The 144179-nt window shown below is 38.3% G+C and overlaps 1 long non-coding RNA gene across 1 annotated transcript; it reads right to left on the bottom strand.

The window, feature by feature from the left end:
- Positions 1–63310: 63310 nt before the first annotated feature.
- On the bottom strand, positions 63311–139058 carry LOC141971437 (uncharacterized). Its single transcript, XR_012635280.1, has 3 exons — positions 139003–139058; positions 118805–118916; positions 63311–64055 (listed from the first exon to the last, which is right to left on the bottom strand). It is a non-coding gene; the product is annotated as an uncharacterized LOC141971437 (long non-coding RNA).
- Between the last annotated feature and the right edge of the window lie 5121 nt (positions 139059–144179).

Here is a 144179-nt window from a genome sequence, read left to right as displayed (position 1 = left end):
GTTTTCATGATTCTTGATTAGCAGCTTTCACTGTGGCTTGCCATCTCACGCAGCAAATTTTTTTAGCTGTGCAAGTCAGAAGAGAAACTGTCATCAATGGAGTCCCATTTTTTTTCCCCTTTTTAATTAAAGAAGTTCATGCCTTTGCACCTGTATTCTCATGGGTTTCATAATTTCAAATATTGCCCTGTCTCATCCTTATTTATTAAACTATTTATTAATGCAAATAAAGGATTACTTAATTGGGTTCCATTGGACTGAGTATATGAGATAGATACCCAAGGTCAGCAACCACTGAAATCTAAAGAAAGCTGAGTTCTCAATGTTTTGCAAATTTCTATGGTGTAAAATTGTTAAGAAAATTGAACTTGTCTGGTTTTATTTGAGGAACTGCCTAGCGAAAATGATCTGTCAACATGGCCTAGGCTTGTTTGACCTAAAATGTTTAGATTTTTGATTCTAACAAGTTGACACTTGTTATTAGTGTTCACTGTTCAACAGTGATTGTCTCCTTAGTTACCTCTGACACTGAGTAGTGTTTTGCATTAGTCACATCAGTTTCTATAATCAACATTTAGGTAAGAAGTAGTAACTTATCTTGATAGAGAATGGAACCCTGCTTCGATATCAAACTTCCACTGATATCAGGGAGACAACAATTTCACCCAGTGTTTTCATCAGATGGAGTAAAATAGATAAATACATAGTTATATGCTGAACAGTTTCTTACACTATTGCAGAGGAATCAGACATTGCTCATTACATAAGTTGTTTTCCAGTTGTTTACAACTGATAATCTTTAAGCAATCAAGATGATACTTCCCGTGTTGGTGTTCTGTCTTAAGATTTTTGTTTGTTTTGTGGAAAAGATAGGGTAGCAAACTCCAGGGGAAAAAACCAAACACAAGACCACACACAAAAGCCCCCTTTTCTGAGAAGATGAGTGGTTACACCGTTTTGTTTTCTTCATATTAAAACTTCTGCAGCTTTTTCTTTGGTGGCTCTGACAGTCCCATGTTTTGGAACATGGACTTAGAAGGTACTGGGCTAACGGCATGTCATTTCCCTCTTCATCGAATTCCACCAAATTTTGGACAAGCCATTACCCTCTGGAGAACTGCCTGCTAAATCTCCACAGTTCATCTCCCTGGAGAATTCATCTGCACTTTTCATGCAACAGCCTAAGCCTGCACTGGGGTTTCTCCAAAATAGGTACTCTAGGGTGGAGAAGACCACACTGAATAGAAACGCATTTCAATCACACATGTATCTTTCCATCATTTACACTACTAATATTATGAAGAGAATTGAGCTATAGCCCTTCTGCTTCCGTACTGGTAACTTCTGACTGTCAGGTTCAAGTTTCTGCCCTGAAACAAGGGAGTAACATACATGCCCTGTGTTCCCCCGGCCCTCTGCTGGCCTCAGGCAGGATAAAGGATCAAAATATTTTATTCAGATTTCAGACATGAGTAGAAGGAAAAGATCAGAACAAAGCAGATACACAGTGAATTAATTCTTTAAATTGGAAGGTATTGGTCTGGAGGAAAAATTAAAATCAGAAAAGAACATTAACAGAAGGAAATTTTTAATAAGTATATAAAAAGTAAAATGATGATGTTATCACTTTCAAAAGGAATGCAAGATTCACTTATTCATGCTAACCAGGCCAAACCAATACCTGAAGATCTACTTCCTGGACTGATCAACTGAAGTCATATTTCTTAGAAAGAGTGCTTAAAGTTAAGACCCGACTAATAATATCCTGACGTTCAGAAACACTCATCAAACCCACCATGAAAACTACCTACTATCTTGTCTGAACATTCATGAACATCATCAAAGCTAAGGTCATATCAAACTTTCTTAAATATGTATGCTGTTGCATGATTTCAGACATCGACCTTAAAAGAGCACTTCTGCTACCAATTTACATGTCTTCAGGCTACTCATAAGACAAGTTTTGGATTTTACCTGTATTGCCATCAAAATTTTAATCTGAAGTTGACAATTTGTGATGCTGTTCTTTGGAAATACATCTGGGATCTAAATCCTGAAAGCTTTTTTGTTTTCGAAGAAAACAGCCAAGATAAGCGGACATGTGCTAGAAAATACTAAGTTCACCAACTGCACTCTCTAAAACTAGGACAGAAACACAGTTTTCTTAAACCCATGAAGAAAAGCAAAAAAACCATACTAGCAGTGTCAGCATCACCAAATTACTGAAGTCTTACAAATATTGGACCCTTTCTTACATCTAGAGCTTTTGAAACTGTGTATTCACATCATTAATCTGGAGCATACATTCATCCCATGTGGTTACGGAATAAAATATGATCATGTGAATGTAAGTCCCAAAGGCAGGGAAGCCAAATAAGGAATACTTCTTCCCCCTCCCAATGTTTCATAAGACCTTATGACTTCAAGACACTTCTGTGCTTGGGAAGAGGAATTTATTACTTTAATGTTAGAGACTGGCAGCACTCAAATACAGTTCTCTTTTTTAAACAGAAGATGGCTGCTACTCAATTATAATTACAAGAGACAAAAAGAAGGTATGAGCCAATTTCTCAAAAGAATTTATCTTACTTTATGCAAACACTATTTCTTGATGCCATACAGAAGACCATCCACCAGCCATTGATTTCCTTTGTCCCAGCTGGATCTAAATGTTCTGACCTTTCACTGCAAAAGCACTGCCCTGTAGATTGCAATGAAATGTTCTTGAAAGATCCTCAATAACGTCTGTGCAGCTGTTTAATTGCTCATTTGCTGGCATGGAAAAAGCCCAGTGTCAAAAAGTTCCATCTAAAACACAAACCTCAAAATACTCTGAATCATATGATAATCATCTTTACTGATGCTTAAAAGTGCAATAATTTTTATCCAGACAACAATGACATTATGCAAAATAACATGAACTTGGGAGTCCTTGAAAGAATTACATGAATGTGGAAAGCTACAAGAACTCTTAGAAATGCACACAGACCATCATCTCACACCACAAATAGGAGTCAGAATGACAATACCATAAATTAAAACAACCCTCAAGCAAAAACTAACAGCCAGGAAATGAGAAACAGATTTAAAACAGAGAACAGAAACCAGAAAGCATGACCACTAATGAGATTCTGCACAGCACTTACAGTAACAAAGGAGGTGACAAATGATAGCAGAGATACAGTATTAATAAGGAAGTACAAATTATATTTCCTGTTTATGCTGTCTTTCACCTTGCATAGTGCCAGCAGCCTGGCACCTAGAAGGTGAAAAGGGGACATACGTTCAATAGTGTCTTACTTTAGAGAGATGGAAAGCTGGACTGGCCTGTCAATCAAACTGCAACACATCTCACAGCTGGAAAGTGGGGAAAAGGCATGAAACCAGAGGGGGAAGAAGCAAGCTGATATCACCTGCAGAATTAAAATAACGTTATAATGCATAAAGTAATACCCAGCCAGTACCAGAATAATGACTTCAACCCAGATTACAACAGCCAATTTAGTGTAAATATACTGCATGCTAATATAGTGTCATACTCATTTCCTCTTTCCCTAGTGCTGCTCATATTAAAGGCAGGATTCCCATATTTCTGTCCAGATAATGAAAAGGCAGGGAAATTGAGGCATCTGGGATACCTCAGAGCAATTGCACACATGAAATACAGATAACCTGTTTCTGAGAAAAGTCAGGCCTATAGCATATGTTCAATTAAGTCAAAAGCTTCTAGAGCCCAGGAGATTTTGACTACATGCAGAGACAGCCATTTCAGCATGTGTGCTGTAAGGCCAACACATCCTGAACTTTGTGCATATGTGTGCTTTGGTGGTCTGCACAAGTGCCCCGGACACGTTCAGAGTTGTGACAACTTTGCAGCCTGCTCAGAGCAGTCAGATTATTTGAGATCCACAAATCCTAGGCAAAGATTCAAAGCCCTCAAACAGGCCCTGTATGGGCCAGGGAGGCCTGGGCAAACATAGGGCAAGTTATGGGCTATTGATCCCCAGTTTGGGGTAATCGGAATGCAATTTTGCAGAGTCATATCTAGACAAGGCAAGTGAAGCAAGTAATTGAATAATAAATGAGAAATTAGCTGTCCACTAAATAATAAGGAAAAAATATACACAAGACCTGAACAGAAGTCTTGAATTGCATGATTTTTATGCAATTTGTAAATAAAGTTACAATCCGTCAGCACAAGGAGCATAACTTAATACTACTTAGTCTGAACGTAGACTGAACTTTTAGTTTCTGATCTAAGGAAAAAACCCACATTCTTGCAAATATAACTTTCCATTTCTGCACTCACTTTCTTTTCTTCTCCTATCCTTGTGTCTCAGTACTCTCTTGATGCACTCTTATAATGGACAATGAAGATGCACTTCATGCACAACATGAAAAAGGACATATATAGGAGATTTCACACAACATGGAATAAACCCATTAAAAATCCCCCATAAATATACATAATGAAATGAGTAAGTATTATACCTTATTGAACAACACTAATAGAGAAATTCTACAAAATAAAAGGCTATAAATGAGATCAAAACATTTATTAGTCTTTAGGAAATGACATTTATGCAGTCAGATGCTAATTATGAATCACATACTCAGAAGCTTTTTGTCTGGATCAATTAAACAAATTCACCCCAGTGTAATGTTACCTTGACTTCAGTTATATCAGCTTACTGAACCTAATTAGAGTACATAATTAATTGGTACAAATAATAACAGATGCTTTTCTGGAGTACCTTTTTTTTTTCTTTTTTTTTGCCTTTACATCTTTACATTACTTTACAGAAATCAAAAACCTGGGAGTCCTGACTGAGAAAAAGATTTAAGTATATGCTTAACTTGATTCATGTGTACAAACTCATGATAACAGTGGAATTTTTTTTTCCTGCATCTTCCCACATAAGATATTTTCTTAAACAGAGTCTTTCTTTTGCAAGTTACAAAACATTTTCAGGACACAAAGCCAATCCATAATGCCATAAATCTGTGTTTCTTAAAGTGAATACTGTACTGAACTTTTGCTCCAAATTAGCAACCACACAGCCGACTTTCTGTCACAAAATCATATGCTTTTGCTATCCCGGACCTCTAACTCTACCTTTTAAAAGCCTTTGCTATGTCTTAATATACACCCCCACCCATGTTTTGTTAAAAGTTGCTCTTTTAGAATACTGTCTAAACTGAATTATTTTACAGCAATATTTAATGCTAACTCAGAAAATGGCTAGTGACAGATGTTTAGCAGGCACAGAAATCTTCCTTAATATTGAAAAGCATGGACTATAACTGTATTGTTATGCTGGTTCAGGATTCACATTTACAATGTGGCTAATGTCCTCAGCCAGCTACATGGCTCACTCAGTGGCTGTATTCTGGCTTTTGTCAGAGCAAATAGTTTGGCTCCACTTCTTTGAGGAACTCAGTGGCTGAGCAAGGCTCCTGCTTGGGCTGCTCCTGCTCAAGCAGGTCTGCAGCCACCCTAGGCTTAGGGATGCCCCTAACTACCCTACCATGCAGGCCCTCTCTTCCTTCATCTCTAACAATCTCCTCAGCACTAATAACATAAGACTGATTTAAAAGCTTTAGTTTAGGTATAGCAAAACCAAGAGAGACAGAAATACACAGAATCATGCTAAGAGCAACAGGTTAATTCTCTATAATGTATGCGGCTGTGTTGGTTTAGGCCCTGCCGGGAGCAGAGACCACATTGCCGTTGCCCCCCTTCCACCCTCAGCCAGTCAGGCTGGAAGTGAGGCACAAACCCCGGGTTAAAATAAGAAGAAATTTAATACAACAGTGTGATAAACAATCTGAACAACAACAGCAGCAATGATAACAACAATAAACAGCAATAACAGTAAACAAGACAAAAGATATACAGAGAAATACCACAAATGGTTACGGAACCAGCCCGCTGTGAGCTCCCTGCCACCAAAGCCACCCAGGAAAAAGTTCTTGCACTCCAACCTGACAGCCGCATGGTATGGATAACCCAGCTGGAGATCCCTTCCCCCTTCTCTGCTGGGGAAAGTTAACCCTGTCCTAGCTGAACCAGGACATAATCCACCCCTTTATTCTATAAGATCTGCGTCATGAATCATGTCCAGCTGCCATTTAGCAGTTAGCAATAACAAAATAACAATTAACAAAGGCACAGCATAATTCACGGCATGTTCTCACCCAGAATCAAGTCTCCTGTGGTAGACATCGGACCTCTCCGTTGTCCCGCATCACCCAACAGGTACACCCAGTTCCTTGAGCAAAAGCAATCCCGTGGATGGGTTTGCCTTTACCTTTGCCTGGCGCAGGACTAAACCAGACCATTTTTCCCAATATGTTCCTCATGCGCACCACAGGGACTTTATCCCCATCTACAGCACGTGGAGGGTTTGACTGAGCCGGGCCAGCTCGACTGGCCGATCCTCTTGTGTTGACTAGCCAGGTGGCCTTTGCTAGATGCATGTCCCGGTCTTTGAAAGTCCCACCTCCCAGTGCTTTCAGTGTGGTTTTTAACAGTCCATTGTAGCGCTCGATCTTCCCAGAGGCTGGTGCGTGGTAGGGGATATGGTAGACCCACTCGATGCCGTGTTCTTCTGCCCAGGCATTTATGAGGTTGTTTTGGAAGTGGGTCCCGTTGTCTGTCTCAATTCTCTCTGGGGTGTTGTGTCGCCACAGGACTTCGGTTTCAAGGCCCAGGATGGTATTCCGGGTTGTGGCGTGGGGCGCTGGGTAAGTTTCCAGACACCCAGTGGTTACTTCCACCATTGTGAGTACGTGGCGCTTCCTGTGGCGGGTCTGTGGCAGTGTGATGTAGTTGATCTGCCAGGCCTCTCCATATCTATATTTCAGCCATCGCTCTCATTTCGCTGGGGCTTCACCCACTTGGCATGTTTGATTGCAGCACAAGTCTCACATCCGTGGATGATCTCTGCAATGGTGTCAATGGTGAGGTCCACCCCTCGATCTCGAGCCCACCTGTATGTTGCATCTCTACCTTGGTGGCCCGAGGTCTCATGGGCCCACCGGGCTATGAACAGTTCACTTTTGCATTGCCAGTCCAAGTCCACCTGAGCCACTCTAAACTTAGCAGCTTGGTCTGCCTGCTGGTTGTGTCGATGTTCATCAGTGGCCCGACTCTTGGGTACATGGGCATCCACATGGCGCACCTTCACAATGAGGTTTTCCACACGGGCTGCAATGTCCTGCCATACTTCAGCAGCCCAGACGGTTTTATCCTTGCGTTGCCAGTTGTTCTGCTTCCATTGCTGCAACCATTTCCACAGGGTATTCGTCACTGCCCACGAGTCGGTGTAGAGGTAGAGCCTCGGCCACTTTTCCCGCTCAGCAATATCCAAAGCAAGCTGGACGGCTTTCACCTCTGCAAACTGGCTCAATTCACCCTGTCCCTCAGCAGCTTCATTGACCCGTCGTGTGGGACTCCACACAGCAGCCTTCCACCATCGATGTTTTCCCACAATACGACAAGACCCATCAGTGAACAGGGCATATCGCTTCTCCTCATCCGGCAGCTCGTTATATGGTGGGGCCTCCTTAGCACGTGTCACCTCCTGTTCTGGTGACATCCCGGAATCTTTGCTCTCTGGCCAGTTCGTGATCACCTCTAATATTCCTGGGCGGCTGGGGTTCCCTATTCGAGCCCGCTGTGTTATCAACGCAACCCATTTACTCCACATGGCATCTGTTGCATGATGCGTGGAGGTGGCCTTTCCTTTGAACATCCACCCCAGCACCGGCAGTCGGGGTGCCAGGAGGAGCTGTGTTTCAGTGCCGACCACTTCTGAGGCAGCCCGAACTCCTTCGTATGCTGCCAGTATCTCCTTCTCAGTTGGTGTATAATTAGCTTCAGAGCCTTTGTATCCCCGGCTCCAAAAGCCTAGAGGTCGGCCTCGGGTTTCCCCAGGTGCTCTCTGACAGAGGCTCCAGGTAGGGCCATTCTCCCCGGCTGCGGTGTAGAGCATGTTCTTAACCTCCTGCCCTTCCCGGACTGGCCTGAGGGCCACTGCTTGGGCAATCTCCCTCTTAATCTGTTCAAAGGATTGTTGTTGCTCAGGCCCCATTCAAAATCATTCTTCTTACGGGTTACATGGTAGAGAGGGCTCACAATCAGGCTGTAGTTCGGGATGGGCATCCTCCAGAACCCCACAGCGCCCAGGAATGACTGAGTCTCCTTTTTAGAGGTTGGTGGGGCCATGGCTGTTATCTTGTTTATCACCTCCATTGGGATGTGGCGACGCCCATCTTGCCATTTTATCCCTAGGAATTGAATTTCCCTTGCAGGCCCCTTGACTTTCTTTTGCTTAACGGCAAAGCCGGCCTTCAGGAGGATTTCAATTATCTTCTTCCCTTTTTCAAAGACTTCCTCGGCTGTGTTCCCCCATACAATGATGTCATCAATGTACTGCAGGTGTCCCCTTTATACTTTTTCCACCGATAACAAACACCAGCACTGGGAACACACAGTGGATATAAGGAATAATCCAGCCCCATCACGCAAACAAGTGGGCCAGCATTGCAAACATTTTCTTATCAAACAGTACAAATACAAACAGAAAAATTACACCCAACAGATTGCTCTAACACTCTCTGGTCAGGATCTGTCCCTTTTTGAACCTTATTTCAACTCTCTTTAGACCCACGTTGATGTGCCAAAAAGGCTGTGGTGGTTTAGGCCCTGACGGGACCAGAGACCACGTTGCTGTTGCCCCTCTGCCACCCTCAGCCGGTCGGGCTGGAAGTGAGGCACAAACCTGGGTTAAAATAAGAAGAAATTTAATACAACAGTGTGATAAACAATCTGAACCACAACAGCAGCAATGATAACAATAAACAGCAATAACGGTAAACAAGACAAAAGATATACAGAGAAATACCGCAAATGGTTATAGAACACGCCCGCCGTGTGCTCCATGCCACCAAAGCCACCCAGGAAAAAGTTCCCGCACTCCGACTGACGTCAGCATGGTATGAATAACCTGTCTGGAGATCCCTTCTCCCTCTCTCTCTGCTGGGGAAACTTAACCCTATCCTAGCTGAACCAGGACAGCTGTCATTGTAAAAACCTAATTATATGTCAAACACTGGAGTATGCAAGAGGTTCAGTAGAGTTAGAGATTCTGGATATATTTTCAAACTTGTCTCATAATATAGCAGATGGAGTTTATGCACTAAGTTGAATCCCATATTCAATCACAGCAGAGTCTAGGGACTCTGAGGTTTCAGAGTGCTATTTTGAACCAAAACGAAAATAAAACTTTTTAATACCATTAAAATAATAAAAGAAAATATTGCTTAAGTGCTCTCCTAAATAAAGCTTCATTATACAGCTTAACACTTGGTTTAGAACTGACATACCAAGGAAAACTCCATTATGTTTCCTCACACTTCACCACTATCTATGAATAATAAGATTTTTACATGTGGACAGAAAAAGTTTGCAACTGAATTCAGGCTCTGTGCTTCATACCTATCAAGCAAAATTAAAGCAAAGAGTAGGAAGGGATCTTTGGGAGGTGGCCACTGGCACTCTGAGGAGGAGCTGTTCTGCCCCACCGCTGCTGGGGAGCATCTGCTGATACTGCTCAGGAGCAACCACAGTGTTGATGGTTCCACAGTCACCCCAGTAATGACTTTATTAGACACTCTGTTGCAACTTAAAACCATTATTTTTTGTCTTTTCCCCAGCAGCTCTGGACAACAATTTATTATTTCCCTGTTTTCAGTGACCTTTTTACATATTTGAGGACTGTCTTCACATCTTTCTTAAACCTTTTGTCTTCCAGACTGAACTAGTCCCAGAACTGACATTAAGCACCACAGGTGAGGCCTCAGGCAACATGCGCTGAAGTCAGTGATTATTTTATTTTCCCGTATTTCTCCTATTTTCACAAAACACCACGTGTTGTTTCCTTTTCAAAGAAGAAGTCTATAAACTGGTGGTAGGTGACAGAAAATTAAGTTCTCTGAAGTGTTATGATTGCTGCCATGTTTTGCCTGGGCTAGACCTTGCAGTAATACCTTGTTGTGTTTTGGTTTTGTATATTTGAAAACAACAGCATAAGCAGAGGTATATTCCCTTCATGGATTGCCACCTACTTGCAAGAAATGAGAAGAATTTGACTGCCTTTGCAAAAGCCACATTCTGCTTATCTACTATATAACAAAAATCTTTTGTTGCTGTCATATCGCTAAAGAGCGAACAGAACTCCAGCCATTCTGCCTAGGTTAATGTATGCTATATTCCCCTTCTACTGCAGCAGGGTGCCTCTAAGATACATTGGCTGCTCTCTGGTCTGTCCTCAGTGAGTAAAAAGACTCATCTGTGTGTATTAGCGTGTGGAAATGCACAGCGTACAAGTTTTCACATGCATGCTGCAGCCTCTGCATCTCCAAAAGACTCTATAGTTGGAAGATCTGCCTGAATCAAAATGTCTTTTGTTGTCTGTCCCTAGCTAGGGGACTTCAGGCCTCATGCTTCCTCCTTGTCTTTTCAAAGTGTAAGCATATATGGCAGAGCGTGAATAGTCCAGGCATCACGCTGTGACTTCAGAGCTACCTCAGTCTGGGCACTAGCGCAGGTATATCACACTAAAGGGCTGCACTGTACCACATGCTCCAACTGGCATAACTCCTCACTGTGATACCTCCAAAAATTTTCTAAGAGCCTGTATTTTATGCCTAATTTATCATACTGCGGTCAGCATGTGTTTTGATGGCAATCACTTGGAAGGATCTCTGACTATTTCAGAGAATTCATGGACTTTTCCAACTTCAACACTGAACATGGCCCTAAAAGAAGATGGGTACAGTGAAGCTCAGAGCATCACGGTAATGGAAATATCTCCTTGGAAATTCCCAGCTGGCCAATTACATCCCAAACTGAGCTCTATGGTGATGTCCACATGGAGAAACAGAGGTGTGTGGAGTCTGTCCTGCAATATCCAGTGAAAGAATTCCCTGCATTCAACCTGGTTTCCTTGGGTAAGAAGGTGAAAAAAAAGAAGAAGAAGAAAAAAAAAAAGAAAACAGAAAAAATATTTTAACTACTTGGTTCCTGGATTCAAAGAGAATTAATGAAAACCACTTCCTCCCATGGCACGTAGTTTTCTACATTCCCAAGCCTATAACATAGTGCGTATTAAATTTCATCTGATGGGACCTTTTAAAGAGATAGGAGGCCACTAAACAGTTTGAGGTTATTAATATGTCAAGTACAAAAGATCAAAGGCTGCAAACATTTGTAAAAGCAACTTTTAAACCTCAAAGGATATTAAATATACAAGAGACAAGAGGAAAATAATGGCAGCAGGAAACTGAGAAAGCAATGGAGGAACAGAAATCCTTCTAATGGTGTATTCAAGGATTTCTACTATATTTGGAGGGTTTGTATGGACTACTTCCCCAAGTTAGAATTAAGTGAGTTCTTGTTACTTTAATTTATCAGTTTTTCATTATAAATTTCCTGTTTACATGAGTTTAAAAATTTCAGATGTAATAGAGCGGCCTCCTACACAATTTTAAAACTGCCTTCTTACAGTGGAAAATGGACAGCATGGGTGCAGATACTGGTGTTGTACATCTATATTGTTAAAACTTGCCCCACATTTATTCTTCTACAGTTATAACATGCAGGAGATGGAGGAAAACATGGGAAAGAGCTGGAACATGGGACTGCGAGCAACTGATAAAAATAGAGATCGCCAAAGAGCGTGGAAAGGGAATACGGGTAAAGAAGCTACTAATCCTCCTCAGAAAAGTCTAGAAGAAGACCTCTCCACACTTTCAGAGATAAAATAGGAAGTGCCCTCTTCAAGTGCAAAAGAGAAAGATGTTATTTTTGCATAAATGTTTCTGGTTGAATTTTGAATCAGACCTGTTCACTGAGGCAAATAACCAGAACAGGCAGCAGATGACAAATACCTTTTTCAAGGATCTTAGAAAATTGTAGCCAGTTTCACATATTTGGAGATCTCACTCAGAGTATGGGATACTTGCGTCTGGTGGTTCTGCAGTGAAATTGGACTTTGGCTAACCTTCAGTTACAGTGGCTAGGCTTCCTTAATTCCCCATGGAGTTTGTGGGAAGAAAGCAGACCTCTCCAGATAGTAAAACAGAACCTGAATTAGGGTCCCACTCAGGCTATTTATCAGATATGAAGATGTGGAAGAATCAAAACATCTCAGCCTACTTGGAATAAAAAAGTGACAGTGGACCAGTGTAAACACACTGTAGTCAGTGATGATCAGAAAGGAGGGATGGACAGGATCACTTGGCAATGATCTTCTTTGATACTTCCTTCCAGTAGGGCTAGAACTGCCTCCATCAGTGCAATACCTGAAGTGGCTGTGGCAGAAGGCTCTACTCTCATTTGAGAGTGATACAAACTATATTTCCATTCACAAGCTTCTCAGATTGACTTCACTCTTAAACCTAACCGTCACCACATCTAACAGCTTTTGGAGGCTTCAGGTTTTAGGGTTTTCAATTTAAAAAATCCAAAATGGATATCCATATCAGAAACATCTAATCTAGGCTTTTTTTTTTTCCAGTACAGAGTTATCCTTATGAAATGGGGTTTCACACATATTAGCCTACTGTCTGATACATACCAAACATAAAAAAATCCATAGCAGAAGCACCCATATTGCCAGTTATAAGTCTGTATTACATGTGTCATACTGTAGATTCCCATGAGGTTTTGGTGCACAAGCTAGTTTATAATTAACCCAAGTACCTTTTTTCTGCTGTAATTGCACCCTTGGTCCTAGTGAGCTCTCTTAATCTTAAGAAGAGTCAGCTTTACATTTCAAACAAGTTCTGTAGTGTTTGCAGACTAAAACAAAATTCTGAAACTTCCGAGTTAAAAACCAGCGCCTTGAGAAATCCTGAGTTTTACACCACAGGAAGGCCAGTACAGATTGCAAGGACCAACAGCAGGACTGTAGAAGAGGACCTAGTCAGGAGGATGTTGACCAAGTGATCTGTACTGCTCAAGCACTATATTTATTTAGAGTTCTTAAAACAGCAACTGTTGAATCTGACTTGGTCTAATTTGTTCTTGCATAGTGCTTTCTGTTTATTCCCAGCAAAAAGATATTGCAGACAAAGTGAAGGAAATTTTATCCTTATTTAGTATCAACATTACCATAATACCCCAGCACCCAGACTGGGCCTTTGGGCAGGGTGATGAGTGAATGGTACTGCATATATGTCATAGAATGGTTTGGGTTGGAAGGGACCTTAAAGATCATCTAGTTCCAACCCCCCTGCCACGGGCATGGACACCTTCCACTAGACCAGGTTGCTCAAAGCCCCGTCCAACCTGGCCTTGAACACTGCTAGGGAGGGGGCAGCCACAGCTGCTCTGGGCAACCTGTGCCACTGTCTCACTTCCCACACAGTAAAGAATTTCTTCCTTACATCTACTTTAAATCTGTCCATTTAAAACCATTACCTTCACCCTATCCCTACACTCCCTGATAAAGAGTCCCTCCCCATCTTTCCTGTAGGCCCCCTTTGAGACTTTGCACACCCCGTGTTATTAAATTGTGCACCCCTTGTGTTAGAGACTGTGTTTTGAAGGAAAGGGCACAGAACTTTCACAGGTAAAAATTTATATTTAAGAGAGCTATTTTGTTGAGATGTTTGTAGCTGCATCTAGTGTGTCAGATAAAGCTTTAATTACATTATGCTTTCCCTATGCAGTTGGTGGCCCTTCCTATCTTCTGCCTCTTCTCTGTATGCTTGAGAGGCTTTTTGCAGTCTTCACTAGAATCAGTGCAATTCTGTGCTTGGGGGTCAGCTTCATTTTTAGATGTTTATTTCTTTGACATATCTTCTTAATCAGGTGGATTGCTAGACAGGACCCTCCCTCAAACTGATTTGTTTTGTTATCAAATAAATCCATAGTCTGAGTTACTCTGCTGCCAAGCAACAAACGACATTTCTGTGTCAACTTTTATGACCTCTTTCTACAAGTATCCTCCTGAGTTAGCTACAGTATTAAGACAGAAAATGGTGCTGTTTCTCACAGGGAAACCCATACATACGTATTTTCACTGTTGTGTGTTCCCCTCCTTATTTTTCTTTTCATGACACTCTTGCAGTGCTACGACCCCCTATGTTTTTTTCTCAGCTTTCTGTCTTTTTCCTTCACCTGGAATCTGATTATTTTGCATTAACGATCATAGTTTCAGAGCTTTCTTTGTATAGTTTTCCATGCTCTGTGGAGGCCCTTCTTTAGGATGAGGTTGTTTTTTCCCCTCAACAGTTCCTCACGTATAGTGCTAACGTCACAAAAATGCCTGGTTTTAATTGTGAAACCTTTGATATTGCTATACTAAGCTGCAGAGACTGGAGTTCTCTACTCTGCAACGTGACTGTCTATTCCTGTTCTGCTCCTTGGCTTCAGGCAACAAACACATGAGAACTGCAATTGTATTTTCACGTAAATTTCCTCTGTCTCATCATTCCAATGTTTCAGACATTAGTTGTAAGACCATATGTTCCAGAGCATAAATACCTTAATGTAGGCTTTAAACAATCCCTAAATAATTTGAAGAGGTCTGAACAGATTATTTTGAAGTTAGGCAGAACTTCAAGTTTTTAACTAAAAGCTTTCAGGTTTTGTATATCATAAAAAAAAAAAAAAAATCAGATTACATCTTCTTGAAGATTTTATTTTAGACACTACTTTCAATTTATTGGCATAGGACTGAGTGAAAGAACTTGTTCTGAGAAAATACTACTTGGTAGAAGTGCAGAGCTTTCCACAGTGCACAAAGTCACAACCAGAACTGAGAGAAGCAGTCACTATCCTATGAGCACATGGTCTCTTTCTAAATTTGATTACTTGCTTCTTACAGTATCTACCTCTTTTGTTTGTATTTTGTTCTCCTTATTCTTGCTGTTCAGGTCACTGGACAGCACTATTAGTTCTGACTGAAAAAGAATAGAATTCCAAAGTCATAAAATAGAACTTTGTCTAAGCTGAGTACAGGGTGTAAAACCTGAAGCAATTTCTCAGAAATTATTGGAAAAATAAATGAAGTAAAAATGCTGTCAGACAAGCTTAACTACATGTAGATGTGAATAGGAATATATGACTTGGACACTGAAAGATATGAAGGTGGTATCTGTTCCCTGTACAATTTAGAAGAAACCAGAACCATTTTCTTCAACTATCTACTAACGAGTGACACAAGAGCTCTCTGTCAGGTCTTCAGCAGGATTTTACAAAGACAAAAATCACAGAATTTTTAAAAGGTACAATGAAATCCCAGTGAAATAAATAAATGTCATTAAAAAAGGAGACTTCAAATGGAGGACCACGTGGTCTAAGTCAGTTAGGCTATCTAGGTTGATCAATACAGCAAACAATTGGTCAAGCTGGTAGGTCAGATCAAGTCTGATCCTATGCACCTGAACTCAGAGATGATTCTGAGATTTCCTGGCTTGATTCTGGTGGTAAGCTGAAGCTCACCAACAAAATAACATATCCAAATTATTGTCACATCCTATTTTATAAGTGCTTCTTCATTAAACAATAAGGCATTTGATTAAAAAAAAATGAGGTTTTAAAATTGAAATACAATAAAACATTTTAAGGAGTTGTTTCAACATTTGTTTGAATTATGACACTGAATCAACTAGATGACATAAAACTCAAAACAACCACCTGTTTTTCTAAAGACAGTACTTTCTATATATCTGATGTCCCCACAATTTTAATTTCAGTTTCCTCATGTCTTTTCCTATACACTGCGGTTTATATGGCCTGAGTAGTGAAAAGTACTTCATATGAGTCCTTTTGTGGGCTGAAGATCTTAATAATGCCCTGTGGCATTCTGCCCAATATGTTTATTTCCAGAGCCATCTACTACCTATAGTTCAAGAGAAAACGTGACTTGGCTACGAGAAAGACCTTTTGTGCAGAAAAGTGCTCATCCAGCCTTTACAGTCTGTTCTGAGGTCCATATTAGGAGCATAATTTTTTTAGTCCTTGGAGGAAATAATTCATTCACCACTCCCTTTTCTAGGGGGAGCTGTCTGACCACATGGTTTCTCAGGCATTGCATCAAAATTAAATGTCCAAGGGTAAAAACCTGCAACCTACACATACATCTGGTTCACGGTCAGTTCCATAAAGAGAAAAAGAAAAGCTATGATGCTTGTATTTTATTTCTATATGCTAAATGACAAATGTATCTATTTCAGGCCAATACTTAAATATCCCAAAAGGCAACAAGCAACTCATATGAATGATACTTGACTGTGAAGAATATTTGGACTTTGACTTGGAAGCACTCAGACATTAGGGATGCACTAAAAAGGAAGAGATTCATTTTGAACAGAATATAGAAACCATGTGTGACAGAGTAGAACAAATGGTAAGTACTTGTTTTGAACATCATTGTGAAGGGCACTAACAGTATTTTAAGCACAAAGCATGAATAAACTGAAAAAATATATCCAGTAGCTTCTACCTTAACAGGCATCCCACATATGATCAGTCATATGCTAGACTGGCAGCCAAAAGAGGTATGTGAAATACTTAGGTGAAACTGATGCCATGAAATGCTGCACTCCCTCATTTTCCTCTGCACTTGTGCTGTAATTCTTCTAGGTGGTGTCAGAAACAAAGATTGAGGTCAAAGCCTAGAACTCCACTGTAAAATTTCAGAACAGTTTGTGTCTGTCCCATACACCAAATGCAGGAAAATAAATATCCAGTCTTACATCCTGTGTTATTACAGTTCAGTCCACCAAATCACTGAACTATGAAATTTTTTACTGTCCTCAAAAGAACCTGTGTAAAAAGCACTACAACAAAGCTATCACAGAGCTTCACCACCTCTCATCTCACTGAACTGCCCATTCAGCTAAGCACAAGGTATCATCTAGCTAAGTTGCTATTAATTTCAGATCTAGAACTGCTGAATTAGTGGTTGCTTTTCTGCCAAGTTGCCATCCTTTGCTGCCTTGAGCTTCAACACTGATTAGAGCTCAGCTGCATACTCCATCTCTGACTGGCTTCAACAGTGAGAGACTGCTATACAGAAAGAAACAAACCTCTGTACCCAGTGCAAGGGTCTTCACCAGAGTAGCAAAAACTTTTGTCCTGAGGCCATGAATAAAATAAACTAACCTAGAACAGATAGGTTGGCTGCCTTGCTGGGAATTGCTGCTCCTCCCTGTCTCTCTAACTGAAATAGCCCTGCATGTCCTGACCTATGGTAGCAGGAGGATGCTCACTTTTCCCAGGCTCCAGGAGAGGTAGAGGAGGAAGCAGCTTCATGTTTGCTCTTGTGGCAGCTACCCATGTTTACCAATGAATAAGCCACTCATCTTCCTTCTGCATGGCCTTTTCTTGAAGCCGTGTCCTTGTCTGCACCTCAGCAATTTCAATACTGATGGTTATCAGACTCAGTGAAAGTGTTGAACTATATTCAGCAACACTTTTGAACTCTGTAGACTTTGTTAGCAGTACACCTTATCCCCACCAGAACGTCACTCATAAGTGACCCACTCATAGTTCAAGCCCTAAATGACCAAAAAGAAAGAGATTAGTTTTTCTCAGATGGTTCTGAGTATCTGAATTGGCCAGCTGCCAGATACTCTGAGCAGGGACCCCTGCTTTGAAAAGCGCAGACGCCAGGTCTCATACTGGATTAAATGCTATACGTACCTTGCAGGTTGCAAATCCCTCAGTATCACCAGTTTGGAAATTGAGTTTTAGCATAGCCACACCTATTTTCTCTTGAAGTGAGGACAGCTATTGATAAATAAGAGAAATCAGTCTTTGGGACAAAATCAGGGACTGACTCCAGTGGGTATACATGTGTATTCAGCAACAATTTATAAGAATGCTTCAAGAATGGAATAGCGATCTAATCCTTTAGTCTTTCTAATTTCAAGAAATTAAATTATTAGAGAATGTTATTGGATTTTTCTTCTGTGCTAAGACGGTGCTTTCTGGTTACCAAAGTCACCACACACTTAAAACAGTCCATAGAGTGGACTGGCTATTATCTAAATGATGACATGAGACTGTGAAGTGTAATAGCCCTAATGGACAATAGGAACAAATGTGGAGGGTAGTGAGAATTGATTAGCTGGTGGGATACCAGTAAATACAAAGTACTTAATCACAGGCAGACTCAGCACCTTGATCTTCCAATCAATAGCACTTGCAGGTTCAGAGCACACAAGGAAGCCTCGGGTTTAAAGAGAACATAAAAGGTGCTCTCTATTCTTTGTTATTTTTATAGTAATCTGTACTTGTACATCCCATTTCATCCTAGCAGTCCAAAGGCTTTTACAGTTTTGTAAATGAAGAAAACACTTCACCCATTTCAGAGAGAAAATATACCAGTTGTTCAGTATCTGAGGGTCACATAGGTCTGGGAATAAAAAGGGTACCATATCTCATTGTAACACTGTGATTTGAGAAAAGGGGATTTCAATAGGTAGCTCTTTTAAACCTAAATAAGTACTTAATCAAGATAGAGGCTAATTACCTGGTAGAAATCCTACAAAGTTTTTGAACAGGCATGGGACCAACATCTACTGTGAGAGATGCCACCTTTAACTTCCATCATCACCTTTGGCAGGCAGAAGCACAGTGAAGTCTGCAACTGGCCTAGGGAGGAAAGAGCTAGAAAGAGGCACAGTTTGATTTTCCTCTGAGCTAGAGAGAAAAAAAGGAAAAATACAACCCATACGTGAGGCTTATGTTTCAGCCAGCAACCACTGAGTTGTCCCTGCTGTGAACTGATAACTGAGACTGATAATAAATGTAGCCTATCAGCTGTACAGACTTATTGTGCTTGTCTGAGAATAGAAATAAAATCAAGTAGGGCCAAAGATGGACCAAAATGAATTCTCAGAATACTGATACCCCTGTGAACTTCAGCCATTTGGTTAATAGAAAACTTGGACATAGACCACGTCAAGGTAGACTTGAAAAACTTAAATCCCAACTAACATTGTGCTAATTTAAGTCTCAGGGTTTTCATTTCATATCTGGAAATGTTGTTTGCTAATTTCAGGACTGGACAAAAGAAATTAAAACCCGAAGCAACATTGAATTGTACTATTCAGCCTGAAACGCTCCACTAGAAAATAGATTTTTTATATTTTCTGTGATTATTTTTTATAATATACCTTTGCTCTTTTCTTGTCATATATTCTTACAATTTTTGGCAAGCAACAAGCAGCTTACCCTTAGTAATTGAAAGATATTTGCCAGCCTTAAGCTGGCTGCCTGCTGGCACATCTGATCTTGTGCTGCTGCTTATGCTCGTGAAAACGAAAGGACTGTGAGACAAAGAGCCACAGCCATCTTGCAGCTGGGCTGCAGGAAGCTGCTCAGGAACTGGGAATTCATACACAATAGCCTGTCCCATCCTAAATCTCTTCTGTATATCTTAACACTGTTTCCCAGAGCTGATAGAAAAGCCATGGGAGACTTCAACAACAGCAAGTTAACAATTCCTGAAGGCTGAAAAGCAACAGAAGCAATAATTTTCCTTCTCAACTGCCTTATCTTTCTTAGCCCCTCCCCCCTCGTTGGTTTTTTTTTTTTTTTTTTTTTTCCTTGAGGTAGGTCTTCATCCCAGTGTGTTCCTGCAGGTTTCCTGCGGCTGCTTCGCGCATTGTCACTCAGCTGGACCATTCTCCATGGTCTGGTACTGTTACAAACATTCACTAAGCATTTTCCATCTCTCCTCTGTGTAAATCCATATAACCATATTCTATTGCTACATATGGTGAAAAAGCTGCATTGCTGTCTGAGTGTGTAATGTTACATGTGGTATCTCCAGAGCCTTTGGAGCTTTGAGGGACCATCTGATGCCTGCAGAGGCATGGCAGTGGAAAATGTTAAGACTGAGACTGGAGCAAATAGAAAGAATTAACTAAAATAGTATCTGGAAACAAACAAACAAACAGACTGAAATTAGGGATAACAACAGGGGAAAAAAAGTGAAAGAGTAAAACATTATCTTACCATGGAAACTGTTGGTGCTACATACATATAGATAAATGTCTGTCAGCTTTTCCTTTTTAAATCCCCTGTTTACAGGGATTATATAACTCAAATGTGGAAAGTCTCTGAAACATGGCCTGCAAGGTCTCAGGAAAGAAGCTTTAAAAAATACTTTAACTATTTCATTTTTAAGACTATAAATGTTAACTGATTTTTAAGAACTATGTAGAAGAATTGTCAGAAAAACTTAGCACATTCTTTGAATCTGTGTCAGATTTTTTTATACATTATTTAAAAATTTGCTGCATCATTTCTGCAGATGATTCCAGCTATTCAAGCTCTCCAAATGAGTTCAAAATGCAGCAGAGGCTACTTTTGATTAAATAGGTAGAGACTGACCTAGACATCAAGCTATATTTTTCTTGTTGGGGCTATACATTTCTTGAAGCTGGAAGAGGGAGATAAAAGTCACTGAAGTTCCTTTACCACTAGCAGGGTGTTTCTAGGCAAGGACAATTCTCAGACCAAGAAATCTGCAAGTGCTTTCTGACTATCACATCCTCAAAGTAGTGAAAATCATCTCTGAAGTAGAAGTGAGTATCTGCTCCCTGGCTGGATGAAAACAACTTCTAGAATACGCGTGTGCATACAAGTGGTCAACCAAGGCTAAAATTTGCTGCCTGCAAATATTTTGCAGTGTTTTCTTTAAAATAGGAGTTTCTGTAAATATTCCTACCAATAGACTCACTCCTTCAATAGACTATTTACAAAGAATAAACACAAAGTGTTTATAATAGCAGAGCAAACACAAGAGGTGTCTATTAACAAACCTTCTAGCTACAGCAGTCCACTCTTCTGTCCTCAGGTACATAACTGTGTTTTGATCAGTTCTTACAGTTGTTCAGGTCGACTTTTTCTTTTTTTCTCTCTTCAGTCACCCACACCACATTTTTAGCAAGTGATGACTGTGTGAAAATATTTATAGTTGTATTAAATTTATTATGCTCACAAGCAGATTTAAAGTTTCACGGACACACCTGGTGGCAAAGAGTGTAGAAATTACTACCTAGGCACCAGGAGTTGCAGTCTTGCTCATCAGCAGACAGAATGGAATCAAAATTTTTACAGCCTTGAAACTAAATTCCTGTTTTCTTTTCTTGAAAAACAGACTGATGAAGTAAAAGAAGTAATCTTCTCCAGGTTTTTATTTGTTTTAATCTAACCTTCTACTGACATACATTCCGGTGACTCTTTAGACCTGAATAATACTTAAAAAATTTGCAAATTTATATTCTTAATACTCTGTCATGAGATCCTCTGATACAACACAAACTACTGACATCTAGGTCATCAGAGAAGGGAGAAAGTGCTTTCTGCATGGATTGGAAACACTGAACTTTCTGTAAGTAGTTCCAGCTTCAAATGCTGTTCAAAACTGTCCACATCTGACCTACACAGCCATGGTGCAAGAGGTGTTCATTTCTTGATGGAGATGTGCCAAGGCATATGGATCTGGGAAAAATTGCAATACATCCTTTGGCACACACTGCTTCTGAACATGTCACAGCGATTAAAAAAAGGGAGAGAAACTGCACTGAACTGGCAGATGTCACTGGTTCACTGCCTGCACTGGCTGGGATTTGTTCTCAGAGGGTGAGCTGGAGGATCACAGGGTCTCTGCTGGCGGAGGTGCCTCCCTCCGCAGAGCACAATGCTGGGTAAAGCCAGAGCACTGTGGCAAGAGCACAGGGAATGGGGTGCTTTTAGATTTGTGCTTATGGGCTTCTGTTAGGTAATGTTCTTTTCTTCTATCCTGTTGGATTCAGTGTTCTGAATGGTGGGAAAGAAAGGATATGTGAACTCACATTTAAAAAAAAAAAAAGTCATTTTTGTACCCAGAGTAGACTGTTCTGCAAATAAAGTAGACTTAAAAAAAATGGAAAACTGTAATTCTTGATGCTTAGACATTTGTGCAGAACTGTTGGATACAATTTCTTCATTATTTTCAAAACCCACAGATGTCTGGACAGGTGATGGTCTATCTAAATGTTACTGACTTCAGTGAACTGCTTTCAGAAAAGAAGCAACCCCCTCACACCAGCCCACCCACTTCCCCTCTTTTCAAGAAAACAGGAAATGAGTATATTGCCTTAAGGTTGGACCATGCTGCCAACCTGCCATATCTCAGGTGGATACAAGCTTTGGGATGGAACATAATTACAGAAAAATTCAGCTGCTTTTTTAAATCCAGAAGAAGTTTTAATTACATTGATAAAATCCTGCTTTGTAAATGGATCTCACCTTTCCCCTCCAGCTCCATCCCCTTTGTCCACTATAGAAATTCAGCATATACAGGAGTGAAGAATCTGGGAAAGATGTCCTTTTTTACATAAACCATATGTGGCATAATACCTCACTACAACAGATATATAGAACTTCATATATATAACTTTTATCTAGTTGTTAATGCTGTATGACAACTCTGCTCTAAAAGAATCCAAATTTTTTATAAATTGCAACACTCAGTAAAAGTCTAATTCTTTGCATTTACTGTTTTTTCACAAGTTAAATATCAAATGTATTTTAAGTCATCTAAGTCACTACATGTAGAGATTCCAAAACCTACAGCCATAAAAAATTATAGCAATCTGATTGGCAGCATGCATTTGAATATAATTAATACAATGAAAATAAAACATGAAATGCTGTCATTGATTCTGTGTGTGTGCATATGTGAATGCTCAATACAGGAACAGCACTAAATCCCAAGGGCAAAAAAGCTACTATTCACAACATTGGTTATCCAACTTTACCAGAATGTAATTGGCCCTCAGGGAGTACAACACAGAGTAGTAAGTAAAATACATAGAACAACGGAAAGTGAGCTTAGAGAGTTAAAAAATCTTATTATTTTATCGTATTTAAAGTTACAATTTTGGAAGCCAGCCCTTAATTTGTTTTGATGAAAATAAAAAAAACCCCCAACATTTCAAATCTGTTTATTATTAATGTAGTTATTGGTGAAAAACAAAGACAAATTTAAATAGGGCTGAAACTTATCTACTGATACTCCCACTGCATCTTAAAAGCTAGTTTTCATCATTACATTTTGCAGTCACAAAGAAAACAAAGCCATCTGAGCATCCCAGCTTTTTGTGCTCAGTGTTTCTATGGATGCTTGAGGACTACATGTAAGACAATGGGGAGTAAGTGCATTTTTACACGCTTAAACAACTATGACAGTGATTCAGGACTTCCTGCCCTCAGTCCTCTTGAAGGTATTGAAGGACCAGACTGAAAGATGATTTTGCTGAATACTTTAGGGAAGGTAGGTTTCAGAATATGATGAGGTGTAGTATGACAGGTAATAACCTGCTCCAGACCTCCATTCCCGAGGTTCTCATCCCTGGGCTTTTGAGATTGGGGTATGCATTTTAAAATACTATCATCATTTGTGTTGCTGCAGTGCTGCTACTGCCAGGCACTACACAACAAATAGATTTGTGCCCAAGAGAGTTCATAATTAGCTTAATGACAAGAGGCAATAAGAAGATATAATGAAGTGAAAGAGTGACAGGGAACAGTGAGATGATTCTGAACAGGACACTGCAGACACAGCACCCAACTGCCACCAAGTGTTTTGTAGGCATGTCAAAGCAGGCAGATCTGAATGAGAGATTTATAGAAGGATAATGCATTACCTTAGGTGATTTTTGCAGATACTGCAAAGATTCCACCTCCCTTAGGCAAGCTTCAGTCTCTCAGTAGATTGAGGACAGCCAATGGACACCAGGTATGGGGGAACAAGTGAAAGCAAGAGAGAAAGCACAGGACTGGAAGAAGAGCAAAGGTAATGACAAGACAAGGGAAAGAGGAACAGGACAGAAAAAAGAGCTGTAAAAGAGGGAAAACTGCAGCAAAAGGGAAGATAAGCATAACAGGAAGGATCTGCAGAGCACATTTTCCTGGAACTGACTTGCTAAATCTCAAAAGATCTTCTGTATAACATACAGATTTATGGTTCAAGTAGTAGCGCTATGAGCGATGAGTCTAAAAATCTCTGCCTTAGTGAAGGCAGGTGTGAAGATCAGTACAGTCCAAAAATAAACGTTTTATATTCACTTTTTTCTGGTCTGAAAACTATAAGAAATGACATTTAAAAGTACATAGAGGGATTACTATTGCAGTTGCTGTGCCAGAGACTTAAAAGTTAGAAAAAGAAGAAACACCAAGATTATCTGTGCAACCTCAATTCAACCCCTGGAAGCAGATGTGATCTTTCATTATAAGTTCACAGAGAATTTTTGTCTTGTCGTGACTTCTGCTGGATCCCCTGTGTCACCCATCCGTGTGGCCTCACACGTGCTCAGATTGAGAGAGAAACAAACACACTATGTGGCACAGCTTAGAAAGTATTCACAGTGAAATGACTTAAAGTGGCTTCTGTACAATAGTCCTTTAAGGTAAATGTTGTCAATTTTAACAACAGTGACAAATTATCTGCTGGTATCTCATGTTCTGCTATTAAAAGTAGGGCAAGTACAAACACTCATCCTCGCACCTTAATTAAAAACCCCAAGTATTATGCTTTTTCTCAAAATGGATGACATTCACGTGATTATTGTATGCATAACCACACTCACCTTTAACCACAACAAATTATCCATGACTCCCACATCTTATGCTGTTAATGGCAATGTAAGTACAATCTTCAAAAGCATCCAGTCATTGCAGACTAAGGGCTGTTTCATTGCTTATCCAAAAATAGCAGAAAACTACGTTTTATATCATTCCAAGGGCTCTGCACTTTCTAAAAAATTGTATGTCTTACTCCTATCGGTCCCTTGTCAGACAAAAGCCAAATGTCTTAGAAGTTCTAATATGCTCTGTGCTTCAGGCAGACTTGGTTTTCCAAACAGTTAATGGGAGCTCATTATCTTGAATTATGTTAGTTAGCTCTGCAGTGTAAAACTGCCTATAATATACCTCGATATTATTGTGTTCTATTGACAGAAAATACTAAAACAGGAAATGTAACTGATGGATGTGGTGTTGAGCTTGCTCTTGGGAGGTCTAAGAAGTGATGGATGTCCTGATAGAACAAGAACAACAGAGATTAAATAAAGGCCCAGGTCTTTGTGATGTAAAGTAGTTATAGGAAGCAACTATTTCTAACGTTAGCTGTTCAAATAATCAGGCATCAAAGGAGCACAAGTACTACCATGCTGAGGAAGACCAAAGAATAATAATACCAAGTTTTACTCTTCTACCTGTGGTATACACCAGACATTTAGAATGAAGATACAACCCCCAAATTACATAGTCTCTAATTGTGGATTATACAGGGACAAGGGGCAAGTTTCTTTTGACCTCAGTCACTCTGCTTGTGCTGTGAAATACGATGATGCTCTTTGTAATTTTAATCTTGAGTACTGTAACAGTAGTTTCCATCCTCATTTATATTTACCATTCTGTATTCGCTGATACAGGTTACTAGTAACAGGATTAAAAGGCACTGAAACAAACAAATAGATCATTAGAGACAAATTACATTTGTAACGTGTGATTCTTAAGGCTCAGAACTGATAATCATCTGATGGTGGCAGACAAAAAAATCCCAGCACCCCCCCCCCCCAACCCCCCAAAAAACTATGGCTGAACTCGCAATTAAAGCAAATTTGAATTTATCCAACTTTAGCAGTATGTTCATTGCCTCAGCTTCCAGTGCAAGTTGGTGGATTGGCCTCTCCAAAACAAATGGCATGCCAGTCCCTCCAGGATCACACAGTAATGATATATTCCCCTTCAAGCTAAAGGGGAATTCCCTCTTGAGAGTCTGTGCCATAGGCACAGGTAATCAAGCAGCAGCAGCTCCATTCCTTCCCTGTTGATCTGGCCTCAAGGGTCTTTCATTCGCTTTACTGGTTCCAATCAGCCAACCTCTTGCAGCTTGGCTCTCACTCCAACCCCCTAGCTATAGATACTTGATTTCAAGTTCTCCCATAACCTCCCACATTCAACATGTTAATTCTGTCTTATAGGAGCTTTTTTTTCCTAAAATCTTTGTATCTGAACCTGTGTTTCTTCTCTCCATACTTCTCCTTTTTCTTTCAGGCTTCATTAATGGGGAGCTTTTCCTAAAGGTTTTCCCAAATACTTTTGTTGATAAAGGCAACTTTCCTAATTCTTGTCCCAGTTTCTCTGGATCCCATTAGGCATGCTCACTTTGCTCCTTCCACAGTTTTCTCAGCCTCAGACTCTGCAATCTGCTTTTACTACTACCTTAGAGTTTACCTTCTCAGTGGCTATTTTAGGCTACTGGACACACCTTACTCAGCATTTATTCTCAGAAAATCTCAGGTATCTGGGTAATGAAGCCACCAAAACACACATATTTGGGAAATGAAAACAGAGTAAGGCAATTTTTGAGCAAGAGTTAGAAAGCGCAGTTACATATGATGGGTGAAATAATCTAAAAAGTTTAGTGGCCACATTCCCATTTCTAATCCGCTCTGTTATTTCTGAGCAAGAAGTTTTTTTAGGTATATGAAATCAAATAATGTAACTGGGAAGTCAATGGTCACGAACTGGTCACGAACCTTCCAGTCTATTATATGCTAGGCCCTAGAAGAAAATGTGCAGAGAAATAAAACATACTTGTTTAGTAACATTTTACTGGTTATTGTGTGTATTCATTAGATTCCTATATGTTTCTTTATACTAGATCCAGAAACCCAGCCATGAAGAAATGGGAGCATCTTTCGTAATATGATACTTTACTTGTCACATTAGGTGTGACAGCTTGTGCAAATTACAAATTTAGAAACATGATACTTTGGATATGTCACATCAAACCTATGACATATATCATGTAAAATATAGAAAAGTAACATAGGTTAATAGAAATCTACATACCCCAAAAAATGATGAACAGGAGCTCATGTGATGTGTTAATGTTACATGTAAGTCATCAGTAAATCCATCTTCTCTATTGATAGGTATGCCAGGACAATACAACCGGCAACTGAGATGTAGTTGTGACTTAAATAAACTCCTGACTCTCCAGGAACTCTGCAATTTTCTCATTGCTGACTTCTTGTAAATTACTTCATCTGATAGCGTGATGCACAAACCTAATAAAATTGACAAAGATAAAAATTTTCTAACAGAAAACAGCAGACTGTCAAGACTCGTTTGACGCTAAGACGCATCCTAGCTGGTCCTCAGCTCACTTGGATTGCTAAGGCTCCCTAGGAGTGCCTGATAAAGGACCAGAGACTTCAGAGAGGAAAAAACTCTTCTTGGCCTGATCAGGAGCCTGGATGGTCAAGATTTGATAATCCAAAAGAACAAGTTGCTCGGAACTGACAGCTCCTCTTTCCACATTTGTAGTAGGAAGCCAAGATCATAGTCAAAAGCCCTTCAGAGCAGTGAAGAGTAACAAAGAATAACAAAATTGCTTACAATGAATTCATTTTTCCTATTCTAAGTAAGTTCCTTGTTCAAAGTTACCATTGACAGAAAATACAAAAGAGAGATGCTGTCTGAAGCACTGAAGATGCCAACAAGGAATTTAAAAGCATCTTATTCAAATTAATTCAAACTGCCAGCCACTGTGTTTTTTACCAGCAGTGTGCATTGCCAGGCAACCCCTGGACTTCCAAAAACATGAGCTTGCTTACAAATATATAAGCAACACAGAAGCAAAGGGCACAATGGGCTGAATGCTTCCAGGTTTCATGCATGTATTTTTTCTTCTCTTGGTGCTCTGCCACAACTATGGACTAAGTGGATGGCTGCATTGAGTTGCATTTCAAATATTCCACCATGAGAATTCCACCATATTTTTCCTTAGCAGCAGAGAAAGCAGGTCAAGTATGTCATTTCACACACACTCACGCACAAACGCACACACTGCTGACTCAGGAGCAGCTTTAACTGAAAAAAAGTGATAACCAGGGGGGAAATTGCAGTTAGTTTAAATCAGGGGGAAAGGAACTAAACATGACAAAGTTGGAAGCACGTGCAGCTTCAACCCGTTGTTTCAGACACTCTTACTAAAGGTGATTAGATAGAAACACAGCAGGTGTAAAAACAAAATCTGCCCTTAATGGCTTTGTTGGAAACTTAAGCTTTTGTTTGAGGTAGGTTTAGTATAGCTCTCATGCTGTTTCATGGTTAGGATATTTCCCCCTAAAGTAATGTGTCAGGTATTGATAAGTTTGTTTCAAGTTCTATATAATTAAAGCAGTAAATAGAATACTGACATGTCTATGACCTGAAACACAGTTTAATAGATAAGTGTATGTGGGGTTGTGCTACAAAAAACATGCACAGAATAAAATAGAGGTCAGCCAAGGTCCTCTGCCCTCAGTGAAATTACCCGTTTACTCTAAGTCATGCATCAGCATTAAAATTGCAGGGAGAAAGCACCCCTCCTCCTTCCAGTACTGAGACAGATGGAATAGACCTCCGGCTGGAGACTTTTCAATGTTTTTGTGGATGGAACTGATATCTCCAGAAATTAAAAGCTGTATCTACTCATTTTTTTTTTTCTCTTCTGATAAGTATGCTAATTGGATAAAACAAGCAGACACTTGCAAATACATTGCTACAAGATTTACTGTTTAATATCCACTCTAGCAATGAAAATGATTCTGTTTGTGCTAGAAAAGAGAAGCCAAGGAGAAAGGTCATTATATTGTGTCTGCAGCTTTCATTCCTAATATGTGATTCTCATTTCTCAGTAAAGGGAAAATCAATACTCCCTTTAAGTTGCCTTGGATTCAAAAAAATAGAGCTTTTACACACTGCATGGCAGTGATTTAGAATGATCATGAGATATATTATGCAATGCTGGTTCTTACAAAGCTCTGAGGTTCATTTCAATGTTTTTTAATTGTGCCATTGAGTCTTGTCCAGCCTAGCAAAAAAAAGAACATTTTAAGTGCTATGAATGTTTAGTAGAAATTTAACTCTTTCCTTTATGAGCTGCTTCTTAACAGCTTACTGTTCTCCTGAACTCTGATTTAGGTGGGAGATTTTACTTACAAAGCTGGAAGATTAAAGGCAGACATGACATTCAGGATTTCTGACAATAACATAAGAAGTACCGATCAGATTCATATATTTACTAGGGTTTACATATCAAGAAGCTATGTCTGTAAAAGAGATGCACAGGTAATTTTCTTCCTTTTTTTTTAGTTATAAGATCACATTCTCAACCAGCTAGGTTAGAAAGACAGAAAAACAGCTAGGTCGTTACTGAAAATGATAAGAAAATAAAAACAAGATTTAGGTTTATTATATCACATAAAGAAACGTTACTTATATTCTGGAAAAACCCTGCAAACTAGTGACACACCTGGACACAAACATGAGGAACAACAGAGACATGTACTGTGGAATAGGAGCTCTCACTGCTGGATGTGAAGGAGCAATTGAGCTCACTGTAAGTAAAAGGCTGGAGTCAGCATCCTGAGGTGTAATCACTTGCTAAACTAGGACATGGCATGCTCCAGCATTAGTCATCAACAAAGAGTTAACAAAGAGAAGTGAAAGGATGTTTCTCATAAGAAGAAACCTCTTGCAAAATATATCCTTAGGCTTAAAGAGATCAGTATCAGCCCTGACATCATAAACTCAAATGCTCAGCACTAAAACCACAAGCCCCATCTCGGCATAAGGTTTCTATTTAAACAAACACATTTAAACATATATGCAAACCTATCTTGAAGCATGTGCTTGAGAGCTTGGGTGCACTGTGCACCAAAGGAGAAACTAACTCGATTCTGGTGAGTGGCTTCATCCTGCAGCTGCTGGGGCATGCTGTACTATGGGCTGAACGAGGCCCTACATGAAAGCTATTATCCACCACTTATGAGGGATCTCAGATCTGGATCCAAATTCTGATCCTGTCTCATCAGCCCATAACAATAGGATTTCCTTAATTTCAGCCTCAGGTTCCAAGTTATGCATTACCTTTTCCCATACTTCCTGTCTTCTTTTCTCTCTTCCTTTTTTATATAGAACACAGAATTTTAATTTGATATATGTAAAAAAATTAAAAAAAATTGCTGTTGCCACCTGCTTCTTTCCCCTCACCATCACTCACTAAAGACACCATCTGGGAATGACTAGCAACCAGAGCAGGGAGTGAGCAGTCCATATGTTAAAATCTAAAATTTGACAGCCCTATTCTGGCCTTTCCATCACCCACTATTTTTCTATTTTATGGTTTTGGTACTATAACTAGTCTCTGCAACATTTGCAAGGACTAAACCATTTTTTTTCATTGTGGATAGATCTTTATTTTAGGTTAAATCTTTCATTTAAGCTGAAATCCAACAACTTCTGTCCACTTTCCTAAAATTTAATGTGAAAAGGGATGAGATCAAAATAAATATCAAAATCTGTGGCAATTACTGTACAGCTAATGTATTAATTTATTAGACTATAAAGGAAGATTAGAAAGGTTAGAAATAAGGCACAGTTCTCTCTTTTTTTTTTTTTTTTTTTTTGCATTAGCTTGTGAATGTAACAGAGCTCTGGGTACTGCTAATAACTCTTCACAAGGCCAACAAGAGCCTAAATAACTTTTTTCCTCTCCTCATTTTAGTCACCAAATCTCATCTTGTAGATTTGCCTTATCATTTCACATACACCCAAATTGTGGTGAGACTCTTAACCAAAACGAAGGTAATATTTTAAAACAAAAACAGAAATGTGTTCATGTCACTATCAAAATAGGCAGGAGAAATCCAAAGGAAGATACTGTCCCTGAAATGATGCTTGTTGCCTGCTTACTATCCCCAGACCCAATTTTCAACAGACTAACTCCTCTTGTAATAGTGGAACTTGTAGATGCCTATCTCTGTAAAGGTTTTTGGTGTGTATTCATGTGGGGGACATTATAATCTAGGCTCAAGTAGATGGAGCAAAAATAATTCAGGAAAAAGGCCAGACACACAAACTTTTACAAGTAGAAAAAAAAGCCAGACTGAAGCATTCCACTGAATATCAGCAGATCTCATACATTTATCTTTTGAATGGATATATTTGTTTAAAAAACACAAAAATGTCCTGTAAGACCATTTGTGAACATCTGAAGGAGGTTTACACATTGCAAGACCTTACTATTGAGTAAAACCAGCACCTGAAAAGACTCTGAAACTATATTAAGCATTTACTTTAAAGTAAAACCTGCAGCTACACCTGATAAAAGCTTCTGAAGGCTTTTGTACTCCTCTCATAACCCTTTCAAGGTTATTCAGTGCCAAAACAAATATTAATGCAACTCAGGAAGCATTCTGACTAGCCAGACAGGACAATGAGTATCTCGAGAATATGCATAAATTCAAGAAAATGGGAGGAGAGAAAGATGAAATTCATCAGAACACCCATTGGAGAAACACAATTCACACTTTTAAAAGGTCCTGTGCACTTCTCAAGCATTATAATTTTAACATTCACTTTGTCAGTAGTTTTCTAAATTTTAAAATTCTGTGCAGACTTAAGAAAGTATTGATAAAGTATTCAATCGACACAGCTGTTACCTTGAGTCAAGATTTAAGCAGGTAAGCATCAAATTCTGCCATCTCCAAAACTCTGGGTGAATGTAAAAATCAGCAGCCTTTGCCACAGAGGAAAGATCTACTTTGAGATGGCTCTACTCTATCCTGAGAAGGGCAACGTTATGCAGGAATTCCTTAGCACTGTACAGAGACATATTTCTTTTAGTCACAGAGTTCTGAGATTTACAGCTGAAGAACTAGATATGTTATTTTAGTAAGAACCTATCCTGTAAAAGGCATATATTTTATTCCTGTTCTCCCTCCTCTCCTTGTATTTTGGAACCCTACTGGCATGGCTGCCAGCTGTGATCAGACTGTCAATTATTTGGCTTCCTCACTGAATGGCTGGATCACATCCAAGGCTTCTTATTTATAAGGCTAAAACAAAATCCAGGTCCCTTTTATTTGTATACAGGTACTCAATTAGGAGAGATTCTAGAGGGAAACGGTCTTTTATTTGAGCTATAAAAGACATTGATACTTTTTAAACTGAAAAGTCAGCAAAAAATGAGCGGTTACCTCATATTAGGAGGACAAGTGGTAGTGGAGTCAGGAGGTTCTCTGATTCAGTGTACTTTCCTCAGACAGCACTTATTAAGCCCAGGGAAACACAAGGAAAGCCAATGTCTGCTCTCAGTTTCAAGCCTTTTTCACCCATAACTGAATTCCAGAAGCTTTGTCCCTGTTGCAGTTTTGCTTTCTAATAGCTTTTCTGCATTCCCACAGATACCTCCAAACTCTTGTGAAAGAAACCTCTCCCAGACACTTCTGCCTCTGCTCTGAGTGGGAAATTGCCCCTGCTTGGAAATGAAAGCCTGTGACTTTCTGCTACATCTCCCTTCACATGAAAGAGGGGAGTTGTGCTGCTTACCCCAGCCATGGGAACAAACCGAAACACTGACCTTGCATCTGGGAATTACTCTCCAAGCTTTTTAAAAAACCTTTATTGAAATAGCAAATAGGTGTTAAACAGGAATTTAGAGCCCTTTCCTGGGCACAGTGATTACAACAACTCCAACTACTGGTTCAAGAATTGCTAATGGAAGGGTTTTCCACAGTTTGACAAATCCAAAGCATTTAGCAAAGTTTTTATTTAACTTTATTTTAATTAAATTTATTAAATGTTATAATATATAATTATAAAAATATTAAATTTTACAATATGTAATAAAAACATTAAATTAAAAAAAACCCAAAATTTTAAAATTTTATTTAGGATGTAACATTTAGAGATGTGTTTTCTATCTTTTCTTTCTTCATTGTGACATGAAATCAGGAAAAATGCCTAAAATAATGTCATGTGTTATCTTTTGGGATTTGTTTATATTATATCATTGCAATATAACAACATATTTTGACTTTATGTTATATTTTATTTTATTGTACAGTGTATTAGAAAAAGTTTGAATATTCTTCTGTTGTCTGACTGGTGCCCTTTGACATTAAAGCTGCTACTGCTATTAGCACGAAACAGTTAAGCATTTATTTTACTTTTGTGTTTGAAATTCGTCCTGTGTTTTGTCACATCAAAAGCTTTGACAGCCATACTTTGAAATAAGCATCGGATATTACTATAAAAAAAACGATGCCATATTTCTTCAATTATTTTTTCTTAGAAAGAAAGTTCAAGGTTAACAAGAAGATATCAACAATGGAGGAATACATAATATTTATGATCGAATACAAGCCAACAAACAATCCAATACAATCATATTGGAGTGCTATCATGTGCTATCCTGCAGGTGTATAACAATTTAAAAACATAAACCAAACATTAAAGTGAAGGAGAATTCAAAATAAAATTTTAATCAACATTTAGTATTGATTGCGGAGTTTATATAATGTTTATCATTAGAATTCAGAAATTGAAAAATTGTAAATGATTCTATGTGTTTTCAGACTTTACCACCTTATCACTGAACACTCTCAGCAGCTATAGGCCATGGTCTGGTACAGTTCTCATGTGATGGGTAGCCACCTCACTAACTCATTGCTGCTCTAGACCACTAACCGTTACATGTTAAAGACATTATCAACAGTAACTTTCAGTGCTCTACATGGGATGCATAAAACTTTACATCACTGATTAGGCTGTTGATAATATAATCAGGAATATTTTCTTCTACCTTTTTCTTTCTTAGAGCTGAAGATCTGAAAACTCAATGGGTAGGACACATCTGTTGCTGGGAGGTTTGGTGCTCATCTAGTCTCTATGGACATTGACTGTCTCACCAAGTAAAAGGGTTCATCATTCAATTTATGAGTGTGAGGAAGACTTTCTACTGCCTTCCACCATTAGCAGTACTTGGCTACAGCAGATTCTCAGTTTAAGGATCTTAGTGACAGTTTCCCTCCTCATAATAATCTGCCCTGAACTCTCACAGAACGTGCTTCATGGTACATACTGTTTCCTGCAAAAACACAGCCTCAAAAGCAAAATTTTCAGAAAAGATGTATTGCATCTCCAATACCACAGATAAAAATGTCGAAGGTGTTACACTGGTACCATAAGGAATGACTTGATTAAGGTAAAGGTGATACCTCCAGTATAAAACAGAAAAGAATGCTTAGGCACTCATGATGCTGCTATTTCAAACTGGTTTGGGCTGAAGCTGAGCTTAAAAATTAATGGCTCAGCCAAGCATTATAATAACCTTACTACAATAATTTGATGAAACTTAGGCTGATACATGTGCCAGATTTTTGCACATAGATGAATTAGCCCATCGGCATCTCTTTTTCCATGCAAATCAATACAAATGAGTCTTTGTCTATGGAATAGGTGACTTTGTTGCAGAGCTTCAAAGGTGTTAGCTAACAATATTGGGAAAATGGGGAGCAAGTATTGATCTATGCCTGAGACAACTTGATATGACCCCAAAAAGTAGTGGTCAGAGTTTTGGCTTCATCATTAGGGGTACAACCATCTGGCAATGCAGAGGGGTAGTGTGAATGACATTACAACTCTGGTACCCAGAAGGTGTTCCTGTTGCAGCCACAACTTTCTGCTTTCTTTTTAGGGCTGAGGTAAGACAGTAGTAGCGGGTGTTTTCCTACACTACCTTGAGCTTGATCCTCGGATATGTATAAATATCCAGATATACATGCTTTTATCCTTCTCAGCGGAACCTTCCTCCTGGTTTAGCACAGCAGAGGAACAACAGATTAAGGAGTAGAATGAGTCCTCCCGGTAACACTGCATAAGCATGCTGATCACCAGTAAGTGCCAGTGAAGAGACAAATCCAATTTGTTTTTACAAATGAGTATGTATTTGATATTCCAGTTACTTTGTATGCCCCTCCTGGAACATGCAGAGCCTGACTTGATGCACTCAGCAAAGGCAGGACATGGCTAAAGCAGATCTCAAACACCAAGGGGCAGATAACTGTAACTCCTTGGTGGTGTGACTTACTATCCCTTGCCTTTCCAATCCCCCTGAAGTTCTTTCAGCACTATGTGTTCGTTGGAGGATGTACATGAGATCTATATATAGCTGTCATAGCTCCTAGAAAGAAGGTTTTCTTGCATTTACTCTTTGCAAGGCTACTTCAGACTTCACTGAAAATTTTGGGAGCTTTTCCACTGCCTTCAGAGGCCAGTACTTTGCTTTCTGTAGTCACTGCATGAAATTCAGTTAGGTGTGAAAGGCTAATAAAAAATAGCATAAAATAAAAGTCTCCCCTCCCCTGCTGCTGAGGGGAGATTTTTATTCATGAAGGAAGAGCTGGGATGACAATGCTCTGATATCTGTTGGGTAAAGAGTTGCAGTTTTTAATATTCCAGAAAGATATCCAGCAATTTAACACCCTTGTTGTTGCAAAGCTATGGCTGCAAATTATATAAATGAATGACTTTTTTCTCCAGATAGTTAAATTCACAACTGTTTTTTGTTGCTTGGTGCTAAGAATAATTTGGGTTCTTTTGTATGTTCATTAATATTTGTCCACAAAATCAGTGTGACTGATTAGTCTAGAACATAACATCAATCCTTCACTGTGACTCAGGAGAAAGACATGCTTGAATATGAAAGCCTTTTTCTTCTATTCGCTTATTTCCTTATCAACCAAAACCCATTCTGCCAGGCAGCTTGTTTATCTCACTACTGAATGATCGAATTTAAGATATAATCAAACAATCATTTTGGTTGTATCCTAGTCACCAAATCTTAACACAAGTCAATACACGGTCTACACAAAGAATTTTTTGGTTACATACAGTCTTATACCCTACAGATTCATAATATGAAATTCAATACAGCTAAGATGATAAAAATGCTGGAGTTCATGAAAGAGTAACAGTAATAGTTACTTGCTTGTTTTGTAGATGCAGGAATAAAATTCAGCCAAAATCATTTTTAATTTTATTTTTATTTTAGTGTTCCAAGCAAGCTGTTCAGAAACAAAGCTAGACTACCAAGGTAAGGTTTCCATTGGTTGTAAGTGTAATTAGATGCATGCGTAAGGACTAACCTTAAAGGACTAGCACTCCAGCTACTCCATAACAGCGAGATGCATAGGCTGATCCTGCTCACACTGAAGGTGATAGGAGTCATGCTGCCTCACCAAGTGCAGTGTTGTTAACGTAAGCCAAATTAAACAGAAAGCAATTTACTGCAAAGCATAACTTTAAAAATATATGGGTAGGTGATTTTTTTTCCACTCCAATTTTTTCCTGGCTTTCCACTTGATTCCAAGCATTGCAGGCCAAACACAATAGCTGTATGGAGGGGATGGAGACTCATGCTCGCTCTCTCTCTTTCTGTCCAATATGTGTTCTGGTTTATCAAAGAACTACACATAGAAGTTTATTTTTCACACTAGAAATAATTGATGTCTCCTCCATACTTGAGTTTTAGAGATCTTGTAAGACAGTACACAGTGGTTTTCCATTTTCTTATTCCATGTCATCAAAGGGACAAGCAAATGATTTCTTCTTTCTTGGCACTGGGAACAAGAAAAACTGGTAAATATTGGACACCAGGAAGTGGCAGGCACTTAAATACAATTGATTTCAACAGCACAATGATAATTTAAACCAGCTGAAAAGCAAGCAGAAAATACACTCTGGAGCCATAATGCACTGACATGGGAAAAATTATGCAAATATTTCTGTTGATTCCCTGTTGGGATTGCCAGACCAAATAAGGATTTTTTAATCCTTAAAAACTCTGAAAAAGATCTCAGAGGAAAGAAAAATCCAATCATTTCTAGCAGTAGCCAACAGTTCACACCAGAATAATCCATGCCTAGCTCTATCCTTAAAACTTTTGCTGTACCAGACAGTGATAAAGGACGACTAAGCAATATGAGGACCTCCTGTCTGAGTCAGGGATTACTGGATTTTGGATGCTGCCATGGGATTTCTGCTACCCTTAGAGGGGGGTGTCACATGCATTACCTTTATGCCATACCAAGTTATCTGTCATGCATAAAATAACCTGTTCCACCCAGCGAAATACTGCATTTCACAGTCAAAGTTCTTCCAGACACTGTTTTACTTTTTTCCTCTCTCAATTTCATGCCATATGCCTGATGGATTATTACATTGTTCCTTCATCAAACATTTGTAGATAGGTATGGATACAGCTGTATTACTGTAGATAATCTCCCCTATATCTACCACACAAAACCTGATATATTTCTCCCTGGACCTGATTACATTATCCTTGTCCCTCCAAACTGATGCATAACTTTATAGCTTTATATATTTCTCTGAGTGAGTGAGCTTTACATTGTTAGGTGGTCTATTGACCAGCCTGGTTTGTGACATGAAGGATTTTCACGTGGCTCTTGAGTATTTACATCAGTATTTCCCCTACCTTTTCATTTTGCAAGTGTGGGCCAACAGTTTTGGTACTCGCATGCTTAAATCCCATTCACATACCAATTCCCCACATACCTGTTAATACCTTTTCAGGTTTTTCACTTTCACAACATAATTATCGCACTCCCAATGTCTTATAATTCAGTACGAGAATTTCCCTTAAGTGGTGTACTTAATTTTGCAGTTCTGACTGAATAAAGTCACGTTGACATGGCACTCGAAGCACCTTTCAGAGAGCTGTACTTTGTCATTTGTCACTGTTCTTTTTTGTTATACTGCTTCACCCAGGACATTAATTCACATGTCAATACTATGTACAAACCGAACTGAAAATCTCCAAGTGATACTCTGGCTTCTATATCACAAAAGTTATCTGGAAATTTGGCCTTGATCAGTAAAATGTCATGGGCACGGTATTAATGTACTACTCTCCTTTCATCTGCTACTTATAGCTCAACATTTAGGACCGTTAGTCACATGGGTGAATGCTACCAAGAATAGCCTTTGGTGGTTCCTTTAGTGCAAGTCAGCCCTCACAAACATAACAGAATTTGACCCTCTGTAATTCTATTAGAAAAAGGCAACCTGGTTTGTAAGACAAAATCTGTTCTTTATAAACCCATGCTGTTTATCGCTCTTGGCACTACTGCCCTAGATTTAGTTATTTTTCTCTCAATATTTGTTCCATTATTTTAACAAGCAACACAATTATAGTTCTAGGCTTTGATCCTGAAATGAGCTCAGCAGGAGCTTTACGAGTGACAAAATTCAGTTAATTTCATGTCCTTTTTCACTTAGGCCCTAATACAACAGTCACTGGATATTTTACTCTTGACTTAAACAAAACTTAGGTAACATATTAAGGAAACATTTTCAATAATACACAGACCAGCCAGACTCTTTCTTTTGACTTTAAAGTGTTTTACCCTGGGTCTTACTAAAGGCTCAGCCTTAGTGTATTTTCCTCAGTCTTCTTTCCCCTTAACTCTTTCAGCCAGTGTTTCCTTTCATAGCCTTCTTGTTTTGGTCTCTCTGGGTCTTCCTGAAAGGCCACCTCTACCTCTAGCTTTCTTCCTTCAGTATAGCTTTTGTTCTGTGCCATCCCTGGGTACGTGACCCTTCATTTGCAAAGCTGCTTTTTCCATACATTCCTGTTCCCAGAAGTCTTGACCAGCAGGAGCCATGGTTTTATGAAGGACTAAACAGTGGGTGGAGTGGTGTTACTGAAACCTTTTTGGTTTAGGAAGTTGGGCTGAAATTCCTTGCAGAACACTTCAGACAGGCTCCCACACACCTTTCTACTCTTCCCTTCCCAGTAGAAACCAGCAAGTGAGAGAGATGTGAAAAGAGGGAAAGAAAATGGGGAAAAATTTTTAGGCATTATAAATGTTTGCATTGGGCTTAAGGAAGGGGTAAAGGGTCAGCCTGATTCTTGTTTTGTCTGATATGATTTATATATCACCATTGACAACAACAGAGGTCAACTCCACATTATGGATTAACAGCTTGGCAGTGAAGGACAGAGTCATTTATTTACTTTTCATTACAGAGTTCATGGGTTTTGGACTCTCATATAGGACATGCTGGGAGATTTCTCTGTGTTTTCCTAATGTTTACTCCTAAGCAGACCTTGGATGAGGGGGTAGGCTTTGATTTGTGGATATTTGATATTCTATTGTGTATTAGATATTGTATTTCCTTGGCACTTTGATCATCAGACTTAAAGCAGAAAGACAAAATCATAAAAAAAAAATGTAGAAAACATTTTAGGATATTAAAATTAGAATTAAACAATAAAAAAAGATAAATATTCTGTTATTTTCTGGATGTAAGGGCTTTGTGAAAAAAAAACCCAACCCAAACTACTCAACTATAAATTTACATATCAAGTCCTTAACTCAGAGCAATTGTTGCTGAATCATATAAAACTGCAAAACAGTTCATAAAGGTTGATCCTTACCAATAGCTGTTTTAGCAAGGTTCAGTAGAAAGTGGAATTTTAAAATATTGAAACTTGCTTTTTCATGTGATATTTTTACCTCTCAGTTTCCTGGAACTGCTTGATCACGATTTTCCTCCCTTTCCCAGCAAATGACACAGGAATTTATCAGTTTACTGGCTAACCTGGGAGCAGTTGGGTGCTCCATATTCACTTAGGCAATGTCAGAGACAGTAGCAGCTTCTGGGGCTGATGTCAAGACAACAGATTCCATCATTAAAAGTGTCTTGTTTCATGCATTTAAGAGGAAGAGATCTTCTATAGGTTTTTTATTTCATATTTCCAAGCTTGGTTTTATATATTTCCTTCCACTTTAGCAGAGATTTGAGTTTGGGTTTGGAGAAAGTTGGATTTTTATTATTTTTTTTAATGTTAGAAAATATATTTGGTTATGAATGGTTGCAAATGACACCTTGGATTTCTAGGAGACATCTTGGCACAGGAAAGGACTATAAATCTTCACACAACATTTCTGCAATCCAAGAAGAAACTGTAAGACCACCAAAGTCTGGCAAAAGAAAGTGAAATAGAAAGGACTGTTCTCTTTTTTCCTGCAACTGCTATTACTGAGAATATTAAATAAGAAATATGACAGATGGAAATATTTAGATTGGAGCTCAGAGAGAAGATGCAATATTATCAAAATGGATTCTACTCTACTTTTTAGTCTCCAATGCCTCTATTAAAAAAGCACGAGGCAGAGTTATTCTGGAAAACATTAGATTTGCATTTATATGGGAGAGTGGGAACCAAAGTTTAAAACCACAAATTATGTGCAACATTTTAGCACTGAGGTTTGAAGTGTCCAGATTTGAAGAAATATCAGATATTTTGAACTGAACTTATTATCCAGGGGAAAGGAGAGGTTGAAATACAAACAGATACAGATTTGCTCTACTCTCTAAAAGACCTCAGAAGAAAAGATGAGATTGTAGAGTAAATGATCACAAGACCTGGGCTAAATAATCAAAAAGATACAAAATAGTAGAAAGCAATTCTACCTTAAATTGGAGGTTGCTATATTTCTTGTTCAGATTGACTTCAAAATATAATTACTGATGATTTATTTGTAACTAGAAAAAAAAAAAATTGGAAATTAGTTTTATCAAATCTGAATCATAGCTTTAGCTTTAGTTAATATCTTAATAGAAGACAATAAAAGAGGAGATTAACTGACGTATCTAGTACCTGCATTAATCTGATTTTATTTTAAAGAAGAATCATATTTAAAGATCATGTTTAAGTGACTGCAAAGAAGATGGAGGCTCTCTCTCCACAAGGCGCCACATGGAGAAGACAAGCAGCAACAGGTACAAGTTGCACTAGGAGAGGTTTTATCTTGACATAAGAAATAAATTCTTTAGTGAGAACAATCATTCACTGGAACAAGCTCCCTAGGGACATGGTAGAGTCTTCATCACTGCAGTTTTTCAAGATGCAGCTAGACAGGGTGCTAGATAATCTCATCAAGGATCCCTTTTCCATGAAAGGTTGGACCAGAGGATGTTTTGTGGTCCCTTCCAACCTGGATGTTCTATGATTCTGTGATCATCTACACTGCTGCAATGTGGATGCTTGAGAGTGAGGCAAACACCATTGCCTATTTCTTTTCAAGGAGATGAATGAAAAAGTATGTAGCATTTGAAATGGTAAATGTTAAGGAACACAAAAGAGAGGTCTGAGCTGTATTTTTAAATTCTTCACCATTTACAAAATGCCCATTACTTTTCAAGTAGCCTTATGTGAAAACATTTTAAACAAAAAATTCTAGTAGGTGATGTTTCTGAAGGTCCTGTTCTCACTCACGTGTGGCATTAGAAAACATCAGTCTTGCTGAATACTTCATCCCCCAGAACAGTACTCCTGGTTCTTGCCATTTCTAGTCTGTCACAGATATTTCCTCTCTAGCAGAATTCATTTTCAACAGGGCCAGTATCTAAGGGGTTTATTAATAAAAGATTATACTGCCACCATATTCTATTTGTGTTCACATAAATAATTTAGGCATAAAGGAATTCCCTGGTCCTTTTTAGAAAAAAAAGATTGACTTGAAAAAAAATATAGTGCGATGTCAAAAGGATTATGTCAAATCAATCTCTTCTTACATTCTCTTACTAAAGACACATGATGAGTTACAGAAATAGAGTGAAAAAAATTGCCATAACAATCAAATATGGGGTACAAAGTGAAAAGAAACATAGATGGCACAGACACAACATACAGCATCCAGCAAGAAACAAGAGGAAGTGGTTGTATTGATAATGCTGGTCAGAAGGTAGCTGTGTTTTATGAAACATTTCAAAATATTCTTTCTCTCTTTCATTTTATGTATTGAAATAAAATTAAATCATTTTCATGGAAATAATGCCCCAAAATACAGAAAAAACTCAGCAGCTTGGCTTGACCAGGGCACTCGCATGAGGCTGAAAACCTTCTCCAAACTTGACAGGCAAAGCAGGACCTTGGATGGGTGTGTGCCTTATGCCAGGGTAGTTTGATCAGTCAGATGTTCTTCTGCAGCTGTCTCTTCTTCTTGGTTCTGAATTTGAAAAGTTTCCTGATGAATGAAACCCATTAAACCCATTTTGCAAAAAGGTCCAGAACCAAACACCACTGCTATAAATTTATCCACTACAAATGAACTACTTTAATTTGCACCAGGTCATAGATTACAGGTGACAGCTGGCTATTTCTTTTCTTTGCTCATCATTTTCCTGTCATTTTAGAGATCATCTAAATTAAACCTTTAAGTAACCTAATTTCCCATTTCTTAACTCTTCTTCTCTCTCTCATTGCTCCTCAGTCTAAAGAAGCATTCTGCAAAACTGCAGTATTGGTCTATACCTATATCTTTTAAAATAGGTTTCTGAAGGTCTAAGTCTCCAACATATTCTTTCCTGACTTTATAAAAAAACCAATACTTGTATCAATGGTCTCAGCTTACATGCCTCCCATGCCTCCAAGTAACTGCATTAGTATGTCATAGTTACCCTGGAACAGTCACATCTGATGAAGTTACAAATTCAATTCACCATGAAGGACACACCTGACAATTTTAATTACACGAGAATTTGCAAAGCAGTCAGTAGAAGTTAGTATCTCCTACAACAGGAAGAAAGCTAGAGACAGTTACATCAGAACCAGTTACCCCCTTATTAGTTAAATTCTATTCCATAAAAGAAACAGACAACTTTTTCATGTACAAATCCTGCATCTATAAAAAGGCCCATAAAAAGCTAGCATCATGGCATCACACTAACTGATGATTAGCTCCATTCCACTGCTGAGGAAAAAATGGATTAAAAACCTAACAGGGGTGAAAATGAGCCTTCAGACCACTCAAGTGTTTCACAGTCTTTTTAGACTCAAGCAGCTGTAACTTTCATTTATTCTCTGGTTACAGTTAGAGAGGAACAGCAGCAAAAATAAACCAATTAAATATCAGTTCTTTAATTTGGTATACTCTTCTAAACTTCCACCAGAAAACTGCTTACTGTATTACAGGAAGTGTTGCACATTTGAATAAAAAAGCTACAAAATGTAAGGTCAATCCTCTATTGCTAACAAAAGCATTCTAACAGCACTCTAGTAATTTACTGCATTTATATTTCCTTTGGTTTGAAAAAAAAAAAAAAAATCTGTATTAGAAAAACAGCTCCTCTTAATTAACTTTTAATCCTGCCTTTTTGTTGCTGAGCCATCTCCTTTAAATATGCATTTATAAACCACTTCTATGTGTTTCATGTCATACTTTGTGCACCTTATTCTATTAGTCAACATTACATTTATATTTTATTGTATAGTGATACCAAAGCATGGAGCTACTAATATGATGGAAGTATCCTAAGAAACATAGCCTGACTTCAGTAATTTCTGGGAAGACTAAACCTTCCTAAAATACCCTTACTCTGTAACTACAAAAATTAAAAATTGATACAAGAATACTAAGTCAACTGCTTTTATAAGTCCATTAAAAAGTGCTGAACTTCCTATGAAGCAGAACTTTTCAAACACTTACTTTGTCCAACACCCACAGTTTGAGTACCCTTATTCCTGTTATAAAAACAAACACGAATTATAGTTTGGCTCTTCAAAGGCATAACTGATTCCTGTTCATAAGTTTCCAGAGCCATACATGCCAAAAGACTTCATAAAGCATACAAATTCTTCAAGAGATTAAAAATATTACTTTTCCATTATTTTCTTTAAAATAATGAATGTATACAAGTATTTATTCAATTTTTCATAAGAGCACAAATAATCAAGATATTAGACATTGGTAAGGCAGCTTAAAAAGAGGGTTTTATCTTACTGATCCACTATAAAGTAGATCAGTCAAGATCTGTCTGCCAAATAATGCCACTAGAATAATGGATAGGTGGCAAACAACAAATTATAACATTTTTGATAGTGTGACTATTCTGTAAGGTTACAAATGTTCTAAAACACATTTAAAAGTTTCTAAAGGACAATATTTTTTTAATAGGAAATGTAATGTGCCAAAACATTAGAACAAGTTTTAGAACAACATTAGAACAAGAGGGAATACCTTTAAACTGCAATGGGAGGTGTAAGACTGGACATTATGAAAAAAATTTTCACAGAAAGAGTGGTCAGACAGTGGAAGAGACTGCCCAGGGATGTGGTGGAGTCACCATCCCTGGATGTGTTTAAGGGTCGTTTAGATGAGATGTTGGGGAATTTGGTGTAGGGGAGAACTTTGTAGAGTAGGGCTGATGGTTGGACTTGATGATCCCAAGGGTCTTTTCCAACCTGAATGATTCTGTGATTCTGTGAAAAGCACCGTTTCCATCACTTCATCATCCAGCTGTATGACAACCGCTTTGCTGTCTTTTAGTTTTACCTGTAGATTTTTTTCCTTTGTCTCTCCTATCTGTCTACCTCTGGGTTCACTTCTCCATTAAGGAATTATTATTCAAATAAGGGCATATGTGATTTCCCTTCTGACAAAAAAAAAGAGTTATCAAGATCTTTTTAAAGCCTCCGGCACAATGGAAAAGCCAGAATGCAAGGCAAGAATATGCCTCAGGCTTATGGCAAAGGGCAGCATAATTTAGAGTCTGGGGGAGCATATGAAAATGTAGATGTGTGTTATTGAAACTGAAGAGCAGAGGCATTCCTAGGACCCAGAGGACCACAGTTAGGACAGTAAGTTTCTCCATGCTGAAGGAAGATTTGGAAGTTACTTTGCAGCCTGAGATCTCAGACAAGCCTCTCACAATGAGAGATGCCATTTTTAATGAATACAGTAGGTCAGGATGCTTATGCCACGCTGAGTCAATGGTGCAACTGGAAATTGCAGTAGCCTTTGTATTTAAAGAGTACTTTCCTCTTTTTCATGAAAAAAAGTGGTGACATAAAACCTTTAGGTAGCCCATTCTTAAGAGTCCTCAGGAACTGAAGCACTGAAAAGTGGCTCAAAGATCTAGCTCTGGACATTTAATCCTCTCTTTGTTTAGGATGTCTGAATGTACTATAAAGACCATACTTGTCAGCTATACAAGAAGGAAGAAACATTGCTATTTGTGTTGCTATAACACTGTGTAGATGTCTAAATGGAGAATTTAATAATTATTTCTTATAAAAAATACAGCTATAAAAGAAAAATCAGGGGAAGATATCTTCAAATAAAATTTAGACGAAATATATCTTCAAATCCATCCAGATTTTTAAGGGTACTGTGTATCTGCTACTGTTGTGGGAATTTGATTATGATAATAATTCAAATGCACCTTTTAACCTGTTTTTCAGAACCTTGGAAGTCCTTGTCTTCAAGTATGACAAAGAGGGATTCACAAAGACTTAGAAGGCACTAACCTGCCAAGCTTCCTTCTGTTGTCATTATAGACAAGCAGGTCCTGCAAAGGCTAAGTGAGGATACTAATCTTAGGAGCTCTGCATCATCCCTGGAAGACACTCTTACTCCACTGGCAGTAGAGCGCAAGTGAGAAGACTGGCCTTTCTAGGCAAAAGTTAGGCTTTGCGGATACTCCTCCTGAGCATCCCCGGCATTTCTCCATTCTCAGCAGCACTGTTGAGTTGCAGGAAAGGTTGACAATTCTGGGATAAAACAAACTTCAATAAGAATTTCCATCAGATTAGAAAATCAAGGGTCCTAAAACTACTGGTTTAGTAACTCATGAAGAGCTTCCTGGGAAATGATCCAGGAAACTATAAAATGTATCTCTCTGATGTACTGAAAACCAAAGTAAGGATTTTTTAAATTAATTTGAAGTCCCCCAAATAATGAATTCATATGCCAACATCAAGTTATTGTGCAAAGGCCAAACCCCTAAACTTCTAGAGAGTTTCTTTCCTGTAAATACTTCTTTAAAGTTGCACATTCTGGATATGAAAAGGAAGAAAGAGTGCCATAGTTTGACAGGAGAAACATGAGAGATACAAAGAAAGAGAAAAATGAGACAAGGCGGGGTAGTGGAGGAGGAAAAAAAGAAGAAAGTAGATTTAAATCTAACTGTTTCATTTGGTAGTGTATTTTAATCTTCTAAATGTCATAGTCTAAGGGAGTTTAACAGAAAGTCATGAATACATTTGTGTAAATGAGTATCAAATGGTATGTATCCCTCAGGCTCTGGAAGGTTGCCACTGCAGTTTTCTGTTGGTCCTAGAACAGTGCCTATTAGAAAAAAATTGAAAATCTCAAGCTTAACAGAGGGAAACTCCATGTCATTTTAACATTTAATTTCATAATGAAGTGCAAAGCAAAATGGTAGGTAGCATGCATGGAGAACATTCCTAGTTTTATAAGGAAACAGAGCAAGTACTAATATACTGCCATCATTAAACTCTCTGAATGTGAGAGGTATCAAAAAACAAGCTCAGAAGAGCTTTCTGTTCTTAGCACTGCAAATAAAATTTGGCATTGATCTGTCAACAGAGAAGGTCCATTTTTTAGATGTTTGTAAAAATAAAGGAGACATTTTAAATCATAATTTTGAAGATACATCAAAAATTATTTTCTTGTGTCAAACACCTTCTTTAGTAGGAAGACTTTTTCTCATCAGCAAATTTTCTCTGAGGATCTTACAAAAATAAAAAAGTATAGATATCGTTTGTGAAAATACTCATAACTGTGACCTGTATAGAGGAATACAGGTATATGGATACACCTATATACCTTCCATGGCATATTTAAAGCAAGATTTACCCTGTATGTAAGTGTTATCCTGAACACAAGACAGACTAGTAAAAATCTCTGTGAAATGTGTCTTTTCTTCCCTACGTAATATGTATTGCACATTTCACATATGTTTATAAATGTATTTATGCACTTTGTAAAGATCATTACAAAATCAGCTAAATTTCAATAGTGTGCATAGACAGCATGAAATAAATTTAATTTGTGTAAAATATGATTCTAGTATATTCCAAAGTAAATGAACATACATTAACCGCATTAAGAAAAATAAGGAAAAAAAAAAGATACATATTGCTTCCTTTATGTACCATAACATTTTTGGATATTTTCCAAACATTTATCAGAAAAATTGCTTCAACACTCTATAAAAGGCTTCCATACATTTTCATAAATGTTCCCATTCCTCAATATTCCTCTCCCAAATAAAGTAGAACATATGCTTATAAAAATATCTTCCACATTTCCTCTTGATATATCCAATATGCATATCAATATTATTTTTTGCCATACATCATTTTACCATATATCACATTTTCATACATATACTTTAAACATAATCAAAATACTTCAGAGCATATTGCTTCTGCTATAGGAAACACAGGAAAGTCTGTCATCAGTGGTCACCCAAGAGACCAACAAAAAAAATAAACCAATGCTTAACAGAGGTGGTCTTTTTCTGAAGTCAGAGCAGCAGCATGCATTCAATACTTGTGGGACTATTTTGGTTTGGTTTCTTTAAGACAAGAAATGGCTTAAACAGGGTGGTCCCATGAATAACTCCCTGTTTCACATACTTGACGATAAACTCAAATAATAACATAATAAGCCTTGCCCGTATGTAACACAACTCCATGTGGTCTTGACTGATCCTAAAGGTGCATAGAACAGCAAGTTTGAAATGCAGAACTGCCTTACACTTCATGAAGGTCTTTTGGCCTTTTTTTTTTTTTTTTTTAAGTATCAAACAAAATGTAATTTTGAACAAAATTACAATGGTGGTGTAAAAAGTTTTTTTGTTAACAATTGTTTTACAGCTGCTTTAAAATTACCTTTTTTCAAAATAAAAGCAAATCTTCTTTATCTCTTCTAAATTTTTCCATATCCAGCTTTTATCAGTAACTGAAAAGAAAAAAGGTGAGTGAGAAATAAACCAACTCTCAAATCTTTCAAATGACCCAGACTCATTCATCATAACCTTTACTTCTTTGTCAATTGTCACCACACCTGTATACTCAAGGCCCTGCAACTTTTACATACCTCATTTCTGAATTAAACACCATCACCTTTTTTTTTCCCCTTGACAGCATCCTCAAAAAGGACTTTACAGTTTCTACTGAAGAAGTCCTGGTAAAGTTGGATGCCAGAAAAAGAATTTAGGAAAAGAGAAGAGAGAAAGACTAGTGGACACACACGGACATGGGAACTGAGCGGGGAGGAGACAGAGGAGGGGGAACACACACAGCTTTCAAGGAGAAAAAGAAATATTGGGATCTCAGGAAGCAGCTGAAGAGAACAAAGTAGTATATTTAAGAGGGTTTAAAGACTCATACTGGTCAGCAAGAGATCCCCTAATATCAGTATTGCCTTCCACTCTCCTGGACAAGTGAAGCATGCCAGCAGGGTGGAGGCACGGCAGACTTTGAGTTGATGCCTAAGACACCATGAGACCATCCTGGCAGGCACAGGAAAAAGGGAGGCCTCTGAAAAATGTCACAGCTAATTGTGAGAAGACAGAGGGGCTTTTCTTTTGCTTTGCTTTATAATCCCTGGGACTTTCAGAATAAAGCTTTGAGCATAATAAAGTATGTCCTGCTAGACCAGATTGTTCTTACCAACCACAGAAATTGCCCACACACTCTTTCTAGTGCTACGAAGGGCTTGCACAAACTGTTTGCAACTGCCAGGACCAGCAAACTGTCATGAAAAAGCCACAAAGTCTATAAGTCCACCCAATTTTGACTTGGTTTGCAATCTAAGGCTTTTGTCTGCTGTTGATCTCCTCTCAGCTCATGCATTTCCAAACTATGAGTGGTCAAGAACACCTGCTCTTTCCCTCTCCTCCAGATGCACATATACAAATTTTTGGCCAACAAAGGCTACTTGCAGTGCTGTCCAAACCAGGCAGCCTCACTGTCATTAAGCCTTTGTTGCTCCTAGACTAAAGAAGCTGCAATTTCCTCAATGTTGGCCTGATAATGGGGCCATCTGGAAGCCCTTTTTCCTGTGGACACCTGGGCCTCTGGGCACTTTATTCTTGTGGGCACCTTAAGGAAACAAAAACTTTGGCAAATCCTTTCAGGCACTCTGCAAGGGATAGCAGACCTCTGGAAGGTCTTCAAGATGTTATTTAAGTATCACAGACTGCAGTTTCATTGTTGCTTTTGAGACAAGACAAGACAGGGATGCTTGTGGGAGAGAGGCAGTCTGACCATCACAATGTCCTGCTGAGCATGACCATCGCCCCCGTGGGCCCCTTGATGAAGTGGGGAGAGAGCTTGTCTGGCTCAAAACCATCCCACACCCATGTGTATTCTCGTTTTCCCCAGAAGCTTCTGGGTCTGGCTGACTGACCACAGAAACACAGAAATTAAAGAAACAACGAGGACAGGAAGGACAAGTGAGACAACTTGTCCTTCAGCCAGCCAGCCAGCCTTTCAGCCAGCCAGAACTGCTACTCAGAACAGTTAAAAATGATCATGAAACAGCAACGCGAAATATGTCTGAAACTACTTTCAGAGATATCTCACCAGATGCTACTTAGCAGCAGTGTCCACAGAAGAGAATTTGAGAGAACTGCATTAATCTTCAGAAGGACGTTAAATTTCAGCATTGGATGCAGCCAAAGGACATGGTGAGGTAGAAAAAGCCTTGTCAGTTTTACTAATCTGTTGTCAAGATCATCCCTCTCTTACCTTCTACTTGTAAGGACTTCACACAGTTACTTTCTAGGATTCAGTTTTTTGAGGAGTTTATGGGAGCAGAAGGGATTTAAGAAATTTTAATTTCATAGGAAAAAATTGACAGGGTGTAAGAGGTACATCAGTGATAAAAGGAATTCTAGGGAATATGTGGGCCTTCTCTGGAAGCAAATAGGAGTCCTGGTCACCCAGGACATGGAGAAATCTGAGGTAATCAGTGACTTTGTTGCCTCAGTCTTCACTGGCAAGAGCACCAGCCGCACCACCCGACACAGAAGGCAAAGGCAGGGACTGGGGCAATCAAGAACCACCCACTGTAGAACATCAGATTCAAGACCATCTAAGGAATCTGAAGGTGCAAAAGTTCATGTGACCTTATGGGATGCGTTTGAGGGTCATGACAGATCTGGCAGATGAAGTGGCTAAATCACAATCCAACATATTTGAGAAGTTGTGGCAGTTTGGAGAAGTTCCCATTGACTAGAAAAGGGGAAACATAACCCCCATTTCTAAAAAAGTCAAAAAGAAAGACCTGGGGAACTACAGGACAGTCAGTCTCATCTCTGTACCTGGCAAGATGATGGAGCAGATCCTGATGGAAACTGTGCTAGGGCACATGGAAAATAAGGAAGCGATTGGAGACAGCCAACATGGCTTCACTAAGGGCACATTGTGCCTGACAAATCTGGTGGCCTTCTACAACAGGGTTACAACTTTGGTGGATAAGCAAAAAGCAACTGTCTTCATCCACCTGTACTTGTACAAAGCATCTGATACTGTACTGCATGACATCCACCCAGTGGATAAGGAATTGGCTGAATAGTCTCACTCAAAGAGTTGTGGTCAACAGCTCCATGTCCAAATGGAGACCAGTGATGAATGGCATTCCTCAGGGGTCAGTACTGGAACATGTACTTTTAACATTTTTGTTGGTGACATGGACAGTGGCATTGAGTGCTCAGCAAGTTTGCTGAAGACACCAAGCTATGTGGTGTGGGCAACACACTGGAGGGAAGGGATGCCATCCAGAGGGACCTTGACAGGCTTGAGAAGTGGGCCCATGTGAACGTCATTAAGTTGAACAAGGACGAGGACAAGGTCCTGCATATGGGTTGAGGCAATCCCATGCACAAATACAGGCTGGGCAATGAGTCCAGCGGAGAAGCAGAGAAGGATTTGGGAATATTGATGGATGGAAAACTGACTATAAGCCAGCAATGTGCATTCGCAGCCCAGAAAGCCAACTGTAGTCTGGGCTGCATCAAGAGAAGTGTGATGAGCAGGCCAAGGGAGGTGATTCTTCCCCTCTGCTCTAGTGAGACCCCACCTGGAGTAATGTAATCTGGAGCTCCCAGCATAAGAAGGACATGGACCTGCTCAAGGGAGTCCAGGGGAGGGCCATGAAGGTGATCAGGGGGCTGGAGCACCTCTCTATGAGGACAGGTTGAGAGAGTTGGGGTTGTTCAGCCTGGAGAAGAGAAGGTTCCAGAGAGATCTTGAAGTGGCCTTCCAGTACTTAAAGGGGGCCTACAAGAAAGATAGGTAGGGACTCTTTATCAGGGAGTGTAGCGATAGAATGAGGGGTAACAGTTTTAAACCGAAAGAGGGTAGATTTAGGTTAGATGTAAGGAAGAAATTCTTTACTGTAAGGGTGGTGACACACTGGAACCAGTTGCCTAGAGAAGTTGTGGATGCACCCTCCGTGAAAGTGTTCAAGGCCAGGTTGGATGAGGCTTTGAACAACCTGATGTAGTGGAAAGTGTCCCTGCCCATGGCAGGGGAGTTGGAACTAGATGATCTTTAAGGTCACTTCCAACCCAAAAGAAAAAAAAATTAATTAATTTTTCAAGTATGACATTAAAGTACTTTGGGAAGACTGAACCAGAAACTCAATTGTTGAAAAAGCCCCCCCAACAATAACATCCAAAGACACAATGCTGCTTGAACTCAGACTGGCCTGAGCAGAGCCAAACAGTGCAGAGGAGTGACTCAGCATCAGAAGCACAACCTGGTCCTCCCATCCCAGCATCATCCTCCCTGCCCAGCTTCTCAAACTCTAGGAATCCATCAGATTAAAACCAACATACAAATATTTCTACTTTTTCTGTTTTAAAATATTTTCAAATGACTAAAGTAATTCTATAATAAATAGCTTTGTTGTTTGGATGAGGCTTTATATGACACATGTTAGCCTGGAATGAGTATTTATAGCAGAGTTTAAAGTCCCTGAAAACAGGGATTTATATTTTCAATGAAAAGGTTGATGAGTTTTTACTGTAGCTATATTAGCAGACCATCCTATAATAAAAAGGTGCCATTTTAACAAGAGCACTTATAAAAGCAGTGTAATGTATTCATGAAAGAATGAACTTTACAAGGTGAATGTACAATTTAACACAAATACTGATGCTGAAAAATCAAACAGCAGATCACAAGAGCAGTCTGTTTAGCGTAGTGTTTCTCACAGACGATCTGATTTTATAGACTTTTACCAATGAGAAATACAACATCTTCCATCAATAACAATTGTTAAAGTCTTCATCCATTTTAATAGCTGATGTCTTATACAGCGCCATATTTACTTGGGAGAAGTTTATAAACAGAAGTCAACGGATTAATTGCATCAATGGTACTCAGTGGACTAACAGTATAATACTAATAAGAGGGCCTGTACATGCAAATTCAATAAATTTCACTATTTTAAAATGTATGTCACTTAGAGCAGATAATCAAAATGTCCTTTAAGGAGTTAATTAAAAAGAAGACAAATTCTGATTCCACAGAAGATATGAGAAAACTGCGCAAAAGATAGAGGGAATCCTAAGAAGAAATATGAGATTTTTCTACAGATCACACAAGCAAATCTTGTGTAAAAACCAGGATGATGTGTTGCTCTCCTCCCTTGAATCAGCATAAAGACAGAAAAAAATATCTTTGTACAAGGGGCTGTGGCAGAGAAGATCCCCCCAGACCCACCATGGAGGCCAACCAGCAGTCTTCAGAAAGACCAACCTGTAGCTACTTTGAAAAGTTATAGCTGGTTCAAATGTTGCAGCCCTAAAGCTCCTCTTACAAAAGGACTCAAATAAACAATGAAATTATCAGCATCATCTGCTCCGTCCTATTGTGCTTCTGTTCTGGCTGGTGTCTTCAAAGCTGAGTCAGAGCTCCTCTCCTAGTACAGATGGGAGTGTATTTCACAGGTTGGGCTGTATTTGTCATGCAATACATATTTTGACAGCACAAGGAATCACTCACTGCAGTCTCCAAGCCCTCTCTCAGACCACTGCTGACCAAACAGCCCTGCCCAAAGCCCCCCTTTGGTGGCACTACTCCCAGGTCTTCCCAGACTGTAAATCTGTGAAACTGTAATTAGGGCTAGACCTAAAAGTAGCCTTTCCACTTTCAAGAAAAAGTCACTGAAAGTACTCTTGTGAAGTACTCCCTGTAGGGCAATGAACCTGTCGGTCAGTAAATATAAAAAAGCCCTAGTTCCACAAACACTTACACACCTGCTTAAATTTAAGCCCCTTAGTAGTCCCTCTGTGTGTCAGTGGGTCTTCTCACTTTAAACCAAGCAAAATCTGTAAGTGTTTATAGGATCAGGAAACAAAGCACAAAAGTTGCTGGTCTTCTCCCACACCATCTAGAAGAATTAGAAATAAATCCTACCAATTTGTAAGATTCATTGCAAAAGAAGACTACATTGTGTGGCTGTTTTGTTACTATAAGGAAAGCAATACAAGAGAGAAAAGAACGGCTACCTGTTTTTTCTTCACCTTTATTTAAAATTCGATGCTGTCTTTTGCTTTCTCTTACTTTTTCTTGCCTTGTTTGTTTCCATAGATGAACAAACTTGTAGACTCTTGTTTTTAACTTACTCATTTCATTTTGTAATAACATGAAACAGTCTGAAATAGGGGATGATTATTACTTCCACTGTTCATTTAAAAATAATTTCCGTGAAAAGAAAACACGGTATGCCCCCTTGACTGCTTACATCTCCACAAAACATATTGGAGTTTTATTATTTCTTTCACTGAGCTGATACTGTTAAAACTAGATGTCAAGACCTAGAGCCAGTAAATGTGTCATACTGATAATGTGAGAAGACATCCATATCAGAGATTCTTAAGGGTTATACAGTGACCAGGTGTCATGGTTTAATCACAGCCATCAGCTCAGCCCCACACAGTCACTTTCTCACTCTCCCCCTGGTGCACTGGAGGAGAGAATCAGAAGGACAAAAGCGCAGAAACTCGTGAACTGAGTTAAAGACAGTTTAGTAGGTAAAGCAAAAGCCACGCATACAAGCAAAGCAAATAAAGGAATTCATTCACCCCTTCCCATTGGCAGGCAGGTGTTCAGCCATCTCCAGGAGAGCAGAGCTCCATCACACATAGTGGTAACCTGGGAAGACAAATGCCATCACTCTCAGTGTCCCCCCCCACTTCCTTCTTCTCCCCCCAGCTTTTATTGCTGAGCACAACTACATATGGTATAAGAAATACCTTTGGACAGTTGGGGTCAGCTGTCCTGACTGTGTCCCCTCCCAACTTCTTGTGCACCTGCAGCCTCCTCACTGATGAGCAGGTGCACAAAGCAGAAAAGGTCTTGGCTCTGTGTAAGCACTGCTCAACAATATGTAAAACATTCCTGTGTTATAAATACTACTCTGAGCAAAATACCAAAACATAGCCCCATACAAGCTACTATGAAGAAAATTAACTATCCCAGCCAAAACCAGTAGAACAGACAATGGGCCTCCAAAACCCATTAACAAAATTATAAAGACACTTAAAATAAAATGGGAAAAACCGGTGTGGACTTTGAATACTCCCATAGAAAATATACCTTTATGGACACTAATTGTATGAACTGAAATTTCTTTATTTAAAATTAGATATTTCATTAGTTAGAAATGTATGCAAAATTATTACTAACATATATATATATATATTTAAGAGTTCCATATATACATTTTTAAAAATCCTTTGCACAACTGCAATCTGTGCAAGATGAGAAGTGCAACAGCAGCTTTCCAGTAATTAATTAAGCAGAACTGAAGGATTAGCTGGTTGATAAAGACACTCACTTTGTCGATAATATATTACAATAAGACATGGGTTCCATCCATCATAAAGAAAATATTTTAAAATATCATTATACCTAGGAAGTGAATATTAAATATTGGAATTCTTTCTTTAATATCAAATGAAAATTATTTCTCTTACTGAGATTGATCTTTATGATCTGGCTCATAGTCTGGAGGAATAAGCGGTTCCTCACCATAAAAAAAGCTAGTGAATTTTTAATATTTTATTGTAATGTATACATGAGTTTGTTAGAGCTCTTTCTCATTGCTATGCATCTTGTTACCATTAATTTAATTTTTTTCTGCTACATCAGCAGCTGAAAAAATATAATTAACTACACAGCAATGCTTTTCTGTGTCCCATATCAGATTTAGAAAAATATGACATAAATTCAATGCTTGATCCTGAGACAGTCTAGTTCCTTCAACCCTTAATTTTTAAAGAATCAGAAAACCAATGAAAGTTTGTATCTCAGAGCACCTTGTTGGCATGCTCAACTGAACTCAAGCACTGTTGATCAGCTCCCGTTATTGGAAATTGATTCCCCTGTAAAAGTGACTAATTCCCTTCAAAAAGCTGGATAATTCAGTGTGCTCACCTCACAGTGCACACATGTTTCCCATTAAAAAATGTCAGGAAGCAAGCACATGTATTTAAGGAATAAGTTATGTTCCTTTGTGCATGATTGTTCCGTAAAAGAAATTTTTTCCGTCCCTTGAAATTGAAAACCTTATGTCCACTGCAGATAATGGAAAAAGGTCATTAACTTCAACATGCTTTACATCAGGCCCTCTATACTTCTAGCTGTTCCAGACACAGATTTCCCAATGCCTAATGTGGAGTTAGTCACTTAAAATAATTCAGAACTTTTACAACACTTCATTATGTACGATACAACTTCTTTCACAATAAATCCTTTCAAATACAGTTTCTGTTCAGAGAAACATGCTCATGATTAATTCATTATGTGTATTTAAGAACTGCACCCTTCTCTAAATAAAATTAAAGATGAATTTGCTGCAACTAATACCTGCAATACAATCACCAAGTTAATTTCATGTAAGTATATCGGTACTTATTTGGGGAAAAATACTTATATGAAACATTATTTTTAAAGTTCGAGTTTAAATCCATATAGTACACTTTAAAATGTTACTAATACCACAAATTTGTGAGACTATGACAAAAAGGAGTTCTATTTCTTAAAACCAGAGGAGGAATGCTATTACCCCAAGAAAAACAGAATACCCCAAGTTGATTGCTCTCTCCTTGCTTTCTTATATGGTTGGATCTGCAATGGACCCTTCTTCAGCCCCCTTTTGATGGGTTTCCTTGTAAAATTGTGAAGAAAGATCACAAAAGCAAACAAATCAAATAGCATTTGACCTATCCAATTTTAAATTAAGGTACTTAAATTCTTTCCTACTATCCAGATTTCGAGAGACACTATGATCTTGTCTCTCTCTCTCTAAACATAGAATTTGTCCAAACTGAATTGTTATTGCTGTCTCTGTTTCTAATCCAGGTTTCATCAGAATGAAATCCAAGGTTTCTTTGTCTTTTCAGTCACTCAGAATTTTTGTTTAAATTTTTCAAGTTTTGTCCTGAGAGACTGAAGCTGTGGCACTGTTTTTCTTCCATACCCCCCTAGCTTCGCATCCATACTTCTGCTACAATACCTACCACGCTGCAGTTATTTAATTAACTGGTTTCAAAACTCTTGTGGGCTGTCTGTGGCTAGTTCAGATATTCACAGATCTCAAGGGCAGAAAGGATCACAGTGAACATCCATCACAGCCTATCACAGTCCATAGGACTGCTCTTCATCAGGTTCTGCCTTAAATTGAACGGTTATGCTTGAATTAGCCTGGAGCTTTTAGGAAAAGCAAACAAACAGCTATATCAGTATAAAAGTTACCCATACTAGGGAAGCCAAACTAACCTTCATTACATGGTTCCAGGGTTCTGGTTTTTAAAAATGCTTTATTTTCAGGATGAATTTTTTCACTTCAGCTATCATATTTCAGTTCTCCAAAAGTTCATTATAAATAATATTATTAAAACAATTATAATGGATTTTAGAAAAAGGACTCTGTTCTCTGTTAAACAAGACAGCTTGTCAGAGAAGGAGATAACTAGTTAAATGATATTGATGAAAGATTTCATTTGTGATAAGTTCAATTCCCTGTCACACACCTGGGGGGATTCCAAAGTGATTAACTCATTTTCAAGATCACGAGGCAATATGCTTCCTTCCCAGGCTATTCCCACGTACAATGCATTCACTCAAGTTCCACTCCTGGCACGGAGGCAACAGTTATTATTATTGAGAAAGTATCACCCTTCTGAAAGCAATTCCTTCAGCCATTATTCCTGTAGAAAGCAGAGTTATGGCCTTGTTTTAAACAGCAATCAAGGAAAGCTATGGCAGATTTCTAGAGAATGTCCCAGTTCTCAGGTCCCTCATGGTGTGTCCTGTCCTGTTGGTTCCTTGGTTCATGAAAGAACAGACCTCCTGACTGTTGGGGCAAGTGTCCTTCCCTCTTGTCCATACTTCCTCCAGTATATCAGGAATGAGAAGTCCCAAACTCAAGTATCTTCTCATAATATATCGAAGTGGAATCCAAAGTGGAATTTTTTATCTAAAGGGTTTTATAACTTTGTTTTGGACAGTTGGCCATTCTCTCAATTTTACTACAGCAAAAAGGGAGGTAATTATTTATTCTCATCTCACAGAATGTTGTAAGAATAAACCCTTTAAGCAAAAGAATGCAGATCACCACAGAAAGTAGAAAACATCAATACATAAATGGAAAGCTCAAAATAAAGCTGAGTCTATCACACCTATAAAATTACTTGAGAATTTACTCATGTCAGAGACAAAAAGAAAGCAAAACCATTGTTAGGATGAATAGAATAAATTGCAAGTTTGATGTAAACTGGGATTTTGACTAATTATTTGGGCATAATATTTCAGAGTTAAGATTAATTGTCTTCCTGTCTTAAACTGAATGCAGGTGAGTTTTGGCGGTTGTTTTAAATAGAGTGCAGCTCAAATTTCTGGAAAGTGACAAGTGATTCTCTTTAACATCTGTTCATGCGTATGTAATAAAAAGCTTTATTCTTTCAAAAATACCAAGGAATCCTTCATACATTTTTTTCCTTTTTAACTCTGACTTCAACCTCTGATGTCATATTCTCTGTTCAGGGAGAGCTAATGGAACTAAGATAAACAATAGCTTCCTATTCTTCATAGCTTGTTAACTCCTTCTCTCAAGTTACAGCCATAGTTTATGATGTGTCTGACGTCATTAGAAATATAACGGTTAATTGCTGGATACTGCAGAGACACAAAACCTGTAGGCAACCTCTACATCTCTGCAGCATAGGAGTGTAGGCTCATCTGAGGATGAATGGAGGTGAGGAAGATGACTGGCATAACATTGCTATTGTACACTGAGTAAGACAAGCCTGAATGCTCAATACCTGGCATTTAGCAAGAATGTTTTAAGATGCTATCCAGCATTTATTTTGTTTGCCTGGTGTCTTCCTCCATTATAAATTCTCTCTATGTATTAACCACTGCCCTCCTGGCAGGGACTTGAGTAAGCTGTTAATGGCTTTGGTGTTGGGGAAAAAAAACATTAAAAAATCGTGTGTCCTTGACATGTCACTAGTATAAATAAATATTTTCAGAGAAGGATGTGAGCCTAGATGCTATAATTTTTACTTGACAGATTAGGACAACTGGGTTGAGAGTATTTGACAGCTAGATACAGTCTGATTTATAAGACTGAGTAGGGAAGCATGACAGACATATGTATTTATTAAAGATACATTTACAAAATGTCCCAGTTTAATTTGACAACACTGCCAGCTAAGGCCTCAGGAAGTCCAAGGGTATTACTCTGTACATATCATCATGACATTAGATTTTCAGTAGAAATTAAAAATCAGAAATAAGTAGTTTTAGTGTCTTAAATTTACAAATTGTATGTGCATCCATGTATGCTATAAAACCAATGTATCTTTTAACAAAATAAATTACAGAAGCTGAATTATTCCACATACTTACTGGATGTAGAAGAAAAATGCATATGTATAATACATATACAGTACTGTACAATATTATTACTATTATAAAGTAGATATCTGGAACAATACTTTCATGGTAACATAGAAATATTTTTGTCGTTTATTAAATATGCAGCTAGCCTGTACAAGTTAAAACTGAAGAGGACATGCACAAGATGCTTTTTCTGCCCTAGAAAGTTATGAGAAATATATAGAAATACTTCTGCCACTGAAACAATACTCTACTGTGTCTTACTTTTGAAACTCAGCTTTCTCACCATAGTCACTACGACTCACCTCATATTTATATCAGTCAACATTTTAGAGAACCAGACAAATTGTACTTGACATTTGCCTGGCTCCCTAAAAATTACTTCTTTTAAAGATATATTTTCAGTGTTTCTTACTGATACAACCAATAGGAGAGAAAATTAAAGTAGTCAATCAGTTTATCTATTTGGCATTGATCTCTACTTCCAGCATTTTGATAACTTCAAATAAGTGAAATCATACCCCTAATACTCCTATCTGCAGTGCTGGAGCTACAAAGTTATCCATATGCCTTCATCTTAGGACAGGAGTACAACCACAATGGCATCAAAGCAGCAACTGACAAGCGTTGTAGTTTAGATAACTGTAAAGTCAAGCATATGTGTAAATCATATGTGCTAGATGGTACCCATCACAGGACTCAACTGTGGCAAACAATGAGAGATAAAATTCCACCTCATTTTAAAGAATGAGGCAAAACTTTATGAGATGAAAGCTCATCAGGAAAGATGGTGACATTCTTACTAAACTGTTACTAAGACTTCAGTCTCTTTTTTAAATGTAAAATTTCCTGGGTGGGGAGGGAGAAAAGTTTCAAGATTTAGGTTTTAAATTTTGTAGTGACAACGCCGAACAAAATAAATTATTCCATGGAATTTTAATGCCCTCTCTTCCCTGTCTTTTCTGTGAAATTCAAAGTAGCGACCAACTCTTTTTAGAGCCTGAGCATGCTTAGTACCTACAGACATCACATTTCTAGTACAAATGAGTACTGCAGCAAAGCCAGTATAATCTCCATGCAGATAAATATGGTAGTTTTATGCAAACAGTATTAGATGTGTCTAGAAATCTCAGCAAACTTAGTCTAGGCCAGACATTTGCACTGTCAAACAAATTTTATGCTCTCTTGATAAAGCAGGTGATTGAACCAATACTGAACAAACAACCCAAGGTTAAAAACCAAAGAGCTAGTCTTTTGAGAAAACTTTTCCAATCAGAATAAGTGGAAAATTTTCTCTCCTATATCTAGCATAACACTGCAAAGGAGGTAAGAAACTACAGGAAAGAGGCGGGACAGTTAGTAAGATAAAAACTAATTCAAAAAACCTCATTATTTTATGTAGTGAAATTGGACAATTCGAAGTAGCTGAATATAAACCAATCTTAATAACTATTTTAAACATGTGTCAAGCTATATTATCTCCCAAAACAAAGCGATAGTCTTGTCCTACTTTGCTACAGTCCATCCTTTTTTCACCCACCTGTTTCTCACTTAGAGACAAGGCTATAACTCATGCCCTATCCTGGGAAAATCCTTCACACTTTTGCTTCTCATCTTTCTTACTGACAGTCAAGTACCAACTTTAAGATCAAAGAACTGTTGTGAATCAATAGACCATAAATTAGTAGCTTTGATAAATAAGGAGAGAAAACAATGCACAAGAAACTGATATCTCAAATAAAGAACAAGTAGAAAGAAGTAAAGGAAGACAAGATTTTTTCTAAGATCAAATTCTTTGTTTTCCCCAAAGGGCGGCATTAATTTGTGGGCTAGAGTTGTTAAAAGTCATCCCTAAGAGCTAGGACCACCCATCCACAGCAAGCTTTAACTGAATTCAAGTCTTAAAAAAAAAAAATAAATCTATATACTGCTGCTATATACCTCAGGTCCAGTGTCTTTACAGTGTATCAGGATAACTCAAATGAATGCTAATATGCTAATAAAGATGCTAAGTGTAGTTAAAAACACAGATTTGCCATGGGTAAAATTTGCCACTCCATCTATGTGGTGTGAGAGCAAAGAACAAAAACCTTCTGTAAAGTTTGCAGCTAGGTACAAGAAATAAACAGGTTTTTCAAGGAATTGATTACCGCTCAAAAATTGTTTCCAAAACAGAAAGGAAAAAGCTTTATCCACTAAAAAGACTTTCTAGTGCATGGTTTATTATTGAGAAGCTTACTTCTTTGTAAGTAATGATGATAATTTTAGATGCATTAAGATCTTTGATCTCAGCTGATGACAGTAAAGTTCATAGTTATGAACTTAAAAAAAAAAAAAACACAGGAAGAAAGTAATAAACTTTGCAGCTCTTAAAAAGATACAGGCTATGACATGTAGTTAAGTCTTCTGTTGAGCAACAACCTTAATCACTGAGAATTTCTCCACTTTTCATCTTATTTCTGTTTGTGGTTTTGAGCCACAATAAAATAATGTTATTTTATTTTTTTAATGTTATTTTTTAGGTATTAGGTGAAAAGTCCCTGTATTTGACTTGGGTAAAAACTGATAGAAAAATCTGACCCCAGATCCAACCCACAGATAGAATTCTTGGACATCACATTTTCCTGTTTTCTTAAATCTGGATGAAAAACATAAAAATTAAGCTTTAAATGGAAATACATTTACAAACTCAAATAGAAAGCATCTTGTGCCATTCTGTAATAACTTCTCAGTCTGTATGTTATTACTGCTATTGAAAAAGATGGCAAGAATACAACACCAAAGCTCTGCACATGATTAACTTTTTATTCTTCCTGTAACTTGCTGTAAACCTCAAATGAACTTGCAGGTTGGCAATAGCATGTTAAGAGCTAAATGCCAAACTGCATGAGACATTTTTTCCAAACAGCATCACCTTCCTTGGATGTGGTTCTCTTCTCCTCTCCCCTCCTCTTTTCTCCCTTTGTCCCCCAATAGCTGTTAAAGCTGGTTGGATGTTTCATTTGTATTTGGGACTTTAATCCTTCAGAAAGGTCTCTATCCTATACATAAAATTCCCCATGAAGAGAATTTTCCTCCTTTGAGCTCTAGCCTTGCTCTTTCTGCTGAGAAACACTGCAAAAAGATCCAAATTATTCTGACTAGCCTGTCAGCAAAGAGCCAGACTGGGCTTATCCACCCATTTTCCACAGGTCCCAGAAGAATAATCATGTCACAGAGTAAATACGCACCTTCAGCCACTGCTTTCCGTGCCATATTAGGAAGTAACGCTGGAGATTCAATGTCCAGGGAATCAGCCTGGCTGGCTGCCTGATCCTGCAGGGAGCTTTTCAGCTCTCAGGGTCATGAGCCACATGTGTTAGCCAGAACAACAGTCATCCTCAGATTTTGTAAACATACTCAATGACATGTCCAAAGGTCATTGCTAAAGGCCATATTTTACAGAAACACCAAAAGACTTAAAATACCTGCAAAGGGTCTGCCCAGTACAGGACTCGAAGATGAAAGCCTGACAAGATTTTTCACAAAGAGTCAGCTTTAAGACAGTAAGGAAAAAGGTGCCTAAGGACTAAGCTCCTTTAGGCAGCAGTCAACCCAGGTACAGGTGAGATGAAGAGTGGAAGTTCAACTTTGCTGAAATCCCATGGGTCTACTATCAACATTATCCCCGACAATATTGTTTGGGGACCAGATCTGATCTCCAAGTAATGAAGTAAGCTGGTGCCTTTGGGTTTTGTTTTTCAGGGCTTTTTTATTTCTTAGGAGGAAGGAACAAGGTTTGGCCAAATCATCTCCTTGTTAACATGCTTTCATTTGCTGAACTCATTCCCATTACACCCAGCAGGTGAAAAATGAACGCACTTACACAGCAGTGTGATGTGAAATCTTGATAACATACTGAAACAGCTAGACATTTCAATCCTTTGCTGATAAATTTGCTCCTTTGAAAATGTGAAACATACTTCAAAAATATCAATGTGATGCCTCAGTGAACATCCCCTTATTGAAAACCTGAGTAACGACACATTTCTGGTCACAAACAAATGGCCTGACAAAGTCCAGATACAGACAGTCAAGGTCCTGTTCTGCCTTCACATTCACAAGACTGATTACAGTGGAAATGGCCCCCCATACACTTCAGGGCCTCTAGTCTATAAAACCTTTAGGTCCGTTTTGTTGTGATGATGAAAGCTTTCCTCTTTCTGCTACCAACATTATTTGCTATCTCTTGTGAACATTATGGCATTTTGCTCGGAAAGGGGGATAGCTCTATCTGAATCACTAGAAATGGGGGGAAAAAAACAAAATATTGAAAACCAAACATGCTCAAAGCTATAGCAGCTGCAAAGGATACTAACTCTGAGACATCCAATTCACTGTGGCTCTAGCAGTTCAAGTTACCCTAGGAGTTGTTAGATACATTGGAGATTGAGAACTGATGATACAGAAAAAGAAAGAAACCAAGCACTGTGAAAGAAAATATGTTAGAGAAAGTGCTAGAACTGACGGATTGAAAGACATGACTGGTGACATGGCAAAAAAGGAGTCTGAGCAACAACACAAAAATGAAGAGATCAGAAAGTAAGAGAAGAAACACCAACAGATAGCACCATCAAGTAACAAAGGAGGAATTTTATTTCTTTTGCAAAACAAAGCACATGTAAATTGAGAGAAGACATGTATCAGAATTTAGGTGAGGTTTGACTGTCAGCTTGAATTTTCAGGAACTAAAGATAGAAAAATGATTCAAGTTGTGTAGTTGTTACATTTTCATACCTTCATTTGGCAACCTGGAGTCAAAATTTGTACTGAAAGGCCTTGCCTTTACAGTTTTCTGGTTTCATTTTCATTGTGGCTCTTTCTTCAGTGTTTTGCATGTGCAAATGGCATGACCAACTACTAAATCCAAGCCACAGCTTCATTTCATAGTTTCCCTGGAGTTCAAAAACCAGGACTGGAGTGTTTTTTTTCTGAGATGCTGTTCCATAACCCTAAGTTAAAGGCTGGCCAATACTTTTAACACCTCCTAAGACCCCCTGTTGTTTGACCAAAGGCCTTGGAAGGCATTTCTGACAGCTGGTATTGAGCTTAGCATCCTGCAGAGCTTGCAAGACGTCTACTGGCATCCTACTCATGCCACCCCAGTGGTGCCGAAGGGCTGAGACAGCCCCCAGCCAGGCTCCGGTGGAGTGGTGGCCAGTGCCCTCCCTCTGCTGCCCTTCAGGAATGGCTGCAGTGCATGACCTTCCTTGACCTGAAGTTCTACTACTGTGACTGTGGTTAGAGGGAGGGGGATTTTTCTCCCAAGGTCTTCAGCTCCTGTTCAAATCAGTGAGTCTTGTGCGATCAGGGCTCCTTCCCCTGTGACTAAGTGCTCTGAAAAACAGAAAACAGATGACTGGGTAAAACATCATATGGGATATTAATAATGTAATTTCCAGACTTCTAAGGTTATGAAGACTTCAGCCATAAAGGGTGTTTATTATGTAACTGTTTCCCATCAATTTACATATATAAACTGGTAGGAAAAAAAAAAAAAAAAGTATAGTACATTACAATGATTATAGTTACATATAACATGTATCTCAAGAAAAAGAATACTGGCACTCCTGTTTGAATGGATCTCTTCTATGTTTCAGAATACAGAATAATTATTAATATCATATATGCATATATGTGATGTATAAAACGCTGTGATGGAGAAACAACAGGAACTCTACCATTACAGTTTAATTCAGTTTTATACTGTACTTAAGGAGTTTATGTCTGCACTGGTCACTGTGAAAAGAATAGCAAACTTCAAATGACAGCAATCTACACACAAAAAGAAAAGTTTTATTCATGATACTTACGAAACTATCACTGTTCACAGAGTAAGAGGAGGAGGAATTAAAAAATGTGTATGAAGTAAGTAACAATTTTAAAAGTGTGATTGAAAAGAATGTATTTCATATATCTTCCTAACTTTCAGTACCTTTTCACATCACAAAAACCTGTTAGACTTCTTTGATGATCATCTATGTAAAAATTTAGCTTCATATGATCCCTGAATTTTAGATATGCAGTATGAGAGGGAAAGATTATGACACAATAATATTCATCAATATTGTAAGTTATTTTGAACTGTTTCTGACACCTGCAATGATGAAAGCAAGTTTATGTCACATTTGCAAACTCAAATGAAATTGTTTGACTTGAAATATTAGATTATGGTTGCTATTGATTTCTAATTCCGCAAACAAAACATGACAACAGGCACTAACAGAAATTATAGATTTTGACTTTGAGGACCTCCAAAAAACCAAGCCATTTGTAGTACTGGTGCTTACAGGTGTTAAGTGGTAGTAGTATTCTGTTCTCTGGTTGCTACTGTTAAGAAGTAACACAGGTTTGTCTTTTACCACGAAAACATTTCAGAAGTATCAAAAAAAAAAAAAAAAAGTGAATAAATAAACAGGAAAAAAGAGATAAACTGAAAGAAAAGGAATACCTGCTAAAGCTGGGCTGCTTGATAGTTTCATGGCAGAGTTCTACAGCTATTAGATGCAGTATCATGAAATATGTTCCTGTTGCAACCACAAAATTTAGCGCATTAATAAAAACAACTAATCAATACAGCAGTACGAGCAGTTGGCTATCTGTAAAGTTCAACATTTAATCATAATTAAGTCAGGAAAAGCTGACAAATACAAGTGTAAGAAATCGCACAAAGACAATAGAGGAAGTAACTGAACCCCCTTAATTCATCAATTTGGTCAAGTCTGGCACTGGCTTCAGTTACTTCTGTTTAAATTCACGTAGAATAACAATTAATCTCCAGTGCATATCTTTTCCAATTATCAAATTAAGATTTGAGTTAAATCAATGAATGAAATGATAGTTTAATTATTTTTAAACCTTATGAAATACACAATGAAGAAGAGTGTGTATGCAGATAACCACTTGAGTGTCACCCATTAAATAAATTAATAACATAAAAATAGTGGTACATTTTCTTTCCCGTGAAATATGCTGCTATCAGAGCAGCCACTGTTGGCTGGTAGATGGTTATACGGAAAACAGAGAATTTACAGCCTTGGATACAATTTCTTTTCCTAGGGCACCAGGTGTTTTAAATGCCACCAGAAGGATGCTCTAGGCAGTGCCATACTGTCCAACATGGCTTGGCATAGATCAGCTCAAAGCCTTTGTGTCTTTGCAGACTTTGATTAAGGGCCAGTGTTAGAACTCCTATGGGTTTTTACTTGATCCAGTGTAGCACAGGGATTTTTTTTTTTCATCACAGCTGCCAAAAATATGCCAGTTAAGATAATTACATTTCAATTTAAATTGGTAATTTAATGGAAAATTTTAAACCAGGATGTAGGGCAGGATATGTATTTCCAATCCTATCCCACAACAATAGTTTTTATCTGTTGCAGAAGATTTAGGGGCCCAGTTCCATGTTCTTGTCTCAGTGATTCCAGAGAGTTTTAGCATCATCCCTAGTTTTGCAGGACTGTCTCTTCAATCTATTTTAAGCCTTCAAATCTCACCTCAATTTAGTTTCATCTGTCTACTGTTCGCTGTTTCATTAACTACCTGTCTTTATGAGTCACAATACATGCAAAAAACAAAATTTTCCCGAAGATAGTTGCTCCCTTTTGGGAGGACAAGTAAAAAAACCCAAGATATTCTGTCTGCCACTTTTCTGTTGTTTTCATTATTTGTTTCGGGGCTGACACAGAAGCCTGGCAGTCGCAACATACTGTAAAGGGAATAATTTTCCTTTGTTTAGTGCATCATTTACATAATAAAATCCTCACAAAAATAACAGATGGTGAAGAGGCACTCATGTTGCCACATGTTGGAAGCATGATACAGTTCCTTGATGAACTCGTTTCTCTTACTTTTGCCTACAGATGTCTACCAGCTATTAAACCTTGAGGGTTAGTCATCTGGTGAAAGGTTTAAAGACAGGCAAAAATCTGTCTACAGAATTTTCCTGCTTCCAGGAGGAGCAAATTTTATACCCTGATAGAAATACACGATCCATTGAAAACGGTTTCTGCTACCATGAAATGTAAATAATAATCTCTATTTTCAACACTCATTGGGTTGAAATGGTTCACTATAGAAGACAGAAAATACCATTATTCCACTGAGTCTGAGCTGCTTTCTTTCTTTTTGGAATCCTTTTCTGAGCAGAAGCCGGGGACAGAGTAAGCTATGCTAATGCTGTATATTAGCAATACCCGTTCTTGGATGCATTACCATTAATGCTATGTTCAAATTAAGTGCTGGAAAACAAACATCTGTCACTTGGAATAACAGCCGTACAGCCTGAGTACAATGCAATGAAATAAGATCACTCTACACTCCCTAATTAGAGTTAATGGATCTGTTTCTGATCCCATTTACAGTGATTTTACTATCATGAAATCCATGCTATCATCTCCAGTGGAACTTCTCCTTAAAAAGAATCAGTTCCCAGGATGACACAGAGGGTATTTAGAAGAGTGATTGTTTAGTTAAGTCTAAATGTTGTTCCTTAGATGCATGTTTGTGTATTGCTTTCAGAGCTAGACTGCTGCAGTTTCAGTGTAGGGGCTGGAATAGGGAAACATGCAAGACTATGGGTCTCTTTTACTACTCCTGTTCTACCCGAAATGTGGCATTTTGTCCAGCTGTGTGGAGAGAGCAAACACTTAAAATTAGCTAGATCCCTTAGCATCTACAGAAAAAGAAAGAAGTAATGTGATGTTGGTTACATCACAAATTTGTTCTCATCATGTTAACACAGTTTGGTCTGTGTGCATTAGCATATTAACATTTATGAATGCTGAGTAGACCTTCATCCAGCCCATTTACCTTCCTGCATGCTAGAAATTTGGCCCGTGGGCTTCAGAAATGTTTTTCAGTTCAACACTACATGCTTATTCATATTTACCAACACTACTGATGTAGAGGGCAGCTTCCATTTTATGAACACCAACATAGTATTCAAAACAGGGAACCTTCCTCCCTCTGGCTCTGCCATTGGGCAGGCAGGGCAAGAGAGGTGGTTTACATTTGAGGGCCTGCTTATGAACATCCCCCACATCGACGAAGCTCTGACCTGATGCTGCAGTGCCAGAAGCAGTAGTCTCCTCTGCCTGGACTGTGTGGAAGAACCTGAAGGCACCTTGTGAAGGACACCTCCATGCTCCAAGGCGCAGGTGCTGTGGTATTCATTGTATTCGCCAAGAACCTCGACACATCAGGGTGACCTTTCATCATGTCGTCATTTAATCTGGAAAATCACATGCCTTGTAGCCCTAAATCACCAGCTCTGAAGCTGCTGAGGTAACATACAAAACCCTTATAGCCAAGAAACTGCTGCTGCAATCTCCTGCTCCCATCCCACTCTCTGTATTTGCCACTGTTCCTCAAAACAAAAAAAAAGAATCTAAAAGAAGAACAAAAGGGGAATCTATTGCCTTTGGAAGAGGGGCCATTTTTATTGATGATCTAGATGAGGGGATCGATTGCACCCTCAGTCAGTTTGCAGATGACACCCAGTTGGGTGGGAGTGTTGATCTGCTCGAGGGTAGGGAGGCTCTGCAGAGAGACCTGGACAGGCTGGAGCCATGGGCTGAGCCCAACTGGAGGAGTTTCAATAAGGCCAAATGACGGGGGCTGCCCTTGGGCCACAACAACCCCCAGAAGCGCTACAGGCTTGGGGAGGAGTGGCTGGAGAGCTGCCAGGCAGAGAGGGACCTGGGGGGGTTGGTTGACAGCCGGCTGAACAGGAGCCAGCAGTGTGCCCAGGTGGCCAAGAAGGCCAATGGCATCCTGGCTTGTGTCAGCAATAGCATGGCCAGCAGGGACAGGGAAGGGATCTGACCCCTGGACTCGGCACTGGTGAGGCCGCACCTCGATTCCTGTGTTCGGTTTTGGGCCCCTCACTACAAAAAGGACATTGAATGACTCGAGCGTGTCCAGAGAAGGGCAACGAAGCTGGTGCAGGGTCTGGAGCACAGGTCGTACGGGGAGCGGCTGAGGGAACTGGGGGTGTTTAGTCTGGAGAAGAGGAGGCTGAGGGGAGACCTCATCGCCCTCTACAGCTACCTGAAAGGAGGCTGCAGAGAGCTGGGGATGAGCCTCTTTAACCAAGTAGTAAGCGATAGGACAAGAGCTAATGGCCTCCAGTTGCACCAGGGAAGGTTTAGACTGGATATTAGGAAGCATTTCTTTCCAGAAGGAGTTGTTAGGCGTTGGAATGGGCTGCCCAGGGCCGTGGTGGAGTCCCCACCCCTGGAGGTGTTTAAGAGTCGGGTCAACATAGCGCTGAGGGATATGGTGTAGTTGGGAACTGTCAGTGTTAGGTTAATGGTTGGACTGGATGATCTTCAAGGTCTTTTCAAACCTGGATGATTCTGTGATTCTGTGAAAATGACTAGACTGTAATTTTTTCTGTTTCATGTCTGCTCTATTAAAAGCTACAGACATAGAAAGTCTAGCTAATAAAGTTGTTAATTGGGTTGCACTTTCTTCATGGAGATACACATGTACACAAGATCTCCAGTCTAAAAAAATTTGTAAAAATTCAAGATCAAACTGAGCCCAAAACTTTAAGGTCTGCATGAAAAAGAAGAGTACAGTATGATGGTTTTGAGCTCTCATCCAGACGTAAACATGATGTGAATATTTTTTAAATGTTTGGTTAGCTCTAATTAACTTGTTTGGAATTTGTGGGGTTTTAGTTGTTGGGTTTTGGGGGGTTTGTTTTGTTTTATTTCTTTGTCACATGAACCCGTCCATAAGGAAACCATATTTTGAATTGCCGGATTTTTAGCTAGCACAGTTTAAAGAATTGCAAGTCTGATTATACTCTAGCATGGAGCCTTGATGATGTGCAGTCTTTAGAATTCAGGAAGTACAACGGTTGATTTTAATGTCAGTAGCTGACACTGTGGCTGAAGCTGTCGCTCACTGTGTTCTGAAATTTGTCTCCTCAAATATTTGTTCTAGTACCAAAAGATCCCTTACTGCCAGATCATTGGCTCTGTGGATTCATCTCTCAAAGAAGGATACTCCTGCTTCAGGGTTTTCCCCAAGATATTGCTGGATGCAAGGGAACTTCCCCTTCTTCCAGGAACTCCCACATTAAAAACAACTTATTACTTTTCAGATCGCCTGGAACAACACATCATGCTGCTGTATTAGAAAACTATCATACCCCATAGGAATATCATGCATTAATGTACTAACATTAACCAGTTAATTTGAAATCACATGAAAGCAAATAGGGCATAACCAGAACCACACACTTACAAGTTTATGTAAAGATACAAGCAATAAAAGGAAAATAAATTTCTTTCATGTATTTTATGTCAAGGTCAAATCCAAAAGGCATCTCTCTCTCTTGAGTGTCACCTGACACTGACGATATCATCAGGAACTTACTACTCCTTATCCCCTTTCCACATCCGCAGGTCATATTCACAGAAGGAAATATTATATTCCACTCAGGGATCCCACTGAATTTTCTTCAGTTAGGAAGACTGTATCCTGCGGGAGAGCTGAGCACGCACACGACCAGTGTGATCAAGCAATGCCCGTTTATTACAGCTAAGAAAGCCCTTTTATAAGGTTCTCCCGCACATGTGAGTAACATGCAGTACAAGTCCTCAAGATTGGACAGTTAACCTAGCCCACGCTTTAAACCTTCTTATGATTGGATAAAAAGTGCCACATCAGCCTGGCCAGGCTTCCTGCCTTGGGGAACTTCCTCTTCCGTCCCAACCCCTTCCGGGGGTTGTTTGTCTCATCGAGTTTCTCCCCCCTCATTCAAGGTCACATCCTTATTGCATTCTTGCTTGGCTGAGGCTCTTATCAGTCTTGTTCTCACACCGGATTGCTCACATGGCCATTCTCTCACAGAAAGCCCTCTAGAATCCCAACAGTATCCCTTTCTTGCCTTTTTCCAACCTCTCTCCTTCACCATTTCCCGGATCAAACAAATCCAGAAACCTGAATATTGAGAAAGGATGAAAAATATGATCCATGGGATCTCCTTAGAGAGCTTGAAATAGGATTTTGGTTGCTTTCCTCATGAAAATCTACATCCAACTGGCAATAAAAATGCATTATTTTCCTTTCTGCATGTTCTGCATAAATTAGAGCTCCATACATACAGATATCCATCTTACATTTTAGTTGTGACAAGTACAGTTCTTAAGCACAGTATGCTTGTAAGATTATCAGTGTTTGTCAAATAAACAATACTGGGACTAGAGTATGGATGTAAGACACTGCATAATATAGATATGCTTCTCAAGCTATACCTAGCATAAATGTTAAAGTTAAACCTCTACCACAGTTCTAGCTAAATAAAAATAATATATTTGAACAATTTAAACCAAAAGTGACCAAGATTTCTGGTTGACTAGTTTGGATTTCTTCAGTTATAGATCACATAAATATCAGTAATTTGTTCATAAATAAATCTCAATAAATTTACTTTAATATTATGCATAGAAAGTAAAACTGAAGCATCAGAATCACCATCTCAATAGCTAAGAACTGTATTTAAGTATCTTGTCTTAACATTGTCTTAATATTGACTTACAACATTGACTAAGAAATCTAATGTCTAATTACCTTCCATAAATAAGATCTTTCTTTCTTTTGCAGTAGAGCTAAGATGCAAAAGAATGATGAGTACAAGCAGAGAACAAAGATCCCATACTATTCCAACGTTAATTCAGGATTTAAACAGAACTTTGAGGGTTTTAAGAAAACAACTGGCAGAAAAATGTATTTAAAGCAACAGTGATGAGTCAACTCTAGACAAAAAGAGTCAGTTGTTTCAATAAACACTTTGACCTGAAAAGGATCTGGTCCAAGCTGTTGAAAAATTTACCCTCATTCTCACTTTTTATCATCCAGACACACAGTTAATAATACCTGTTTAATGATATTTTGTGTTTCTAGTTCTAAACATCTAGAAACAATTAAATTAAAAAAAACCCCTTTCTCTTAAAAGATTATCTGATTTTACAGAAATTAGCATGTTTGATAGGCTAATTTACAGTTGTCATTAAAGGCTTTCTCCACTAGCAGAAGACAATGCATTGTCCCGCACTGCTTGACCATGGCTGCATCTGTCAGGTTAATTCTTTGCTGCTGATAAATCCATTACATCGTAAGCCATGTTTCTACCAGAACCTTTATTATCTTTTTTATTCTTCTTTTGAGATATTATCTCTCTTACTGTTGTTTTTTCCATTCTTCCTCATTCTTTTTCAGCTCCACAAGCCTATTTAACTACTGAAAGTTTGATTATTTTTTTTTTATTCACAGATGCCCTAAATTTTTATACCTCCTTTTAAGAGCCCTAACTAATATGGCCTCAAACAGACAAATAAAAGCTTCTCATTAGTCTCAATTTTAAAGGTTTTCTTATTGCCTTGAATTCAGATTCAGATTTGGTTTTCTACTAGGGGTAGATACTCACTGTCAAGGACACCTCATCTTCAGTAGGTGTCTGACAACACAGAACAACTAAACTCCAGTATTTTGCTATAATCCATTCCTACTTTCTCTTAAATTTTTACTGCAATCCCCAACCACATGGATCTCTTCTTACAAGCAATTATTTCCCATAAAACTGATTCTTAATAGTTCTAGTTCTAAGTAAGGATTTCCTTGCCTACAAACCTGTATTGCTATGCTATGCCATATCGAATAAAACAGTTGTAAATGTTAGCTTATTGGAACACAGAGGCACTGATGTGTCTACTGGAATTTCCTTTCTTTTGACACTGACACATCTTTTGCATTTGTACATGGGGTTTAAAAGCCTCCAGTGCTAGTAAAGCATAAATACAAGAATTCCATCCTGTTTGCCTTTTCAGTTCACTTTTTATTCTCCCATTCTTATTCTTCAGAGAGATCTGAAACAGCTGCAAACAATCCTCTTGCACCCTTCCCAAAGCTCTTACTCTGGAATAGCTGTGGCACGTCCCTAAGAGGAGGGAGTGGTCTCAGTTCAGAATAAATAATGGCAATTTCCATTTTTATGTCAAGTACTTCTTGTGAGCTAATTATGGAATCCACAAATGCAAGTGATAGCAGAGTACAATAACCCTACGGAAAATATTTTTTGTGGGGGCTGTGTGTTTGACAGTATTTGGAAATATTAAAGGGAAAAATAATCTCGCTACTATTGGACCTATAAACATCTTATTTATCTGCTGAAAGTTTTTGGCTCATTAATTTCTATTGCTACTCTTTTTGTTCTTGCTAATAGGCAGCAGCTTTTCAGCTTTTCCCTCCAATTATAGAAGACTCCAGATACATACTCACTAAAGACACAGGAGAGACAGGACAATAGGAGGGAAGTGCAAGCACTCTAAAAACCATGAAAAGATGTTCCAAATATAGTTCTTTTTTTTTTTCTTTTTTTTTTCTTTTATCCATTAGCACTTACATCTGAGTAACAGCAATAATCTAACGAAGTTAAGTGGTCTTCATGCTAACAAAACAGAGTGCCTATCATGGTACTTAAAGAGAACAGTTAGCCTAACATATTTTGGATAGATCACATATCAACTCAGACTTCCAGAAACCAGGGTAATAACATCAAGACCATCATGTCTACTTCATTGCCTACTCTTTCTTCTAAATATTTTTATATCCTTTTTGTCTCCAATTGCTGAGCAATTATTTGAATAGCAGCTTCTCCTCTATCAAGTAACTTGCAATTCCCTTTTCAAACCACAAATTTAGAATCACTAAGTGACACTCTAGGTTCACACAGACAGTTTTCTGTATCACAGCTTTGATTGTACACAAGATGAGGGGGTTCTTGTGCTTTCCCCCATCCCCTTGAAGCAGGGATCGGTCTTCTTTCATAAAACAAAAAAAACCAGCTGAATAAGACATTCACGGAGATCTTAAAAACAAAAAAAAGAGAGCTTATAAACAAAAAAAATTTACATGTCAGGATATGTATTTGCAATCCAACATTGTCATTTTCATTTTAACTGGTTCTCTTCATTTAGCTGTTTCATATATCTCAAGTTTCCAATGAGACAGCAGAATATGACTATGAATATTTGCATTGTTATTTAAAATTAGTCTAACATAATCTCCTGCATAAGTAACTTCACCAAGTATGGTGTTATTATTCTTGTACTTTTAAATCTTGAGAAATACTAAAAGTCACTAATTCCTACCAACGTGATAAAAATTCAGGATGACCAGACTGTCAGTGAACCAGGTCATTCAGCTTTCAGTACTCATCGCAATAAAACCTGATCACTGCCTTCCTCCTATCCTAACAGGCAGTTTCCATTTTCATGGTAGAGAACAGAGGAATTTTATTGTTTTGTAGCATGAGTTTCACAATATTGAGTAAGTTAATATGTGATGATACATTATAATTATTGAATATTAGCACATTGTTACTGGCAGAATGCAAATCATTTTCAAGCAGTTTTGAAAAAAAGGTCTCTGCACTCACAAATGGTATACATTCCCAGCTGCATACCTTCCCTCCTTTAAACGAGCAAGATGTGCTACCCAATGTGCAAATCATTAAAAGTAATACTAAAAGAACAGACATGTAGTACCACAGACAGTAGTTATGGTATGTATGTGACTTGTCAAAGTAACAGGAGCCAACTTTTTGAGATATTTATCCACCAAACTCACTTGTGGAGTGGAAAAAACAGCAACTGAAGATTCTCAATTTGAGGTCTGCATCCTTATGCACCTAAATCTTTAAAACCTGGTTAAGACATTTCCTTATCTGTAGGCACATAAAGTCCCTGCAGTTAAACCTCCATCAGCAGGGCTGATGCATTCAGATTTCCTTTGTAATGTACACACAGAGGTCCCTAACTCCTGATGCTCAATGCTCATACTTCAACAACTTTCACCCATGCTTTTAATCTTTCCTGTTCAGCTCGGTCTAAAATACAGAAATACCTGAAGCAAAACCAAAAAGTCTATGCTTGACCACTGCTGAAGGCATTCTCCCAGGAGACCAGTCCTATTTTAGTGAATACATGCAAAGGAGTAGCTTCAAAATGGGAGATCACATAGTTACTGATGGCAGACACCTTTGTACTCTCACAGGCACAGGGGATAAAAATGGACCCAGGGAAGAAAGTGCTTAAGTCTGGGTCTTTCCCTCTCTAGCTGTTGGCTAGGATATAAATTGAACCTAAATTATGAGTCAGGAAAAGACTACTCTCATCTTCTCTCCCTCCACAGACAATTGCAAAAACTGTCTGAAGTAAGAAAATGAAGACAATCGTTGCTGAATGCATGCATCTCACAGGATGCCTTAACACTTAGCAGACTCCTGGCATTGTCACTCCAAATCTAAACTGTTGACTAGAGGAGCTTTATGGCTCTCTTCCTCTGTGTTTTTTGGCAAGCTGTCTAGAAATTTTATTGTACAGTAAAGAATTAAACTTTGACATGCAACATTCTGGCCTTGCCAGTTAACTATTCCTGTCTGCATATTAAACAGTTACATGCTACTGAAATGTAACTCACTCTTACCTCCTGTTCCCAACAGAGATAGCAAACACCAACCCATTATGGTAAAAATAATAAGGCTGGTGCCTAAGCTTGGCTTGTAGCTCACCCACAGGTCTATGACAGTACCAAATCAGAGTAAACCTATTTAAACTCTGTTTTCTTTAGTGATAATTACCCCAACATGTTGACCCACTTATGCTGAGCAAGGTACAAGGATGCTCACAGTCCAGGTTCCCTGGGACTGCAGGTGGTTGTGCAGCAATTTAACTACATGGAGAGCCAACAATTTCCAATTGAAAAATATCTCCACCTTGTCCTCTGAAAGAAGGATAATACATATTCATTATTAAACCTTACAAAAGTTTTAATTAGGTCTTCATACACTCCTTATTTGGGTGCCTGCTTTTCAGATATTTACAGGTGTTGCACTAACCCATCACCTGACCTACAAAAATAAACTTAACATTGGAAGGGGAGACTCACTCTTCATCCATGTCCCACTCCCCCAGTCCTTAGAAAAGACTAAAGAGTTTGTATAAATGGTTTCAAAGGAAAAGTCCAAAGGTGTGCAAGTGCTGATCTGGACTTCCAGCACTGGGCTTCCTGTAAATGAACTGTAGGAGTTTGGCTGCTAAGGCAGCCTGCAACCACTCTGAGGGCTGCGGCACTTCAGACCCTGTCAACACTATCTCCATGCGTCCATCCTCCTCCTACCTTATCCTCTGAGGTAAGTTGGGACAGTACCACTCAAACATCTAGCTATGTTGACTATGTGCCTCCCATGATCCCCTTCCACCAGTTGAATTCCCAGGTTTAAACATCCGGCACTCACATAATGGGACTAATCTTACTGTCACTATGCTAAAGGAACTGAAAAGGTATTGAGCTGTTTCTATATACCTAAAAAATACTAAGCAGATAATACCAGCTCAGTCCATTTATAATCCTAATCATTTTGCACAGTTACGTGGAGGTAGAAAGCAAAACATTTGTTCATTCTCTCTTCAGGAGCCCTCTATTCATTCCAGAAAATGGAGATAAGAAAATGCATTTAAAAACACCTGACAGAGCTTTGCCCCACTGACTTATCAAATAAGGAACCACTCTAGGCCATAGGAGACTTCAGTTCAATTTCCAGCTGTGTTAGAGCTCTAATGTACAGCCTTGAGTAAATTGTGCCTGTGCATTGGCTTTATCCACCTTGAAAGGGATTTTGGTTGTTCTGTATTTTATCCTGTAAAGCAGCAAGTTCTACAGACACAAGAGGTAGGTATTATGTTTCACAACTTTATCTTGAGTATCAGAAAATGTATTCTTCCATGCCAATGGCATTGCTATTTGGTTGTTTATCATGTACTTTTCCACCATCCAACAACAGATGTACTTTCTGGATAGCCTTCAAGATTGTTTTACGGAGTACTTGAGACTATTTTGTTTTAATTTTATTTCTTTTGTTCTTATTTTCTTTAAGAATTTTATCGTCAGGGATTTGGCTAAGCTATGACCATTAAAAAATTATACAGCAATATGTAGTTTCTGTTTTCCATTTAAGCTAACTTTTGCACAAATAAATCTCAAAGGATTGAGTATACCTTCTCCACTTTTCTGATTCTCTCCCTATGAATGCTGTTTTCTGTCTGGGCAATGTCCCTTCCCTTTGTGGAACAATTATTAAAGCCAAATGTTGCTTGAAATATGGATTATGTTTGCCTTGCTCCTAGAATTAAGAGAATAGTGATTTCTTTACCTTCCTATTTGTCCAAATTCTGTCATCAGGTTTTCATAAACAAGTCAGGTAGTCTTTTTTGAGACCAAGGAGATGATGACAGGAAGAAAACAGACCAGAATGAAAGTTGTAGAAAATATGACCTATTCCAAAACACCAGTGAATTTCTCCAGTCTCCATTCCAGAGAGACCCAGACTGCTAAAATAAACTTAATCTATCAAAAGCATGGTTAATCCAGGTCATGATCTTGTTTTCTGTTCCCACCTCCTGTCCTTTACTGTTATTAAAGCCATAGCATTTCAGAAATTACATATTTTTACATTTTAAATTTGACTCAGACTTTAGAAGGCTATAGAAAAGTTGAAGCCAATCACAACTTGTAAAGAAAAAGTCTGTGATCAGCTGCAGCAAAAAGAAACAAAAGGATTGCAAAGTTGCTTCAAAATTGTGTCAAAAAGTCACTACAGCAGAGACTTTCAAAACTGTGCTGCCGTTGCAACTATGGAGCTCCCATTACATTTTATAGGAGATGTATATCTATGTTGCCTAAGTTGTTCTGAAAAACCTCGGTCTGCATGCCTAATGCCAATAACATAACACTTTGAATTTATTGCTTAATTTAGACTCACTCTGTCCACTGAAGAATTCTCAAATTCTAAAAAGCTGGAGTAGCTTCAAATATCAATCTTTACAAAGAAATAAAATCCAATTTCAGAAAAAATTCCTTCTTTTGCTTTATTAAGTGTAGACCCAGAAAGAGTATTAAAATCTGATGTACTCTGACATATTGGGTCTACAAGCAGTTTTTATTCAGTTGGAAGCAGGCTAAGAGTCAGTCTGGGAATATTTAGGTAAGCCCAAGAAGCAACACTGGCAAGGAAACAAAGAAATCTAACCTGTTCCTATTCATCATAATTATTTCTGACACACAGACTCAACGTAAAAAACTTTGAGAAGCTTTAAAGATATAATTATCTACAATTCTCCCTTCATAAAACTGGCATTTTAGAGAATGTGGATCAATTAAGAAAAAAAAATATTACATTCCCCCAAACCCCCAAGTTTTACGTGTACAAATGGAGGTCAATTGCTTCCCTCTCTGAACCTCAGTCTTGGTACAGAATTAACAAATTTTTTCAGTTAAATTGCATTTCTAGGGGTAACTTTCAGGTAACAAATACTCTCTCCTTTACTTTTATTATTCAACCTGATGGTTTAAATGGCCACACATGGTAGCTAAAATTAAAAAAAAGGGTAAGCCTTTCCAGTAGGGCCAAAACCAATTTTTTTTTTTTTTTTTTTTTTTTTTTTTTCTCCCACAGTCAGTCCTTTAGTGACTGGTCGAGAACCTTTATGAGTAGTTCAGAAATCGGCTAGTTGTTTCTCCCATCCCTGTACAAACAAAATTCTCATGACCCATCGCCACAGGTTGATCGCTTTGCAGGACTGATAAAAGGTACCCACAGCCTCCAGTACAAATAGCACAACACACCACCGAGTAACAACACCTAGTTAGATCTTGGCTGAACACTGTTCACAGAGGTGAGGATACGAACAAGCACCACAACACTTTGTTACGCAGTTCTGTGCAAAGCCTCTAATTCACTTTAACATCTATGTCTTTTGGAAGGCTTATGCATTTTAACCACAGCTACAGCAATTATTTGTTAGTATGTAAACCTCATACAATAATGAGTAAAAGCTTTACCACCAAGCAGGATACCTGTTAATAATTTAACTCCTAGAATGCTGGCAGGTTCTAAACACTGTGTTCAAAAGAGTGCATATTTTCTATAGGAGATCATGTGCAAAGGTAATTGTCAGGATTTATGCACTGTTATAAGACATCCTTGCTATCTTAGAAAAGGACAGCATTAGGAAAAAAACTTACAAAAGTTACAAAATTACTTAACTGTTATGATTTAAGTAATACTTACTTAAGTAATTGATAACTGGTACTATCAATAATAAAGGAGAGAGAATCATTGTAATCTCAAAGATATAATTAGATTGCACCAACATATTCCAGACCAAACCCCCACCAGAATAGAATAGGAAAGATTCCACATGCATATTTATTTTCTGATTGGTTAAATTAACGACTAATACATACAAAGAGTTCCTAAATTTTCACATCAAGAACAAGCTTCCATAACTATGAAAGCAGAGACCGTAGATACAAGACCTCTCTCATTCAAAAGGTTGCTCATGGGAAAAAAGTATCACTGAATGTCAGTTTAGCAGTGGCTCCCTGCCACTACTTGTAACAAACCCTCTAATATGTTCACACTTTTCTTCACCTTCAGGACTACACATACTTTTTCCCTGAAGCCACATCTACACAGAAGAGAATTCAAAGCTTCACTTATGGCATGCCCTGATCCACATATCCATTTGCTGATTTCCAACATCCAAAGTGAGTTCTGGCAAAAAACTGGCCAGAATGAGCTAAAAAGCTTGAAGTTTAAGCTTTTAAGTTTAATACCTGGGATCCATCACTGAAACTAGCTGTCAGAAGCAAAGAAGAAATAGCAGCCTGTGAGAAGTCAATGAAACAGTGGTAAAAGCCTAGGGTTGGGTGAGAAAGTGGTTTTAGAGGGAGAACTGTACACTGGGAGAAGGATTTGGCATCTTGAAATAAAAATCTCTCACAAAGTACAAAGAGACTCCATAATAATTCCTTCCAATTAATTCTAACAAGCTCTACCTTGCCTCTTTTTTTTCTATGAAAGAATGTAACATTTTGTAAATTTATTGTAAAAATTATACTAGCTGACATTTTTAGGTATTTGCTGCACTGTTCTCAATATTGTGCAATGTAGGCCTTCTTCTGTGTACATGCAGACAATAGCATCACAATTAAGCAGGACACATCAAACACTATTCAAACTATACATACAAAAATTCTCTTCTTTCTTCCCCATTCGCCTTCCTTTTCCTCATGAGCCACCTTTTTCTGCCCCTCTTCCATTTTTGGAATTCCTCACCTCCTGTTTCCCTTCCCTAGCTTTTGTCAGCTTTTTCTGTTCTATCCCTCTCCCAAGCCTTTTCTCACTCTTTTGCCTTTCAAATTTGCTTTTGGCTAAAGTGTTCTCAATACTATTTAAATGAATACAAGCTGAATGGATACCACAGACACTAGGCACTTCTATTGTGCTGCAGTAAACAATACTTCACTTTTTCATTGTTGCTGTCTGGAACAATGTATTGTGCTTAGATTATACCCACTCCATATATATATTGTTTCAGTTAATAGAAAGCAATTTCATATTGATTGCAGAAGCCTCAAAGGAATGTTTGAGGAAAAAAATATAAAAACAATCTAACAAGGTAGAGAACAAAAAAATAAAATGATCTGGTCTCATAGCAGTACAAACTGCATGTATACACGAAGTAGAAGATTATAATTTTAAGAGCTCAGACATACAAAGAATAGGGGAAAGGATTGTTATTCCACATATGCTAAAGGCTAAGTTTTCTAATTGATTCAGCTCCCTTTTTATTAGTTAAATTAAGGCACAGTCCTACCATCCTGATAGAAGCCACCTTTTCCTGACAGCCTCTCTTCTCCCAGGCTTCCCCTTGCTTCTCAACTGGCCTTTGGATCCCAGAGCAAGGAGAAGGAGGAGAAAGCATAGGAGGACAAGCATGGCAGTGTTGCTGTTGGTCTATCCAGAGGGGCAGGAGGTCAGGAACTTCACAGAAATGGCTTTTTCTGGGCAGAGATAGAGTTAGGATAATCCAGGCTTTAAAATCTGAAAGGAAATTTTAAAATAAATAATTAAATATCCTGCTACATGTATATTTGGGAGAATGGGGAAGGAAGCACTTTAGCTCCAATCAATTTGTTATCAATTATGGGAATATTAAGTCTATGAATACTGAACTCATCCAGGAGATAACTTCTCCACTGAAATAAAATGTTACTGGGGGAGGAAGATACACAGGTCTCTGCTAACACACATATGGAATAAAAGTTGAGGAATAGAAAGAGATGAGAGAAAAAAAAAGAGAAGAAATACAAAGGAATTTAATTTAAATAATTGATTTGAAAACATAGGATATGTTTAATTTTGCAAAACTTGCTTGTACTGTACAGCAGCAGCAGAATGAACCCTTCTTGTTGATGATGTTGGTTTGGTTTTAGCCCAGGTCGTGCAGTATCAAAGCATTTTATCTGTATATTTTCTTTCTTCATTATTATAGGGGTTGCTGTAAAGAAGGTTATTTTTATGTTAATGTTCTTACTCATTCCCTCTCCCTCAAAATTCCTTTCTTTTCATCTGCTCTTAAGAAATTCTGGCAGAAAATTTTCCTTGACATATAAATAGATAGGGAAAATGTCCCTTCCCCTCTTAAACTACAGTTACAGCTTGTTAGATACAGAGGAGGAAGTGGAGAATGATTACAAAGGAAAATAATGAGGATGATAAAGAAACAGTCTTTGTTCATTTAAAGATACTCCAAGAAGCATAAAGCATAAACAGATTCTAACCTGCATTAAAAATAATTGTTACTTTGCCCATCTTCTGTTGGCTTGTCTCTTCCAAACACATGCTTATTCAAGTCATGAATACTTAGGCAAGATAGGGTTATTTACTTCATCCAGTGTGGTCTTTCTTGTGCCCATGGAGTGATTCCTGATGTAGTTTCCTTTGGACCAAGTTTTAGGCACATACCATAAAAGCCAACAGACCAGTTGTCTCTTGATGGTGATGCAAACCCAACCCTTGTTACTCTCTAGAATGCACTCTTTATTAAGGCAATAAATTATTAATATTATCATTATTATGTATGATTTATTCTTGGCAGCACTGATAAGGCCTCCCTACGCACTCCAGGGTAAACAGCCAGACTTTCTGTCTAATTCAACATTGAAATAAGGTTGGTCCCAGAGAACCTGAGGATCCCTGTATTAGGAGGGGAAAAAAATACACAATTTTTCTTCAGCTTTTTCCCTTTCATGGTTATATCAGCCTTGCAGGTTAAAAAGAGCAGAACAGCTGGTGACATCCTTTTGAACTGACACAGAAATTGTTCCACAGAAAAGAGGTGCTCAAGCACCAACTGCTCATTATCCTCTTATGGTTTGTATGCTGCTGACACCTCTCAACTTCATCAGTGAGGTGTAAAACACCTAAGGTTACCCATGATGTAACATCTTCCACAGTATAAAAAGTATCATTTAAGGAAGTATTAACTACAACGGGTTTAAGTACATGATTTAACTAATATTAACATTAACTTAATTTGAAGTGGGAAAACACCTGGTTTTATTTTCTTTATATGCATATTTTTTTTGTTAAAACACATTAAATGGCATGGAGGTGGTTGTGGGAGGTTTGAATAGATTCATGGTAAACAGTGACTGTGAAGATCAGTACTTTTGTTCAAACAACATAAAAGTTGTATGAGTGAGTTATAGCAATAAAGATTTGCAGCCTAAGAGAAATGAAACTGTAGTGTTGAATCAGGCTCTAGCACAAAATTATCTCCTGCGTCACCTGTTTGTTTGCCCCAGTAGAAACCTACTATGAAAGCAACACTGATCAGAGTCCTTGCAGTAGACATCAGAAGAAAAGGAGAAGAATAGTGTTGGAAATTAATTTTTTTTTCATATTCCTACAGTGTGTGTAGTCACCTGTATAAAGCCAAAACCAGAGAGCACCTTTGCAGGAGCATCAAAAAATAAGTCTGTATTTATTTGTTTTAAATGAAAAATAGAATAATCACATCTCTATAATGAAATCCTTTATTAAAAGATAGTCTAGATCTGCAAGCATGAGGTAAGGGTTTAGAAAGTGGTTCGTAAAGCCCTGTGGCAAGACAAAGACTCAGCAGACTGAGCAGGGTGTTCCTGTTTTCTGACAGGAGTGACATGTTCTTGGCTGGGTGATGGTAACAGAGCACAATGGAAGTGAATGAAGTCTCTGTGGTCAACAATACCACAGTGGTGTGTACTACTTCATATCTGTCTTGACAGTACATCTTGGTGGAAACCTGCTCAGCTGATCTGGTGCCTTTCACAAGCGTTAGAGATAATCACTAGTTTTGCTTCCAGTAAATTACATTCACTGTTTTTTTTGCACCTTTCAGCAAAAATAAACAAAATATAAATTCTGCTTGTACTTGTGACATCTCTGTCAATAATTCAAACTATTTTAGACTCATTCAGTGCTGTTTCAAATTAGATCTCTCAAGCCTTTGAACAATGGGGGACAACGAAGGAGGGCAACGAAGCTGGTGCAGGGTCTGGAGCACAGGTCATACGAGGAGAAGCTGAGGGAACTGGAGGTGTTTAGTCTGGAGAAGAGGAGGCTGAGGGGAGACCTCATCGCCCTCTACAGCTACCTGAAAGGAGGCTGCAGAGAGCTGGGGATGAGTCTGTTTAACCAAGTAATAAGCGACAGGACAAGAGGTAATGGCCTCCAGTTGAGCCACGGAAGGGAAGGTTTAGACTGGATATTAGGAAGCATTTCTTTCCAGAAGGGGTTGTTGGGCATTGGAATGGGCTGCCCAGGGAGGTGGTGAAGTCCCCATCCCTGGAGGTGTTTAAGAGTCGGGTCGACATAGCGCTGAGGGATATGGTGTAGCTGGGAACTGTCAGTGTTAGGTTAATGGTTGGACTGGATGATCTTCAAGGTCTTTTCCAACCTAGACGATTCTATGATTCTGTGAATTATGTTAAATTTTCATAGGAAGAACAGAAAGCACTTCACTTTGTAAACCTTGTAGTCCTATTTGCCTTTTGAGTAGTTGTACTATAGGGCAGCACACAATCACCTCCAAGATTGATGTGCACGTATTTTTCATTACTTCCAAATGGTGAACTCCTACCTGACAACAGCAATTCTTTTTATATTGGCCCCAAAACACATAACCTTCATATTGCAATAAAGTCCACCCCTCCTCTGTTTCTCCATTCTTCAGGATTAACTAGGTCTTCCAGTATGAAATCTTTTCTCTCCTGCATACTGCCAACACCACTTAACTTTACATCATGAACAGTTCTCAGTAGCATGCTCACTGTGTGAAAAATATTAATGAAATAGTAAGAAAAACCTCTGCAGTGAGCCTAAGGAAGCTTTGTCTGTAACCCTCTTCAGCTCCAAGACCAAACCTTTTGCCAACTTGGCACTGATCTCAGATTTCTCTGACTTATCCCCATCTTCTTCAACATAGCTAATTTTCTGTGTAGTAGTATTTCAAATTCATTACAGAGTCCACACAGACTAAAATCTAATCTTTTTCTTGCCTACAAAATCAGTTACTTAAAAAACTTCATTTAATGAAAATATCAGATTATGTGGTGTGGTCTTGCTTTAATAAACACATGCAGTGATATATCCCATTTTTTATTTGTTGCCTTATTTCAATTATTTTTTCAATAAAATCTCATTATATTGACACAAATTACTGAGGCAGATTAAGAATTTGATGGGTAAACTTGAAGAAAGTAACTTCAAATCTTTTGGCTTCCCATCTTAAACTAGGAGCAACAATACAGCGTTCCTTTAAGAGATATGGTAAAAGAAACCCCCACCTGTAAAAAGTAGGTAATGCTAACTATGTTGTTGGTTCTTCTTCAAATTGAATATTTTTCTAATCCAAGTGTTATTACTGGGTAGCGTACTCAAATTACAAATGCAGTAGTATCATTTAAGCAGAGAAACCTAAGTGTTTAAAACATTAAACATTCAGCCTTAAAACTATTATTATTATTGATATTATCACCGAGAAAACACTTCACAAAGCATCTTAACAACAAAACAGTGCGCCATAGTCACTAATGTGTGAGAAAAGGCAACAGGTGGATTCAATGCAAACAAAGGAGATGACCATTTTCAAACAGACATGACCATAAAACCTAACTTCTGTGGAGCACTTACCGCACTGCATCAGAGAAGAGTTTTGAGCAAGGATATCATAAAGGACATATTTCTGTAGATACATGAAAGGGGACTTGTATGACAGCATTAAAACATGAGCACAGAAGCCTAGAGGAGGCATCCTGATTCTTCACTGTAAAGGAAAATTTATAGAATTAGCTGGCATCTGGTCCAGCTGTCTCTGCTAGGGGCTGATGCTTTATAAAGGATCCTCTCGAACTAGTTCTTCAAGTGTCCACTGGCAACAGCTGTACTTCTGAACAAACAGAGGCTTGAATTCCCACACCACCTCCTCCTAAATGGGAAGTTTCCCGGTCCCCAGGTCTCATATCCTCCATCTTGAGGGTTGGTTACAACAAGGATCATACACACTTTCAAAACACCATAGTTTTCCTCTCACCACTCTTCCCAAACCATAGCTCAGGATAAAGTGGCACCTTGCACTTCCAACTTTAATCTAAACATGCAGCACTGAGCATGCCCAGAGGAATGCCCCAGAGTTGCCCTGGGACTGGGCACACTCAGAAACAGGTCTTCAGCTGCAGTGACCATTTTTGCATAGATTTACTCACCACTATTTATTTTCAACATACGTTTTTCTCTGCTTTGCAAGCCTCAATGCAGCTTCTCCTGAACCGAGTCTACTCTCAGCTCCCTTATCTGCCTCATGTCACCTTCACCCATGCACCAACACCAGGAAATTCTCACAATTCACCCATCAAACCTTCAGGGCCTCTACCCAAAGGGGCTGTGCATCTGCCTCTTCTCTATGTCCTATAGACCCATACAACTTCGAACTTGATGATCAGCATCAGACATGAGTTGTAGAAAACCAAGAAGCAGAATCTGAAAAGAAGGTGTTTCCCATCTCTTTGTCTTATGTGCTCTCTCCAAGTGCACAGCTGCTAGGACATATCAGAAACTAAGTCAGTGCTGTAAGCATTAGAGAATGACGATCAATGCCTGGAAATCCACAGGAGATGAAAGAAGCTACATGGCACCAACACAACATGCTAGCGATATGAATGTGATGGCAGAGACCCCCAGTCTGCCATGGCATAGGTGGGGGAGGTACTATTTTGAAGTGACTTAAAAGGAGAGGAGAAGGCCAGAAACAGGAGCTGCTCCCTGGGACAAGAAAGGAAAAGCAATTTCATATCCCACTGGGACAAGAGTGAAAAGCTGTCCAGAGGAGAAAAGCAAAATTGAGGATGGGTTGGTGATGTCAAAAGGCAGAGTATGACAATAAGATGTATTGTTCTGGGAATCAGGAAGAGCAAAATTTGTAACACAGCAGAGTGAGGGGAAAAAAAAATAAGAAGGAAAGTTAATGGATTTTTTTTTTTTAAGGGCAAAATTCTTGCTGCACTAGAGGAAGCGTGTTGCCAAGTTTCAGAGTTGCAACAGCAGCCTTGCTTTTCCCTTGTTTTGAAAGCAGCGTGCCAGCAATGCAGCATCATTCTGTGTCCATTTCTGTGTGGTGCGAGCAACCTATGTACCTGGAGAAGGACAACATAATTGCATCAGAAGTTTATCACTCAGGTAAGACATATTTTTGAAGCAACCTATCTGTTGGAAAACTTGCCTGTTTTCACTTACGACTATTAACTTCTAGAGTTCATGAACTTTGGACAATTCATATCACTGAGGCAAAGTGGTAAGAAAAGTCCATCTTGTATTATATGGAAATAATTATTGTTGCAATTTTTCTTCACTATTAAAGGAAAGCCAGCATAACTCCAGCTAACACTTCAAAGAAAACAAACCTCAGGGAGAATACTGCCAAAACACTGTTCAATGTCATATTCGTAAATGCTTGTCAGACCTTCAAAGGTGTAATTAAATACATGGCTTTTAAATGGTTAAGGCCGTTTATTGACTTAGACACTGGTGAATTTTTGAATTTTGCTAGAGAGAGGCCTTCATGGCAAATTTCCAATTAATTTGAACCAGAAACTATACGTCAATTTTTACTTTCTATTTCTGTTGGTAAAAGTTGCATAATGAGATCAAGGCTAAAGTTTTAACAATAAGAAAATGATAATCATATAAAACAGCTTTATTATGCTTCTCAAAATATATTAAAAGATGTTTGAGAAGAGATGACAACAGCTAAGTTTATTTTACACAGTAGTACAAGAAATGCAAACTTTTAGGAGGAATCATTAGACCTTAATAAGAATGAATCGTTAGACCTTAATAAGAATGAAGAAAAAAAGAGCAAAATGCACCCAGAATGTAAAGATTTTATATATATATATATATATATATTACATACAATGGTAATGGTTTCTAGGATTCCCGAAATTTGGCTTTACTCACAAGGTGATTTAATTTAAAATGTAGTTATTTTTCTTCTTTATCCACAAAGAAATTCCATTAACCTTGAGCTTGCAATGTCAAAACAGTAATGGTGAAATCTACATTTCACATTGCTCTTTGCACTTCCAAAAACATTTAGTAAAAATATGGCTGAAAGCAATCCGCAGAATGTGTAGGGGTAGTTAATGGAAAATAATATGACAGATCAACACAAGGATTTTAAAGAAGAGCCCATTTGTCTGCCAACATCATTGTCACAGTTACTTTTCTTTTTTAATAAATTCAAAAAAATAAAAAGTAAGAAGTGCTAAACTTCAGTCAGAAGGATTCTGTACTTTAAAATTAGGCCATAAATATGATTTAATACAGGATCACCTTACCTTTTTAATACAAATGTTTTAAACCTTATTTTATGCTCCACATGAATTATACATCTGCAGTTCATATCATTTATAAATGACGTGGCCTTTAAGGAATTTGACAATAGACTGATCTAAGATGAAGGGGAAGTTCTCCAGAATGCTTTTAGGAATAAACATCAATCTGACATTACAATTTTTAGGCATTTTGAAGTGAAGTATCAATTTTATCAGATAATTATCTACTGGAGGTCAGTGTATGTCAGTTTCCAATCATTTTCTATTACAGATATAATACAGAGAAGGTATATGTGTACTGGAACACATGTCCCTGGCATAGTCATAACTAAGTAGTCCTTCAGGCTTCAGGAAGATAGCACAGGTAAAACAAAGATGTTTAAGTTGCTCTCCTGAGCCAGACAAGATGCATAGCGCACACACAAGCTTGAAGTCTCCTTTATAGTACTATTCAGGAAGGGGTAAATTAAGGAAAAAAAACCTTAAACTGATCATGGCCTATACTCAATGCCATCTCAGGACTCCTGTAGTTTGCATAATTATATGAAAACCTAAGTTTACCAGAAATCACAGAATAACATAGATAAAGCTTGTTCAAATTTATTTGATCTTCATTATATCCTTGAATTTTGCTAGGGTGACTCTTCTTTCCCTTTTATGAATTTTATTCCAGATCTTACATTGTCCCTTATTTTAGAATCAAATTTGATCTGTTTCACCATAAAGAGATGGAGCTAAAGTCTTACCCTAGTTTATGAATATAAACAAAAATTAACTGCAGTTATCTGATTAGTTACGGTTTCCCGCCCTTAAATTTTCCATAAATTACTTTCAGCTCTCACAGTTGCAAGTTATTTTTTCCAGAGAACCACATGAAAACCAAGAACATTGCAGATAAACAGAAGGATTTCAAAGGTGTCTCTTGATCTACATCAGTGTAATCATGGTGAGACACTGCCCCATAGCATCTGATCTTTTTTCCAAGGGTAAAAGATACACGTAGAAATGCTTTATTAGGTGAGATAAAATGGAATGTTATGTCAAGCAATTATTTTAGTTGGTTTTGTTTTGCTTCGTTTTGTTGGTTTTTTGTTGTTTTTTTTTTTTTCTTTCTTTCTCAAGATTACTAAAAATTAGTGTGATCTGCAAGGAGATACAAATTCACACTTCTAGGATCTGACACTTAACTCCTAAGATATGGTCTGCTAACCTCTTTCCAAGCCCACCTGACATTAAGGGCTATTGGCTCTGCACCTGATAGAAAGAACCAGGCCAAATTTTAAATATAGGTTTTTGACTTTCAAGTCAGAACAGGAGGATGGATTCTGCACCTGTTGCAGTCTCTGTGAGCAGGTATGTGGCTTTGGATATCCACATCTCTGAGCACACTTCCCTTGTCTATCTGGGGCTTAGAGGCCTTCATGGAGATTCTGCTCCTCTTAGGCTCTAAGCAGTGATGGAGTGTGAAAGCACAACTATACTCCAGCTAATAATAAATGCACTCACTCATCTCACTACAAGAACAAGACTTCAGGGGATTCAGTTGGGAAGCTGGTAAGCTCCAGGAAGACCACCTGTGAACATGCCCAAATGGAAATACCCATCAACTGTAGTCCTCACAGGGCTCATTATAAGATAAAGAGCTAAGAATTAGCTTGCAGAGATAAAAAAACTGGTTTAGAGTCTCTTTCTATGTGATTCTTAGGTAATTTAATTTTTTCTAAGAAAGAAAAGTTCTTACTGCATAACTTCCATATTTAAGCATTACAAGGGAAGTATTGAGCAAAGGAAAAACACTATTAAAACAAAACAAAAAAACAAGTCTCATGTAAAGTTTTATTTGTTGGTCTTTGTCTTTTATTTTTACTCCAAATAAACCAATTGCCTAAAATTGTTAGATAGCAGTATTACATACAGTCTGTTATCTCATACTGCAATATTGACTGGGTTTCATAGGTTAAGTCATAGGCTTCCCTGCTTTACATGTCAGCCAGGCGGCCACTGCTTCCCTCCACATCAAGGAAGTAAGTGTACCTCTAACACAGGCTTTTGCAGCTCTGCACATCATCAGTGAGGGAGGTTCGCTAGCCTCAGGTGCAGACACCACCAGATTAGGTTCTTTCTGGCTACGACACCTTTTAATTCTGGTATGGCCACCCTGAATGTCACTTTAGACCCACAGTGCAAGTAGATGTAATGCATATGACAGGCCCCTTTCAATACAGATTGGCTTCACCATGCCAACCGGGGTGGCAGAAGTGCCAATGCATGGAGAAGCCTGCTTTAGCCTTCCACAACTTCTTAATCCTCAAAGATAATAGAGACAATACAGCAGAAAAAAAGAAAATTATTTTGTCTTAAAAGCACAGTATTCAGAGGATTAGTCTGGTGTAACACAAACTATATTTTACCCTGTTGTCTGTCTGTTTTTTTCCTGCGGGGTGCTAGCTATTCATCCCATAGAGCCTAAAGTGCACTGGAAACACATTAATGAATCATATCTTGTATTACAGTTATACATGAGATATTGCCCTCATTTCACAGTAGGAAAAATAAGTGCACACAGAGAGCAAATGACTTTCCCAGTTGCAGAACATGCATATCTGTGGCAGAGATGGGAGGGTTTATAGACTATTCCTCTGCTTGAACCACCATCCTATATCCTATCCCTCCCCAGGACTAATTCTATTCTCATGAATGGCAAAAACCAGACAGAAGTTCTTGAGAACAGACATGTCTAAAAAAATCTCTGGTACAGATTAAAAATGGACTTGAAACTTTAAAAGACAGTCTGGGGCTCTGGAGATGTGTAATGGGTTTTTAAGCTTCATTTTTAGTTTTTGTGGTTATGCAGCAAGATTTTAAGTAGTCAGCCAGCCCAGTCCATCTGGCTGTTCCTGCCGGTGATGATAGCGGTGGCCTCTGCTTATACATGCTGTGCTCATCAACAAAATTCTGCAGCTGACATGCAGCATACTTGTTTTTTGTTCCGGTTGGGCTTTGATCTATAGCATTCAAAGATGAGCAGTTCCTTTCAAGATATTTGCAAACCTTGTCAGAGTCTGACTGCAGCATGACATTGACATTAGGCTGATTATTACTTGTCTGAGGAAGCATTGTTTCCATGATCACACTGGCTTTTCTCCTACTGTCTAGTGAGATATATTAGCACACAGTACCGTGGCAGCAGCTCCATAGCAAAGTCCCAGTAACACTGCTGAAACAGAAAAGGATTCAGGTTTCCTGTAAATGCTGAAAATTTGCCAAAAAGATTTCAGGTCAGTGCTGCTGTGTATCTCAGGGGAAAAAAAAAAAAAAAAAAAAAAAAAAAAAAAAGCCAAGCCTAACTATACCCACTCCAACTCTAACTTATTTAGTATACTTCAGTAGATACAGAAAGTCTGTTTCACCTAAATAGTCTATTCATTATTATACTCTGGTGTTGTAGGAAGAAAGGAAATAGGGAAGGACAATAATCTCTTTAGAAATGACAAAATTTTACTTCATTCTTTTTTTTTTTTCCTTCTTCACTTTTCACTGTTTCAACCCAAACCCCCACATTTTTTATGTTTTGAAAATGGAAAAAGCAGTCCCAGACTTTCTATCTGAAATTACTAGATTAAGGTAGAGATAACCTTTGTGAAAGAGCACATGCATGTCATCTTCATAGAAAGTCCCAGCATGCTCGGAGCAAATGCCCAGTTCCACTACATCATTCAGCAGCTCCTTGGGAACACTGGGCAACCAAAATGCATCTGAATGAAAAGGAAGGTTCAGTCTTTGGTCTCCTCCACAAGATTTTATATACTACCATAAAATTGCTTATCTATGGAGAAAAGCAAAGTCACTATAAATAAGCAAAAAATAAGATAAATATGTGTTCTATACATGACCACAGACCCTATTCAAACTTCTGTTCTCTACTATTTACTTTACTCTCTGCTTTAATCCTTGTAGAGGTTGCCCTGACTCAGATTCCTCAAGTGTAGGCAAGAGACTGGAGGGGACCTAGACTTCCTCCATATCTGAACACATTTTGTCAGTTTTGCAGATTTTTCTGTCAAGCACAGTGGAAATGTTAAATGGTAAATGAGCCAAAGTCCTATGGGCATCTGACAAGAGAGCCTCTAGAAGAGAACCGCTTTCCTGAACCAGAGCAGCTGAGCTAACAGAGCGAGCATTTATTTTCACTGAAGCATGTTGCCACAACCCTCTGTTTATTTTAGCATTGTCAAATTTTCCAGTAACACCTTTGGGGATATACCCTACCTTCAATGCATACATGTAACTTCGACTAACTTTGGGGAAAGTATGTATTGAGACAGGAAAAAAATCCTTATGGAAAACCTTTGGGATCTTCCTTCATAATTGCAAGCATTTGTCCATGTTATTAGTCCTAAAAACTTAAAGGCAATTCAGAAATAAAACATATACCCAACAGAATGAGCAGAAACTATATAAACTTGTGGTGTTTCTCAGTTCTTGATGTTAAAAGACTAACATAGACATTTTGGTCTACTGCACCCACTGCTTGCTAATTATACAAATAATAAAGAAAGAAAGGAATTAATGGTGGGGAAGGGTAAAAAAAACCCAAACAACTAGAAACAAAAGAAGAAGTCTTTACTTCTACCCTTATACAAATAATATTCTGAAAGAAACATTGATTAAAGGAAAAGGTCTGAGGGCATATAGAATTACACACAGGAATAAGCACAAATGAGTCCTAACAGACCCCAGGTTACGTGTCCTCCTCTGCTTGTTTAACTCTCCTCAAAACTGCTGGTGTCAGAAAGGAATTAACATGATGGTTTGTACCCTCTCAAGACTATCTGTGAACTGAATCTAGCTGATGCACATAAGATTAAATAAGAGAACACCAGTGCTGTTTATTGAACTATTTAATTAATCCATCAAATGTATTTTTGTTTCTGCACCCAGATCTAACTGACAGCTGGGGCATCACACGCATGGTCTCTACCTGCTGTAGATATATTTCCTAAGCAGTTTCAGTTTCCCTCCCTCTCCAAATGACTTTTCCAATTGTCACTTTAATACTTGTGCACTTCAACAAAATGGGCTTATGCCACCAGCCTGCAGTGCACTAGTTCCCATTTGTCTTCTTTCCCTAAGCAAAATAAACTAAATGCCTAAAAAAGCTGAGCTTGCTTTTTAAAATTTATTTATTTATTTATTTATTCTTTCTTTCTTTCTTGCTGATGGTGCTTGGAATAAACTGTAACTTAAAAGTCTCACCATTGGCTTATTTCTGTGTGCCCTGATGGTTTTCCGAGACAATTCAGCAATAACTAGAACATGAAATTAAATATATTCAAGCCATACACTTACAGGTTGACTTATCACATCATTCTCTCCCCACCTTCTCCACTTTTTCTGCAGTGTCAGTCTCTACTTAATTGTCAGTGTCTCATGCAAACATCCCTGAACTGTCTTTCACACTCCTGCTTCTAATAAACAACCCTGAATGAAGAGGAACCAGACAATATTTATTTTTTAACCATGCCCATGCCCATGATGCCTCTTAAATCTTCCCAAGGTCTGTCTGTCCCACAGAACAGAAGGAACCAGCCAAAGGTCTGCTAAATTTGGGTATAAAGAGCAGCATTAGCTTTTCCCTGTTCTTCAGTAGAAACAAACACAGCAACTCCTTTAAGGAAATTGTGCTGCATCATGATACACAAAGAAATACTTATTTTCTCAAAATAACTCACCGAAACAAGGAAAACTCGATTTTTTAAATTACTATTTATTTTAATTTGGAAAATAACAGTAATAAATGCTACCCCAGAGCACTAACATGTTACCATCTAACACATTTTAGGAATAAGCCACCAAACCAGACATATCTTTTTAAATTACATTCAGTACAAGTATTAACCTGTATGCCAATCTATTTTGCCCTATAGCTACCCTCCTGACAAGAGACCATCATCAGAATAGTCTCTACAAACTATAGTCTGTCTTTGAAAATAGAGAAGAAAGCAGCGTTAAGGGTTTTTTGTATTTTCCTAGATTTCTTCAATCTGTCACTCCTCTTAGCAGATTATTATCCAAAATATTTCAAGAAAAACACACAAATTAAAATGTTCATAGTTGTTTCAGGTAACCACAGATTTCCGCAAGAGGATAACCTGAAGTAATTGTGAACATTTTATACATAGTATGTTATCCGATAAATAAATAAATAAAACCACATTTAAATCAAACTCCTTCATGTTTAACTTGAATATTAAAGTGGTAATTTTCATATTAGGAGAGGGAGTAGAAAAAGGTCAGGATATGACCTAATAATTAATTGCATCTGCTTCTATCTGCAGCTCTACAATAGTAACTATAAAAATCTTCATCATTCTTTTTTGGGGGCTAATTAGTGGCATTACAGTATTCTCCAGCTTCAGTGTCACAGTGAATTAGTGCAAGGTCTACAGAAATAGGAAAGATTTTAATGGCAACCACTGAACATAACATAAAACAAGGGAAACGGAAAGGAAGAAAAAACAGACCTGGTGCTGATCTTTCAGCTGTACAAACCTCCCCATAAAGTTCACACCACTCTAGAGACACATTTGAAATCAAACCCTTTTGGCAAGCTGATCACCTCTGGTATTCTCTCATTTGGCCACTCTTGGTTTTGTACTTGGAGAATTATTTGGAGAATTACTAAGCAGTCAAGTGTCATCAGTCCAGTAAAAGGATTCCTGTCTCTGGGACCTTGCTGGAGAGGTGCTAAGTACTTGCAGCTCCTGTACAGCTCCATGGACCTGTACTGCAACTTGTTGTCAGACTTCGCTTGCACACTTCTGCTTATGGCTCAATTCTTATGTGCTTTAACAACCTGCAATCTCAGATACAAAACTACAAGGGCCAGTCCCCCTTTTATTTCTTTCAGTTTTGCATGAATAGTCCCATTATTTGTTACCAAAACCTTGTTGCCTTCATGATCCAGTCAGTAGGGGGGGGAAAAAAAACAACAAAAAACACAGCAAAAAACAATGAAGGAAAGTAAGATCTGTTAAGTCTTTCCATTGACTTTGGTGAACTTCGAATCATGTTCGTAAATGCATGAAAGAAATAGACCCAACACTCAAAAAGCTTTTAATTTTTTTTAACTAGCCAATAACTAATTAAAAAAAATCAATGCTATCATGCAAAATAGAATATAATTGCTCTGAGATATGTACTGAAGAGCCACAAATATTAATAGTCGAGGTGCAAATCTAAAGACAGTTGCTATATCTGCACTACCATTTTGTGAACTACCATTGGCTGCTATTGTTAGCTAGAAGGATCAGTGCAGATATTTCTAACTTGAGAGGTACATGTTTCAAATTGGCTGTTAATTGTAAATAATACATTTATAATATTGTTATTACTTGTTTCCTTAGACACCCATAGACAGTTATGCTCAGCTAGATTTAAAGAAAAACACCAAACAAACAAAAAACAACTCACAACAGAAAACATACATTCAACAGCTAAAAACCCTCAGACCTCTTAAAACAACAACATCCATTAATATAAGTGGCACTTCCTTTAAAATCTCTCTCCCATAAATTGTCATGCCAAGTATCTATACCCTAATTTCTCTGCAGGAGAGTTTAAATCTAAGAAGACAGCTCAAACTCCATTTTTGTTTGCTCTAGGACTCTTAAATAAATAAACCACTTTTTGTTGAGATACACTGCAAGGAAACCCAAGCAACCCCTTTTTACAGCTACAAAATGCAGGTCTGGGATCAAAATAAGTTGCCAGCAGTGGTGTAAAATAGCAACACGAAGTAATGATGTTTGATTAAGAGTTGGTTAGCATCTTATTTATGAGAAGGATAGCAGCTCAAAGTTTTATATCATGTTCCAAAAATGACATTAGGGAGTAACTACAGTTGCACAAAGACCAGCTGAAATCCTCAGAAATAGTGTACTTTACTGCACAACGGTCAGGAAGGCATAGACAGATCAGAGAGGGAAAGGGACGAACATGCTATACTCTTGTTAGTCTTTCTGAAGCCTTGGTGAGGATCCCATGTAATCTTCAGAGCAGAACAAATAATTAAATTGGCAAAGATTTACAATAAGCAGCAAATCATTATTGCTTTACTTGGAATTTGTTTTTAAAACAACATGCTTCATTCTTTTGGTATTCATGTGACAGTTACACTCCTATGTGCAAGAACTCTATTGTCCTTTAGCATAATAAAAGAGAGAAAAGTGTAGGAAAGGAGGAAAAAAAGTCAGATATCCCCAAATGAATCCCTGCTGTGCCTACACACACAAGTCATCTTAATGGAAAAATATTCAGTAAGTTACATCCCTGAATTAAAGCCAGGTGAAGTTTGTAATGAGTCAGGATAATTACGGCAAAATTCCTCTGAGTTGAAGGCCTTGGCGGTTGCTGGCCCATGTGACAGAGCAGCTGCTTCAGTCCCGCAGAATAAGTAGACTGATGCTTTTTTGTTGACTTTCTGCTCTTTTCCAAACCTTATTTCTATTAAGGAACCTCCCCAGGCAGTTTTCCCTTTTTTATTATTAGTTTTAAATATACTGCTCATTGTCATTTCATGGAGCTATTAGTTGTCAACAGGGACTCAGGGAAAAACCAATTGCCAAAAAAGATTCAAGCCTACAAGTATTTTTAATTATATATGAGCTCTTGCCTGAGTGAAAACCACAACAATATGGGGCCACCCCAAAAGGCAGGGACATATTCATGTTACCTGTATTGCAGCAACACAGCAGCTGACAAAAACAGAAGCTCTTTCAAAAGGTGTCATCCAAATGTTTTGCAAGAGTTGTCCCCATGCTGACAAGACAAGGCTATCAACAGGAAAGTCAGGAGCAGGAGAGAGCACACAGATGTGGAGAGGGTCACAAATAGGGAAGTGGCAGAATTATGCTCTGGTCCAGGCTTTCTGCTTTCAAGACAACGCCCTAGTGATAAAGCATGTCAATATTCACACCACAAATAACAGCATCACTTTCCAGTCAAAGCAGACATGAACATGGTTCAAGTGCATCTTCCTGATTCTCTCTGTTGGGTATAGCTTACAGATAATACTCCTTTAAATAGGTTTTTTTGAGAACTATTAATTGTTTTACTGTGCTGTTTTATTTATCTCTTTCCATAAAAGGTCCTTCAACAAGCAACCTGTGTATGATTAAGACAAAAATGCATAGATAGGTATATCTGTAAAGATATATTAGAAACATCCAGCATTTCATGAACTGTGATAGAGTAAAAATGCACTCCACAATAATTTCTATTTCTTGGCTTTTCGACAGCTTTACAAGAAATGTAATAGCCTCTCAGATGATAAAGACCATTAATGATATTTTGAAAACAGAAAGGGGAGGACACTAGCAGTACTTTTCAAGAAAAGGGGAGAAAAGTTGAGAGGGTGTGGTTTTGTACCTGTTGATGACATTACAGTATACACATAATGCTGCGTTGCAAAGAAACTAGGTGCTAAACAATCATTTTTAGCAATGTCAGCTGAGCAAACAAGAAAAATAAAAAAGATTATGCCAGAAGAGTTTAAAAATAGTTTCCAATGCCTTTTTCTTACTCACGGTACAAGCTGGTATCAAGTGACTCTGCTGAGAAACCTGGTTAAGAGTCCTTGTCAAGGGCAGCAACAAAATTGCCTTTAATTTAACAAACCCGAGATACTGGCATTCTGACACTAAAGTAGAGGCATGAAGGGTTTTGGCTTGGTTCTGTGGGGGTTCGTTTGTTTGTTTGAAGAGTTTTTTGTTTGTTTGTTTTTTCCTCTGTCTCTGCAGGAGAGCTGTGATCTTGCAAGTGAAAACAGAAATATTAAATGGAAATCTTGCAGAAATACTAGATAGAACACCACTTTAGGAGGAATATGAATCTCCATCTTTGGTGGTTTTCAAAACCTAATTGAACAATGTCCTGAGCAACCCACTGTAGGTTACCCGGCATTGAACAAGGGCACTGAGCAAGGGCCCTGGATTAGACAATGTCAAGAGGTCCCTTCCTGCCTCAGCCATTCTGTGATTATGTGAAGATTAAGGTAATATCTGAAGGAGGAAGAGAAGCATTTTAAGAGATACTATTCTGAGCTAATAAAAAGATACATTAAATCTAAAATCACTTTATTATCTCATAAAACTTCTCTATTTGTTTAGATCAAAATTTTTAATTTCTGTAATCTTTTGTGTGTGTGTGCATGTGTCTCCCTTTTCTAGACAGATCACATCTCTTGTAGAATTTGGAAATTAGTAACACATTTACAGCTCAATTTAGGCTTCTTAAAAATCTTAATGAAAAATTACCAGCAGGGTATTAGAGAATTAATTGGTTTCAAGTATGAACATTTTGTTGGTTCTTCAGAAATGTGCATTTTCTCAAGACAAGACATAGGCACCCTTGAATGCCATACTAGCTAAAATTACAGTGTCAGTTTCAAGTATGATCTATAACGTAATTCTACACGAGCTTTAATGCCACCTTTCTGAGTAATCATCTCAATAATGTGAGAATTTTTCTGGTTAAAACTCAGTATGCTGTGGCTAACAGAATCTGAAAACCCTTAAGAGACAGACCCGTTCTGCTGATATTTGCAGAATAGATATAGAATACTGTGGGCTAGAGCTCAGCACTTGTATGACTGAAGGGACAGTGCCTTTAAGAAGCAAGATGGTGTTTCAAACATGTTTTTTCACAAGGATGAATCGTTTGACACACTGCACACAGGACCTATCTTTCCAAACCAGCCAATGGCCAACAGCATGCTCTCTTTTTAATACATCAGAGATTTTTCTTAATAAACATTCTTATCTGAGAACTTAATAAGAAAAAGGAGCCTTGTGACATTATTGATGTCCATTTGTGTTTTAACTGTCACAAGACAAAGCCACTTGAAATCTCTTCACCTCCTGAAGGGAATTTCTTGTAGGTGATGTAGATCATAAAGCAGAAATATAAAGTTTTAACAATTAACAGCATTAATTAAAGTTTCAAAACATTTTAGACAGTGTGGACCAAAAATTATTATAGATTTTTGAAAGAGTGGTTGCATAAATTCTTGAATCAACACTTGATCTGCCAATTCAGTACTGATTTAAGCTATCACTTTGGCAATATCTTTGATGCCTGATTTTTTTCTTCAGAATTTCTAATCTCAGTAGTTTTCTAGAATGCATGTTCAAATACATAAAAAAATGGCTCTGAAATCTTTGTTCATTATGGATTCATATATGTGCTAACGATTCTCTACTTCTAGAGAAGCAAGCAACATGGCAAAAGGCATTGCTACTGCAGGAAATCAGATGAACTTCAGCTAAAACATACAATATGAAAACAAAACAGTATTTCCTCTCACTTTACAGAAGTTACAGAATCTAAAGCTCTGTGGCAAACATTTTTAATGTCTGAAGGATTGTAAAAATCCTTAATAACATTTAGTTTGTCACAGGTTTAAGTATTTGTTTTTGTTAGTCGCTCTATGTATGTTTCTGTTCACAAGTTTAGCTGCTCAAACTCAAGGTTACTTTTAGGTTATTCTTTAAAGAAAATGTGGAAGCAAAACAAGGCAGTAAGCACCTAACGTACTGTCAGAAGTGTTATTATGGTAGGCAGGATGGTTAAAGAATGAAAGGTCAAAATTTCCTGTACCTGATATTGTTTACTAATGAAGAAGCTCAAGCTTAGAGGACATATTTAATATTAATTTTATTCTTATTTATAAATACAAAACCCAGGGGCTTTTAGTCTAGTTTTAGGAAAAAATAAACTGAATTCAGAGTTAAGTCTGGAAAACCTCAGTGGGATCTTTTCGAGTTCTAAGGGTTAAAAAATAAACTGAATTCAGAGTTAAGTTTGGAAAACCTCAGTGGGATTTTTTCGAGTTCTAAGGGTTAAAAAATAATAATCAATTAACAGAACTGGTAGAATAGGACCTCTTTTTTCATGTATTTGTGAAAAATGCGTCCCAGTTTTTACTGAGAGTTTTCAAAATGAAGAATTCTTTTTTTCCGTTCCGTAATATATAAAGAAAAGGTTAAAAAAATATATTCTTTGCCACATATTTTCCATCTTCCAAGAAACAAAACTACAAAAAGAACCTTCTGTAGATCCAATAAGTAAAACTTCAGCTGATGATACTGCTTGTATCTATAAAATTCCATTTAAAATATTTTTCTTTGATTCCCTGAAATAATAGATTAAAGAAAGCAAACTCTTTTATGATACCTGTATTTCTTACTATCAGCTGCTTAGATATATCATGTAGGCTTTCCCCGTATTGTTTACTATATACGGAAATACAAAACCAAGTTGTATAGAAATATACTTTTTTTTCCACACGCAAAAAACCTTCAGACTTACACAAAATGTAAGGTTGTGAGATGAATGCTGAATCACATATCAAGCTTTGTTTCATAAGACCACCAAACCAGATAGGTTTAATCCCTTTCTAAATGACAGTAATGTTCAGATTTACCTCTGATCTTTACACCCAGTAATTCAGTGTACCAGTATGCTTCTGAGGAAATGTGCAGTAGGAGAAGCTGCTGGGAACTTATTGCATAAGATCCTAGGTCTGACTGAGATTAGAGCGAATGGAGGAATGAAGACAACCAACTCTGCACAACTTTCTTCTGTTGTCATGACCTTTATTATTTTCCTCAGAAGTGATATATTCTAGAAAACTGAGGTAACGTGATAGTGTTTCCCATTAACCCTGACACTTTTGGTTATAAAATGTAAGAAAGGGATTCAGAGTGAAATAATGCAAAGAGCAAACTTACCTGGGTAAAAATAGAACTACTGGAAATAAGTTGAAACACCAGGTTTTCATCCACTGGGTTTGCTCTGTGGTGGTGCAGACCACTTTGCAAAGACCAGGGAGGTATTCAGACAGGGCACTGAAAACGGTCATGATGCAGACAGAATGAAATGATCGATCACAGGAACTGGAAGGGAGGGTAGCACTAAACCAATGCCAAAATATCTATCCTAACCTTCAGGTCCCTTTTCCCCAGCAGACAGCCCACCTGCTGCACCTTCTCCTAAACTTTTCATTGCTTGCAAGTTCTTCATGAAACTTTTGCCACAAGTCTGGGAACTATTAGCATCCCTACAAAGCTTATATTTTAATTTTGATACCTGCCCTTTACTTCCATCCATCCCACTGCTTCAGGCTCCTCAGCTGTGTCACTGAGCAGCTGATTCATGTCACAGTGGTGCTTTTAGCTAAAAGCTGCCTTTTACAAATGGGCAGGAAAATGCCTATACCGAGATGTTGCTCTATACACCTAGAATAGAATACCCTATTTCAAATAAAACGCACTTTTGAAGCTAGAGTCAACAATACTTAATTACAATGCTAAGCTTGCCATATGTCCAGAAATAAACCCAGACAACTATGTCCTTCTAGCCCTGTTGTTCATATGGTCAACTTGGTTTCTGCCAAGCCTATGGCAAGAGTGTATTTTTTCAAAGCCCCAGAAGCTTTCTTCCTTTCTGATTAGAGTCATAATTACCCAGGGACCCCAACAGTTTACAGAACTGCCTGTGCTCATGCCAGGCTGAAACTGCTACAGGCCAGGCACTCACACACTTTTAGTGTTTTGTTGACTGACGTGGGCATTTGGAAATCCACTGAAATCTGTATGACTGGCCAAGTCAAGTATTTTTTGCTTTTTGCACAAGAACAAACTTGCACATATATCTAAGATACACATCCATCTGCAGCTCTCATTTTGGAACCTTAATTCTCTCTAAATTGGTTCAGGGTTTTCCCCCTTTTGTTCCCAGTATGGAAACTTCAAATGCATAATGAAGTGGGAATAACAGAATTAATTGCGAGACCAGTAGGACTTTATATTTTTGAGAAAGCTTATTTTCTTTCTGCCACTGCAGCTTTTTCTGCCTGCCTCCCTCCTCTCGCAGTGATGACAGTGCATTTTCTTTGCCTTCAGGGTCTCTTTTGTCATTTAGGTTCAGAACTCACTAGGAGATGTAGACAACCAGGCATGTCATTGATCTCTGCTAGACAGCCAAGGTGGTGACTCAGCGTCTGCACCAAAATACTGCCTTAAAGATGAACAATTAACCTGATTAACTATCCAAATTATCTTCAGGTAATTCTGAGCTCCCAGCATATGCTCCATATACTTCTCTGAATGTGAGCTGCTGCATCTCCATGCTGCATTCATATTTCTCTGTCTGGAAACAGCTATGTATGTAGACTGTTAGATGGATATTCGTAGATAAAAGCAATGATGAACAAAACTGCGTCTCCCCCTGTTTTGGTATTCTGTGACATTCCCATCTCAGCAGACTGTGTCTGGCAGTCTCACAATGAAGCACTGCATGTGTCAGGGAGATGGATTATATCTGCAGTGTCTGAATTTCAACACTGACTGTATGAGCTCCTGCTTAACCTTACCTCAGGGATCTTGAATTTTTGTCATTGAATTAGAACAGCAAATATATATTTATTTTTATGTACCCTGATTATACCACATGGCAAACATATAATAGCGTGAGATAACAAAATAAAATTAAAAAACCCCAACATATCCTTTATACACATTTGGCAAATAGCACATTTACTCTTTGTTCTGAACTACAAAGCTTGAAGTACTTCAAGAACAGTGGTACTTGCATTTTTGGTTTAGGTTTGGGGGATTTAAAAAAAAATTTTAAAAGTCTGTTATGAATTCCTTTTTAGTGTCTTTAGGCAGATCACATAGAAATAAATGGACTAATATACCTATTTTCACCAACTGAGGCATGAGCAGCAATGTTGCAAATATCATATGAAAAAAGCTGGTTATCCTCATCTTCTTTCAGCCAGTTAAAAACATCAGTGCTGCAGCTCACAGCTTAGCTGAAATTTGTATCTAGCGTACATTAAAAGAAACAATGAAATGACTGGAAAATTTCAGTCACCGATACCAGTATGCTGTAGACAAAAATCACACCAACCAGAGCTGCACACTAATTTTTCCCATGAAAAAATTGTTAAACTTGGACCTTCACTGTTACAAATTCAGGTCTGGACAGAAACAGAAAGAGATACTAAAAGTGCAGGGGTTCATATTTTGCAATTTCTGAAGGCAGACTTATATGGGAAACAGCTTTGTCCATTTGAAATTAATTTGGTTCTTTTGAGTTGCGACCTAAAATTTATCTTATAGGAATTTAAAGACTATAATAGAAGTGTGATACCTTGAGTACAGCAATGAATGCAGATAAAAGGAAAAACATAATTAAATATGATAACACACACCTGCATTTGGATATCTCCTACTGTTCACAGTATCAGGCAGTGGACTGATTTCAGAATAGTAACATCAAGCTAAAACACTTACAGTTAAGTTTAGTTTATCACTAGTTTCTCCTTTGTAAATACTCCTAATTAGCAGGACCTATTTCACCAGTAGTTTTTAAAAACTGCAATGTGACTTTTTCTGAGAGATGGCTATAATGATATATTGGGAGCACTTTTCACTGATCCTTAAGTGTGGGCTGGGTCTGGGGTTTAAACAAGCATATGGAAGAGCACAGGGTTCTGTTGGGTTTTTTTATTTGTTCTGTTGTGGGTTTTGGTTTTGTATTTTTTGTGTTCTTTTTTGTTTGATTTGTTGCGGGTTTTTTTAAATTCAGGTCACTACAATATACTGAAAATACTGAATTAGCACAATAGATTTAAAGACTGTTTAATTCATTTCGGTACTTGCACTTTAAAGGCTAAGTTTCTAAAAATAACTGAAAATAACTCCTTGGTTCTATAAGAGTTTTTCTTTTCCATAGTCCTGAATCAGAGAAAATATTAAAGAAAATATTAATAATGAAATGTTAATGTGCAGTAGACAGTGAACACAGCACTATACATATTTCCCCCTGCATATTCATTGCACACTAATCCTATAGAATTCCCAATTTCAGAACAAATTATTAGGAGAAACATCTGTTATCAGATGTAGTTCATAAAATATATCAGTATCTATATTTGAGCATTGTTTTAAAACAACGGTTATCAGTCCTGAATCATCACATTTGAAAATATAAAATCCAGTCACTGTAATAAAGAAACAGTCTTAAAGATTTTCAGATATGGCCTCATGTCCCAAATTGTACTTCCTGGTTCATCTCAACTGAAAAAGAGCCAAGGAACTTTCTCACACTCAAACAACACAACAGTTTCATTAATAAGTTTATTTTTAATTTCAACACCAATATAATGTTTTTGTTTCCAAAACATCCTTGTATTTGTAGCTGTTTCATGCTCTCTTTTCTTTTTTTCTGGTAGACACCTATCTATAACTACATAGACTCATATTGCACAACCCACGGTATTTCTCATGACTGCAAATTCTGCGTATCTCAGAAAGCAATAACAAGTACAACACATTCAAAAGTCTTTGGTGATATTTTAGAGACAAGCTTGAACAGTAGAGACAACCTGATACATCTGAAGATCAGCGACAGACTCACACTGTCACTGGGATTATTTTTGGCTCCCCTTGTCCTCTGAATGGTATGAAAATCTATGGGTCATTCCAAGATTGTCTCCATTGCCTCAGGGTATACATTGCATTAGTAGTTTATACAGTTACATCTGTTATGAAAACACTGTTGATGTTCTTTAATTTCACTATGGGTCCCAAAGGCATTTAATAATATCTGGTGCTTCTGGACCCAACAATATTGATAATGTCTGTCTTTGGGAACTAGCAGCAACAGCTTTCTAGAAGACTGTACTGAGATTCATGCTCACCTTGGGAAGCACTGTCTCTAGAGACAGGCATGTATGAATCTTGCTACTGTAGCAGCAGATGCAGGACCGGGACTAGCCTTTGGTAACTGTTGGCTTTTCCTTTCTGCTAGGTCTGATGTGAGGGGGAAATAAAGAGACAATTCCATGCAGTTAAAACCCACGAGTTTGAAGTTAAGAACTGCACAGTGACAGTGTGAAATTCAGACCAAGTTTAAAAAAACCCCAAACACTATTTAAAAACAATTGTTTCATCAATGAAACCAAACAAACAAACCAAACCACAAAAGAAAGCTTTGATGTTTTAGTTTATGCAGCCCTGGAGTATCTCCTTTACTATCCAAATGAAAACTTTCTCTTGATGCAATTACAAAAAAATGTAATAGTCTCCATCACATTTATTTCTATTCTCATACTTTGTTTCTCTCTGGATGGATGCAGTGCACTGTTGTCTCTTTCTTAGTCTCTTTATTTACTGTGGAGTTTTTTCTGCTACTCCAGTGTACTGAAAACAGTCTCCTAATAAAACATCCTACTTAATTATGTGGTGACTCTTTTGAATTCAAAACCAGTAAAGAATCTTGCTGTGCTTGGTTTTCAAGGAAATAAATTACATCAAATGGTTAATTCAAGTGCATAAAAGTTTGGGACATCAATTCTTTAACTTTGAAACATTATTAAAGTTGTAGCTGTTTGGTTTTGGGGTACTTAATCCATGTATTAAGTAAGTTCATGTCCTGTGTTCCAACCAAGTGCAACTTTTACAGTTAACAACATTTAAATAACATGTAAAAACACTTAATAATCTTAAAACATATGATTCAAGTCTTTATGGATGCTAATAAGTTAAGAGCTAAGTTTTACACTGGTGTTTCATGGAACTGAACACAGTCTTATTTCATGAGGACTTCAGCCCAGACAGACACTCCAATGCCCGTGAAAATCCCCTGACCAGCTTCTCTGAACTGCTGTGTCATGATTCCCAAAACATGTTATAAAGCTCTGAAGATAGGCAAAGCGTTCTATTTTGTGGAGAAAACCAGGATGCCATTCCACAATGTCCCAAAAGCTTTGCAATTAACTTTAAGGTCACATGCACTCTGTCAGGGTCTTGGAAAAAGATACACACATGCTGCATGTGTCTGTATTTACATTTATCAACATAAAGCATACAAAACCTTAAAAAGTCACAGAAAAATTGAGATACAGAAGTTCAATAAATTCTTTCTTATGTCTATATTTTCTCTCAATATCTTCAACTTTTCTCCCAGCTGTGAGATCCCAGATATCATTTCAAAGTTCTCAGCCCTTGCTAATGCAGCTCATCTGTGCAAAGGTATCTAATGACAGTATATAAAGAAGACCATGTCAGACTGTTATCAAGATGCACAGTGATAAGCTACAGATATCATTTCCAACAGGGAAATACCAATGGGATCCTAGGAAAAAGTTTTTTTAATGAGGGATGTCAAACATAGAACAAGTGGCTGAAGAGGTCTGAGAATCTCCAAGGATGGATATTCCACAATGCCACTTGGAGAAGGCCCCAGGCAAACTGGTATAAGCTGGGCATACATTTAAAGAGGATTCCCTCCAATCTAAAGTATTTTACAAAAGACCAAAATGACCGCATATCAACACTTTTAGTACATAAATGTTTAGCTGAATAGGATATCAGTTATGTGGAAGTATGCCGAGGAGATTATTGACATGGCAAAAAAAAAAAAGATTTCATTGTTAAAGCAGGGGATCCTTTTCCTTGATGAACTGATCAGTCTCTCAGAAGACTGGCAGTTACATCATAAGCCTCTTTAGGATATCAGACATGACTGATTAACAAAAGTGTTCAGGCAAGGGATATATCAACACAACAAAAGAAGAAATTAAGAAAGTTACTCAAATGCTATCTACTAGTTCTTCACTAAATCTCCCTGTCTTTTATGATAGATGATCCAGCTATGTCCTAAAAAGTTCTGCACAGCAATTTCTAATGTGCTTTTGTTTCACTAGAAGGAAAAGTTAGGTTAGGAAAATCTGAGCACTAGTAGATCATATCCATAGTATCAGGTGCAGAAACAAGATTTTTGCATGTATAAACACATGTAATTCCTTTCCTTCTCCTCAATTAATCAAAATACATGTATTTGTTTATGCACACACCTACTCCACAGCAACAATAAATCTGTAGAAGGTTGAAACTAGTCTAACCAGTCTAAAATAAGTAGCACAAATTCCGTGTAATTCTTCATTATTTGAATGTAAATAATAAGAAAAGTTGCATTCAGATTTCTAAAACATAGAAGAAATGTTCCATCTTCAAGATTATTATTTTATCATATGACCTGATTTTATTACTTGCCTTCAAACCAATGCCAGAGATAGCATCTCAAGTCCTTCAATAAAAGCTTTTTCATCTAGAAATTCTTCCTGAAATTTTTCATTTACGGAAAGGAAAGTGCATTATAAACAATGTTTGACAGATGGTCTGGGGCCTTCTCTGTAGTTTAAATTTTTACAAAACAATTGTTTGGATTTACAAGAGGGGACTAACTGAAACCAGAAAATAACCAGCCAGTTTCACCTATGGAAAGCAGTACCTGTACTAGGTTGTTAAGTCTTTGGAAGACTACTAATCATCATTAGGATGTCCTAGTATCTTGCCCCACCCCACCCCCCTCAAGATTTCTCTCTTGGTGAAGTCAGTCAGCTAGGATAATTGTCCCTTGGATCTAGCAGCTTAGCTGGAAAAGATAGCTGCTGGGCAAGTTGTATCAACAGTTCCATCACCTGGGAATTAGGAAGGAAATTGCTTTCAAGATGCAAGCTTTTCATCTTCCCTTTATAACCGAGCTGAAAACACACTAACAAAGTTAGTCTATGGCAAGTGTCAATCTTTTAAAGGAAATCAAATGAAACAAAAAGCGGATTATGGTTTAAGTAAAGATGTATTTTGTTGAAATTGAAGTTACATTAACATCTTACTCTTTAAAGCCATCTAAACCTCAGAGCTTGGTAATGTGTGTTCAAAGGTTGCTGGAATTCATACCTCAGTCTTCACAATGAATAGAGGTGTCTGCTGGCTGAGTTATGTTGCCATCAGTCAAATGACAGGCAAACACTAAGAAATGAAAAAATGGAGCAAAGACATAAGTCCTTAAAAACAGTTGCTTGCACAGAAGGAAGTGTCATTGGTCCCAGGAGGCATGTACTTACACAGACTGTATGCGAACAGATCAGGTCTACTTCCCACCTTTGAATAATGAACTCTGAAAGCAAAGCTTGAAGCATTTTATTCAACAAGAACAAGGGAAAAAACGTTGCCCCTTGTGTTCATAGACTGCTTTATCTTACATTCTTATGAGATGTGATTGCTCTGACCCCAATTAAACCATGGCAACATGATAGTGTGATCTACATTCAATAATTCATCATAACCACAAAAACCTTAAACAGGTTGCACTCCATCACAGAACTAGGGATCAAACAACTGAATGCTCTCTGGGTAACAGGTGAAGTCCAGCCTCTCTAGTTATCGGTTATTTTTGACCATAACCAAAAATATTTCTAACTCAGAGCAGTGGTGTTTTAACAGGTTTCTTTTTAAAAAGACGTGCAAAATGGCAAGTTGATACTGAACCATAAAACAACCATTAACTTAAAAACTAACAAAAAACTTGAGGAGGGAGAGCAGAAAAAAATTTAATTACTAGATATAGTAAGTAGAAATAATACCAGCTCTTCCATAAGACAACAAAAGAATGCTTTGGGGAAGGAAAATGAAAGACAAGCAAGATGACAAAGTATGATGACACCAAAGGTCCTGCAAATGAACCAACAAGTGAAATTTTGACCTTTGTGCCATTAAGTTCTTGGGTTACTAAACTTACTGTCTTAGGAATGGCAACCGATAATCAGACAATTTCAGCATAGGAATAGAAGATTAACATACATCACTCAAATAGGTTTGACTTTGTTTCTACTTGTCTCACTCTTTGGACAAATTCTCAGCTCTACACTTGAAACTCCAGTAAAAGTAACTGCATATGCATAAAAGAATAACAGGATGGAACAACTAATTTTCTAATTCTGATATCTCCAGTTAAATCTGTACAGAAATCCTTTGGTCTTTAATTGAAGAAGGTTTGTCTTTAAGACACACTTACCTTCGAAAAGCAAGGAGTTTCTTTTAACTGTTAACATGCATACGTTAAGATGAAAACAAATGACAACAAATGAAAATAAAGCAAAAAGTTCTTAAAAATACTCTAAAAATTGGGAACTTCAGCTTCATTACAATCTATTTCAAGAAAGCTTAGAGCAACAAATTAAAATAATAACAAGATTACTGTTGCAATTTTTTCTAGCTCTTCACTGTGCTGAAGCAGGCTAGTCTCCATCTCAAAGGTTCAAAGATTCAAATGTTTCCTTTCCTTATTCTTCTTACTTTTGCAAGGAACATGGTGCCATTCCAGTGCAGCATAACTCTTGAAATGCTAAATAAGTATCTCACAGAGCCAACCTCTGTCCTTAGCAACAGTTTATGACTACATTTTAGTATTTTAATGAGATGGAAATAGAAGGAATGTTCAGCAGTGTTGTGGTAACACATCTACATTGCCCATTGAAATGAAACTGTATGAGATACAAAGAGTTCATTAAAATAGCATTTGTGTGAGACTTAACCTTAGAAACAAGGTAATTGAAAGCCAAAGCTGAGTTTTAACTCTTCAGTTGTGTCTGCACACTGCAACTATCATGCCCCATTTTAAACAGACAGAGCATAGGATTCGCAAGAACTAGACAGTTTGGTCAGCAAGGACTTAACATCTGTTTCTTCCCATTAGTATCTTGAACCTCACATAAGAAATGGTATTTTCTAAGACATTTTTAAGTCTCTTTTGTACCAGATCTTGTTCAAAGCTGTGAGTCCAGGAAAAACCCCAGCCATTCGGTATAACAGATTGGGATTTTTCCAAAGTCACGCATAAGAGAAATGTTCATTTACTACAGAAGATTGAATGTACTTTATGAAAGGTGATATTTTTGTTTAGCTTAGTAACAACAAAACAAATGCATGGAGGAAAAACGACACATAAACGATCTCACGCAAAAATGGACGCAGCAAAACTTGGACTTGCCAACTCATTTTACAGATGAGGAAGGAAGGGACAGTTGTTTCCCTTTTCTCTCTTCACATGAACATGTCTCAGTTTCATTCAAATCAGCCCCACAAATGACTTTCCTTAGTTATTTATGTGAAGCAAAAGTCTAAAACTATCCTGACTGGCTGAATCAGAGTTTTGCAAGAGTAACATCTGTAGTAGTTCTGCCATAATGTTCATCGCTGTAGTGCTTGTTCTACTGCCAATAATACACTGAGCAACATGATATAAACCTACCCCATTCTTCACTCTCCAGAGACAGTAGCATATACCAGAGTATTCAGGAAGAAGGGCAGGGAATGCTTGGAGGTGTTTTTTTGGTGTGGGTTTGTTGTTGTTGTTGTGGGTTTTTTTTAATCCTTACTCATGTATTTATATTTATGTTACATAAAGCACAGACAAATAAACACACTTTATATTTGAAGCCAAAGTGGAAATGGAAGGTTTTGTGATCCCTTAGGAGTTCACAGAGATGCTGTATAGATGTGGGCCAACCCTCTAGAAAGATCTTGCTCCACCTGTACTGATCCATCAGATACAAAGTGCGTGTGCATGCATATGTGCTTGACTAATTAAAACTGGGTGACTTTCTTCCATTTCTTATTTTTCCTTTGCAGTATTAGCTGGGAGAAACATGTCCCTTGGGATCCGTAGTGTTATAGAACAGATTTCTAGATATTTCTGCTGAATGCATTCAGAATGTATTAACAATATATATATTGACTTCACATTTCAGTCAACATCAAAATTTATTGACCCTTGAGGTAAATATTAATCTCAGCTTTGACTCAATCAATATTTACCACTTGATTCAATACGTTTTGATGATAATCTCAAGATAATTCAATATATACTTGATATGCAAGAAAGTTTATTACACTGTTACATGGGGTTTATATACTGTTCTTTCTATTTTATTTTAGGAGATAAAGTTTCTAAGTGGTATTTTGATAAAGAATGTTATCTACTTTTAGCTGATATTCTTTATGATAAATACATATGCATAATGAGTTCATAGACCTGTGTAGCAAGCTTGGGGAACATGGAGCTCAGCACCAGTAATGAATACAACAAAACGCCAAGGGCAAAGTGCCATCTTAATGCAACAAGATGCAACTGCCATCTTAAGGAAAAAAAAAAAAAAAAAAAAAAAAAAAAGAAAGGGATTTTGAAAGACTGGAATCTCTTTGGTGCTGAGTCATCTTGTCTAAGCAGTGCTTTCGCCAAAAAAGTTTGGACCAGATGATCCCTGACGTCCCTTCCAACCTGGTATTCTATGATTCTTGTGTTCACAAATTTTAAATAGAGGAATTGCTGTAGTAATGTTACAGACAAATAGTGATTAGAAAAAGGATGAGAGTGTTCTGTGGTTACAAAAACCTGTACAACATACACGCAGGAAAAAAAAATTATAGGTGGAAGAACACTCTCTGCTATCAGAGGACAGAAATAAAATTCAATGTTTTCAGACTATGGTATTTGAAGATTTTTGTAGCTCTGACTACACAGTTAATGAATACATTAACCATACAATTCACAGTCAAATGGTGTTGAAAAAACCCAAAGCTGTTTACTGTCTCTATATTGATTTCCACAGGAGTGGCAGAATCTCTCAAGGAGAAGATAAGCATGTAGAGCACTTGAGATGCCTAGATATACGAAAACACGGGCCAAATATGCCTATATTATATACAAATATAGGCACTTGAAATTGAAGATGCTCAAAAATTTATTGTTTACTACTCCACACCATTAGATGGTGGACGACCAGTAGTTCATAGCTTCTAACTATGTATTTCCAGAAGTCAGCAGATTACTTCCACCTGCAAGAACTAAGAGAGCAAGCCTGTATTCAGCAAACTTAAAATTGCTAATGTCTTTCTCCGCTGGGATTTTTTTTGGTTTATGGATCCCCTGGAAGATTGAGAACTACTGACAAAGGTTCCATCTATTTGTTACACAAACCTGAAAATGGGGTCAAAATTGTAAACTGTTGTACAGGAAAACATTTAAGATAGAACTAGATAAAGCTCCTATTAACAAAAGGCAAATATTCTGAAATGCAATTGGGATCGTTGTAAACCTTAAGGATGGCATTTTTCTGTTCTGTTTCCTTTCTCTCCCATCTTTAACTCAACTTTGCCACCTCACTTCTGTGTTTGTTAACAACAGTAGGAAACACCTGAAACCACTGCATAAGTACAGAACAGAAATGGCTACAGATCCCAGTGCAGCAGAAGAAAAGTGTAGGCTGGAACAAATGAAATATAGACTTAAACAAGGACAATATAAAAGAAATCTTTATTGCACAGGAAGTCAAAATAATATACCTTGGGAGTGAGGAAAAAAAAAAGCAAGCAAAACACTGGTAAGATAAAATATGTAACTACATGCATGAAACTCAGTCTTTCTGTTTAAGTGGATCTCTCAAGTCCTTCTGTAAGTAACCAGTGCCACAGATCTAATGTAGCCAATGCTGCAGACCTAGCATTTGCGTACAAGATGCCGATAAGTCACCAACCTGATCAGTCAGACTTGAGGAGGAGCTCTCAAAGAATAGAAGATTCACCCAGACAGTTTTGTCCTTTGAGTCAAGGACAAGGACAAAGACTTCACTCAATACCTAAAAGTAACATATTAAGAAAAATAATCCAAGAAAGTCTCCTTAAAGTATGCATCAGCAATTTGGTGATTAGAATAATATTTAGTTGGGGTTTATTATCCTCCATCCCTTCATCCTCTCAGAAATAAGGAAAAAATTAGGAAAAAATACTTGTATTATATCTGCTGTCATTTAAAATACAGGAAGAAAAGACAACACAGATAAATGGTTTTTAGCTATTTAAAAGCCAATAAATGGTTATTCCACGTAGCTTCTATATAGAATCTTGAAGAATCACACAAATGGTTTTGAAAGTTTTCTATAGGAATAATCTGTGTATTGAACAGAAAGGAGACTAAGGAGAGGAAACAGCCATTAAGGCCATTTATACTAGAGCTGGTAAGAAAACGAAGTATTTTTTTCCATTTTTGTGGCAATTCTCATTTATATTCATCCATACTTGGGGAAAAAAAAAAAAAAAGAAATCAGCAGTGCTTTGTTTGGGTTTAATTTGTGCTACATATTTTTCTTATATACATTAAAATGTACAGGAGTGTAGGGAGCTACTCTTTACCAGTCTTCATCTCTACCTTACTAAAATAATGGCACTGCTTTGAAACAGATGCTATACAAAAAGTTAAGAACAATTTCGTATGCTGCACTTGTTCTAGTTCTTTAACTGAATTTGCCAAAACCCACTTTTTTACTCAAAAAAACATGATTCAAATCTTAGCAGTGAGCAACATGTCAGGCCCACCACTAGAAGTTGAAACTTCTTGAACAATGCACCAAGTTTGTTGAAACAAGCTCTAAGGTCAAAGAATCACTAATCACAAATGCTATGATATCAATCCAGCAGTACAAAAGAAAATGTGATTTTGTGTTCAGTGGAAATTTAAAAACTATAGTAAAATGAGCACAACCAAAATACCAGCCGAAGCAAATATTAAACTACAATTTCATAAGTTACAGATTTCCAGAGGGAACTAGAAGACAAAGCCAAAAAACATTAAAAATCTGGAAGATTTAGTGAGAAGTCCTCTTGGTTTTGGTTTTGTTGGGTTTGTTTTGAACATACATTTTATAAAAAGGAAGTCCAACCCTTCTCTTATATCCCAGGCCTGAAAAATATAATATTTACCAGAATGGAAGAAAATCACAAGTTTGATACAATTTCAGTGTGGTTCCCCAACACAAGAACACTGCATGTTTGCAGTTATTACTATATGTGAGTGATGAGGCATGTACTTGCAGAGAGGGAAAAACTAACAAAAAACCAGAAGCATTTTCTATAGGACAAATGTAGACACTCATTGAAGAAAACAGTTCATGAAACAGCAATAGTGTTCATAACCTACTCATGTGCTGCAGATTCAACAGTCTGATTTCAAAAAACAGTTGGGCCTAACAAGTTCCTCACTACATCACAGAATCTAGGCCAATAGGAAACCCAATATGTCATATTTTTTTGTTAGTTCAGCCCTGCAGATAAGCTTAAATCTGTTTGTGATGACAGTTGAAGGTCATTTACAAAAAGAAAAAAAAAATATCCCACCCATAACTTGTCTCTAAGGTAGCTCAAGAGAGGCCTGAGATACACTGAGAGAAGGAGGTACTGTAGAGAAGGTAGAGCAATAGGAGCTGGTGAAAACAATAACTAAATATGTAATAAACCTACTTTTTGGGGGGCAACTCAGCATTAACCTCCTGTAAGAGAAATGTTGCTTCACCAAATACCACCATCAACTTCAGACAGACATATTTTATTGCTAGTACTCTTGAACCAATATTTCTTTGATAAATAGAATATATTTATATAACTTTGACAATACAGGTTTAACACCTGTGCTGGGATTGCTAGCTCTGTAATCCATATTTGTTGCTATTCATAGGGGAGATACCCAATATCTTGGCTGAGGGCAGAAATTGATGACAGCATCCTTCTTTAATGATTTGTTTCTTTAGATCATAGACTCGTGGAATGCTTTGGGTTGGAGAGGACCTTTAAAGATCATCTAGTTCCAACTCCCCTGCAAGGAGCAGGGACACCTTCCACTAGGTCAGGTCACTCAGAGCCCTGTCCAATCTGACCTTGAATGTTTCCAGGGATGGGACATCTACAACCTCTCTGGACAACCTGTTCCTGTGTTTCTCCACCCTCATTGTAAAAAATTTCTTCCTTATATCTAGTCTGAATCTACCCTCTTTTAGTTTAAAAGTATGAGCCCTTGTCCTATTGCTACAGGCCCTATTAAAAAGTCTGTCCCCATCATCCTTATAAGTCCCCTTTAAGTACTGAAAGGCTGCTGTAAGGTCTCCCTGGAGCCTTCTCCAGGATAAATAACTCCAACTCTCTCAACCTTTCCTCATCAGAGAGGTGTTCCATCCCTCTGACCATCTTTGTGGTCCTCTTCTGGACCCGCTCAAGCAGGTCCATGTCCTTATGTTGGGGGCCCCAAAGCTGGACACAGTATTTCAGGTGGGGTCTCACCAGAGACCAGAAGGGCAGAATCACCTCCCTCAGCCTGCTGACCACACTTCTTTTGATGCAGCCCCAGGATATAGTTGGCTTTCTGGGTTGTGAGCACACATTGCTGTCTCATGTCCAGTTTTTTACCCACCAGTATCCCCAAGTCTTTCTCTGAAGAGCTGCTCTCAACCCCTTCATCACGCAGCCTGTACTGGTACTGGGGAATGTCCTGACCCAGGTGCAGAACCTTGCAATTGGCCTTGCTGAACCTCGTGAGGCTCACAAGGGCTCATTTCTCAAGATTTTCTAGGTCCTTCTGAATGGCATCTAGTACCTTAGGCACGTGAACTGCACCACCCAGCTTGGTGTCTTCTGCAAATTTGTTGAGAGGGCGTTCGATCCCACTTCAGATGTTGAGTTTACTCAATTTTACTTTCACGTTCAAAATGTATTCAACTTTGCAAAAGCAAGAATGCCAAGCACATGTGATTGGCAAAATATCTTGAAGGTTCACTTCTAAACTCATCAGGAAACCAGTCTGTTTATTTTGGTAGGACATCAGGGAGAACCTCCTCCTCCTCAGTATAGCACTGCCCATGTGCCTCACAGGAGACTTTCATCTGCTTTACAAGTGGGGGACATTACCTGATGCTTTAGATGGAGAAAAGCCAATACCCTGATATTAGATCAACCAACCAGCTATGGCTGCTGTAGCCAATAAAGACCATGCTAGATGCCCTATTTTAAACACAATCGTTCTAGATTTTGTAGTAACAGTAAGGGACGAAACCCAGACTAATTCCTTGGATCAGAGAACGAGCTGCCAGATTAGAAAGTTTTATTTCAGTGTTGTATAAAGGTAGTGTTTCCCACTACAAAGCAGGACTTGGGGTGGGGGGTGTCTGGCCCTAAATCATTAATAAGTTTTTTTGGCCCTATTCTCCATTTTCTTCCTCTGAATTTCAAATAATCAATCTCCCAGCAAAGGCAAGAAGAATTGAAAGGTGGACAAGATTTGCCAGGGGAAGGCAGAATCACCCCAGGTACACCTCATTTCTTCCTATTCTCAACCCACTTTTCTGCTGTTGCCTAAAATCTTGGATTATGTATTTCTGACAGAGCATCAGACTGCTGTAGGAGACCCCAAGCAGGCACTGTACTTTCAAAAATAAGCTCTCTATAAACTACCAGAAGTCAGTGTTGCTACTGGTGAAACCTCATGAATAACTGCTAACAGAGAAATCAGACAGACCTACTCTCAGAGCTTCCAACATACAGTGCAAATTGCCCTACAAAAATATAATAATCCTTCTTTCTCTTTATTTATTAATAAAAAAAAAACAAACCCCCAAAAAACCCAAACCCCAAAATATCAGGATAAAGACACATGTTTTCTGATCAAAAGTTGGAAAGCTATTCTGTTTTAATCCCTTGTTAACAATCCAGCAGGATGTCTTTATGTAACTGTCAATGATGGTATATCAGTCTGCAGTACCTACAGTACAATAGTCACCAAAACCTGTTATTTTAGCCTTATGTTTGAAGATGATTTTGCCACAGATTTAGGGTTACATCAAGTTGATGGGTGATCCCTTTAGAGATGGTACAGTAAAGAATACGATAACCATTACTATTAGCTAAGTTATCTCTCTAGAATATTATTATAGAGTTATGAAGCCCAAATGATCAAGACTTGCACTTGTAAGAGAGTGTCCCAGCAAAGGGATACCAATTATAAAGCCTTGCACTATACAACAATATTTGATGTTAAGTTTCTAACTGTTCAGAAAAGAAACACTTCTTGAGGACTCACTGTTTTTGAGTGATTAGTGAAGACCACAAAGCAGGGATTATTTGATTGTTTACTGAGTACATGAGACGCAGGAGTTAAGAACTCATCTGCAAATGTGTAGGGTAGGTAAAAGACCTTGGGATTTGCAGGGGAAGGTGTTTGTTTTAAGAAAGAAGTCTTTCTCCATTTAACTCCAGTTGGAAGATTGAACAAGGCTACTGGAAGACCCAGATTTAATCATTCCTCAAAGTAATTCATGTATTCAAGCCGGTATTCACGGGAAATAAACAATGGGCTTTAGAAATACTAGTTTCTGTATTTTGGCTTCCCCTCAGTTTCAGTGAAATAAATCAAAAGCAAAAAGCATGCAGTTAATCCATTTCAAACCACAAGCAGCACCATATGGAGAGGCACATGGTAAGGCAATAATACAAGCCAAGATACAGTGGATAAGAGCTGAAAGGATCATCACGTGCACAGTATAGGCACGTGAGAGTATGGGTGCACCAACTGAGATGGACTGGTCATTAGCCAAAAAAAGGCAGTGGTTATTTATGGATTTTAGGCTGAACACAATTCCCAAATAAGTCTGATGCTCAAAAATATCATCTTGTACTTCAGTCAAATAAACAGATAAAATTGAGGGCTTACAATGTTTAGCCTTTTTTGTCTTCCAATTTAAGTGTGGAATTCAGCGTATGGATAATCAGAGAGAGACGGAATGAAAATTTTATCAGAAGAAGAGAACAAATCTTCAACGGGGCTGATAAGCCATTTAGTTAACAATTACTGAATAATCACAATATTCTGAACTGCAACAAGATTGAATTTAAAGAGAGGTAGAGGACTAGAACTGAGGAATTTGAAGATATCATCCAGGAAAAACAGAAATTTATAGGAACTCATAGAAGGGCTGTAGAAACCCAACCATCTCATGCTTCATATCATGATGACACACTCTTGACGTAACTTTACATAATACAAAAATCTAACAAATGGGAAATATTGCACATCACTTTGCTTTAAGTATGTATAGTTGTAAGCAGTAAATGAATATGCAATGAAGATATAATTGTGCATCTGCGAGTTAAAAAAGATTTTGGAAAGGTTGGCTGTATTAATAGAGTTTTGCCAAAAGGCCCTCAAAAACCAAAGAAGATACCTTATACTCCTAGCAACCCCTAAACTGTGAGTATGCTGTTTCCTCCAAATAACACTTATACTGTGTCCTAGAGGATGTACATGAAGCTACAGCTTCTGATGGCATGGAAGCAAAAAGGGTGAAATAAACCATGTGAGAAGCAGAGGAAGAGCATGTCCAGTTGAAGATAAATTATCCAAGCTCCAGGCAAATGAATTCCAGGAAGTGATCATAGTTATTCAAATAAGGTGGTTGGATCAGCATATTTCTTTCTTCTATTAGTAACTTAGAAGAGAAGCTTTCAGTGTGAAAGGCAGGCTTTTTTAACCACATGAAGATGGAGTAATTCTACTATTTTATTTAAAAGATCAACAAAAGCCATGTAGGAATTTAAAGAAAATCAAATAGAAGAGGTAAGAAAAGGAAAAAATTACACTCTGAAGTTGGTGCATTTGTCAAAGTACAGACCAAATGGAGAAAAACTTCCTGTGAAAACAGTGAAGGAAAGGATACCCTGACACAAAGTAGGCTTAGAGTTGGTTTATAATAGCTGGAAAAGGTATAGATATAACTATTCTAGATTAGTACTCTCCCTTCTCTAAGATAGCCTTAATGAGAGTTACTACAGTCAGACAGAAGCCTTCACTCATTTAATAAATCTAGTGAAAATGCATTTCACAGTGACTCTCATTTGATGAGCTGTTTATTGGGCACTTAGCAGTAAAGTACAGATTGGGCGTTCCACAGCTAGACCTCATCATTCTTAACCCATAAGACAGTCAGAAAATGTTTTTAAAATAATAAAGCATATAGATTTAAAAGACTTACAGATTTTGCTATACCCTGTTGGATTCCAGAGTGGCACTATTGAAAGATTTGCTGACTTTTCATTTCTGCAAAAAACCGGAAGTCTTGAATGCTTCAGTGTCATAGGATGTGCTTTCACATTTCTAAACTAACACTGAGCCTACATCTACAACAGAGATATCACAAAATAAACCATACCTTCAAGATGAGAAACTTTCTTTGGACAACCAGAGGTTCTCTGTGAATAAGTAGGTGGTATCTTTACAGAAAGAAGGGAAGAGGTTGCAAATTGACTGTTTCTCAAAGAAGAACAAGAAGTATGGTCACAAAACAGATGAATCTCAGGACAGAGGATACCCAGACTGCAGATAACAAAGCCTCAAAACCGTTGTTCACTTCCGTCGCTGGACACATGCAGGTCTGCACAGCAATGCAGTGCATTTCGGAGGCTGATGTCAGGGTATCTATAAGCACTTAATATTCTGTAGTAGCTTAATTATCTTGGATTGTTAATAGATATATTTGGGGAAGAAAACTGTGTGCTTGTTACCTTTGTATGGTTCTCTCAACCACCTGCACAACCAGTTACATGCTGCAGAAGCTTGTGTGACAGAGCTTCAACACAGATCACCTCTGGCAGGTTCCTCAGCTCTGTGTGATTACTGGAAAAGAGAACAGAAGGGAAAAATTAGACATGAACAGATAACAAAAGGAAAGAATATGAAAGCAACCCTCACACCTTCTTTCCCCAAATTTCCATCTTTCACAACTTTTCTTGATACATGAAGTAATTTCATTACACTGTTTGCCATACCAGTGTTCTTGAGAAGGACCAGATAAGGACCTATGCAGCCTCATAGCTTACACAAAGCACATATGCTGAGCAGCAACCAGATTCCAGCATGTTCTGTTGAGCACAAGATTTCCAGTTAAAATTTGTCAGTATAGTAGCAAATAGTGGGAGGAGGTTGATAATTTTTATGATGGGATCATGGGGCAAATCAGAAGTGCATGCTGTTGTTTTTTTTATTAAAGGAATTCCTCAAACCATAAGCAAAAATCCCCATACCAAAAAGATTTTCAATGTCTACAGCATAAGAAATTGAAATTAAAGCATTTGAAAAAGAGATCTCTGTTGTCATGATTCCTCTGCAGGGCGCGCCCTTTACCTCAGGCTTACTTTCAGTGGTTTGTTTAGTTGTAACAACCTCCACAGAGGCAGATTTAGAAAAAATGTTTCTTCCCACTTTCTCTGGACTTGGCTGGATTTGTATTTTTTGAGGAACATCCCTTCTGCTTTATACCTCTATCTTGAAGATGCTGGGACACACAGGTATTAAAAAGCTCTCTCTCAAAATGACTCCAAGATTGCTCTCAAAATTACTGCAAAGTACTCTCAAAATGACTCCAAGTTTTCCACAATCCAGTAAGCAATTTCACCTGGTCCAGCACACTGTCACAAGACACTGGGAAGCAAATTTCTTTACTGCCCCATGACATTCTTCACAGAACATAACATACAATTCACTACTTATAAACTATTGGTAAAGAGATATCATCTGCCACCGTTTCTTTAAAGCTGAGAAACTAGATAATATGAAGTGTCAGGATCTGGCCAATGAATGGTTAAGCTTTTTTAAAAAGTAGTTGGAACTACTGTGAGGAACATTCTCAGTGTGCATGGATGACTGAAGCATACAAGCCCAAATCCTTTTTGGTCAACTTGCTGTTTCCAAAGCCATCACTAACAAAACATATTGTCTCTGTTAACATAATACAAACAGCATCTACTGCAGAAGACTTCTACCCTTACAGTCTAAATCATGACATCGACCAGTCTTTACTGCAAATGTTACCAATAGCTTAGCACTAAAGAAATTCTCATTTCATTCTAACCACTCCAGGTCCTTAACCATTCAAATTGTTGTTCTCTGGGGTAGTAAACAACAACTGAAAGAAATGAAAAAATAGATAGGACAGGTACATTGATTGATGACCATTTTTGTCACAGAGTTTCGACTATTGCTTCTAGAAGGACTAGTAGAGTCTACTGAGCTACAGTGGACCAGAAAAAAATAGTTTTGTAACTATTTGACCATCAGGGGAGATCTAAGTAAAAATAGGCCTACACATTTAAATGTAGTCTTCTGGTTGGCATGATCACAATTCCACTTGCACTGATTTTTTGGGGGCTTAAAAAAAAAAAATCAACCTCAATTTCCCTTCATGCCAGAGCACCAGACTTCATTCTACATTTCTTCACCTGGAATGTTAAATTTCTAATTTCTAATTTCTAATTCTCCTAAATTTCACAGTATAAAGAGTTTATTTGACTTTCTGTCTTCTTTGAGTTTCAAATAGTTACTGGGTTTAGATTTCAGTACCTCAGAAGTATTTTGTTTAAAACTTGAAGGTACAGATGTAAGGTATCATTTTTCTCCTCTCCTTTCCAGGTCCTCAACAGACCTTAAATTTGCAAATGAGAGCACGTCTATCCATAGCGGCTAACAGCCCAATAAATGACACTTTCTGATGTGTAAAATGGGGGCTGGTGTCCATATCTGAGAGATTTCTTTTGCCTTCCATTCACCCAAGATAGCCAAAACATCTGCATGTTTTATCGCTTTCCCCCTCTTTTTTTTTCTTGATCTGTAGTCATCTCCATCCAAAATCACCCAGACAAGAATATGGAAGTAAATTTTGCTTGTTCCAAGTCAAAGGGATGACTTACTTATATGCAGGGCCCCATTCACCACCATGCTGATAAACCCACCTACAGCGTGTTCATTACCATGCCCGAGCAGCACGGCGTGCTCAAACCAGGCCTCACACATGACTGCAGACAGATGGTTACATTGAGACCCAATCCTGCTCTCCCAGGAATCTGTATGAACTTTGTAATTACTTCAGTGGAAGCAAGAACAACGTCTTTGTGAACAAACCAGGGAAGGAAATCAGTTCTGCTCTAAGCCAAATCCATAGGCCCTTTTGTACTTTAGATAGCCCTCTTTGGAGAAACATCAGCAAAACTGCTAAGAGTTTGAAACCCCAGTGAACAAGTCCCTCCGGGCTCACTAAGAAAAACTCACACATATTCACTGCTGCTCACTTGTTAGGCTAGGGATAAAAAAAGCATACCAGAACGCTGCCAATAGTTATCTATTTATATTTGGAAATTCAATAGTTTTATATGGACACAAGACCATACAGGAGGAAAGTTTGCAAGTCAACAACGAAGACATTTGTTCTATTAAACATAGAGAAATATTTAATTTATCTTACCACTTAATCATATTTCTCCTTTTGATTTACTTTAATCAAGCTCCCTTTAGGCTCTCAAGTCTGAAGGGAAGGGGGTTTCTTCCTCCCCTTCTTTGTAGTAGGAACAGAAATTGCTCTGCAGGCAAGATTTTCCAAATGCTCACAGCTTTTTTGCTCTTTACTTATATAAAAGGCCTTTGAAAGACAGCAGTGTAGGATAGTTCACGATAGATTTGAGATTTTGCTAACATCATTCCTACAGTGCTCCAATTTGGAGGGTTTTTCAGTCAAAACCTCAACTGCTATTTTCATCCAGCCACAGATGTCAAGGTAAGGGGAGTACACTTTGGAACTTGATACTAGAGTCATGCACATCAAGGGTGTAAGGGGGGGTCATCTCATCCTCACTTTGTTGTTAAAGAGACAGTCACAGCACCCACTGAATTTCTCTTTATACTTATTTTTGAATTCCAGGGCAAGATCTTGTTTCACTCTTTAACTTAATGTCACACTCTCTGCTTCTAAATTTATTTTTAAGCTTAAGTTGTTCAAAGGGCACTTTCAGTGATATGGAATGGAAGCTAAATAGGTGTTGCTCTGTCAAGTGATATATTCCCTAAAACTGTTTCCATTGGGTATTACAAAGCCTCAGCAAGCAAACTCTCAGGAGGCATAGCTAGGTAATGCATCAACAAAGACAGAAAAACAAGAGGCAGCTGGGCTATTATTAAGAAATGAAGCAGAAGCTGTTGAAAGTATAGGGTGAGTTAGAGGAAAAAAGCAATTTGGTTAAATAAGAAGAACACTAGCATCTGCATCTAAAGTGGAAAGCAAGCACAGTCATTTAAAAAAAAAAAAAAAAGAAAAACCCTATATCTCTTTGTATGCCTCCTGTGTTTTAGCTGCATCCAGAGCACAGAGACAAGTCTATGCCTGAAGGGCTCCTCAGAGCATAAATTTTCAGTCATAGGCCCACCTTCACTGAAACCAGCAAGAGTTTTGGGGTCTGGGCACCTCTGAAGAGGCAGTGTGAGCGTTAAAGCTATGTTGATATCCACATGGGGGCAGAGTTGTACTTACATGAAGTCCCATTGAGCTGAATGGTTCAATAGCCCTCCCTCAGATCCTGTAAACAACAGCAGGGCCTTTACTTAGTTGTCTTAGTACAGAATTTGGCACTCTGTCTTATATTATAATTTTTAACCAAGTTCTTATTCCCACCATTAACAAACTGGTCTTATATCCATGGTATCATGGAATATAACAGGAAACCATGAACTGAGAGACTAGTTGCTTCAATTTGTGTTTTCCGTGTGTTAAAAGAAAATTAGAAGTGAAGCTTACTATTCTGTAATAGAGATCTCTTTTGGAGACATATAGTAAATAATCCAATATAATCTAATATATAACCATTGAATATTACACTTTAAAAAATTTGTTTTAATAGTCTTGCAAATCTAACATTCATTTGACTTGAACTGTGCAAATATGTTTGAAGTTCAAGTAATCATTTTGTGCTCAGAACACTGAATTAATGTCTGGACAGTTCAGTACTAAAAAAAACCCCAAGCAAGCAAATTGACAAGAATTACAACCATGCAGGTATAGTACCTAGTTCTATAAATAATTTCTCTGTCCTAGTGTATTCAACATCGAAGACAAACAAAAATAACGAAAGTCCAGTCAGAAGGCAACAAAAGCTGAAGATAAAGACCTAGGTATTGTACGGAGAGCATCAGAGAGCAAGAACCTAATTAGTATTTACACTGGAGTTCTTTTGGACTGACTGTTGAAATATAATCAGAAGTAGGGCTTGACCCTCAGCCTCCTAGTTATGGTAACACCATGAAAATTTAGGTTCCTTTAAAACCTTTGGTAGAACTATTTCCTGAAATTCTTCAGCCAAGCATCCTACATCTCTCCTTAGCCCACAGCAGAGGCACCAGCAGCTGAAGCACTTGCTCTTTGATTCTCAGTCCCATTCAGAGATAAGGACAGAGGTTGTCTTGTGCTTAGCAAAGGCTCCCATGGTCAGACACAATCCAGGCAACCCACTCATCTGGCACTTGATCCAGGGTTACAGCAGAGAAAGTGCCTTCTTCTGACCAATTTCACCTGCCATATAGCAAAGGACCAATTCAGTGTCTTATGCCAAACTAATGCCTTAAACCTAACACCAGGTAGACATGTTTCAAAGAGCATCCAACTACATTTTAGCCTGATCTACAAGTCAGTTTTTTGCATTTCATCTTTCACTGCCTGTGATTTTTTTTCGTCCATGTAATTAGTGGCTTTACCTGTCTCAGGTTAACAAAAGAATTTATACTCACACTCAAAGCCCAGAAGACTATATATATGGCTTTGTATATCCCAAGCTAGGAGAAATATCAGGTTTTCATCTCTTATTATGACTACTTCATATAAGGAAAGAAAAGGGAACAAGGCTCATCTTTTTTCATCAGACCACAAGATCTATGTTAAATTGCCTAGAATTAGCCTCTTTTCTTTACTTACCTACATTGTGTTTCTTTCCTGACTTTCCTTTCTTACAGTCATAGTCTTTTGAAATTGTTGCATTTAGTGTGCAGCAAGAGGTGGGAGAGTAATTAGGGGCTCCATTAAGTCTTCACATGCTTCAGGTATATGGAATAAATATCCATGCCTCACCATAGCCTAAACCATAGGCAGCTACTGATCATATTATTGTCTCGATGTTAAACTGTAAAATAGAGGTACTATTCCAGTCTACAGATTATATATCCCTGTCTATTAACCTGACATGACAGTCACAGATTTAGTTGGTTTTCTTACTTTGTAATTTAAGAAAGGGGTGAGTTTTTGACAGAACACATACAGTGAAAATTTATGAGCCAATAAGTATTCAATGCAACAGAAAAAAAGAGAGGTGAACTAGGAGGGAAAGAGGGATAAATTTTTTTGAAAAAATCATAGATCTAGGGAAAAGACATATCTACTGATAGAGGAATGGTGAAACCATCCAATTTATATTGTCTACAATAATCTTAATTTCATACAGAATAATTTAAAATGCTTATTTCCAGTCAAGATAAAAGTTATCAGAAGGAGCATTATCAAAACAGATACATATTAAAAACATTTTAAAGGAATTTTTTAAGAGGTTCATAAGGGCCCCATCTAGTTTCCTCTGAAATCATTAGGAACCTTGCCATAGATTTTTTAGACGGGACATTAGGAAAGATCTTCCCTTGAGAGAAAAAAAAACTAATATATTTTTCCACCAATTTATGACTCCTACAATTACGCAAGTGGAAACAAAATGTTGTTGCCAGCACTTGTCCTGCCATAATTCTGATATTACGTAGCAATAATAGCAAGAAACTACTAAACACCGAGTAAGCTAGGTTTGACATTTTAAGAGCAGAATTTATTATACATGTACACAACACATTTTATAAAGAAAAGAGCTGTTTAATTGGTCAGTCTTTTAAAATCTGATCGGAGATTTGACCCTAATAAAGCTACCAAGTCTTGACTACATACTTACACAGCACCCACACCGTCACTGATGCTAATAGCAATTATATCAACACCAAAGTGTTTGCTTGCTTTGAGGAAAGATGGTGAGAAGGGTGTCACAAATTCCACGGTTATTCAATGGAGCTGAGCATCTGCAATTGCATGATTGCACTTAGTGGTGGACCCTAACATGAGGTGACAGAAGAGCTGCTCAGTTGGCTTCTGACCCCACTAAGACAGCAAGGGCTAGGGATGAGCTTGGTGAGAGCATGGCTGGCTTTTATGCTGTATGCCACCTTTGAAATGTTCCTCTGCAAACTCCTGTCCATACATTCCTGACTGCACCTGTCCACTGCAAGCCCTGCTCAGCTGGTTCTGCCTCCTTTCCTGCCTGCCTTTGCCTTCAGCTGTGGTGTCCTGCCATAAGAAAGGCACTGGCCTGGGTCTGTGTGAAGCAGCATGGGTTAAACAGGGTATTAATATCATTGCCTTCAGGCAATTTATTTACATTTCAGTGTAAGAACCAGATAACTATCAGCTGATTGGAAGTTCCCCCACAAATATTTACTTATTTCAAACTGAAACTTTTTCAGTAGTTTCAATTATCACATATGCTTTTGAGTTCTACGAATTTTTAAAATTAATAATGATATTGGTATAGGTATATATATTCCCTATTACAGCCAGAAGCATGCCAGTAGTAGTAATTTTAAATTAAAAAACAACAAAAAAACCCAAAACCAAAACAACCAAACAAACAAACAAAAAGCCAAATACAAATAGGGAGCCACTGAAATTGGTTATGTATAAAATGTTGGCCATGGGAAAAAATGAAAAATAGAATTCCTCCCCTTCCTAAATTTAACCATTACCTTTATCAAGAGAAAAATAAAGCATTTCAGACAGATGTGTGACATTAAGACAGATGTGATCTTAAGATCTACTGAAATTTTAGAAAATAGATCACATACTGTCATAATGCATCATGGTGATGGTTGAACTTTTTACAAAGAAAAAAACCAAAACCACAAAATGAAAAAATTTCCCTGAAAGCTCATATCATCTTCTCCCTTGGTCTTATTATTTTCTCCCACAACTACAGCTCCATATTCAGAATGAGTCTAACTATAATAGCACTATATAAAACCATGTCATTGCACTGTATAATCTTTTTAAAAAATACTTTTTCCCATAAAAAGATCCTAAGATAAATTTCATACATCATTTTCTTAATCTAAGCAATGTCTTGGTCCACAAATAAATCAATTAAGTAGAATAAGAGATATATATTCTTCAGTTCTCAATTTTCTTTATCATAGGGAAAATACTTTAATTATGCACAGGGGACTGCAACTTGCACCTAAACATGGTAAACTTTCATATTCTGTTGTAGGTATGTATCTCAAGACATCTAGAACGGAGGCTGTAATTGCCTGCATATGTCTTAACTTAATACAATTTTTCTTGATTGAAACATAAGAGAAAAAATCTAATTTTTAAATAGAAAAATATCTTTGAAGCCCAAAACAGACTGCCATGCATTCTTCTGAAAGCATTTAAGTAGACTGTACACTCAGCTCAGCTTTTCTTTCCTTTCCTTTTTTTTTTTTTTTTTATGGCCTTGTCTACACAAGAAGGGATAATAGGGAGGTATATCATTCACAGCGAGCTGCAGCTCAGTAACTGCTGCATATTTAATGTTAGGCTGCAGCCATGGCCACACAGCCAGCTGGCTCACATCTACAGTGCAAATAATTCCTTCCATATTTGTGGGGATTTTCTTGATATTCCATGTCCTTTTCCCCCTACCAGCCCATTAGCATTGCAGAATTTCATGTGAAGTACACTGCAAACCACACTAACAAAACCCAGATATATACCAGTTCCCCTGATTCTTCTTTCACCATGCCATCCATAATCCATCTCATCTTCCCATGCTGGCAGTACCCCTACCCAGACCATCTACTCAAGTGAAACTGGTGCTGCATATCACATTTTTGGTTACCAATACAAGGGAATCTGGAGGTATATTTGGTACTTTGCCAGGGCCCAGGGCAGCTGCAGAATGCCAGCCTGCCAAAACCAAGCCAGAGCTTGGTCACAGAGGAGTGGATGACCCATCTGCAGCCACAACAAGGGAACAAGACACAAACATGGGTGGAGGAGGGTTCCTTGGGATAATGTCTCCCAGAGCCACTGCCCAAAGTTCAGGGCCAGCTGCAGATGGTCAGCAAAGCTGCTCTGCTTGGCAACATTCAGCAAAACACAAAGATTCATCCATCAGCTAGAGTAATAGAAGTTAGGAAAGACCAGGAAATATCAGCATGGGACATCTGCCATGAGACCATTATTATTGTCCATGGTAGTAGACAGGTGAGAATATCTGGCCTTTCTTAATTAAACTGAAGAGGGTTGAATTCATCCTGTCAGTGTGGGCCTTTCTAGATCAACCAGTAGGTTAGAAAATGTGTGAGCTCAGAGGATGGAGGACAACTGTACAAAGAACATGATCATAGATACCATTGTTTGTCTTGGTGTAATTTGGGAATCACTTTTTGTGCAGACTCATCAGTAGTCTCCTAGAGATTGACATGCCTTATCATCTATGCTGACAAGCACTTCTAATGGAAACACATCTCTCTTATCAAAGGCTAGTCATAGGCTAATGATTAATAACAACTAGGATGGCATTTGGGGGTAAAAGAAGCCACATGCGTTTGAATGATCAAGGGATCACTTGTACTCTCACTCTGCTGCTGTTCCTGCAGTTCTGGGAAGGATTTGTCCTAAATGTGCAGGATAATCTTTTCCATGACGTACGTTTTGAAAGCATGGCAGAAGTATAGCTATTATGCTCATTATTCTGGGGGAAGTTACCTATCAGATGCTATCCTGACTGATAATTACTTTTATTGGACAATTGGATATTCAACAGAATGTTTTAACTGTCAGCAATTACACATGGCTGATGGAAGTGAAGCTGATGCTCTTTCACAACCGGGCTAGTGCTTGCTAAGCAATGTCTTCACCTGGTATTTTAAGTGCGTGTTATATATTACATAACACCTGTGGAAGCATGAGAAAGCAGCTCTCTGGTGGCTGGAAGGCACGGGTTCAGTCAGGTTTGCAAAGACAGAAGCAGCCAGTAGTCAGCCTTCTCCAAAATGACAGTTACTAGGGTCGCATCTAGCTCTTACTATATTCTTGTTTTACTTGCTAGATAAAGACTTGTCTTTTAAATTAAAGAATCCAATTTCCAGTGGTATGTGTTTTTTCTTGTATGTTGTATAATTTTTCATGCATATTTCATGGGCAGTCTATGCAACACAACATGAATATTTCAAGGGTTTTTTTCAGAATGTCAAGAAAAGTTCTCTCCTACTGTTTAACATAAGAATATTTTCTTATTACTCCTTTTTTAAAGCTTTGTCCACAAACAAGAAGGAAAATTAAGTATGAGTTGACATATAGGATTATCAACTGTGCTACACAGAAGCCCCACTATGAAAATACTATGATCTAAAAATAAAAAGAGGCTTTGTTTTTGCAAGTGTAAAGTGCCTAACTGGTTTTATTATTGAAATAAAAACTATACAAATGTATAAATTCATAACTCAAAAATGAAATAAAAACTGTGTGAGACTGCAGTGTGGCAGTTTATTCACTAAAAAAAAAAAAACCAAAAAAAAACCACAAAAAAAAAAAAAAAACAAAACAACAAAACCTGTGTAAAATAAGAAGGGTTTAGTCTACAGCCACATGATGTTACATTTTGCTGTACCTGCTCAGCCTGTGGCAAAAAGCTGGGTTGGAGGACTGAAGCAAGATTCTTGGGCCACTGCTCTTGATTTCTTTGCAATATCACTAACAGTGGCACAGGACCGTTTGGGCTTAGGAAAGGGTAGCCTCCCTGAGAACAGCTCCTTAGGCCGTCCAAAACCAGAGGAGGAATTACATACAGCTGCTATCCCATGCCAGAGGCATGGGGAAGATGAGGAAGAAGTGTGACAGAGCATTTCTTTCTATAAAGTTGCCTGCCCACCCTATCTATCAGCTATCATAGCATGTCCCAGGTTCAAGTAGGCAGCCAAATACGCTCCCACTCTATAGCAAGAGAGACTCTCATATGCATTCCTGCCCCACCTCCACGTAAGGGACATGGTCTGTTGTGTTGCCACAGTTTTCCCTTCTTCCCACGGAGATAAGTGGACAGAAACTTTCCTGCTAGCTTCTCAGCCCTTTAATTTCTCAACTCAAAGAAATCCCATTAACTCCTGGTCTTCCTTTGCTCTGACTTCTGGGAACTGGTCAAATATTCCTCATTTCTTCTTCTCCTCCCTCAAATCTTGCCCACTCAGATGCAGATTTCATGGAAAATAGCTCAATAACAAGCAGCAGTGGTTCATTGCTTTATTTTCAGAGAGGCAAAACCATCATCTTGTCACTGTGTTGGGAGATTATGGAGGCGTCTTCAGCACAGGCATTTAAACCCAAACTAGCTTGCTGTTCTTGTGCTACACTCCTGCACTGCACAACACAGACACCTGAAGGTACACAAGGTGGATCCCACATGCACTATCTAATTTCTAGCATGCCTGAAGATCCACTGCCCTTGACTCTATGCACCCAGCAAGTCTGAGAAGCTAGTGACTGGCGCTTACAGACAAGTGTGTTGATACGCGGCTGTTCAGTGCTGGGTTGTGGGAGAAGCAGGACCAATTATCAGGCCAATTGTCAGTTTTATCTGCACTTCTGCAAGCATCTCTTAGCAGAATAAATGAGAAGAGGGAGTAGAGAAAGTTTCTTTAGGAAGACTAGAGTGAACTCCGCACCATATATATTATGTTATCAACCATAATGGTGACGTTCGGCGTAAGTGGAAGGGCAAAACTCCCCATTGCCTGATGGGTGACAAGGCATCTATGCTTGATGCAGTTTGGCTTTAATAAATTGTTTTCCCTGCCTTTCCATTTTATACCCCCTGCAGACATGCACAAAGTTCACTGTGAAATAAATGGAGTTTTGAAAAGATTGCTGACAATGTCTTCATATGGATATGCATTTTCATGGAATTATTCCACAAAATATTTTTTTCTACCTTAGAGCTCATTGCCTAAGAGCAATGCTAACTTTTGTTTAAGGGCAAAAATGAGATACCTTTGTACAGCTAATGATCTAATCCGCATGTGATTAAATGCTCCAGGAAATACCTTGCGTGTTGCTTCACTGATACTTTGAAATGCACTTCATAACATGTTATAATATTTGTAGTCCCCAAAAAGGAGTTTTAGAAACATGTTTCTTTTCAACCCTCTCCTGTTGTCTCAGTCCAGGTTTTCCTTCTTCTTCATCGCTCCTCCCTCTCAGAGCTCTAATCCAGGCCATCTGCAGCCAACTTGCTGTCCTTCTATGAACTACAGCCCAGCACTGGTGTCGCAGGACCAAACACTGCCCAGTTCTTCTTGCTGCTGGAAGAAAGCACAGTCCATACTAGAGGTACAGGGGAGGGCTGCTTCTTTACATCTGAGCAAGCTGAATTCTCAGACTCTTGGTTTTTGTCTGAAGCTAATGGACAGCCTGAGCGTGATGGCAAGCGTAGGGGACATATACACATATAGGCGCTTGCCTACACTCACACATATGTAAAAAATGTTTCTGCTGTAGAGTTTCCTGAACCCCCATCTCACCAGAAATAGGATAACATAAGGAAATTCAAGGCTCCCAGCAAGCTAGTTTTACTGTCCCTGCATCTGAGTCTATCTGAACATAAACTGATCCTGGTTCAGCTTAAACAGAGAGAAAATAGATAAGTAAGGAAGAGGACTGTCCTAGCAGGAGATAAACCAGTATGCAATGACAGAACAGGGATGCCAAAATACTAGATAGAATAGACCAGCTTTGTTCATTAACAACTCCATGCTAACTGATTTGAAAAAGAACTACTGTAGAACTATTACAACTACTTTGAAACAGAAGTATGGAACAAACAATATCTTGTCAGATATATGTACTACAAATTGTATCTTGGCAATGCAACTCACCTCACTATGCTCATTTGAGAAATTTGACTCAGAAGCAGCTTCCTTTCCATCCTCATTTAGACAATACCTCTGTGTTTCACTGAAGAAATGAAAGAATACCAACAAATCTATCCAGGGAAGACAGTCCTGATAGTGTCCTGTTAACTTGGCAGAAACAGACTGGTTATCTGTGAAAATTAGTAAAATTTTCCCTTCTGAATAGAAAGAACCTCGCCATTTATTTGTTCAGTAATAACTGCATGTTAAAATTCCTCATCAAAATGTATACAAAAAGTTAATCTACTTCTTGAAAGCATTCTTTGCATGTTCCTCCTCCTCCCTTTCCACTGGCTCTGGTAGCCAGTTGTGCTGACATATCTACACAAGCTTTTTACTAAATCCAAGTGTCCCAGCAGATTAAACCAAGAACATGAACCCTTTATGTGTGTTTAAATTTTAAAAATAAAGCATCAGATTCTCAGCTGACATAAATTAGCCTGATTACACCAAAGTCCAAAGAAAGCAAAGAATAACCTAGTGTACCAAATCCAGTTCACAGAAGCACATGAAAGTTACCCATGCCAATGTAGTCACATATCAGCACTGAGACAATGGGAAAAGACATACTTGCTTCAGTAGGCTTTCCAACAGCAGTGCATTAATTTACCTGCTCTTGATTCTAACTTATACTTCCTACATTTTAAGCAAGCTAAAGGTGAACTAAAGAAATACTGTAACAAAGCTAATTATAAACAGGTGCAGAAAGACCTGGTTCACCCACTTACATTATTTGCGAAGGCAAGACCTTAAGTGTGCCTCAGATAATGCTCACATGACTTTTACTCTGAGTGACAGCAGACTTCCATACTCAGGATGAAATTGCACAAGTCACACCTCTACGGTGGTGTTTCAGGTTGTCTGCAGACCCAGTGAAGTATCAATAAAACCAGTTGGAATGTTAACGTTTTTTGGTAAGGATGTAACAGCTATAAATGTTTTGTGCTTTAATGAAATTATGAAAGCTTGAAACCCCAGATCTTATGCTATTTAGGGGCCTGCACTATTTGGGCGTTAAAGCTTTTGTGTTCAGAATACCACATGCCAAAACCATCAGCTAGGGGCAGAGCAGAGTCCCAGGAGTTACCCAGCCCCTCCTCAGCTCTTAGGGTCACAGTAGATAACTAACCTGTCCTGAGACACATTCAGCGATGGAGTGTCCTTAAGTCAGCTGTTGCAGTGTTGCACTTTCCTTCCTGATAGAAAGATTATCTAATGTTTAAGGTTCCTTAATGAAAATGAAGTCCATTACTTATTGTCATATCTGCCATGAAGACAAGGAACAGATCATTCTTTTCCTCTGTGCGCTAGACATTGACATACTTAAAGATTAATGTAATGTATCTCATCAGACTCCTCTTCTTTAAACTGAGTAGTTTTACACTGCAAGCCAAGTTATCCAGACTTCTTAATTTTCCTTGTTCTGTTCTGGACTCTCTTCAATGAGTCTTGAAGAGCAGTGCCCAAGACTGAAGACAGTAATCCAGTTGTGGTTCTTCCTGTTCTATAAGATGCATGTATCTTACAAACCAAACCTGCTGATACACCCTGGTATATCTTTTTCTGTTTTTCAACAGCATGATGATATTTACTTCTGCTTTTATCTTACACAATAGACAAGTTACCTGGCTGTTCCCTTGCTTGCCTTCTCATGGCCAATTATTCCTACCTAAACTTTGCACCTTGAAATTGTCCCTACTGACATTAATCTTATTGCTTCTCCGCAGAACATTTGTCCAATTTATCAAAGTAATTTTGAGCTCTGGGCCTGTCTTCCACCACTCTGGCAGTCCCTCCCTACCTGGAGCTGGGCAAGCAACTGTAGAACTCTTGAAATAGCCTTCCATCTTGATAGTGAATGATGAACTATCAGACTATGGCTTCCCAAGTAGTTTGTTTTCACCTTTTAATTTTTATTTAGATTTAATTTTTATTTATTTCACCTTTTAATTTTTATTTATTAATTTTTATTTAATTTGTATTTATTTACATCTAGACCTCACTTCCCTACTTCATTGTGAGGATATCACATGAAATACAATCAAAACCTTCTTTTAAAGTCAGGATACATAGGACCTACTATTACTCTGTTGCAGAAAGGAAAATTTCTTCAGAGTGAAAAACTATTTACTGTTCTTTGGTTTGCTGCTCTCTCCTAGGTGTCTGCAAATATTCCTTTAAATCATTAAGTGTTAGGTAAAATAGTTTTTCCAATGTTTTTATTCTCTTCCATGGCAATTAAGCTTAAGAAGAGACTGTCTACTGTTGTGAGTACAGTTAAAGATGAGACTCAACAGTGGGATCTTCCACATTCTTCTTTTATTAATAACATCAGTGCAAGCTCCTTAAAGTAGCAATTTCTATAGATGTTAAAGTTACCTCTTGTCACATATAGTTAAAAAAATTGGAAACTGTATCATCTAAGCAGGAAGGAGAGCATTGAGAGTCAAACCTAGCCATGTTATAAAAAGACATCTTGCGGAGAAGAAGTTGTGTAGTACTTCTTATTTCTACCTTTCAGAACTACAGTACTGACTAAGGGACAGAAAATATCCTTGGACTTGTGGGTGGTTGTCTTCCACTGCTACTTCCGTTTTTCTGTGTGCCTTCTGGCAAGCCATTTAACCTTTTTCTGCAGCAGATCTTATGCTTATAATGATGCTCACTATCCTTTTTTAATGTACTTTACCAGCATCAAAGATGAAAAATGTTCTTAAGTGCTAAGGTTTTATTTATTAATTACTTTCCCTGGGCAGGGGAAAGTGAAGTTTTAGAAGACGGAGTGGTTAAAAAAAATCCAAAACCTGTAACATACTATGTAATGATGATAATATGCATGAAAACCTAAGGAGTTTCAGACTTCATTGTTTTGCTCAGAGGAAAACAAAGATGTAATGTATGCCTTTAACTCCTCTTTCTTCTCACCAGCTGTCCCATGCAACCTCCAATTGCTCAGAAGAAATAAGCACATAAGGAGAAATGCATTATTGATTAAAAATTACATGTGCCATCAAGTTCTGCTGTACCATACCGTTCCTCCACAAACACTAATTTGAAATCAAGATTTATGCAGTTCAGTGTCATTTTTCTTAAGATTATTCTTTGTCATATACTTGATTTAAGTGTAGATCTTTCTAGACCTTGACGACAGAAGATAGGCTATCATCTCAGGAAACAGTAAACAGTGTGAACAGTTACCGTGACCCTATGCAAGAGAGAACAACAGGTTCAAAAATTTAATCCTTAATGATTAAACTTTTCCCACGAAAACACATGAATAATAAATTCTTTAAAAGTCTCTACAATAGTAAGTCAGTTACATATATTTTATGACTCCTTGTGAAAGAACATAAAAAAAAGAAAAGAGAAAAACCAAGAAAGCAACTACTGAGGAGCCCTGAATAGACCTGTCTTTCAATATAACTTACCCAAAATATTTGATTATATTTTATTTGCATCTGGTTTATCCCCTTGACTTGAACAGCAGACTATACTGTCCCACTACATCCATTCATATTTCTTGAAAATGTGAAGTAGCTGATGAAACAGGAAAATAAAGCTTGAAATTTGAAGAAGATTTCCTAGTGAACTTCAGAAGTACCCAGCCCATGGTGGGAGGTGGTCTTCCTCTGAAGAATTTGAAAAAGCTATATAACTTAGTGGCAACATTTGTAAATCCCATTTGCTAGAGTGTCACCAAGTTTAAATCAGTAATGAAAGTGATGTTTAAGCACCTAACAGATGATGTAGACAGACCCATTTCCACATGCTTACATTTCTAATGTACTTCAAAGAGGAGAGTCTTCTGCTACATATGGCCTGTATAAGGCATTTGGTATTCTGGACTGCTAACCTGTGGGACATGAAGCAACTCTATAAAGGGAAGGAATTTTTTGCAAATGCAAAATGCAAATGCAAAAAACTAGCATTGTGTTTGTATACCCTCACTAGAGCCTTAGTACTTTTTCTTTCTTTCTTCATTTTCTTTATTGGCACATACTGTGAATTACACATTTCAGTCCTGCTCTTAGCTTTGCCATAATAGTCAGCAAGTGGAAGTCCATTTCTAATGTTCTCTCACACTTTCCTCCCCTCTTCTATTCTGTTAAACTCTACACTATTCCCCTCCAATGATACCTGATTAGACTTCCTTTTAAACATGTTCACTTCAGCTCTACCCTTCACTCACCAAGCACACACACTCATTACCAATTATTTTCAATTTATCTACCCGTTTTGAAAAGAGGGCACTGTGGTGGCTGGTTATACCCTTCTGCATTTCTTATTTGTCCCAAGACTTGTTTCCCGAATCTGTTTTTTTGCTGACAACACAGTATATCGTCAGCAAACTTTAGGTCCAAGACCATTCTTTGGATACTTCTCACTGTTCTGTTGTAGAGTCTGGACTATATCAGCCAAACTACCTTTTAAATCCATTGCCAGCTGAGTAGGTTCTGGATGAAGTGCTGTTTCTCACTTCAGTGTGGATGCTAAAAGTTTCAAACATGTCATTCCTGCCTTCCACAGAGTCACAAATGCTACTTTAAGAAGAATCTTTCATTTGAATAGGGATAGTCTTCATAATGGTTCATGTTTTTCTAATGGGAAAGGATCCTCAAATATTGACAGTGTACAGCACAGCTCCAAGAATATATCATCTCATGGATAGAGTACTCTCCCAAATGAGACCATATACCTCACCAAGAACTTGAACATATTCTATATGGTTTTAGCTGTGCTTTACTGCTTTTCAGAATATCAACAATGGGAGTAAGCCTTCACTACATGATCAGACAGTTGTATCTGTACGTACAGCAATTGCTCAGCGGATCATTCGTGTCTCCAAATTACATCAGGATAACCTTGGAAACAGAATACATCCCCTCATCCAGCCACATCAGAGCAGAGCTTTCAGTTACACTTGCAGTGACACACTGAGGGTTTTGACTTGCTTAGGAAACTGCTTGACAGGATCCCTTGGGAGACAATCCTGAAGGGTATAGGGGTCCAGGAAGGCTGAACACTCTTTAAGAAGGAAGTGTTAATGGCTCAGGAGCAGGCGGTCCCCAGGTGCTGTTAAGAGAAGCCGGCAACAGAGAAGACCACCCTGGCTGAACAGAGAGCTTTGGCTGCAACTCAGGGAGAAAAGGAGAGTTTACGGCTTTTGGAAAAAGGGGCTAGTGACTCACAGTGATTACAAAAAGGCTGCGAGGCTATGCAGGGCAGAAATCAGGATGTCTAAAGCCCAGCTGGAAATTAATCTGCCCTCAGCAGTCAAAGATAAAAAAAAATGTTTCTATAAGTATGTCAGTAGCAAAAGAAAGACCAGGGAAAGCCTCCATCCCCTGCTAGATGCAGGAGGAAACATGGCAATGAGTGATGAGGAAAAGGCTGAGGTGCTTAATGCCTTCTTTGCCTCAGTCTTTCATAACAAGACTAGTTGTACTGAGGGAATCCAGCCTCCTCAGCCAGAAGACAGAGGCTGGGAGAACAACCCCCCTGCAATCCAGGAGGAGAGAGTCAGTGCCCTGCTGCATCACACAGACACACACAAGTCTATGGAACCAGATGGGATACACCCAAGGGTGCTGAAGGAGCTGGCTGGGTGCTCGCCAAGCCACTTTCCATCATTTACCAGCAGTCCTGGATGACCGGGGAGGTCCCGACTAATTGGAAATCGAACAATGTGACACCCATCTATAAGAAGGGTTGTAAAGATGATTTGGGAAATTACAGGCCTGTCAGCTTGACTTCAGTGACCAGGAAGCTGATGGAGCAGCTCATCCTGAGTAACATCACACAACACGTGTGGGACAACCAGATGCTCAGGCACAGTCAGCATGGGTTCATGAAAGGCAGGCCGTGCTTGACAGACCTGATCTTCTACAACAGGGCAACATGCTTATTGGATGAGGGAGAGGCTGTGGATGTTTACCTTCACTTTAGCAAGGCCTTTGAAACCATTTCCCACAGCATTCTCTTGGCGAAACTGGCTGCTCGTAGCTTGGATGAGTGCATGCTTTGCTGGGTAAAAAACTGGCTGATGGCCGGGCCCAAAGAGTTGTGGTGAATGGAGCTAAATCCAGTTGGTAGCTGGTCATGAGTGGTGTCCCCCAGGGCTCGATTTGGGGGCCACTCCTGTTTGACATCTTTATTGATGATCTAGACGAGGGGGTCGAGTGCACCCTCAGTCAGTTTGCAGATGACACCCAGTTGGGTGGGAGTGTTGATCTGCTCGAGGGTAGGGAGGCTCTGCAGAGAGACCTGGACAGGCTGGAGCCATGGGCTGAGGCCAACTGGAGGAGTTTCAATAAGGCCAAATGCCAGGGGCTGCCCTTGGGCCACAACAACCCCCAGAAGCGCTACAGGCTTGGGGAGGAGTGGCTGGAGAGCTGCCAGTCAGAGAGGGACCTGGGGGGGTTGATTGACAGCCGGCTGAAGAGGAGCCAGCAGTGTGCCCAGGTGGCCAAGAAGGCCAATGGCATCCTGGCTTGTGTCAGCAATAGCGTGGCCAGCAGGGACAGGGAAGGGATCTGACCCCTGGACTCGGCACTGGTGAGGCCGCACCTCGATTCCTGTGTTCAGTTTTGGGCCCCTCACTCCAAAAAGGACATTGAATGACTCGAGCATGTCCAGAGAAGGGCAACGAAGCTGGTGCAGGGTCTGGAGCACAGGTCGTACGGGGAGCGGCTGAGGGAACTGGGGGTGTTTAGTCTGGAGAAGAGGAGGCTGAGGGGAGACCTCATCGCCCTCTACAGCTACCTGAAAGGAGGTTGTAGAGAGCTGGGGATGAGTCTCTTTAACCAAGTAATAAGCGACAGGACAAGAGGTAATGGCCTCAAGTTGAGCCACAGAAGGGAACGTTCAGACTAGATATTAGGAAGCATTTCTTTCCAGAAGGGGTTGTTGGGCGTTGGAATGGGCTGCCCAGGGTGGTGGTGGAGTCCCCATCCCTGGAGGTGTTTAAGAGTCAGGTTGACATAGCGCTGAGGGATATGGTGTAGTTGGGAACTGTCAGTGCTAGGTGAACGGTTGGACTAGATGATCTTCATGTCTTTTCCAACCTAGATGATTCTGTGAACAACTACTACTACATAAGTTTGAGATATCATCTGGACTTCACCAGTACCATCCCCCATAGCTTTAGATATTTTCATCAGGACAAAAATACTGGAAAACTTTTAGATCTACAATATTTATGTATCCAGATCTATAGCTGAGCATATGTTATGATAATTTAAAGTGTCAGGATAATAGAATCATGTTGGGCAGATTATTTCTTCCATGTGCTCAATACAAGTGTTTGATATTTCTCAAGGCATAATCTCCACATTTCAAGTTGGTGGGTAGACTCACTCAGATTTCCACAACAAGGCCAATCATAACTTGAGAAGTAAATATAAATCAACCACACTAACAATCTTCTCACAATCAAGTAATCAAGCAACTCATCTCCTTGTCTATTATGAAGAAAGATTACAGAGCTCTTGCAAAAACTCTAAGCTTCCTGTTCCAAGACTGATTTTCAGTTCAGCGCTGTTCCCCCCTTTGAGCAAGCACTTTGGCCAGAAGAAAAGTATTTAAGCCAAAAAGCTGTCCCAAGTCTAGCCAGCTTCATCATGATATTTCCTACTATAAACAAACTTTTGGAATCACAGATCAAAACTTCATATCTATATTGTTCTTTCTCTCCTCAAATTAACCTTGTTCTTATCCTTCAAACCTACTCTATACAATTATCTTTGAGGGATAAATTATAGTTTCCATTGTATATACACACATCATCATTGTAATGATAGTATAAATAAACTGTAAGCACACATTGCATCTATGCTTATACTGATGGGCATTTGCTTGTAGCATTTTGTTACATTGCTGACACACACTGCCTACTAATTAAAATACCACTTACCTACATGTAGGGATGATGTCTGGCATACCCAAGGGAAGCCTTTTGTCACACTTGCTCTTCCTTTTGGACTTGCACCCCTGTATTGAAAATAAACCTAATATGAGGCCTGGGCTTAGATAAATCCATCTTTTAACAAGAGTCTATCAAGCAAAGAATTTCCCTAGGTTTTAGTCATTCTTTTTTATTATACTACATTTATATTTTTCAGAAAGACTGATTCAGTTCTTTCCCCCTTCTTGTTAAAACATCCTAATTCCTTTTCAGATAGGCATAAAAAACCCAACGATCTTTTATTCTCTTGTGCTGTATTCTTTCTCTTCCTCACCAGCTGGAAGAAGAATCATTAATATAATCTGTGATGATGATTTTATAGGTAATCAAAGATCATATTTAGACTTTGTTAGACCAGATGCCATTCAGCACCTAAAGGGCTAAACTAGAGTCCAGCAAAACCTGTATCAGAACTCTCCAGCTCAGCTCTGCAACCACTGATTAATTTAATGTTCAGAGGTATATTTAGGTGCTCTTCCAGATACAGGTTTTCACAAGCCTCCTCTTCACTGTTTTTGTTTGCCAGCTTACTCAGCCAGGGAGCATTGGTGTTTTCAATTATTGCTTCTTTAGGGGAGGCTGTAAGAATCCAGAAGATCCATTATTGAGAGCCCTTGCCTATATTATTTGCATCTGAAAGACTCATTAGACTCCTTAGTAAGGGCCAACAAGTCCATAACTACAGTAGCTTGTATTTGTGAAGGGAGAATTTACCTTACACTAAGACAACAGCAGTTCTCCAAGTTATTAAAATATCTCTCTTCGTCATTTATATTCCTTCCTGATACCTTCTGGTTTACTATTCAGACTTCTACCAGATATTCTCATAAACAAAATAAATTATTATTTTACCAGTTTTATGAAATGCCTTAAAATCTATATTTAATGGAAAAATAAGTCTGCAACAAAAAAGCAAACTAAAATATTGTGCCACTACAAATTCCCAATGCTGTCCTGAACTTGCGCTAAAAGAAAGGGGAAGAAAAACTAAATAAAATAGGACATTTTTCTTCCTTTCTTTTCCATAATAGAAGATTTAATGATTAGTATTCAAGAGCAGGGGAACACATAGCACTCCTACAGACCTTAACATAAACACCTACAGAGAAAACAACTATTTTTGCAGACAAGTGCTTAGAGGCAAAAATATTCTGCAGATGAGACCCTCTGAACAAGCTGTTAGCAAACTCCCTTTGCTAAAGAACCACCACACACAGCTGTACCCACCACCTTCTGTAGAAGGTAATGCTTTCCTTAGCATCGTTTCACTGGATTAAAACTCAGCAGCAAAAATAAGTTCTCCAGACTGCAAAACTATCACTCATACTAAAGGCATAAGCTTATATATGTGTGTCCACAGATGGGGGTGTGGATGAGGGCCCCAGGTGGGGCTGATTAGAGCCATTAAGGCCTACTCAGGGCCCTGATATAGAGTAAATAATAAGAAAATAGTGAATTAAGACAGATTCAGAAATAATAATGAAACAAAAGACATTACTAGCTTTGCATATATTTAAAGAAAAATGTTTGGCAAAGATCCTTGGGTAAGACACTGTGCTTTGCGAACTATAACTGAAGTTCTGAAGACTGTCCTTTAATTATTTGAATACGTAAAGCTTGGTTGAAAAGAAAAGCACTGAGAGAAATGCATTCATTTAAAAAACCACAGAGAGTATATCCCCACCTGTTTCAGTACACCATTCTCTAAACTGTTCAGCCAGTAGCCACAGACACATCTTCATGTGGTCTAGGAAATATGCTCACACAGAGGTTTCCAGAAGACCAGTCTTTTTCCATCAAGAAGCCATGCAAAAAAGTATGCTGAAATAGAAGAGGAACTCCTAGGACTTGCACAGACTTATTTACTGGTTTGGTACATATTTGTTCATTTTAGTTTTTAACAAGAAACAGAACACAGGTCACTGGGTATTTTTTTTCAACTAGGATCCAAATAATGTGACTTCATCTATTTTTTTTCCCACACTATGACCCTATCACACAAAAGTTTTCATAGGAGAAAATAGAGTATTTAGAATAGAGTTGGTGACCAATTACCAAATTAAGAAGAAAAGCTTATGATAAGAACAATCTGACCTCATCCTGGCAGTAATATTAGTTGATCAAAGCAAGTTAGAGATGAAGAACTAACACATGAGACTTGCCAGTAACTTCAACTCCACCTTCATCAGGGGCGAGTGAGTCAACTTCCAGCAAATATATTACCATATTGGCAGAACTGAAATAGCCTTCATATGACTGATAGACTACCTCTGAAAGGACAGCTGATTTTGATCCCTCGAGTACTTTAGAGGGCTGTGTTCCTCCAGTACCTTGAAGAACAAAGTTATAAACAGATCACAGCCTCCCGTATGCTAGTCTGCTTTTTTCTGTGTATTCAGGCTATTCAGTAAATAAGCATTTGGAATGTAATAGTTTAGGGGTAGGAAGGGGAAAAAAGGCACCAATAATAATAATCACCAGGGCCATTAATCTCTTCAAAGCTACCTGCCAGATCTTGGCAGTAGAAGCAACAGACTTGTTTGTTTGGAAAGGACACAAATACAGCACTGTGGCTGATTACTTCTCCAGATATATTGGTTTGGCTCTACTTATATAGACCTCACTGGCACACATTGTCCAGAAAGTAAATTAAATGCTTGAGAAACATGAAGTCTTCATGTCAGATAATGAGTCTTTAAAAAGCAATCAAAGTATTTATATAGATCTTTTACATTCAACATTGTTGTCACAGTTTATTTTGCCCCCAGAGCAATGGAAAAAAGGTAGAGATGAGAAGTGCACAAAATAGAACAGATTAAAAGAAAAATAAAACCCACAAAACTTCTGCAAAAATTAATGAGTTGATACAAAATACTTCTAGCGAGTCAACAACCATTGCACCTGGATCTGCTCCTGCAGAATTTCTGATGGTAAGAAGATTAAAGACGATTCTGTCCATGGCACCCGGACAGCCTTAAACTAAATGTTCCAGCTCAAAGGAATGTTGAACATGAGAAGGTGAAATAAGAATCTATCAACAACAAATGTCAATGCTTGGCACAGAACAAAACCACTGCCTGACCTGAGATCAGGAACTGGAGCTCTCAGACATGTGAAGCTACTCAGAATTTAGCAGAAATTCGTAGCCTCCTTTCTTTGATGATTCAGAATAATTTCTTTGGAGGATCTGGACTCATCTGTAGCATTTTTCAGTTCAACAAGGAGAGAATCAAGGACCTGTTTGAATTCCCTAATGAAATGTAAAGTACTTAGGAGACTTCCCACAAGACCACATCAGAAGCCAGAACTATTGTCCTAAAGAACTGATCTTAAAACCTCTCTCCATGGGTATTCTCCATTTGCATGTGCACGTAAGTTTGTGTTTTAGAAATGTTGATTTGTCAGTTTAAGTTTTATTGTGATTTCCAGACAGAACCAGGATATGTTGTAAGGTTAGGATAATAAACAGGACAATTTCAGGAAAGAGTTTTCCTAGCAGCAGCACAAGACACATTCTTATTTAAAGCATCAGATTACACCAAATATTTTTGTATGAGATCACCCATACCAAAACATTATAATTTTCTAAAACAAAATACTGTTTTTTATATTGGGAAAGCTTTATGTTAAGCTCTATCAACCTGGGCTGATGCAGTAGCTTGTACGATGAGGATCTTGTTTTTTTCCTCAGGTGACAGAGGCCTTTTTTGGTTTTGAACTGTGAAACACAGGTACTTCTTGAATTGAATATACAGTTCAACTCCAGAGTACAGCTATCCCATATCTGTCATTTTATAAAACAAATTAATCTGACTTTAAACACAGATTCTTCAAAACCCTACAAGAAAACAATACCTTAATACATCTTACATGTAGATATGGAGGCTGAGTGCCTGCATGGCTTATATTTTTCCATCAGGTTTTCTCTTATTGGGAAACAAATCATTTCAGCAAATATTAAACTCCAATAATACAAAAAATATAGAAATTAATCAACAAGTATTAAACCATGGAAATTAAACTCCAATGTGAAATACAAGCCGGTGCCATTTGCCCACTCATCTCCACTGACTGCAGTTTTGCTAGGAGTTTCCTGTCATGTTGCCTGAAGCCCCATGCTCTTCCAGAACATTTGTGCAGGACCATCAGAGCATTATCCATAGATAGGATGAGCCTGATGCTTCCCCATCATCCCAACTTCTGCCTGTGTTTTGCAGAAGTCTCCTTACTTAGGTGTGCTGTGCATATCAAAACAGGGTTTGCAAGGGATACAGATTCAAGAACACCCACTTTGTAGTTCTTAAAGTTGGCTGAGTTGGCTACCTGTTCAACACAGTCAGGACATGTTCAGAAGCAGAACTGTAATCATAATAAACAGATTTACTGATGAAAATGCAAGGACGTATAAACTTCCAGCACTTTGAGGCTAGGCATCAGTTTAGTGGATGGTTTGAAGATCTGAATTTTAACTCTAGATGTTTCCAGGAACAGTTAGAAGAACTAAATAACTTGTATCCTGTGGTGGATTTAGTCCAAAGAGCCTATGCTTCCTCTGTAATTTTGAAAATCTGCCTTCAGTCTTGAAGGATAACGGGAAGGCTTTATTGTCAAAAAAATTTTACTCCTTCAGAAGGACTCAATAAAGCAACACCACACTGATAATATCCTGAAGAAGTAAAATCTTTGCCTCTGACTGCAGCAGAGATAAGATCTACCCTGTAATTTTGTTCTGTTTGTTGGATTTTAGTTCACTTGAAAATAAAACATGTAGTTACTTGGGATCTACATGATACCTATTTACCTAATTCATTTGTTATTCAGTATTTCCAGTTCAGGAGACTTGCTGAGATTTTTGGCCCTGACGGGTGTCCCTGTAAGGAGTGCAGCTTCAGTAAAAGTCCACATCTTGCCAAAAATCATAGTTTCATAGGCCCATAAAATACTGAGGCTGAATGTGATCATCCTAGACTCCCTTTCAAGGTCTCCCAAAGGAATAAGGAACTGGAGTGGGGGGTGAGAGTGAAAGACTCCAAAGCATCTTTCCAACTGTAGGTGGGCTGATGGACATGTCACTTCCCTCTTGCAGGGCTACATGTGGGCATGTAGGGCCCTCCTCCCTCCTAACA

The sequence above is a fragment of the Athene noctua genome, chromosome 1 (genome assembly GCF_965140245.1).
Source record: "Athene noctua chromosome 1, bAthNoc1.hap1.1, whole genome shotgun sequence".
Classification (NCBI taxonomy): domain Eukaryota; kingdom Metazoa; phylum Chordata; class Aves; order Strigiformes; family Strigidae; genus Athene; species Athene noctua.
Note: the sequence above shows the minus strand (reverse complement) of the source record. Positions and strands in the feature narration are given on the sequence as shown.